This window comes from Mobula hypostoma, chromosome 11, assembly GCF_963921235.1.
Source record: "Mobula hypostoma chromosome 11, sMobHyp1.1, whole genome shotgun sequence".
NCBI lineage: Eukaryota > Metazoa > Chordata > Chondrichthyes > Myliobatiformes > Myliobatidae > Mobula > Mobula hypostoma.
This window is the reverse complement of record NC_086107.1, coordinates 52,487,880-52,614,322: the sequence shown is the minus strand read 5'-3', so window position 1 is coordinate 52,614,322 and position 126,443 is coordinate 52,487,880. Positions and strand designations below refer to the sequence as shown.

General features: G+C 40.8%; 2 protein-coding genes and 1 long non-coding RNA gene across 5 annotated transcripts; 2 read left to right on the top strand and 1 right to left on the bottom strand.

Moving 5' to 3' along the window:
• Positions 1-11,259: 11,259 nt before the first annotated feature.
• tmem86a (transmembrane protein 86A) lies at positions 11,260-37,501 on the top strand. The gene is made up of 3 exons (XM_063062033.1): positions 11,260-11,470; positions 28,188-28,452; positions 34,665-37,501. The coding sequence occupies exons 1-3, from the start codon at positions 11,450-11,452 to the stop codon at positions 35,096-35,098; spliced, it is 720 nt and encodes a 239-aa protein (XP_062918103.1). The 5' UTR covers positions 11,260-11,449; the 3' UTR covers positions 35,099-37,501.
• Positions 37,502-46,954: 9,453 nt separating this feature from the next.
• On the bottom strand, positions 46,955-118,457 carry si:dkey-9k7.3 (circularly permutated Ras protein 1). Of its 3 annotated transcripts, XM_063062031.1 has the most exons (21): positions 118,318-118,432; positions 106,881-106,975; positions 103,891-104,002; positions 89,662-89,874; positions 84,189-84,332; positions 83,484-83,582; positions 81,689-81,780; positions 81,209-81,388; positions 77,961-78,008; positions 73,008-73,097; positions 69,873-70,024; positions 68,000-68,081; positions 65,063-65,187; positions 62,477-62,561; positions 59,942-60,048; positions 59,014-59,126; positions 55,076-55,187; positions 53,022-53,162; positions 51,643-51,736; positions 51,003-51,056; positions 46,955-47,150 (listed from the first exon to the last, which is right to left on the bottom strand). In XM_063062031.1, exons 3-21 carry the CDS (start codon positions 103,964-103,966, stop codon positions 47,040-47,042), a joined length of 2,118 nt encoding a protein of 705 aa, XP_062918101.1. In that variant the 5' UTR covers positions 103,967-104,002; positions 106,881-106,975; positions 118,318-118,432; the 3' UTR covers positions 46,955-47,039. The 3 variants fall into 3 exon arrangements, with proteins under 3 accessions (XP_062918101.1, XP_062918100.1, XP_062918102.1); XM_063062030.1 differs by lacking the exon at positions 106,881-106,975 and having other exon boundaries at positions 118,318-118,457; XM_063062032.1 differs by lacking the exons at positions 106,881-106,975; positions 118,318-118,432 and adding an exon at positions 113,002-113,030.
• LOC134353732 (uncharacterized) lies at positions 108,020-116,515 on the top strand. The gene is made up of 3 exons (XR_010019668.1): positions 108,020-108,581; positions 115,291-115,548; positions 116,397-116,515. It is a non-coding gene; the product is annotated as an uncharacterized LOC134353732 (long non-coding RNA).
• Positions 118,458-126,443: the final 7,986 nt, after the last annotated feature.

The following is a 126,443-nucleotide window of genomic DNA, read 5'->3' as shown; positions in this document are numbered from 1 at the left end:
ACCGTGCCCATGGTCTGCTCTTTATCAAATTACGGTATTGCTTTGCACTGTTGTAACTATATGTTATAATTATGTGGTTTTGTCAGTTAGTCTTGGTTTGTCCTGTGTTTCTGTGATCTCTTTCTGGAGGAACATTGTGTCATTTTTTAATGCATGTATTTCTAAATGGCAATAAGCGAGGACTGAGTGTCCTCATAATCTAATCTAATCTAATCTATAGATTGTTGTAAAAGGTCCCATATCACAAGTTGAAATTGTACAGCAGTTCTCCTGAAATGCTGGGCAATATATCTCATTGTTTGTGGGATTTTCTGTTTGCCAGTTGCTCCCATGTTGCCTTCATTCACAATAGTTCTCATGGATGATGTATAGTTAGAAGAACTCCATTATATAACTCTTGTGTGGCTGTTTATAAGTTTGTACAAATTCTCCAGTGTATAGGGAATCACTGGAGAAGTTTGCAATCACTTTGAATAAAGTTTACAAAGGCAATTTCTGTTTTATCTGGACGGTCAGGAAGCATAAATCAGGATGATCTTCACTGGCTACAGCTCAGCACTTAACACTATTATCCCCTCAAAACTACTCAGTAAGCTCCAAGGCCTAGGCCTCATACCTCCTTGTGCAATTGGATCTTCTAGTTTCTCATTTGCAAATCCCTGTCAGTTTGGATTAGCAACAAAATCTCCTCCATAATCACCAACAATACAGGTGCACCACAAGGCTGTGCGCTCAGTCCCTGCTCTACTACCTGCTTTATACTTGTGACTATGAGGCTAAGCACAGATCCAATGCTATATTTAAGTTTGCTGATGATACAACTGTTGTGCGCCAAATTAAAGGAAGAGATGAGTTAGCATATAGGAGGGAGACTGAAAATCTATCCAAATGGTGCTACAACAGCGACCTCTCACTCAATGTCAACAAGACCAAAGTGTTTATACTCACTACAGGAGGAGGAAACATAAGCCAGTCCTCATCAGGGGATCAGAGTTGGAGAGAGTCTGCAGCTTTAAATTGCTCAGCGTTATCATGTCAGAGGATCTGTCCTGGGACCAGCACGTAAGTGTCATGACAAAGAAGGCATGGCAGCACTTCTACTTCCTTAGAAATTGGCACAAATGTGGCATGTCATCTAAAATTTTGACAAGCTTCTATAGATGCTTGACTGGTTACATCACGGCCTGGTATGGGAACACCAATGCCCTTGAATGGAAAAACCTAGAAAAAGTAGTGGATACAGTCTAGAAACATCACAGGTAAAACCCTCCACACCACTGAGCACATTTACAGGGAGTGTTGTTATAGGAAAGCAGATTCCATCGTCAAGGACCCCCACCATCCAGGCCATGCTCTCTTCTCACTACTGCCATCAGGAAGGAGGTACAGGAACCTTAAGTCCCACACCACCAGGTTCAGGAACAGTTATTACTCCTTAACTATCAGGCTGTTGAACTGATGGGGATAACTTCACTCACCCCAACACTAAACTGATTGTACAACCTATGGACTCATTTTTAAGAACTCTACAACCCACGTTCTCGATATTTATTGCTTATTTATTTTTGTATTCGCACAATTTACTGTCTGTTGCAAATTGGTTAGTCTATCTCTGTCGTGAAAGGTTTTTTCATTGATTCTATTGTGTTTCTTTGTTTTTACTTGAACGCCCGCAAGAAAATGAATCTCAGGGAAGTATATGATGACATATATGTACTTTGATAATAAATTTACTTTGAACTTTGAAATCCCAACACAAGTAATATAAATAAGTATAAATGTTTTTATGATGGTGACATTGTTGTAAACTTTTATCCTGCAGCAATAGTTTGTACTTTGGTATAGCTTTGGAGCTCCACTCTAGCAAGGCAGTGGACCAAGAAGTTACAAGATTTGCTGGCATCTTGAGTTTTCTCGGACAACTGAACTTCGTGTTTCTCTTCTCTTCTTGTGTTTCTAGAGGTCACAGCGTTTGCCAGCGAACTGCCAATGAGCTGTGTGGAGGCCCACTATCTTCATATCTTATTTAGTGTTGTCCTTTTGTGAGGCAATGGATCAGGTCATGATACAGTTCATACTAAAGGATGCCCTTAGAAGTATTGCTATCATCTATTGGTGGTTCTCAATGTGGTCCATGCCGGATTTTGTAGTGGCCACAAGTAAATAAACAAGACAAGGGGTGGTGGCGGGGGGATGCACAGGAGTTTCTGAATGAGTCATGATAAGTTTACTGTTTTAATTAAATGACTGAAATATATAAATAAAAAGAAATAAATATATGAAATTTAATAGGAATCCTGAATGAAATGAATGGGAAAACATGCTAGATGATGCAAATGAGCCAGAACGCATGAAGTCTACCATTGCATCACTATCGACCACTACAACTTACATTAAGTCCCTGATACATATTATATTTTGAAAGGAAGTTCAATTTGCTTTTCTTGGTGAGCACACACTCTTTATAGAATTTGCATATACCCCTGTATATATTTTTAAAATATTGCCTGAAAAAAATTAAAGTATTTTTAAAAAATTCTACCTAAAATCTAGTTTTATTTTTACAACTATATTCAATACTTTTTTATGTGAGATTATACTTAATATAGGTCCTTGAAATTTACTAATTTTCTATAGAGCCTACTCACACAATTGTACTGCTAGAGGGACTGAATTTAAGAGCAGGGAGATTATGCTGCCACTTTATAGGGTACTGGTGAGGTCACATCTGGAGTACTGCGTGCAGTTCTGGTCTCCTTACTTGAGGAAGGATATACTGGCTTTGGAGGTGGTGCAGAGGAGGTTCACCAGATTAATTCCAGAGATGAGGGGGTTAGACTACAAGGAGAGATTGTGTCATCTGGGACTGTACTCACTGGAATTCAGAAGGATGACAAGAGATCTTATAAAAATGTATAAAATTATGAAAGGGATAGAAAGATAGAGGCAGGAAAGTTGTTTCCATGGGTTGGTGAGATTAGAACTAGGGGACATGGCCTCAAAGTTCAGGGGAGTAAATTTAGGACTGAGATGAGAAGGAACGGCTTTTCCCAGAGAGTGGTGAATCTGTGGAATTCTCTGCCCAATGAAGCAGTGGAGGCTACCTTAGTAAATATATTCAAGACACGTTTAGATTTTTGCATGGTAGAGGAATTAAGGGTTATGGGGGAAAGGCAGTTAGGTGGAGATGAGTCCCTGGCCAAATCAGCCATGATCCATGATCTTATTGAATGGCGGAGCAGGCTCGACGGGCCAAATGGCCTACTCCTGCTCCTATTTCCTATGTTCTTTTTAAATATAATATTTTAAATGTATTTAATCTATTAACATTTTCCATATATATATATGTGTGTGTGTGACTGTGTGTGTATAGGATTACCTGGATTACCCATGTCTACTATGGTAAAGAAAAGATGTCAGAAGTATTCCATTGAGTATCTTGCCCATGGTTTTATTCCATCCCTACAGGACAAAAGGATGCCACTGTGTTTAATTTGTATGACTGCACTTTAAAATGAAATCATGTAAACTGAGGAAGCACTTGGAAACAGTGCATAAGGACAAAAAGTCAAGTCGCCGGATTACTTCAAAAAGCTATGTGATAATTTTCAGTCAAGGCTGACAGTAAGGTAAATGCTTTGTGCAAAAACAGCTAAAATAGACTAAGATCTACCTGCCTCCTATGAGATTTCAAACTTAATTTCAAAAGCTGGCAAACCACATAATACAGGTGAATCATTGATTCTGCCTGCAGTTTGTGTTATAATTTCTACTGTTATGAATCAGAGTGCAGATGGAACTATGCAACTCTGAACTCTGAACTATTGCTATATTTATGCTCTATTCTTGGTTGGTGCAGCTGTAACGAAACTCAGTTTCCCTCGGGATCTATAAAGTATGTCTATGTGTATGTCTACGTCTAACCTTCCCCATGAGCGACTCATCAGTATCAAGGGATACTGACGAAACATCATATGATGTGGAAAAGCAATTTGTAGTACAACTGCAAGTTATGAAGTTTGCCCTGCAAATCAATGAAAGCACAATACATGATAATGAAGCCCTTCTGATGACATATATTTTATATAGGTGTCCGTTAGTCTCATGAGACCATGGATTTGTGCCTTGGAAAGTTTCCAGGGCGCAGGCCTGGGCAAGATTGTATGGAAGACCAGCAGTTGCCCACGCTGCAAGTCTCCCCTCTCCATGCCACCGATGTTGTCCAAGGGAAGGGCATTAGGACCCGTACAGCTTGGCACCGGTGTCGTCACAGAGAAATGTGTGGTCAAGTGCCTTGCTCAAGGACACACACGCTGTCTCCGCCAAGGCTCGAACTAGTGACCTTCAAATCACTAGACAACCACCTTAACCACTTGGCCACACGCCAACACAGACATATATTATGTTTTAGGATGACATATGTTATGCTTTAGAATGATGATTAGGCCAGTGAGGAAGTGCTTCTTTCCCGAAATTTTAAGACAGATGCCAAAAGTGAAGCTATTTTGAAAGAAGTCAAGGCTATTTCTTGGAAAACAATATTCCACTGGATAATATAATGGCTCGCAGCTGATGGTGCTGCTTCGATGGTAGGAAGTTCATTGCTCATCGTGAGGAAAACAAAGAAGATTTTGAGTGGCTACTGATGCATACAGAGGTCAAACGGTAATTGCCTTCATTGTCGTGTTGCACTTTAGGATAATATTGTAGCATTTCTAAATGATAAGCAGCTGGAGAACAAATTGTCTGACATATGTTACCTGTCAGATATATTTGAAAGACTGAATTTATGAAATAAGCAAGGAAAAAAGTGCAATCTTATATTGTGCAAAGAGGAAATTCCAGCTTTTCTTGGAAAACTCAAACTTTTCAGCAGCAATATTTGATGTTGCAAATTTATGCAATTTCCTTCACTGGCCACTCTTAAAATAGAATTGCAAGATGATGATCTGATTGTATATCTTGATTATTTGGAACAACTGTACTCTGACATGGAATTTCAGTTCAGAGTCCTGCTGGAGATGCATATTCCAGACTGGGTGGTGGATCCACTTGGGGTGAATGTGAATGATGTTGACACCACTTTGCAACATCGTCTTATTGAGCTACAGAGTGATATAACAGCCCAAACAAAATTCAAACACAGAAAACAAAACTTCCGGATAACTAGTGAAATTCAAAATAAGGTTTGACAATTCTGGGAGAAAGCAAAGTTATTCCCACCTCTTATCTTGTTTAGTGTTGTTTTAGTCAAGCTCTTCATCTGCTATCAAAGCTCATAATTATCTTGATGCTGTGAAAAGATGTGATCTTCAAATATCTGGAACTAAGTTGCAACTAGATGTTCAAAAACTCACTAGTTTGCATCAGTCGCAAGGATCTCTTTATAAACCTAAAGTGTTTGCGTTTGGTTATTTGATCCTCCACAGTATTCCGAGTGGGGATTTAAACTGGAGGTGGCAGTGTTTTTTCTCATGAGGTCGGGTTGCGAGCTCGACATCAACCCGGCACGGATGGAGAGCGTGCTCGGGAGCGTTCTGTCACCGGATCAAACTCAGGAACCTCTGTTCTTGAGCCCGGTGCCGATCTCACTGCGCCACCAGCCGACCTTAACATTAATGTTAAGCACTTTTCCATAGCTGGTTGGAAGAATACTATATATATTATAAATAAAGTATCCTATTCAGAACTTTGAAATAGTTTTATTTTTCTTATACACCTGTAACAGTATACATAACATATAATACCTATAACTTGTTAAAACATAAATATTGACTGTATATTAGAATAATTAGTACAGCTGACCAAAAAAAAACTTCAGCAACTATTGGAGACCATGGAAGGTGAGGGCCACAGAGGTAAATGAGAGTCACAAGTGGGCCACAAGCAGAAAAAGGCTGAGAACCAGTGATCAATCCTATGAACATAGTTAATTTTGTACAGGCGTCTTAGGCTTAGTAATTATTGTATTTTAGTGGACGAAGCGTACTTCAGAATCCTTAAGTTTGTACTGTGAAGAGATGCTAAGAGCAATAAAGGTGAAAAGATAAAGCCTTCTTCAAGCCTGTTGTCTAGACTTCTGTACTGTAGGGCCATACATTGTAGGTACAGGCATGGCAGACTTGCAAGTTTCTACTTTTTAAACACTCCCTTGGAGTGCAGATCCATAGCAGCTGCAGGTTTTGCATGTATTGATTTCAGCATTAAGAGGCAAATTGCTGGTGATTATAGAGCCTAGATACATGAAGCAATATTGTCAATATTAACTGATGATATATAGCAGTGACTCGGGACATAATATTGACCTCTTGATGCTTATGGTTAATTGGAACCCCTTACAGGTAAAGGGTGAACACTTTTCTTAAGCTTCCAGTGTAATAATGTAGATGAGTTAAAGGTATATAACAGCAACAAAAAGAAAATGCCAAGGAACTCAAAGATAGATAGATTCTTTATTGATCCCAAAGGAAATTACAGTGTCACAGTAGCATTGCAAGTGCATAGACATTAATATTAGAAGAGAAGTAGAAAGAATAAAATGCAAACAACAGGAATTCTGCAGATGCTGGAAATTCAAGCAACACACATCAAAGTTGCTGGTGAACGCAGCAGGCCAGGTAGCATCTCTAGGAAGAGGTACAGTCGACGTTTCAGGCTGAGACCCTTCGTCAGGACTAACTGAAGGAAGAGTTAGTAAGAGATTTGAAAATGGGAGGGGGAGGGGGAGATCCAAAATGATAGGAGAAGACAGGAGGGGGAGGGATGGAGCCAAGAGCTGGACAGGTGATTGGCAAAGGGGATACGAGAGGATCATGGGACAGGAGGTCCAGGAAGAATGACAATGGAGGAGGGGAACCCAAAGGATGGGCAAGGGGTATCCTCAGAGGAACAGAGGGAGAAAAAGGAGAGTGAGAGAAAGAATGTGTGTATAAAAATAAATAACAGATGGGGTACGAGGGGGAGGTGGGGAATTAGCGGACATTCCCATTCTGACATGTCTGTCCACGGCCTCCTCTACTGTAAAGATGAAGTCACACTCAGGTTGGAGGAACAACACCTTATATTCCGTCTGGGTAGCCTCCAACCTGATGGCATGAACATCGACTTCTCTAACTTCCGCTAATGCCCCACCTCCCCCTCGTACTCCATCTGTTATTTATTTTTATACACACATTCTTTCTCTCACTCTCCTTTTTCTCCCTCTGTCCCTCTGACTATACCCCTTGCCCATCCTCTGGGTCCCCCCCTTTGTCTTTCTTCCAGGACCTCCTGTCCCATGATCCTCTCGTATCCCCTTTGCCAATCACCTGTCCAGCTCTTGGCTCCATCCCTCCCCTCCTGTCTTCTCGTATCATTTTGGATCTCCCCCTCCCCCTCCCACTTTCAAATCTCTTACTAACTCTTCCTTCAGTTAGTCCTGACGAAGGGTCTCGGCCTGAAACGTCAACTGTACCTCTTCGTAGAGATGCTGCCTGGCCTGCTGCATTCACCAGCAACTTTGATGTGTGTTGCTAGAAAGAATAAAAAACAAGTTACCTCAAACAGTCTAACAGGAGGGGGTCATCACTTCCCAGTGTAAGGGGGTTTCGACTTTTATGTTACTGCGGAGGCTAATTAAAATGGCATCTTTGTTATGTTAATTTGGGGAATGCGGCTTTACAGGTTGACTCATTGTAGAGCCTAATGGCTGAGGGTATGAATGACCTCATAAAGTGCTCTTCAGAGCAGTGCACTTGTCTTCAGTCCATTACTAAAAGTACTCCTCTGTTCAGCCAAGGTGGCATGCAGAGGGTGAGAAACACCCTCTGCATTCATTCCAAAAGTCTTTCAGCACCAACTCCAGACACCCAAAATATCCCCCTTTTGTTTTAGTGTTCATAAATGTACAACTAGTCAGAATGTTAAGTACAAAACAGACCAGTCTTATACTCTGCATTAAGTGGCAGGGAGAGACCCCTAACAACATGAGATGGTTACTTAATGCCTTCCTTGGTCTCAATCTGAAATTTTCATTGATTGCAGGTGAAGCTGAACTTTCATCTATTGTCATAAATATATGAGAATTCTACAGATGCCGGAAATACAGTGAAACTCACGCAAAATGCTGGAGGAACTCAGCAGTTCAGGTAGAATCTACGGAGAGGTCTGGGCAGCCTCCAACCTAATAACATGAAGTCCGGGTAGCTTCCAACTTGGTGGCATGAACATCAATTTCTCTAACTTCCAGTTAGACCGCACGAGACCATAAGAGACAGGAGCAGACATAGGCCGTTCGGGCCATTGAGTCTGTTCTGTCAGTTCATCATGGCTGATCCATTTTCCCTCTCAACCCCATTCTCCTGCCTTCTCCCTGTAACCTTTTATGCTCTGACGAATCAAGAACCTATCAACCTCCACCTTAAATACACCTAATTATTTGGCCTCCAGCTGCCTGTGGAAATGTCAATTCCACTGACTTACCACCCTCTGGGTGAAAGTTATTTCTCTCCCTTCTCCCTCTGTACTTTTCCATTTCCCATTCTGGCTCCCCTTTTACCCCTTCTCTTCTCCTCCCCTGCCCATCACCTCTCTGTGGTACCCTTCCTCCTTTCCTTTCTCCCATGGTCTACTGTCCTCTATTATTAGATTCCTTATTCTTCAGCCCTCTACCTCTTCCACATATTGCCTCCAAAATTCTCACTTCATCCCCTCTCCCCTACCCACAGACCACTTCCCCTTACCTGGTTTCACCTATCACCTGTCACCTTGTACTCGTTTTCTCTCCCCCATATTCTTATTCTGGCTTCTACGCTCTTCATTCCAGCCCTGATGACGGATCTTGGCCTGAAATGTTGATTGCTATTCCTCTCCTAGTTGCTGGCTGGGCTGACCTGCTCAGTTCCTCCAACATATTGGGTGTTCTGTTGTCTTCCCCTGTGGGGTTTCAAAGGGATAAAATCAGAATGCCCACACCCAATAGCCTTAAGGTGTTAGTTAAAGTTAAATTGTGACCATCACACATAAAATTTTGGAGGAACTCAACAAGCCTGGCAGCATCTGTGGAGGGGACTAAACAGTTGATGTTTCAGACCGAGGGCACAAAGAGAGGGGAGGGAATTTAAATGGATGAAAGGAAATAGAGGTCCAATGAAATTAAGCCTGGGAGAAAAGAGAGTCAGGATGAGTAAAAAGAATGTGAATTCAGAGCCCTGGAAAGCTTAAACAAACATTTGATAAGAAACAAAGAGCCATGGAATTAAAATAGTTCCTTCAGGCTAAGTAAAACAGCAAGAAGTATGTGTTATATTTTTCTGTGAGCTGAGTTAATATAATGGAGAGTGGTGTGACAGAGCATGTTCTGTGTCCTTTGGAAACACCTGAATGCTACTGGTGCTCTGGACAACCACGGGTAGAGAAAGAGACATCAGTGAGGGGATCTTGACCTCTGGGTTTTAGAACTTAATAGCTGATGCCAACTAGATGCATAGTGTTTTTTTTGTTTTAATTATACTCTGTCATCAAATTTTGTCTTTTGTCAGCATGCTATTGTAATGCACAGACTACACTTTTTTGTCGATCACAGTTAATGATAAATAGCTTCTTTGGCATTAAATTGCCCTCATTGTGATAGTTATGATAATATAGGACAAACCACCGAAACAAATTTCCTTCCTTAACCATTTCCTTTCTCTTACTTCAACCAAAATTTTGTCAAGTTGGAGACATAAAGTTCAAGTTCATTACTATTGATAGTCAACAACCAAACATGTACACTACCAAACTCTACCAAGTCCGAGCTGGCTTTCTATAATTAATGCACATATGTCCAACTGACTGTTAATTCTGTACTTGCTGTTTCTCCAACTTTCACTACCACTGTGGTTAAGATTTCCACTATTTGCAGCATCTCCTTTGTTTATGGTGTGCTGTGGTTAAATTAACTCTGCTGTAGTTACTGAGTTTATCCCTACTTGCTACTTTGATCAAGATTGCAACATTTGCAATTTTCCAGTCATCGCTTTGGAAAGACGTGAAGACTTTGGAGAGGATGCAGAAGAGACTTACCATAACTTAAGGACTAAGGGTAAACAGGAGAAGGTGGGGTTGTTCCCCCTGGACAAGAGGAGAAAACCTGAAATTGTAAAACCCTTAAGCGTTTAGAACAGCATTTGGAGAGGAACTGTTCACATTGCTGGAAGAGCCATGAACCAGGAAATGTAGAATAAATTGAATAACAAAATAATAAAATCTCTGGTTGGACCACATTTGGAGTATTGTGGTTCTGGTTACCTCATTATAGGAAACATGTGAAAGCTTTAGAGAGATGCAGAGGAGATCTCCCAGGATGCTGCCTGGATTAGAGAGCATGTTTTATGAGGAAAGGTTGAAGGAGCTAGGAATTTTCTCTTTGGAGAGCAGGATGAGAGGTGACATGATAGAGATATACAAGATAATAAGATATGAGTGGACAGGCAGAGACTTTTCCCCAGGCTGGAAAAGGGATATTACTGTAAGGTGTAAGAGGTAATTATATGGGCAATGTCAGAGGTAGGTTTTTTAAAACATAATGGTAGGTTTGTGGAAGAGGCAGAGTGGTGGTAGAGGTAGATACATTAGGGTCATTAAAGAAGCTTACATAGGCACATGGATGAAAGAAAAATGGAGGTCTATCTGGGAGGGAAGGGTTAGATTGATCTTGGAGTAGGTTAATGGTCAGCACAACATTGTGGGCTAAATGGCCTGTACTGTCCTATGCTTTATATGACATGAGATTTTAAACAAGCATTTGGTTTCTTCCCAGGGTAACTAGATGAGTTATGATAGAACTGGTAAGCACTGGACGGACTGAATAGCCTCTAACCTGGATGGAAGTGTTCTCTGATTCTGTAAATCTCTGAAATTAAGCAAATGTCACTACCGTAGTTTTGTTTACACTGTCCAGAACACAACTGGAAAACATTTGAAGTTCACCTAGAAAATTAAAGATTGAGGTAATTCTCAATCTTTTAATTTTCCAGGCGAACTTCAAAAATCATGAGCTGATCGAGTTCTTTAGCTGAGGCAGGAATTACTGCCTTCCAACGGAAAGGTGTGAAGGCATTGGTCGGTATGAGGGTATTGATCAGTGTCCGGTCGCCCCGCTGTATTAGGTCTCGCCCTGGGTCCCCACCACCTTCTCGGGGTTACTGGCGGTCAGCGTGACGTCACGTGACCCGGGAGCCTACCCCCCTCCCAACCCGCCGGTGACGTCACGGAGTCTGAGAGAAACAAGAACGCGAAAACAGGAGCGGGACGGGGGAAAGCGAACTCGATTGTGCCGGGACACGGCTGGCTCCCCGGGTCTGGTAGCGGAGCCCGGAGTCTGGAGCCCGGAGCAAGCATCGCGGTCTGCCCAGCAGCTGGAACGGGAAAGGAGATCAGAGCGGACCCGGTGGGGAAGAAGAAGGAGGCGAGCGGGCAGGAGAGGAGGATGGTGTCGCCGGTTACCGTGGTGAGCGTGCCCCCCGGGAGGGCCTGGCATGAACACGGGCCCTCATCACTCGCCCTCTCCTCACTTTGTTTAGCTTTGAGCCGGGTGTTGATGTTTGGGGCAGAACTCACACCGTTCATTCACTTCGTTCTGTCGCTTTGCATCTCTCAACCCGTCCTCCCCCGCTCTTCCCCTTCCCACTCCCAACCCGAGGAAACGACCCGACGCTTCATTTTTGTGCAACTTTAGTGCAGTTACAACCCTCACTGAGTGAAGTTATGGTTACAGATGTTATTTGTGGCTGTGCACTTAGTAAATACGTCGTGGGCCGCGGGTCAAGATCACACCGCAGGTTCTTTTGCATACTGCCTTGCCGTGAAAAACAGATGGTGAAAGCTCTTTATTCCATTGTATATTTTCCTTTGGTGTTCACATGCCGTTTTATTCTGACAAAAGGTCGTCATGTGACAAAAACATGCATGCGTGGTTGCTGAATGCAGTTGCAATTGGAGGCGAGTAATTACGGGCAGAAAGGATGGAGAAAAAGCTGGTTAAAATGGAGAAAAATGACGCAGTGGTTAAGTTACAGAACAAATAAACTACAGGTTTAAAAACACAAATGCTGAAAGGATTTAGTGCGCCAGGCAGCATCTGCGGGGAGAGAACTAATGTTTCACGTCGATGACCTTTCATCAGTTCCGGTCATCTATAACGGGTCCTGTCACCACAGTTGCTGCTTGAACTCCTGAGCTTTTGGAATAGTTTCTTTAATTTTATTTATTTGTTTATACAGCGCAGAACAGGCCCTTCTGGCCCTTAAAACCACACTGCCCAGCAATCCACTGATTTAACCCTAGCTTAATCTAATTTACAAAATCACTTGCACTTACTCACATATGCTACTCTGATGTCATCTCACAAACTCATAACTTATGCGGAGAAGAACAAGGTGCATGAGTATATCACTATCTTAAGGATTATACCATTTAGACGTCATGCCTGGTCTAGATCCTGGATCTGACCTGGCTTCCCAGCACATTACATTGTACAAACGTTTATATGTCGTAGAATCGTATGGAACCGATACAGGCTTTTTGGCCCAAAGCATCATCATTAACCTTCATGCACTCATATCCTCTAATCCAATTTTCCTGCTTATCCTTCAACTTTCACCCAATTCCAACCATAACTCACCCCCCCCCCATAATTTTCCTGTCAGCACTCTTCTCTTGGGCAATTTAAGTACTGGTGATAACTAAATCTCAACAGATGATTTTAAAAAGTGATAGAAAGATAAGGATATTGTTGCCACTTTGTGTTGTTTTCGGAAGTTATAGTTAATGAGCTGCCTCCCTCCATCCTTCACAACAGATTGACATGCCATTTTGTTAGTGATAATATTCTATTCAGGGGGGGGATTCTGCTGTTGGAGAAGGTACCTTTTCATCTTTAGATTTCTCAGTGATGTCAAGTCAAAGTTCAAAGTAAATTTATTATCAAGGACATGTGCATCACCATATACTATTCTGAGGTTCATTTTCTTGTGGGTATTCATAGTAAATAAAAAGAAACAATCAGGCTCTTGGGGATAACTCACTCAATTTCACTTCATCATTGAACTATTCTTACATGCAATGGACTGGCTTTCAAGGACTCTTCTCACATACTCAATAATTATTGCTTATTTATTATTATTATTTTTCTTTTTATATTTGTACAGTTTGCTGTCTTTTGCAAGTTGGTTGAATGCCCAATTTGCTGCTGACTTTCATTGATTCTATTATGGTTATTATTCTATGGAACTATTTAGTATGCCCACAGGGAAATGAATCTCGGTGTTGTATATGTTGACATCTATGTACTTTGATGTTACGTTTACTTTGAACTCTGAAACTCAAGAGAATCAATGGAAAAACTGCACATAAAGATGGAAACACAGCTGGTGCAAAAGACAACAAATCGTGCAAATTACAAAATAATAAATAATAATATTTTAGAACATGTGTTATAGAGTCATTGAAGGTGAGTCCATACGTTACGGAATAAGTTCAGTGCTAGGGTGAGTGAAGTTATTCCCTCTTGTTCAGGAGCCCGATGCTTGAGGGTAATAACTGTTCCTGGACTTGGTGGTTTGGGACTTAAAGACTCCTGTACCTGCTTCCTGATGGCAACAGCGGGAAGAAAGCAGGGCCTGGATGGTGGGGGCCTTCTATGAGGATACTGCTTTCCAGCGACAGCATTTCTTGTACATGTGCTCAGTGGTGGCGAGGGCTGTACTGGTGATGGTCTAGGCTGAATCCAGTTTTTTTTTGTAGCGTTTCCATTCAAGGGCATTGAAGTTTTCATATCAGCCATGGTGCAATCAGTCAGTATACTCTCTACTATGCCCCCAGGGTCTTCGTGACTTCCCTAATAATCTTCCATCACATACTGCCCTATGGAAGGATGTGATCAACTTGCGGGCTTCAGCTGAGAAGTTGTATTCAATCAAACGTGGAGTAACATTGAGGCAACAGCACAGAATTCGGCTGTTTTGGATATAACTAATGAATCCTGACATATTCCAATCCAAGATTGTTTAATGTCATTTCCAGTACACAAGTGTAAAGGAGAACAAAATAATTGCTACTCTGGATCCGATGCTGCTCAATAAAACACACAATAAGAAAAAAACACAGTAAATAAATTTATAAGATAGCTTATATACATTGATTATGTGTCCACAAAGTGATCCTAGGCACAGGAGTGTCTGTAGATAAGGTATCTGATATGAAATGATGGGGTGGTGGGGTTGTGAAAGGGTGAGTTAGTTGGTGGAGGAAATTAATTGTGTTAGAGTCTGGTGACCTCGGTGTAGATGCTATGCAGCCTCCTCCCTGATGGGAGTGGGACAGATAGTTCTCAAACAGGTGGATGGGATCTTTCATGATGTTACTGGCCATTTTCTGGAACTCTTCCATATATATGTCCTTGATGGTGGGCAGAATGAGACTCTTCTATCACTTGTTTATTCAATTTTATCAGCAGATTTTTTTTTCTGGTCACACTTACCCAGTCTTCCCTTATAAGCATGTATATATACAGGTTCTCTAAATCTTGTTTCAACAGAATCCACATTCTTGCTTCTCTTGGGTAAGGACTTTTAAGCTATATTTTTGTAGGATTTTTGTGGCGTAAATGGACATGTGTCCCTGGCTTCGTTGACAATGTCTTCACTATGTTTCCTTTTCAACATACTGTGTGGAATTGGGTGGGGTGATGTGAAAATCCAAAATCTTAGTGGGGTTAGACGGAGTATAACATGGCTACAAGTGCACTTGAGGGATTGAATGTGTGTCAAGTAATTCATATCATGAATCCTCAGTGCCTCTTGATTTAGGATAGGGATGTGATGAAAAATCATTGTTGGATGAGTCCAGCAGGAACTAAAATGGTCAATACATAGCAAACTGGTTTGTTTTATAATGTCTTGATATTTATCTCCTTTGATGCATCAGTTTATACTATATGCACAGTGCTGTATGTCAGCTTGCCAAGCTCACCTTGACAATCAACACACGTAAAAGTTGCTGGTGAACGCAGCAGGCCAGGCAGCATCTCTAGGAAGAGGTACAGTCGACATTTCAGGCCGAGACCCTTCGTCAGGACGCTGCCTGGCCTGCTGTGTTCACCAGCAACTTTTATGTGTGTTGCTTAAAATTCCAGCATCTGCAGATTTCCTTGTGTTTGCTTCGTGTTATCTTGACAATGCTGTTTTTGTTTCTAAAGCAAGAAAAAACAAACCTGGCAAATTAACAACCTTGGTCCAAATATGGATAAACAGAAGAGATTCTGCAGATGCTCAAAGTCCAGAGTAATTCACACAATATGCTGGAGGAATTCAGCAGATCAGGCAGCATCTAAACAACTGATATTTCAAACTGAGGCCATTCATCAGAACTGAAAAGGAGGAAGCCAGAATAAGAAGTTTGTGTGGGTGTGCGGGGGGCGGGGGAGAAACAGGAGAATGAGTACAAGCTGGCAAGTGCGAGATGAGGCCAGGCAAGGGGTAATCTAAACAGTATCCAAATACAGATACTGTTCAGATTTCCATGGGTAAGGTGAAAGTGATATCAAAATGCCAATAAATCAAGTGTGATACCAGGTAGCAAAATTGAAATCAAAAGCAATTGGATGAAGGCTTTCTGGATTCTGGGGTCATATCTGGCACAAAGGAGGATGACTGTGCTTGCTGAAGTGGCAGTTGTGGCTTCAGTATTTAATACCTTCAAGAAATACTGTAACAACTCACCAAGTTTCTTCAGTAGTAATTCAATATACACTGATCTTCTTTAGAAGGTTAAGGGCTGAAAGTTATTTAGAAAAGATCCATCCTCCTATGTGAGTCAGACAGTGTTCTCAATCATTGTTTCTGGAACTGCCTACCTGGCAGCATTGTGGGATAATGCATACACTTTAGAAGTTCACAAAAACGTCTGCCATCACCTTCGATAACTGGAGATGGATTGCTGGCCATACAAGTGAGGACACATCCTAAAAGTGAGGTGAAAAAATTATTTGAAGTTTTTTGTCTTCTGAGGATGATTATTGTCTTTCTTGGAAATGCTCAACAGATCAGGCATGATATATCTGCTGTATTTTTCCAAATTTCTCTTCTTACTTTGGATTGACTGCATCAAAATGTATTTTTAAAATTTTTACTTTTTGAATTTTAATTGTTAGCCTTCAGTTCATTTTTTAATCCCCATTTCCAGGCAAGTATAACTTAGGGAAAGGAGTCAGCTAGCAAGAAACAAACTTAAAATGATTTTTTTTCAACTGTACTTTAAACAGAGATTTTAAGTTAGATATGTTCTAATTTACCCTTTAGAAGGGTGTCTTTGCAGTTGCAGTTTAAAAGAGAACATATATCAAAGTTACTTTTGAGGTTAATCTAATATTCTTCACTCTCTTGGAATCCGATTCAGTGGATTCTGTTAGCCCTTCAGCAAGTGACCATCTTCTGTTATGAATCTGGTAAAAATTCTGCCACGTTCAGACATGAATAGCAAATGATTGAAACTTTGCTAATTTTTGTTCTTTATCTCAAAAGATGGAGGTGGAAGGGATCAAGCAAAAGTAATATCTTTGGTAGAGTGAGACCAGAGTTGCTGTTGCGATAAGATGTCGATGAAGCTGAGTGACAATATTGAGAGGGAAAGCAAAGAAGGAACATGTAAAAGCTGTGAAATTAAATCTGTTTTTGTCTTTCCAACTGACACTGCCAGATCTCCTGTCTTTCAAAATATTTACAGTTTAAATTTTTTCTCTCACAAACAGTTATCAGCCAGGCAGGTTCATCAATAGCTTACTACTGTTGCAGCCTGGAATAGGCCTATCAGAGGTATCATCGTGGTCCTATTTCCTCTCTTCCTCCACCCCCAAATGTCTTCTCAAACTGTACAACCTTTTCCCTCTCTTTCCCTGTTCTGATACCAAAGGACCCTCTTTGTGTTTTCACTGATGCTACCTGACCTGATGTGTATTTCCATTATTTTTTAATAATCATTCAGAGTTCCACTATCTGTCGCTGTTTGATTTTCATCAACAAATTTAGCAAATTGTTGCTATTTGCCGCTCACTTATTTAAGTGTAGCAGAAGGAATTCATAGAGACAATAGTTCACATAAGGAGAAATCTGCAAGTTTTTTATGAGGGTTTTTTGTAGTTAAAAAGACATTAGACCTGCAAGTATAATTTCTGCATATTTTTATTACTCTAAAATCCAAATTTATTATATGTAACATTTTGAAATATTTAAAAAAGTATAAGTTTACATATAATTGTACTTTTAAATAATTAATGCAAAATAGAAGAACACCCAAAACAAAATATCTGTTTTCTTGGAAACACAAGAGATTCTACAGATGCTGGAAAGCCAGAGCAACACACAGAAAATGCCGGAGGAAGTTGGCAAGTCAGGTAGTATCTATAAAGATGAATAAACAATTGACATTTCGTGCTGAGATCCTGGAATTTTCTTGGAATGCTGTTTGTTGATTTGCTTGAGACTTTTATGATGAGTTTGTACTCCACAAAGAGGTAGAAGGCAATTTAGGAGAATAGAATGCAATTTTCCAGACATATCGTTAACATTAAACAACCTCAGATAAAGTACAGAAAATTAGAATAAAACTTCACTGCCTTTTGGAAACATTGATGGAATACTAATCCAGATTCCTGGACTAATTATCAGTAGGCATCTTGTAAATCCAAAGCAGTGGCAGTAGAATTTAAATAAAAAATTAAACTGGTACTAAACAACAAAAGCAGTGTTGTGTAGGCAGAAATAAGTCATCAGTGGTGAATAGAAGTACACAGTTACACAGCTAAAAGATAAGAAGGCTCCAGGAATATTTTTTATTCTCAATTATTGCTAACCCAGTAACTGAGTAGTAAAGTAGTGATTCTTCTTATACCTGTAATCTGAGTTTGTCGTGAGCTCATGTCGGTAGAATAAAACTAGTCAAGAATGGCATAACTCATTCTCTCTCTAAAAGGTTATTAATCTTGAGAATGTGCTGTGATAAATATTATATAAAATTGTAAGTAGTTACAGATGAAATCGCTGCTAAAATGCTGGTATGATCTATACTGGTATAACAGTATATAATTCATATAACAGTCTCCCATCAGATCAGTTCAGTGTAACTTTCCTCATTTCTGTTTGTGAAAGCAGTTAATTCTGGTTATCCGTTGAAATAGCCAACTCCCACATCTGACTATTCTGTCTATGGTCCCTTTGCAGGCTTTCCCTAAGCTTGTTCTTAACACTTCATTTACAATTAAATCATGCCCTCGACAATTGATTGATGCAAACCTCTCCCTTTTGCACACACTATTCCATACACCCATACATTATTAGCCATAATTAGTTCTATATCATTACTTTTTATAGGACCCTACTACAGACATAGCTCAGAGCAGTGTTATACCCAACTGTTTTATACAACTCTTTCAATTATCTTCTTTCATATTAGCTGATGATTGATATGTGTGTAATTCTTTTTCTGCCTCTTCAAACAATTACAGATAATGCAGCAAGAATTGTATAACAATTATGATGTCAGGTATCATTTAGATTAGATTATGAGAACACTCAGTCCTCTTTTTATTGTCATTTAGAAATGCATACATGCATTAAGAAATGATACAATGTTTCTCCAGAGTGATATCACAGAAAACAGGACAAAACAAAGACTAACACTGACAGAACCACATAATTATAACATATAATTACAGCAGTGCAAAGCAATACCATAATTTGATGAAGAACAAACCATGGGCACGGTGTAAAAAGTCTCAAAGTCCCCGAGTCAATTGACTTCTGAGTCGCCGATAGCAGGCGGCAAAAAGGAGAAGCTCCCTGCCATAAACTTCCAAGCACCGTCAACTTGCTAATGCCTTGGAAGCAGCTGACCACAGCCAACACTGAGTCCATCCGTCCGAAAACTTCGAGCTTCCGACCAGCCTCTCTGATACAGCCTCCCAAGCGCCATCCTCTGCCGAGCGCCTTCGACCTCGCCCCGGCCGCTGAAACACGCAAAGCCAAGGATTTCGGGGCCTTCTGCTCCGGAGATTCCGGTTACCACACAGTGATAGCGAAGCGGGCATTTCAGAAATTTTCCAGATGTTCCTCCGTGCTCTCACGTCTGTCTCCATCAAATCAGAATTGTGCACGGTCCCCTACTTGACAGATAACAGACATCACCACCAAAGTGGCCGCGTCATTTGTAATATGCGTGCCAAGCATTGGCTATCTCCAACATGAGTGTCTACAACTGCTCCTTGACATTCAACAATATTACTGTCAAGGAGTCTCTCATAATATTTTTGAGGTTTCCATTAACTAGTAATACTATAACTGGACTGGTCAAGAATAATACTGTGACTACAAAAGCAACTGAAAGATTGGGAATGCTGTGACATGCCTGTTACCTTTTGACTCTGCAGTCTAGATCCATCATCTATATGCCATGTTAGAATTGTCATGGAAGTCATCTATTTTGCTGGAATTTGTAATTTAAACAACTTTGAAGTTCAATTGAAAATCCAAGATAAAGTAACATGCTTGAGAATCTAGCCTTACCCTTAACAATCACTCCTGCCCCTCATGCAGTCACTGCAGTCTAATTACAGTGTCTACAAAATGTACTGCAGCAGCCTGTCAAGGTCTCTTTAACAGCACCTCCCACTGAGGAAAACAGTGCAATCAGATGTATTTAAATGTTACATTTCAGAGTTACCCTCCGACTGGTACATCAGTGTAATGTGAGAACACATCACAATTCCTTCATCAAATTGTTGAAATCCTTTCCTCACAGTACTGTGGGATTAGCTGTGCAGCAAAGACTGAAGCAACTCAACAGATAGCTTACCCCACTTTCTGTAGGACTGTTAGAGATGGACATAAAACACTCACTTCCAAGTGATTACCTTAACCTAATAATGATATCTTTAAAAATGTGTCTTAGTTGCCAGTCTTATAAAAACAATTTCCACGGTGCCTGTATGATGTTTCTTTTACTCGTACCGGTTATCTTCTCGGATTCAAAATCAACCTTGACCAGTTGAACATAGAAGTCATCTTCCTGTGTCGGAGTTTAGTTGTCTGTGCTCAATAATAAATGGTTAATTCAAATAGATTCCTCCCTGAGAATGGCATTCATCTGATTTAATCTAGGTTTAATTTCAACTCAAGTTTCAGAGGTAGAACAATGATATCTAATCTGCTTTTTTATTTGCAAAACCTTTGAAATGTATTATTTTAAACACTCTGGTGCACATCAATTGCAAAATTAGGTAGTTGTATTGTGTCTTCTTCCTTGCTTGGAAGCCAACCATAAGACATTCAACGTGCATTATATGTAACACTTCTTCTGAGTGATGTGCCCCCATACTGTCACTCAAACCTCCGTAGACAATTTTTCCCTTCTTTCAATGTCTGAAGGCTGAAAGAGTAGTGTGTGAATAGTGAGACCAGGTGACTGAGCAATTATTTTCAAATGTATAATTAAAGTATGATTCTATTTTTCTTAAACCCTGTAAATAATTGATCTAAAAGTAGAAGGATGATCCATTCTCCTGTCATGTATGTTATCGAGAAGCATGGATACAAAATTTTCCTCAGAGCTCTGTCCTGTGTCATCACTCCACGCATTCCACTGAGGTTAAAGGTAAAGCCAGAACAAAATGTGAGATTAAACCCTCTGAGTATTCTATGAATAGTGGGGAAAAAATGTCTTGTGCTTGAAGAACTGCAATTGGTATTGGGTAATGTGTAACTGTCTTACCTTACTTTCATGTCAACAGTATAATGATTTATTTTTTTCTCTCTGGTTTAAATACTGGTCTTTCATAGTTTTGGTCCAAATTGTCTCAGCTAATTGAATATAGCTTCTTTCTTGAATGCAACAACTACAAAAAATTTATATAAGACTCTTGTTCCTTTGTTGTTTGTTAACTTTAGCTGAAACTGGGGTAATTTAACGCTTTGTTGAAAGAAACTGTGACATTGGTAGACATGGCAGGGGAAATGGTCCTGTCAGGATGTGGCTAAATCCTTTAGAGACAAAGATTAGAGCTTGCTTTGATTTACATTTGTATGATAGAAGCACTTGCTCTGTGGTACTTTATCTTGGAGTGCTTGATTGGGTAACAGAGAGCTTTACTTTCTATCTAATCATGGTATTCCAAACCTGGGGTGTCTTTCACATAGTTGTAGAAAAAATGGAAGGATTCAATTATGTAACTTATCAGGAGAGAAGCTAATGGCTGGTAATTGTAGTGTTTTCCATTGCCAACTTTTCTTTATGTAAGCTACACAGCTTGTATGGAAATAAGTCATGAACCTTAGATATTCTATAAATATCCAGTTGGTTCAGTGTCACCATTTTGCTTAAATGTGGTCTGCATGCCCAGTATTTATTAAACCATATAACAATTACAGCATGGAAACAGGCCATCTCAGCCCTTCTAGTCCGTGCTGAACTCTTACTCTCTCCTAGTCCCACCGACCTGCACTCAACCCATAACCCTCCATTCCTTTCCTGTCCATATAGCTATCCAATTTAACTTTAAATGACAACATCGAACCTGCCTCAACCACTTCTGCTGGAAGCTCATTCCACACAGCTACCACTCTCTGAGTAAAGAAGTTCCCCCTCATGTTACCCCTAAAATTTTGTCCTCTAACTCTCAACTCATGTCCTCTTGTTTGAACCTTCCCCACTCGCAATGGAAAAAGCCTATCCACGTCAACTCTATCAATCCTCTTCATAATTTTAAACACCTCTATCAAGTCCCCCCACAACCTTCTACGTTCCAAGGAATAAAGACCTAACTTGTTCAACCTTTCTCTGTAACTTAGGAGATGAAACCCAGGCAAAATTTTAGTAAACCTCCTCTGTACTCTCTCAATTTTATTCACCTCGTTCCTATAATTCGGTGACCAGAACTGTACACAATACTTCAGATTTGGCCTTACCAATGCCTTATACAATTTCAACATTACATCCCAACTCCTATACTCAATGCTCTGATTAATAAAGGCCAGCAAACCAAAAACTTTCTTCACCACCCTATCCACACGAGGTTCCATCTTCAGGGAACTATGCACCATTATTCCTGGATCCCTCTGTTCTACAGCATTCTTTAATGCCCTACCATTTACCATGTATGTCCTATTTTGATTAGTCCTACCTCACATTTTTCAGCAGTAAACTCCATCTGCCATCTTTCAGCCCACTCTTCTAACTGTCCTAAATCTCTCTGCAAGCTTTGAAAACCTACCTCATCATCCACAACACCACCTATCTTAGTATCATCTCCATACTTACCAATCCAATTTACCACCCCATCATCCAGATCATTAATATATATGGCAAACAACATTGGACCCAGTACAGATCCCTGAGGCACACCGCTACACACCATCCTCCAATCTGACACACAGTTATCCACCACTACTCTCTGGCGTCTTCCATCCAGCCACAGCTGAATCCATTTTACTACTTCCATATTAATGCCTAACGATTGAACCTTCCTAACTAACCTTCCGTGTGGAACCTTGTCAAAGGCCTTACTGAAGTCCATATAGACCACATCCACTGCTTTACTCTCGTCAACTTTCTTAGTAACCTCATCGAAAAATTCAGTAAGATTTGTCAAACGTGACCTTCCACGCACAAATCCATGTTGACTGTTCCTATTCAGACCCCGTCTATCCAGATAATTATATATACCATCTCTAAGAATACTTTCCATCAATTTACCCACCACTGACGTCAAACTCACAGACCGATAATAGCCAGGTTTACTCTTAGAACCCTTTTTAAACAATGGAACCACATGAGAAATACGCCAATCCTCTGGCACCATCCCCGTTTCTAATGACATTTGAAATATTTCTGTCAGAGCCCCTGCTATTTCTACACTAACTTCCCTCAAGATCCTAGGGAATATCTTGTCTGGACCCGGAGACTTATCCACTTTTATATTCCTTAGAAGTGCCAGTACTACTACTTCTTTAATTGTCATACTTTCCATAACTACCCTTCTTGTTTCCTTTACCTTAAACAACTCAATATCCTTCTCCCTAGTGAATACAGAAGAAAAGAAATTGTTCAAAATCTCCCCCATCTCTTTTGACTCCGCACAAAGCCATCCACTCTGATTCTCCAAGGGACCAATTTTATCCCTCACTATCCTTTTGCCACTAACATAACTGTAGAAACTCTTTGGATTTATTTTCACCTTCACTTGCCAAAGCAGCAAAATGAAAGGAATTGACTTCTCACCAGATGGCTCAGAGAAAGCGATGATAAAATTAACCTCTGGATGCCCTATTAACTAGATTTACTGTGTTTCCTTGTCATTTTCCTTGGAATGAACTGCAAAGAATCAGCTTAAATCTGGTGAACTAGAACTCAAAATTTGCAAGAGATGTGTAACGAGTCTTGCTACGTAAACAGGAACAGGTACATTTTGCAACAATGCCTGTCGATTACAATAGGTAAAAATTTTATTTGAAAAGCATACAAGAATAAATTAGAATCAGGTACAATAGCTGAGGAAGATCAATGCATCAGTGAATAATAGAAAATGAGGGAAACTGAATCTAGGAAAGGCTTTTAATTGTTTTTTTCTTGCATTGGAGAAAAGCAAAAATCACTTGGGATGTACAGTAGTAATAGAGGCTATTGAACTACAACAATGAAAATGAATACCAGCATAGCCATTGTCTGCTAATACTTTAGCCTGTACAAAATTAATACTGCATGCGGCGAGGTTCAGGTGTCACGCTGAACTATGATTCTCCAAATGAAGAGATAGAACCATAAGACTACAGTAGACTAAGACACTTTTTGATATTCTGTGGAAGTGTTTGCTGACTGTGCTGTATTAGGGTATTAATCTTGTAGCTTTGTTATTCACGTGGTTATTAGCGCATGACAATCCTCAAACGAGTAGTGAAACTTCAGACAATGCACAAATAGTCCACAATCAGCAGGCTTCTGTTTTCTGCTAAAGTAACCTTAACAGAAATGTAGATATGTATTATATGCTGACCCAGTCAGAAATTTCTTGCTGAGGGAAAATGTGATACCCCTGAAAGCAAAGATTTGTGTGGAGCAGTACTGATCCCAAAATGTTAATTAAACTCTCATAGTTATATGAAAGTCAGCAAAAAATCTGTCAGTTCTGAATATCTGAAATCAAAACAACATGCTGGAAACAATCAGCAGGCCAGAACTAACAATACAGTTTAAAGATCCTTCGGCCCAGCTGAATATTTCCAGAATTTTCTGTTTTTACATCACAGATGTGTCAGCTTATGGTGCTGTTAATTGATTCCAGCTTCGAGGGCAGAGCCTGTATTTCTAAGTGTGAGGAATCAGGCTGGTACCAAGTCCTAAATACCAGCCCTTCATGTGTGAGCTGGATTGGTTTTATACTCATTGGAAAATGGTGAGGCATTGAAATTTGACTGATTTTCATCTTTCTTGACATAGTGATAAAGGAATTATAGTTAACTATATTTGGTGGTTTCCATAGTTCTACCAATCAAAATCACGTCAGAATCCCATTTATCTTCCTGCCAATTATTATTACTACAATCACTGCTGTCCGGAATCCTCTGAATGACAGCAGACAATAGGTGCAGGAGTAGGCCATTCAGCCATTCAAGCCAGCTCCGCCATTCACTGTGATCTTGGCTAATCATCCACAATCAGTACCCTGTTCCTGCCTTCTCCCCATATCCCTTGACTCCGCTATCTTTAAGAGTGCTATCTAATTCTTTCTTGAAAGAATCCAGAGAATTGGCCTCCACTGCCATCTGAGGCAGAGCATTCCACAGATCCACAACCCTCTGTGTGGAAAAAGTTTTTCCTCAACTCCGTTCTAAATGGTCTATCCCTTATTCTTAAACTGTGGCCTCTGGTTCTGGACTCCCCCAACATCGGGAACATGTTTCCTGCCTCCAGTGTGTCCAATCCCTTATTTCAATCAGATCCCCTCTCATCCTTCTAAATTCCAGTGTATACAAGCCCAGTCGTGCCAATCTTTCAACATGACATTCCCGCCATCCCTCGAATTAACCCAGTGAACCTACGCTGCATTCCCTCTATAGCAAGAATGTCCTTCCTCAAATTTGAAGACCAAAACTGCACGCAATACTCCAGGTGGGGTCTCACCAGAGCCTTGTACAACTGCAGAAACCTCTTGCTCCTATACTCAACTCCCCTTGTTATGAAGGCCAACATGCCATTAGCTTTCTTCACTGCCTGCTGTACCTATATGCTTACTTTCAGTGACTGATGAACAAGGACACCCAGATCTCATTGTACTTCCTCTTTTCCTAACTTGACACCAATCAGATAGTAATCTGCCTTCCCGTTCTTGCCACCAAAGTGGATAACCTCACATTTATCCACATTAAACTGCATCTGCCATGCACCTGCCTACTCACCCAACCTGTCCAAGTCACTCTGCATTCTCATAACATCCTCCTCACATTTCACACTGCCACCCAGCTTTGTGTCATCTGCAAATTTGCTAATGTTACTTTTAATCCCTTCATCTAAATCATTAATGTATATTGTAAATAGCTGCGGTCCCAGCATCGAGCCTTGCGGTACCCCACTAGTCACTGCCTGCCATTCTGAAAAGGACCCGTTAATCCCTACTCTTTGTTTCCTGTCTGCCAACCAATTTTCTATCCGTGTCAGTACCCTACCCCCAATACCATGTGTTCTAATTTTGTCCACTAACTTCCTATGTGGGACCTTATCAAAGGCTTTCTGAAAGTCCAGGTACACTACATCCACTGGCTTTCCCATGTCCATTTTCATTGTTACATCCTCAAAAAAAATTCCAGAAGATTAGTCAAGCATGATTTCCCCTTCTTAAATCCATGCTGACTCGGACCTATCCTGCCACTGCTATCCAAATATGCCGCTATTTCATCTTTTATAATTGACTCCAGCATCTTCCCCACCACTGATGTCAGACTAACTGGTCTATAATTGCTTGTTTTCTCTCTCTCTCCTTTCTTAAAAAGTGGGATAACATTAGCTACCCTCCAATCTGCAGGAACTGATCCTGAATCTATAGAACTTTGGAAAATGATTACCAATGAGTTCACGATTTCTAGAGCCACCTCCTTAAGTACCCTAGGATGCAGACCACCAGGCCCTGGAGATTTAATAGCCTTTAGTCCCATCAGTTTACCCAACACCATTTTCTGCCTAAGACTAATTTCCTTCAGTTCCTCCATTACCCTGGGTCCTCTGGCCACTGTTACATCTGGGAGATAGTTTGTGTCTTCCCTAGTGAAGACAGATCCAAAGTACCTGTTCAGCTCGTCTGCGATTTCCTTGTTCCCCATAATAATTTCACCCGTTTCTGTCTTCAAGGGCCAAACTTTGGTCTTAACTAATTTTTTCCTCTTCACATACCTAAAGAAGCTTTTACTATCCTCCTCAATATTCTTAGCTAGCTTACCTTCGTACCTCATCTTTTCTCCCCCATATTGCCTTTTTAGTTCTGTTGCTCCTTAAAAGTCTCCCAATCCTCTGGCTTCCTGCTCATCCTTGTTATGTTATACTTCCTCTCTTTTATTTTTATACTGTCCTTGACTTCCTTTGTCATCCACGGTCGCCCCTTACTCCCCTTAGAATCTTTCTTCCTCTTTGGAATGAACTGATCCTGCACCTTCTGTATTATTCCCAGAAATACCCGCCACTGTTGTTCCACTGTCATCCCTGCCAGGGTATCCTTCCAGTCAAATTTGGCCAGTTCCTCCCTCATGGATCCATAGTCCCCTTTGTTCAACTATAATACTGACACTTCTGCTTTTTCCCTTCTCTCTCTCAAATTGTAGATTAAAACTTATCATATTATGGTCACTACCTCCTAATGGCTCCTTTAGTGCTAAGTTTTGATTTTAGCAGATTCAGGCATTAAGTCCTGCGGCTTGTGAGTTAAAATATTCTTTATCAAGCTTGATTCGCCCACCTTCTCCAGTACTCTTTTTCCCTTTCCCAAACGCCACCAATTAAAATTGGCACCTAAAAATGTTCTCTAATTAAAAAGCTCCACCCATCAGGAGTGCAGACATCCCACCTCTCCCGGAAGTTCTGGGAGTCTCCCGCATGTTAATAGTGGCTCCCTGATGCCCGCAAATTCCATACAATGTCACGGAAATCAATTTTTTTTGAGAGCGAGAGAGAGAAAGCAAGAGTGAGTGCGAGAGTGACCACGAGAGAGAGAGAGAGAGAGAGCGCCTGAGAGCAAGCCAGTGAGAGAGCGAGAGAGAAAGCGAGAGCGCGAGCGACCACGAGAGAGCGCGCGCGCGCCATGGCAGAGTGTTCCAAAAAAGAAAATATAAAACGTATATCACCCCAGACTACCTTAAAGTGTACCCCTGCCTAATAGGGGTCAAAAATAATGACAGTGTTGCTCGCTGCACTGCTTGCAACAGTGACTTTTCTTTTGCCCATGGTGAGTTAAGACCGTAAAAGACATGTTGAGGTGAGTTTTAACAGGTGTCATTTGTTCATTAGTATAGCTAACATTATTTAAACTAGCTGGCTAGCTGCTCAGGAGCTACTCTATTGTAGACATCCCACCTGTCCCAGATGTTCCGGGAGTCTCCCTCAAATTGATGGCGCTACCTCCCTGAAATGAGTTTTTGCAGAGTGGGATGTCTGGGAGTGCATATCAGAAATTCAGGTTGCACTGTGCAGAATTTCCTGATTTAGTTAGTGATCAGAAAGTTATAAGCAGATTGTGCTCCAGATTTCATTATCTTTTCCAAGTGCTCTCTCTGCTGAAGGCACAAAGGCATAAAAATGTCCCTGATAAATCAGGAAGCAGTGATTAGTTTGAATTGTTGAAGTTTTGGAAAGTTTGTGGGGGAAGAATGATGGAGTTGAGTAATTGCACCGTGGCGTGAACCTGAGGAACATTGCTAACTCAGTCTAAGAATGTGCTTAATAAATTACAAATACTTTACAATTCAAGAATAGATGAAATTCATCAGTAATAACCATAATGACATAAAGAAGGTAGAGAACATTCAGAAAGATTGCTAGAAAAAAAATTGAATTGAATAAAAAAAACTTCTGTTATATCAGGTAAGTGTACAGAAGTTCTGGTATCAGTACAGTTGCTCATTGTGTTTTCTTTTCTTTAGGTTAAATGTGAGGGGCCTAAGTTGGTACCTTTCTTTAAGGCCACCTGTGTATATTTTGTCCTCTGGCTGCCAACCTCTAGTCCGTCGTGGTTCAGTGCATTGATCAAGTGTCTACCTATCTTCTGTCTCTGGGTATTCTTGCTAGCTCATGGAATCAACTTCCTAGGAACACATCCCAGTGCAAGAAAGATCTTGGCAGGCCTGATATTTTCTGCTTTGGGGGATGCATTTCTTATCTGGCAGGAACAAGGATATTTTGTTCACGGTGAGTTTCTCGAGAAACATGTTTAAAGCTGCACAACACTGCACGTGAAAAATTAAAATGTATTCCTTTTTTCTCTTTTAATGGAAGTGCTTCAGTGTTTACACACCATTGAGATTCCAGTAGTAGTACAGGTTGACCTTCACTAATCTGGCACCATTGGGAACTGAGGAGTGCCGGATTAGGGAAAATGCCGAATTACAGAAGGATCACATTAAGCATTATCAGTGCCAGATTATCAAAGGAACTGGATTACAGGTAGTCGGATTAGTGAAGGTCGACCTGTAGTATTATGTATGGTTGTAATAAGGAGGTGGTGTGAGATCTTAGTGTGTACGAATGGAGCGAGTTCCCAGTGTCTGACTATTGGCAGTATGAGATCTCAGTTTAAGGGTAAAGGGTGAAAGTGGAGCTTCTGACAGCACAAGATTCAGCTTGTTGATTATGGGAGATCCCAGTTATTGGGGCTTGAAATCCTAGGTAGTATGGATTGATGGAGTTATGTCACAGTGACTAAATAAATGGCATGAGATAACAGTGGTCATGTGTTAGTGATGTTAGTTTTTGGGGAGTGTGCATAGATTGCTTGAAATACAGGTGAATCCAAGTGTGTGTGTTATATTTTGGAAGATTTCCTGAACTCCCTTTAAATTTACTAGGTTTATTTGGAAATATTCTACTGTGTAATGCCTTAAAGTATGTTCAGATTAACATCCAGTAGTGTTGAACATGTAGTCAGGCACCTCTATGGCCCCGAGTGTTTCACTGAATAAAGCTCCTTACATCTTTAAATAATTGGATAGCAAATTAAATTATTAATTATTAAATTAAATTGAAGCAGATTGTTTTAGATTAGTTTTTGTTGCCTGCTGTCCAAAATCCTGCAATCCCTGTGGATGATTCCAAACCTGTTGGTGGCCTCTTGATTCAGAAAAACAACCTAGACTGCTCTGTTTTGTACAATTTTAGACTTAATTCCAACCTGCGTTTTCTAAGTAAAATTTTGGAAAAAGTAGTTTTTCAACAGTTAAGCGATTACTTGTCAAGAATAGATTTTTTTTAAAAATTCAATTATCAGTCAGGTTTTAAATCAAATCATGGTACAGAAAGTGCATTGTTTAAAGTAGTTAGTGACTTACAGGTTAATGGTGAAGCAGGTAACATGTCAATTCTTGTTCTCTTAGATTTGAACACAGAATTTTCATAAACCACCTCAGTCAAGTTCAAAGTACATTTATTATCAAAGTATGTATACATTGTACAACCTTGAGGTTCGTCTTCTTACAGGCAGCCACAAAACAAAGAAACCACAAAAGAACAATTTTTTAAAAAAAGACTGTCAAACTCTCAAAGCACGGAGAGGGAACAAAAACAAGCCATGCAAACAATAAAAGCAAGCAAATAGCATACAGAACTGAAGCCTCACAAAAGATGCGATGCCAGGCATCTCTGCAGCTGGTGCAGGCCACAGATTCAGTTCATCGTAGAGCCGAGTAAACATCGCAAGACCGTAGACGCAAAGCCATTCATCGCTGCGGGTGGAGCAGGCGACAGCCTCAGTTCAGCACAGAGCTGGTAAACATCGAAGCTGCAAGCAGAACCGGCCCTTGCCTCTGGTCCCGACACCCTGACCTTTTCAATCTCAGCCGGCCTTTAAATTGTCCAAACATCAGGTCCTTCCTTGCTCTTGGGCCACTCTGGGTCCTGGCCCCCACCGCCATGATTCAGCCGTACTCGACCTTCCCAGTTCAGCCCGCCATTTAAATCAATCAGACATCGAGACTTCCTTTGCTCTCGGCGAAGGCACAACTGCCTAGACTCCGCAAAGACCACACCTTTGCCTCCACTTGCCACCGCTATTCCTGCCAGCACCTCCACCTCTGCCAGCACCATGCCTTGCCTCGACCACCCTTTGCTCGCCTCTCCATTGTTAGCATTGATCGTTATTAATAAAGTGTTACTAATAAGGTATTTAGTAATTCCCTTTGATTTTTGCTGCTGATTAGTCACTGGGCATCACCAGTGCCATCTTGTACCAGTAGATCTTTCTGGTATTGCCATGTGTTAGTTTCAGTCTCAATAACAGGACAAAAATTCTTTGTTAGCTGTGGTGATTGTGCATCCAAAATCCATGATATTGTATTTGGTTTGCCGTAAAGATCAATTATTAACCTGTTGTTGTTCTTACTCAGCCTGCTCCCATTAAGTGGGAGTTTTCTCAAAGCACAAGGTGAATTACCACAGCTATGCAGATAACACAATTCTATTTGTCTATTATGCCAGCTGACCCCAAGGCTCTAAACCCTGTGGTCCAGTATCCTACTAGTATTACAGAATGGATGAGTTTGTATTTCCTTCAACTAAATAAGGAAAAAACAGAAAGTTTAGTTATTGGTAGCAATAAAAAAAAGTGTGAATCTTAGAAGTAAACTTGATCATCTGGCCTTATAAAGCCAGGAGTAAAGAATTTAAGTGTTATTGACTCCAAGCTAAATTTCAAATCACATCAAATCAAGTTTAATTATCATTCAACCATACAAGAATACAGCCGAAATGTGAGTGTTTCTCCAGAGCCAAGGTGCCAAAACATACATAGCACATTCAAAATAGCAAGAGTGAAAAAAAAATACTCGAGCAATAAACGTGTATATAGTCCAAGACCCTGAGTGACGTGTTCCACAGATTGATGGTATAGTACCTGGTAATCCAGCGTGTCATTCTGCTGATCGAACACTGGAGGACAGCACCAGCGAGAGAGGTCAGCCCCCAACTGAGCATGAACGCCATGCAACACCAGCTTGAGGCTTAGTCCTCGCTATAGCCGAGACCATGCTGCTGCCTCACCACCCAACAAGGGAAAAAGGTCCGTAGCATATTACATTATCAATGTCCAACAGAGTCGTGTGACTGCAAGAGAAACATCCAAGACAGTCATTCACAGTCACACTGCACACCGCCTTCGCGCACTAACTGTTGCCTTTGAGTAGCAGGCAGCAACATAGTCTGCACCCAGGTCATGCTCTCTGAACTCAAAATGGCTCCTCCTCCTTCTTCTCCAACCTGCCAGCTGGCCTCTCCTCTGACATGCCGGTCGGCTTCTGCAACGCCATGGCTGGCTACTTCTGAAGAGCAGCTCACTCGTGTGGTAGACCTGCTGTACCCATAGCGTTTAGAGTCCATTATAGTCTTACAATCATGAAAAACACATTTAACAAAGAAAAGAACATCTTTGGTTGGCCCCCGAGAGCCTGCTGCATCCAAACGGGCTGCCATCTTACCGGAAGTATCGTACAATACTGTGCAAAAGGATTAGACGCATAAATATACAGTTGCAAGAAAACCTATATGAACTCTTTGCAATTACTTGGTTTTCTGCATTAATTACTCAAAATCTGGTCTGATCTTCATTGAATTCACAATAATAAGCAAAATCTGCCTAAATTAATAACACAATTGTACTGCTTCTCATCAGTACTGAGTACACCATTTAAACAATCGCAGTCTGGATTCAAAAAAGTAAATGAACCACTGGGGTAATGCCTTCTACAAAGGAGTCAGGTGTCCCATTCAATGAGATGTGATTGGAGGTGTGGGTTGTAGAGGTGCACTGCCCTATTTAAAAAAAAAAAGATGCACAAAGCTTACTGACACAGCACTTCTCAAGAAAGATCTTTAGGTGCACCATGCCTCTATCAAAATAACTTTCAGAGGACCTTAGAAGAATTGCAGCGATGCATGAAGCTGAAAAAGGCTACAAAAGCATTTCTAAAGACCTGAGTGTTCATCAGTCCGCAGTAAGAGCAATTGTCTACAAATGGAGGAAATTCAGTACTGTTGCTACTCACCCCAGGAGAGGGTGTCCTGCAAAGATGACACCAAGGGCACAATGAGCAATGCTGAAGAAGGTGAAAAAGAACCCAAGGATAACAGCAAAAGACCTGCAGAAATCTATAGAACTTGCTAAAGTCTCTTTTCATGTGTCCACTATAAGAAAAACACTGATCAAGAATGGTATTCATGGAAGGACACCACGGAGGAAATCACTCTCCAGAAAAAACATTGCTGCATGTCTCAAGTTTGCAAAAGACCACTTGGATGTTCCGCAATGTTTCTGGTACAATGTTAGTGGACAGATGAGATAAAAGTTGAACTTTATATTACAGAAATGTATACTGCTATGTTTTGGAGGAATAAGGGCACCCCACACTAAAACCAAAACCTCATCCCAACTGTGAAGCATGGTGGAAGGAGCATCATGATTTGGGGCTGCTTTGCTGCTTCAGGGCCTGGACATCTTGCAATCAATGGAACAATGAATTCAAAATTGTATCAAGACATTTTACAGGAGAATATCAGGGTAGCAGTCCACCCTTTCAATTATTTCATGTAAGGAACATTGTAAGAGTTTGGTTTCTTATAACATCTCAAGATGCAGAAAAATTGATACAGACTTTGCTTTTAGCTGATTAGACTATTGTAATGCACTCTTTTCAGGACTGCCTAAGAAAGATATAAATCGACTACACTTGCTCAAAATACAGCAGCAAGAATCTTAACCAAAAAAAGAAAAACACATTTGACTGGTTTTGGCATCATTACTCTGGCTGCCTAAGTCCTTTAGGATCAATTTAAAATACTCTTAACTGTATATAAGTCTTTGAATAATCAAGTTCCTCTGTTTATTTTGGAGTGTCTATCTTCTTACATCCCAAATCGTAATCTTAGATCCATGAATGTTGGTTTGCTTAGTGTTCCTAGAGCCAAACATATAATTACAAATATATGATTGCAAATACGTGGGGATATGAATTGACAATAAACTGGACTGGTCAAAGAGCACTGAGGCTGTCTACAAGAAGGGTCAGCGCGGTCTCTATTTCCTGAGGAGACTGAGGTCCTTTAACATCTGCCGGACGATGCTGAGGATGTTCTATGAGTCTGTGGTGGCCAGTGCTATCATGTTTGCTGTTGTGTGCTGGGGCAGCAGGCTGAGGGTAGCGGACACCAACAGAATCAACAAACTCATTCGTAAGGCCAGTGACGTTGTGGGGATGGAACTGGACTCTCTGATGGTGGTGTCTGAAAAGAGGATGCTGTCCAAGTTGCATGCCATCTTGGACAATGTCTCCCATCCGCTACATAATGTACTGGTTGGGCACAGGAGTACATTCAGCCAGAGACTCATTCCACCGAGATGCAACACAGAGCGTCATAGGAAGTCATTCCTGCCTGTGGCCATCAAACTTTACAACTCCTTCCTTGGAGGGTCAGACACCCTGAGCCAATAGGCTGGTCCTGGACTTATTTCCTGGCATAATTTACATATTACTATTTAACTGTTTATTGTTTTATTACTATTTATTATTTATGGTGCAACTGTAATGAAACCCAATTTCCCCCAGGATCCATAAAGTATGACTATGACTATAAGTACTGGTCTTTTGCTCGTATGCACCCAAAACCTAAAATACTCTACCAACTGAGATACGTCAGGCTACTACTGTGGAACATTTCAAAACTTTTTAAAAACCTACATTTTTAAATTTGGCCTATTTAGAGGATTACTTAACGCCTGTAGATGTTGATTACATTTAAATAATTTGGTATATTCAATTACATTTTATTCTATATAATATTGGTCTTATGATTTTTAAATTTTGTCTTTTTTTATGACTTATATTAACTTATTTTTACAATCTATGTGAAGCATTTCAAGCCTGCATCTTAATGTTTAAAAGGTGCTATATAAATAAAGGTACTATTATTAGTAGTAGTAGTAGTACCTTGTTCAGATGCTTGTTGTTCTTGGTGTGACTATGGGCAATGTTTGGATGTTCTGTGTCCTGAGCTTTTCAAAGGTGAATACAATCCTAGACTGTCTCCAGTGTACAGATAGACATTTTCCTAGTGAGGTTCATTGAACTGAGTACTCTTTTTGATTGATTTTTCTTTCTCTGATTTGTGAGTGATAAAACCTGCTGTATTCTTGACTAGGATCACTTAACTCTAAATAGGAAATCATAACGGAGTCAATCTGCTGAATGTGGGTCTGGCCAAGTCCAGGAATTTATTTAGCAAGCAGAGCCATTTTAGCTTTTATTTCATCTTGTCTTATCTCCTACTTTTGTAAATTTGACCTTTTTTATTTCATTTTAATTTGAACTAATTTAAAATGAAAACCTTTTACTTACACATTTTTCTTGCTAACTCCTCAGGCCTGCTCATGTTTGCCATCACGCACGTTCTGTACTCCTCAGCCTTTGGAATGAAGCCCATGAACCCTGAGCCTGGCTGTGGGGTCGTGATTATCTGTGGACTCTCTTACTGGTTGCTGTACCCATACCTTTCTGGTCCCTTCACCTACCTGGTGGCGGTTTACATCGCACTGATTGGATTCATGGGCTGGCGTGCCATTGCAGGGGTGCAACTTTTCAACGACCTGTGGACATGGACCAAACTGTGTGCCTGCCTTGGAGCCATGCTCTTCATGGTGTCTGACCTCACCATCGCAGTTAATAAGTTCTGCTTCCCCGTGCCTTACTCCCGGGCCATCATTATGGCCACCTATTATGCTGCCCAGATGCTCATTGCTCTTTCAGCAGTGGAATGCAAGGACGATAATGATCGAAGCAATAGAAAAATGAACTGAGGGACAATGTCCCCTTTGCATAGTAACAAGAACATATTGCTAAGTTCCAGTGGGACACAAAAATCTGGGAAAACTATGGTGTGAATCTAATTTAGAGCCACATGATTTATTTTCATCGGTTTGCTTCTGTGTTAGCTTATTGTTACCTCCATGAAGCAGTCGTCAGTCAGGAGGGCTTAAGGACTGTGGCTAACGCCAGCTAAGGTAGGTGACCCCGATGAGATGGTCCTTCTCCTGTGGCATTTTGTGCAGTGAACTCTCTGCCCTTCAATAACTTGATAGAAATTGACCATGTATATTTCAGTTATCATCCCTAGAATCAGAGTGGGAGAAAGGCATCAAGCAAGCAGGTCTCAAGATAAAAACTGAATTCCATGACTCTCGAGTTAATCTCAAACTCAGCCTCTTAACAATAATCCTGAATGTCCTTTTAAAATTTGAAATCTTTTCAATCAACATTTGTGAATTCATGTGTTTTGAGAAACAATTAAACCAGCATTTTGAGGAATTCAATAATTTTCAAAGTGAAGAATATGAATGAAAAGGATACATTTAAGGATTCAAAGTATAAACTGAGAAAGATCAGGTCCATTCAGGTTTATCCACATAAGCATGATATCTTGTGCATTATAATATACCTGTTCCCTAGTCCAACTGGAAACTATGTAATCTTCAAGGAAATCAAAAACATAAAAGTCCAGCAGAAAATTCTTTTCAGACCTCTTAAAGCGATCAAACTAGTCCAAGCGACTACTCTTTGCTTTGATGACATTATACAGTACCTACCTCTTGTTTAAATGAGAAATAAAATCACTGCTTCAGGGAATGATTCGGGTAATATGATTACAGTGGACAACTGCAGTTGAATAGCTGGCACAATTTTGATAGCTAAATATCTTCCTCCTGTGCTGTGGCTTGCACATTTATATTAAAAAAAAGGTATTCCTTTTGCTGTGATGCTCTTCTGTGCAAGCATGCTTTGTATCCTAGAAAACATTTGCAATATCTTTAACATCAGGAACCTCTCCCTTGCAAAATAAGGTGCATTTCAATCTTTTACCCTAAGATAAACATCCCCTTTTCAGTGCTGTAGATTTAGAAGTTGTTGAAAACTGTACTGTTTTGTGGTGTAGGGGATAACAGCTGTTTTTATGCATTGCACTCTGGTGCTATTTTACACATAAATGCTTGTTATTATGCTCATGATAAGAATAGATGAGCACAAAATTGAGGAAAGAATACCTATAAATTTTGGATGTATTGACCAATGGGTATTGCATACTTGGCAAATAATTCTAATGCTTTAGTTTTACTGTGCAACTTTCCACAGAATTAAAACTCATGAAGGGTAACAATATCTCTACAATGCAGTTTATTTTGAAAGTGCATATTTACTTTTTGTTTCTCCTGTATATTTTCTCTTCTTCCCTTGTCCATTTTAGACCATAAGACCATGGACCACAAGATATAGAAGAATTAGGCCATTGAGTCTTCTGTGCCATTTCATATGGTTGTTCCAAATTTCCTCTCAGCCCCAATCTCTTGTCTTCTCCCCGTATTCCTTCTTGCCCTGACCAATCAAGAATCTATCAACATCTCTCTTAAATACACATAAAGATTTGGCGTCCACAGCTGCCTGTGGCAAAGAATTCGACAGATTCTGCGTTCTCTGGTTTAAAAAAAAAAAAAATTCCTCCTCATCTCCATTCTAAACTGACACCCCTCTATTCTGAGGCTGTGTCCTCTGGTCTTAGATTGTCCCACCATAGGAAACATCCTCTCCACATCCACTCTATGAAGGCCTTTCACCATTCAATAGGTCTCAATGAGGTCATCTCTCATTCTTCTGAATTCTAGTGAATTAAGGCCGAGACCAAACACTCTTCATATGACAAGCCATTCAATCCTGCAGTCATTTTTGTGAACCTCCTTAGAACCCTCTCCAGTCTCTGTACATTTTTTCTAAGATAAGGGGCCCAAAACTGCTCACAGTACTCCAAGTGAGGCCTCACCAGTGCTTTATTTTGGTTTGTTTTGAAGAATGCCATCTGGTATCTCATCATAGATCTGTATATAAACTGATGTACTGAGTGTTGGCTGATCATGGGTGATGAAAGATCACATAACTGTGGTGGCCTCACTCTTTGTCCAGACGTTCAATTTCCAATAGGCCACATTGCATACCAACCAGGAAAACGGGTCTTGCACTTTCTCCCTTTTCACCTAACAAGCTAAGCAAATTGCTAATTTCAAAGATCATTTGGATTTAACTTTCTGACTGTTTAATCTACAGATTTTTCTTATGTAGTAAGAAGAAACACTAGAAGCTGTAAATTACTTCGTAAGTATAGATTTCTTTGAAATATTGTGGAATATTGATAGCTCGGGTTGGCTATTTGGAAGTTTGGTTGATTGCCAAGCTTGGCAAAATGTTTGCAAATATTTTGGTTCCAACCAAAAAGCTATCATCAATGCGCATTTGATGGTGTTGTCTCCTTAGAATGCAGGCTTATAAACTCCTCCAGGGTCCAAATAGATATTAATTAGACATTGTGATCTAGTTGGTTAGTTCAAAGCACTGAACTGTTTAGCAGTAGAAGATACTGATTGGCTAGCTTCAAGGCAGGCCCTTTGGAAGTGTTTGCTTTGCTGTCCAGATCCCAAGATTACTGGTGATTTGCTAATTGTTGACGTCATTGTTTCTCTTTTCTTCTTAAGGGTTCATATACTGCATCTATGTTGGTGTGTTTGTTGATGGATCCTTCTATAGAGAACCATACTTCAAGAAATTCTCGTTCTTTTCTTGTTCTTGCTTGATGAGCAAGAGCTAGCAAGCAGAAGGCACATCAGCATAGATCTGGTATATGAACTCTTACGGAGTAAAGATAAACAATGACGTCAACAATTAATGAATCATTAGTAATCTCGGGATCTGGGAATTGAAACACGCACTTACAATGGACCTCCCTAGAAGCTAGCCAATCAGAACCTTCTACACCAAACCGTTCACAGGGTTTTTAATCAGCCAACCAGATCACGTTTAATCTATCTATTTGGACCCTGGAGGAGTATATAAGGTGGCATTCTGAGGAGACAACTAATGATGGCTTCTGGATTGGAGCCAAAATGTATACAAACATTTTGCCAAGCTCAGCAATCCACCAAACTTCCAAATAGATTCCTTTATAGCATTTACTTATTTTTTGCATAGCACATGTGCAACTTGCACACCTAGAGCTATGAATTTACCACGGTTTATAAATGAATACATTAGAGATACAGTAAAGCAATATCCAGTGGGAATTCTTTCTCAAAGAATCTGTTTTAAGCCACCTTTTTTCTGTTTTTGCTGGTAGGAAACTCTGAAATGCTAGAGCTTTCTTTTCAATTATATTTTTGGGAGGTAAAGGAAATTCTTTGAACCAACAAAATATTGGTACTGGACTTAATTTCCTTTTTAATAATTTACATTGGAGCATGGCTTTCTTTAACATTAAGTTATTTTCTCGCACAATAAGGCATTCCATATTTTTCTTTTATATATGTATTTATTTAATTTGGAGACAGTTTTTAACACCAACTGAGAATAAGTATGACCTAAGCAGTGTTACCAAGAAAAATGTTAAAATATAGGTAAGACTGTTTTCTGAAGATTTCAACATATACAGGCATGAGAATATTGTCTAGAGACAGTTATTTTTACAGAGAACATTACATGTATGCTTAACCAGTTTGTGTACTAACTCTATGTAGTATGTAACTGCCTTCTGTTCTTACACCACAAAACTTGCTGTATGTAACTGTCTCCTGTAGCTACTAATTAACACGTTCTAATTAAATCACTTGTCTTAGAACAGAACAGAAACTTTGAAACTACCTTGCTCTGCTATTCACTTTTATCATTTGAGCTGTCAAGGATAGACAATCTTTAGATAGCATGATTGAACTTTAAAATTATTTAGTGGTAACCAATAACACTGTAATCTTTTAAGTTTTCCAAATTAATTCTTAACCATAAAAGTTAATTATATTTCAGTATTGAGCCTGTTTTTCAGCAAACTAATGATTGAAATGTAAAATCTTTATACTTGAGTTTATGAAAAATCCAAGATGCATTCAGAGATCTTGTTCTTCCAACAGAGGTTGTGATAGGAGTGAATACTTGAACTATGTAAAATACTAACCATCGCAGGTTTATCTCCAGTGGTGTTAGGGAAGAGACTTTGAGGTGATAACAAAGCTTCATGTACAGAAAGCATATGCATGTTACAGTATGTTAGGTTAAAGTAAGTTCTTTTCCTTTAGTTCTGACTATTATTATAAGTACGTTAAGGACGCAGTATATTGACATAATGCCAAGGGACTATTGTTTATTGATATGACAGAATTGTTTATAAAATGTTTTATAAGTTCATAATGTAACATAATATACAAATTTGTCTCTATAAAGTGGAGTGAATTGCCACAAATTAACCATTTAAGATTGAGAATAGACAAAAACAAGAATATCCTAACATAAACTTTGAACAGAGAGTATATTAACATACAAATCTAGATCAAGAACCAGTGGAGGACATAACCTTGTCCAAAAAGACAGCAAAGAATACAGAATAAGTGAATGTTACAGTTTTTTTAAAATGTTGATTTTAGGGAAATATGGAGGGATATGAGAAGTTTACAGGTTTGAGCTCATTGTGAAGAATGTATTTAAAGTCAGAGACAAGTGTGATAAATGTTGAACTGAACAAAAGATACGTGAAAAGTGTAAGAGTACGGGGTGGAACTGAAAATGAAGATGAAAGGAAGGGAAAAGGTCCACTCGCTACAGTACTACTGTACTGGAGTGAATATAACAAGCTGCAATTAAGAGAAGTTAGAGGCTTGATGCGAAGTATTTCTTATGTAACCATTTTCTTGCAAAAAGTTCATGGTTATGAGAGAGGGGCTAGAAAAGCTTGTGAATTTTAGAAGTGAAGTGTAAAATCTTTTTAGTGTTTACTTGAAGTTGATATTCTGATGCCAGTGAAGAAATGAACCATATAGCCCCTTTTCCAGTTCAGAGAGCACTAATAACTAACTTAATATTGCAAGTTGATAACATTTTATAATCTTTTCTTCACCCCTTTTCCAATTTACACTTATTAAGACTGATTATATCTTCCTTCCTTTCTGCTTTCAGTTTAAATTAGTTGACTCAGATCACCAAAATTAGATTATTGGATTAATTCAGGATGACTGATGATATAAATTGCTTACACCTAGCTTGTTTGTGTTTGTTGAATTGATCTTGAGGTTCAGAAAGTATATTGTTGATGAATCAAAATCAGCAACAAGAATACTGACTGTGGATGTGATGGTGTTTTGGACTGGAGTTTGTGATCCCTGTCATTGGTACCTTACAGTACATATTATTTTTGCACTACAGCAATGTAACTGTTATTGAAAATTCACTTAACTAAGTTGTAGTTTTTGGGAAACTTAATAAATGCAGTAAGTACAAGTAAAGACTAATAGATCTATTGGAACATGAATGTTAAGAGCACATGTCAGTTTTAGTACTGGTACTTGTGCATCTTGGGTTAAAGGGAACAAATTCCTGTTGATTGGCATATTCACATTTGTGTATGTCAAAGTGAGATCAGATACAATTTATTCAAGTAAAAGGGAATGATTCTCCCTTGTCTAGTATTGTTCAGGTTCTTCATGTCCCATTTTCAGCTCTAGCAACTTTAGTGCAGATAAAGATTGGCAGTAGAGCAGATGCTTTTGAAAATAGGGTGTTGCTGAAATATTCATAGAGCTGGAATATCAAGTGGATATAGCATTCTTATTCAAGAAACCTGCATATGTTTTACTTCAGCAGTGTTTAATTCTGCATGTGAAAATTTATCACTTTGATTTATTTGGAACTTCATTTGACTTTGTCAGAAGATTGTCATTTCAAATCCTTCAAAAACTAAGTCCATTTGTTCCTGTGAAATTTTAGTGAATAGGTAATGTTTTTTGTAGATACTTCAATGGAAAGACAACATTAAATTGAGATTATTTTTGCCCATTTAGATGTTATAATCCCATTTAAAAGCATGGAGTGCTCCTGAAGTCTTGGCCCAGCATATCCCTCTTTCTATGACCACCACTTAAAAAAAAGGTGATATCCTGTGTGGATGGAGGAAATCATTGTACTTTAAAGCAATTAATTCTATCTAATGCACTTTGAATTCCTGATGTTGAAAAAAATGCTTCATAAATGCAGGTGTTTTCGTCATGGATTGGTGTTGGCTGCCCTTCAATATTTTTTGATTTTTGTAAGTACACAGCTACAGAGGTGTAAAGACCGTATAACTGAGACTGTTCTGTCTGCACCCAACACCTACATAACATGTTACAACAGAAAGCATGGACTTTGTTCAGGAACAAAATTTTGTGTTATTGCAGTGAAAGAATCTCAACTTTTTTGATGAAATTATTGACTACTACACTGATTACTATTCTGTTTGACTTCTTAAAAACTTATAAAATTTATTACAACAATCAAGGTCATTTTGTCCTTGTGGAACAATAATTTCAGTCCCCTTCCCCTAAAATCACTTGAAATCCCTTTAAAACTTGAGAACAAGTGTTATCCTATTAATTGGGATCCATTATTAAAATAGTGGATAGAAATCTTTGACATGGATACATTAAGTGCCTGAATTATGATATTCCTGTGGTATTTTTAATCCAGTTCTTCTGTACACAGAATAACCTGTTAAGAAGTTTATTGCATATAGCTCAGTATTAGAACCAAGCAATGGAGAAATATTTGATACAAAAGCAAGCAAAAATTTGATGTGGAAGTGATTTTTTTTTCTGCTCTTCAGCTGAAGAATTTACTTTTTCCTTAACACAAGACAGGGAGGAAAGGCGGCCAGAGATCTATTATTTTGCACTGCCCTTTTATTCTCTGCCGCCCTTTCAATGGACACAACAGACTTATCTTTGTCAAATACATTACAGTTCTAAAGGCCCTAATGTCCTTGATCAATTTTCCTTGGGATCACCCACTGAGTGCCCCAGCCTTGAATTGTCCTTAAAATCTCAAGTGATATGGTGTGATCCTAGAGCATATTGGCCGCATTGTTTTCAGAGCTGAGGGGTATGCTAAAGGAAAGACGATAGTTTGTTTTGTACTCTATCGTTGGTAGTGATGCTGAATAGCTATAGGGCTGAATTGCAGGTTTACAGAGTTGTTTTGATTGTAGGCATTTATGTTTGGTAGATTGGCAGCTGTGTGCATCTCACAATTTTAGTGTTTTTGGCATAAGTAATGAGAACTATAAGAGAGATGACAGTAAGTAATGATTATTTGAAACTAGTAAAATGCAAGTATTCTGTTGAACTTCCTTTCCATGTGAATATTGCATTACTTTTATTTGTGGACATAATAGGGTGGATACTTCATCTCCATTCTTCTTAAGGATCGTATTCTCAGTAACTGCACCATTGTCTAACAGCTTATTTCTGGCTGTGAACTATGTCATAAATATTAATATTCCTATTTTATCTGCTGTTAACAGATTTTCATCATACCAATGTCTCCACGTCTGTGTCCAATCAGTATTACAGTTTTCAGGACAGACCGTCCATAAGGACATCTGTTGTTTGTAGCATTCCTGAAATGTTTCCTATCTCCAATTATTCTCCATTCATCTGTGAAAGGTAATTGTTCACTGTAGCAATGTTTCTACTAGCACCAGCAGCTTTTTTTTTGTATTCTGCTCAAATAGCTATTCTTTAACACCTGAGACTACGAGCCAGATGCTGACAGACTTTCATAACCTAGCCAAATCTAGTGCTATTTCCACTTTACACCCACAATCAAACTTGCTGTACCATTTCTTTGGACAGTATTTGGGTATGAGAAATTGGGGGACATTCCCTTTCTATCCATGGATTACTGGAGCTCAGTTGTGACGTTAGCTGTTATTCACTGTTGAAGTTTTATGTTTGTGAGATCATTGTTGATTTGGGGTCCATTTGAGATATTCTAGTTGTCTGGTTAGGGGTATTTCCCAATGAGAATTTCCTAACATGGCCGTCTGCGTGCTAAGGTGCTTCAAATTTGTGCACAAAGTTTTATTTATATTTTCTCAACTCTGGTCTGGCCTGTACCATAAAATGATTCACATATTGTGTAAACACATTTCTCTAGTTTGTATTGTGATTGCACAACATCCTTGTATTGAGCTGAGGTCAGGAATAAATGGGGAGATAAATTTAACCCATGTCTAATTGATGCTCTTACAGTTGATGCTCTAATAGACTAGGTTACTGTCCAATCTGTTTTTCATATTTTATGTTCACTATGTCATGGTATGACTTGGAGTAATATATATTGGCCACAGACATTGTGTAGGGCATTAGCTTCATCATAAATATATTTTTATGAAATTATTAAATTGATATTTTTTCAATAAAGTTAAACACAAAAAGGTTGATTGTAAAGAAACTGACAAAGTATTAATTGCAGTTAGACATTAGGCTGGTTCAGATGAACTACCCGAGAACAAGTCTCAAATGCTGAATGGTCTTCTGCCGTTTCCATTCTTAAAAAAATGCAAATAATGCATATTATCTAAACTCTGAGTAAATACTGAATTATTGGCCTGAATTGTGTTTAAAGCATAGCTTCCATGGATGTTTAAGGGAATTATTTGGCCAGGAAGTTTTGTATGTAAGACATCTGTTTAACCATATGAAGTGGAATGAAAACTGTCCTTTCTAACTGTATATACAGTACTTTGAAGAGCTCTTGGATTGAACTGAAGCTCACCATACAGGGTAAAGTTGTAAACCTTTTAAGAAATAACATCAAAAGAAGGTAAATGATTACAGCTACTTTGTGGGCTTCATTCATACTTGAAATGGTTGAGAATGTGGGACCTCAATAAAATCCTGAAGTTGAAAACAAAGTCATGAGAAATTGATTGCTGTTCTTCATTGTGTAGAGTATTAGCATGATTAAGTGGAATCCTAAGTGAATGTGAATCTATCGGCAGGGACACCACAGGCCTAATTACTGTTGGGTCTTTGCAGTAGCTAAAGACTGGGTTTTCCATTCTAAAGTAATGATCCCGGGAATCCTAGTTTTACTTTCAGAGAGTGCTGATTCTCTTAGACGCACAATTGAGATCTGTTGTGTCCTACTACATGCCACTCATCTCATTTTTGGACTGTACATTCATTTTTCTGTGAATATGCTGGAAGATTGTAACTCTATTTTGAAGTTATTTCTATTAAAACGTGGTTCCAATTTTATAAATGCTGAATCTACACAAAGCATTGTTGTGTATAACTACCATGCAATAATTGCTGCTGTATTGATTGCTTTACAATGGGACACATAAAACTTTTCATAATGGACCATTTAATGATTTGTTGATCTGTTTTGCCTATCCTATAATGTCATCGGCCAGTTACTAAGTCTAGGGTTACTGAGCTGAACATAGTTAGGCTTTTGATGTTACCCTGATGCATGTAATGACTAATTTGAATTTTATTATTCTAATAGGATTTGCCCTCCATTTGTACATTTGATTTGTGTATCCCGGTTTACCTTTGTCTATATTTTCATTGTAAAGTGCTTATTTTTGACATTAAAAATTACTGGGGTGAAATTGTTCATCGACAGTACTAAAGAATGGTAGGCTGTTGTTTGTACGCAAAAAAAAAACAATTCCAGCCCTCCAGCTCTACCTGAGATTAATGTTGCAGCCTAACATTTGTTAATAAATTATATAAACCAAGTTGGTGTAATTTAATTGCTTACATTCCTCTTTTCCTGCACTACCCTGCTTTTACCCACTTGCAGTATCCTTGTTGTACATAGTTGTGTGGATGCTGTTATACCCAGATGGTTGGAATCAATGTGTTGTCTTAGACAGTGAAAATTGACAGTCCTTTCACTAGCATGCACTTGCATGTACTTTTTCCTGAATATTCAGGTTAGTGCTCTTGAGTCACATTATTGGTTGTTCTTCCTCTTCCAACCCAATCACCATCACTGCTGCCATTGCTTCAACCATGTTCAGACTGGAGATGAGATCTGCAACTTTCTAGTTGTTGAGTTTAGTTACACTTTATATTAATTGGATTGAAATGAATCTACCATTTTCAGTATTGTGGAAAGGAAAATGAGCCAATTGATTGCCTGACCAAAATGCATTAATTATCAGGAACAGGAATAATTACTTTAGTTCCAATTGCCTGTATCTTTCTCACCTTCCACCTTTGTAAGAAGAAGAGTAAAATTGGTCATAAGTCCTACTGAATCTGCACAAGCATTCTACCTTTCCTCTGCTTTGTCCATTCATGTCTTTTGCTCTGAATTCCAACCTGACTCATCTTCATTTAATGTTAACCAGTAACAATTGATATTTCAACCCAGAAAAAAAAAACATTCGGTTGGGACATTTTGAAGTCTTTTGAAGAGCACATTAAACTTTAATATCTCAGTATCAGTGAGTATCTTTGTTGCAAAAGGTTGTATGAATGAATCTTGAAAATTGCTCATCATGTGGTGAGTAGTTATCAGGCTAAAACTTGAGCTGAAATGTTACCTCCTACTGCTTTTTAATTGCTGTGTCATTCAACATGAAGCGAACCCAACAAATGCTTATTGAGCTGATCCTTGAACATCAACCATATGTGGCCAGGTTCATTGGATGAAATGAAGGGGCTGAAAAGAGAAGGGAATCAATACAATTGTTTCTAAAGAATGTGAATGCCTACACTCAGGTCCTAAAACTTAAATGCAAAGTTTTCATTTTTAACCAGGTCAAAAGTTATTTGATTGACACCTCTACTACCATTTCAGAGAGAAAAGGTTGAGCAAGTTGGAACTTTTCTCTTTGGAGTGAAGGAGGATGAAAGGTGACTTGATAGAGGTGTATAAGATGATAAGAGGCATAGTTAGGGTGGACAGCCAGTGCTATATACAAGAAGTGATTGAGGAATGTGTGGGAAAGGTGTCAGTAGTAGGCTGTTTTAGACAGAGCAGTAAGTACATGGCAGGTACATTAGGGACACAGGTTCTTAGGCACATAGATGAAAGAAAAATGGAGCGCTGTGTGAAAGGGAGGAGTTGGATTGATCTCTGAGTGGGGTAAAAGGTCGGCACAACATAAGCGCGGAATTGGGCCTTACGGCCCATCAAGTTTGCTCTGCCATTCCATCATGGCTGATTTATAATCCCTTTCAACCCCATTCTCCTGCCTTCTCCCCCTGACCTTTGATGGCCTTACTAATCAACCTCCACTTTAAATATACCCAATGACTTGGCATCCACAGCCATCTGTGACAATCAATCCTGTAGCTTCACCACTCTCTGGCTAAGGAAATTCCTCCTCGTCTCTGTTCTAAGGGATCATCCTTCTGTTCTAAGGCTGTGCCCTCTGGTCCTAAACTCCCCCACTATAGGAAACATCCTCTCCACATTCACTCCATCTAGGCCTTTTAAAACACGATGGGTTTCAATGAGAGGTGAAGAGTTTCAATGACATTCTGTGCCAAAAGGCCTATACTGTGTCGTGTTGAACTATGGTTTACGTCCATGATGACTCCAGCATATACCACCAAAAGAGGCAATGCCACAGCATAACTGTGGCACATCCACAACTTGTGATCTTGCTTTAAAGATGGTAGCAGAGCCCATGGAAGCCATGAGATGAATCTTGCTCATTTTTCGTCAGTGTTGTGTTAAAACCCTGGATCTCTCCACTCAGCAACACGATGGAGTATCTTGCTCAGCTTTCACAAAAGGAAAGCAACTTTGGCCTTTTACAGTAAAAATGCAAAGAGTTAAATTTTCTTTACAGGATGTTATATTTGTAAAAATACATTGAAAACTTGCACAGTTCATTTACAAAGTTTCAGGTGATCAATTTCTCCAATTTCCTTGGATTTAAATCATTGGCAATGGAGCAGCTGTTGGTTTAGGCACTGGCTTCTTCAACATCCTACTTCTTGCATTCTTTAGACGATAAACCGTGTTTGCAACCTCATCGGACAACATCTGTTGGGAATTTAAGGACGAAAAGCATGTTAATTTATTTGAAGATAACTCTGAAATTAATGATGGGTATGATGAAATGCATTTGGAGGTCAGGATGGTGTAACAGTTGGCAGAGTTATATCTATGAAGGTTCTCAGTCATCCAGGTCATTGTATATCTAGTCCAGTTGCCTTGATTTACTATTGCTTGATATAGTTGGCAGAGTTAGTTCTACATCCACGTGCTGTCTTCACAGAGGCTTTATCAGGGATGAACAAAAAAAAAGCTGATCTCACCACCAATGTCACACCACCATCAATAATGTAAGAAGAAACTGGAACATAACAGAATAAGATCATATGGATTGTGAAGAAACAAGTTAGTGAAAATTTGACAAAAAAAAATTGCTTGACTAGGATTGAGAGGTCAGTAAAGTCAAGACAAATGGGTGAATGCACCAGCATAACTTGGGATGTTTTGGATGACCACATATTTACAGTGTAGGCAATCAGGACTGCATTAAACAGACCAATACAGAGTTAACAAGGGTTTTGAAGTTTCAACAGTAGATGAGATGAGGCAGGATTGAAGTCAGACAATGTTACACAAAGAAAAAGAAGCAGTCTTATTGGTGGTATGAAAATTGGGCCAGAACAATGAATTTCTCATGATCAAGTATTATAGTAACAGTGCTAAAGAATGATATAGTTCTGGATAATTGCCAGGGAGAAGGATGATGGTTAGGGAATAGGAAATGCAAGACCAAAGACCTTGGGCTTTCCAATACTTAATGGTAGGAAATTCCTTTTCATCCAGTCTTGGTCTTTGGAGTAACAGTGCAATAATTTAGAAACAATAGAAGGTTCCAGAGGCCCAGTCAGCAGCAGGAACAGAGCACTTTGAGGAGGTTACTCATAGGTTGGCGAAGCTTGTATAAATAGAGAGCTTTGGGGGCGTTCTGACATTCCAGAAGCCCAGTCAGTGGCAGGAACAGAGCACTTGCAAAGTAAATAAAAGGATAGAAGGAGCAAGTGGGATGGCCATTGTTGGGTGTGGGCCAGCGGTGAGAGTGGGAGCATCAGGCTTTGACTCAAGAGGCTGACACCAAAGAAAAAGGTTAGAAGACATGGCTTTGGCTACCCATTGTATAGTGCAGGCAGGATGGCAGATATGGCAGTGGAATGTTCCTCTGGGGATGTGGGAATTAATGGAACCTGATGGTCTCCCTGATGACTAATCCTTTGGGAAGTGCAGCCAACTCCAGCTCATGAAAGACCACATAAAAGAGCTGGAGCTGGATGAGCTTAGGATCATATGGGAGGCAGAGCATTTGATAGATATGACTTTTGAGCAGGTGGTTACACCCAGAGTGCAAAATTCGAGGAGTAGGTGAGTGAACACTGAGAGAGGTAAAGGGAGAAAGAAATCAGTGCAGGGTCATTGACCCTGTGGCCATTCCCCTCAGCAACAGTACCCCCTTTGGATACTGCTGAGGGGGATGACTATTTGGCCAAAGCAGCAGCAACCAGACCAATAGCACTGTAGTAAGCTCAGAGTCAGAAGGGTATGGTGAAGTCAGGTGGAGAAATAGTCATAGGGGATTCGATAGTTCGGGGGACAGATAGGAGAATCTGTGGCAGCAAAAGAGACGCCAGGATAGTGTGTTGTCTCCCGGGTGCTAGGGTCCAGGATGTCTCTGAGCGGTTGCAGAATATTCTGGAATGGGAGGGTGAGGAGCCAGAGGTCATGGTACACATTGATACCAATGACATAGGCAGGAGACCCCTCCTCTTTGTGATTTTTATAAATGACCTGAACGAAGAAGCAGAAGGGTAGGTTAGTAAGTTTTCTGATGACACAAAAGTTGGGGGTGTTGTGGATAATCTGGAAGGTTGTCAGGGGTTACAGTGGGGCATCAATAGGATGCAGAAATGGGCTGAGAAGTGGCAGATGGAGTTCAACCCAGATAAGTGTGAAGTGGTTCATTTTGGTAGGTCAAATTTGTAGAGAATATAATATTAATGATAAGTCTCTTGGCTGTGTGGAGGATTAGTTCTGAGGAGGATCTATGTTCAGTTCTGGTCACCTCACTATAGAAAGGATGTGGATACTACAGAGGGAGTGCAGAGGAGATTTACAAGGATGTTGCTTGGATTGAAGAGTATTCCTTATGAGAATAAGCTGAGTGAACATGGCCTTTTCTCCTTGGAGCGACAGAGGATGGGACATGACCTAATAGAGGTGTATAATTTGATGAGAAGCATTGATCATTTGGATAGCCAGAAGTTTTCCCAGGGTTGAAATGGCTAACACGAGGGGGCATAGTTTTAAGGTGCTTGGAAGTAGGCACAAGGGGGATGTCAGGTAACTTTTTTTACACAGAGCGGTGGGTACGTGGAATGCACTGCCAGCAACAGTGGTAGAGGTGGAGACAATAAGGTCTTTTAAGAAACTCTTGGGTACATGGAACTTAGAAAAATAGAGGGCTATGTGGTAGGGAAATTCTAGGCAGTTTCTAAAGTAGTTTAGATGGTTGGCACAACATTGTGGCCAAAGGCCCTGTAATGTGCTGTAGAATTCTGTGTTCTATGTTCAAAAGAGGTGGTTGTGATTCAAACCTGGGTATTGTTAGTTTAAAAATGGAAACTGATTCCATTTCTAATGATGTTGCCTGGAAGCAGAAAACAAAGGGGGAAGAAAGGTAGGGCATTAGGGGCAGTAATTGACCCTTGTGTAACACTAGAGTAATGACATGGGCACAGGACGTGAAGCCATTGATTTCCATTCTCTGGCTGTGAATGACCTGAACCATGATTAGAGCAATTTTGGTGTTGCAGCTTCATCTGAAACTGAGTGGAGACGTTCAAACAAAGAGCTCTGATTAAGGTAGGTATGAATTTGAAAGACTAAGTACATTAAAGGATGGAAGAAAAGAGAGTGAACTCAGACAGAAACAACAAATCTTTATTTTTGAGCAGGGTAATGGTGGTAGATTTGTTTGGGGATGGGAAATAACAGGGGAGAGAACACCATTAATGATCTAGTTGACCTGCAGACCAGGAAGGAAAACTATGTGCTCAATCACAAATCAGAGAAAATCTGCAGATGCTGGAAATCTGGACAACACACACAAAATGCTGGAGGAACTCAGCAGGCCAGGCATCATCTATGGAAAAGAGTACAACTGATGTTTCGGGCCGAACATGTTCAGTAGTTTAGTGGGAAAAGAGCTGAAGTATCTAATTGCCTTATGGACAAGATGTGTCTGTAGTTCTTCAATTGACAGGTGCCCCTCGTGTTAGAGGCATAGAGTAATGCAACATAGAAGCAGGGCTTTTGGGCTAATTACACCAAACCTAAGCCCAACAACCAAACCCCACTTCCAAGTTCTATCAATCATATATACATCGGGCACAATATAGAGTAGGCATTTAACCTAATGAACTGTATGTCTCTGGCACACTGGAAGAAAACCCATGAGGGCACGGGGAGAACATGCAACCTCTACACAGACAGCACTGGAGGTCACAATTTAATCCACATCACTTATTGCCATCTGTGGCACCTTAATAAAGCTTTGCTGTCTTGGTTTTAATGTTGGTCTTCCTAGCAGGTCCCTTCTCTCTTGAAGGCACTGGTATTTCCTGGCGTGGTTTGAAGGACTTAGGTAGTGTTATGGTGCCTCACCTAAGTAACAAATCTGTACACATGCACCCAATGGAACTAATAGGCTGTTCTGCCAGTTTTGTCTTACTTGCAAACTGCTCCCTTGTTTTCATCTTTATAGAGTCTCAATCAATTGCAATGCTTCACACTGCACCACAGCCACAATTAGCGGCTTCAGACAACATGCTTACTGGAGTCAGCATTTACCTTGAAAACAGAGTCATTTTTTTCTTCAATTTTTGATTTTGCCGTACTTCCCACCTGAAATAGGAAAATTTATGAAAAAGGTCAGCCTACAATTGGTTAAATGCAAAGTAAGATAAAGGAGAAATGATTCTTCAAATGGGCAAAATTTTAGGAAAATGCTTCTCCATGAAATAGTAAGTCTGGGAGAAGCAGAAGCACATAAATGGTTGTGTTGTACTTAAAGGGTTCCTCTCTGGGCAGTGAACCAGCTTCCATATAGTCTTCTCTAAGTGAATTATTTATCCCTTGTGGCAATCCTCCTTTGTCACTTCCTAATTCCTGACTGATTATGACTACAACATCATTGAAATGAGCCCAATTCTTGTCTCCAACAAAATTGTGAACCGTTTTCTCTCAGCAGATGATTAGGGTTTCGCATCATGCTCTAAATGAACCCTTTAGATTTTAATTCCTTCTGGATTTATACTTGATCCTTCCCATTTTGTGTATCTGTCCCTCGCCTCGTGCCCCATGATGCAGTCCCTTGAATTACCAGTGAGCATGAGCCATTTCAATGCACAACTAATTCACCTTAGAGATGCAGGATTTTCACAGTGTTCTCCAGTTTCTCACATCTGGAAACATTTATATTAATATTCACCTCCTCAGAATGTGTGAGGTCTTCACACACGACTGCAACTGATCGCAACCAGTTCTGATAAATGTCATCCTCTTCTTGATTATGTTTCTTTTCACTGAAAGGAGAAAATCTGAGGTCAGAAAGAATGTAAACCACACATAATTTGGTAGATTATATCATATTTACTCACTTCAGAGGAAGACTGCATTAATTGTGTTTAATATCTGTTTCTGCTTTATTTACATTGCATTCTTACTTGCCAGCACAAGCTGGTTACTCAGTAAATCTCTGACAAGAAATGGCAGCTGTCTGCATTCAGCCTTTGACATTCTTCAGGTTGCATTGTGAGACAAAGCTAATGGAAATACTGTAGTTGGATACCTTTTTTTAATCACATGTTTTTCCCGAAGGTTGGCCTGCTGCTCTAAGGCAAGTAAAATGTTTCATGTCTATTCGTCTATGCTGGTGTATGAGCCATACTGAGAGACAGTAAATGTAGTGGTGCTCTCTCATTGACTGGATATTGAGTAAGAAGAAAGATGCATCTAACTACGGTATGCATGGCTTGGGATACACTAGAAGTGAGTATTTTATATATTGGTGCTCATGATCTTAATGCTATATGTCGATTTAAAACAAAATTTATTTTACCATCTTCTGCTTTAGTTCATTCTGTCTGAGAAAATTTGTGCTTCCTTTTTTTTCCCCCTTTACTTACAATTTAGTAGATTTTTAAAATCCAAAATTGGTATCACCTACAATCATTCAGAATGAAAACAAGCCCTTTGGCTCAATGCATCCAGGCCAACTGTGTTGCCCAGTGAGCTGTGCATGTATAAACCTGTATGGTTTACTTTTCCATTCTGGGCCTTGGCACATTACCATTGTCTTCTCACTTTTGACAAAATGCTACATCTGACTGTGTAAGGCTTGTTCTTTATTTAAATGCAGCCTTCTCAATTCTCAATGCTGTCTACTGGGGGAACACTGCCACCTGCAGGCTTTTCTCCAAATGGCACACCGTCCTGATCTGGAAATATATTACTAGTCCTTCCTTCATTGTCACTGGGTCTAAAACCCCAAAACTTCTCCAGAGCTTCTCTGTGACGGTGAGCAATGAATGCTGGCTTTGTCATCATGTGCTGGTCCTCAAATCAATACATAAGATATTCTAAACACGAGGAAATCTGCAGATGCTGGAATTTCAAGCAACACACATAAAAGTTGCTGGTGAACGCAGCAGGCCAGGCAGCATCTCTAGGAAGAGGTACAGTCAACGTTCTCAGGACTCGGCCTAGAGATGCTGCCTGGCCTGCTGCGTTCACCAGCAACTTTTATGTGTGTTGCACAAAATATTCTATATTGGATTACTAAATTATTGCACAAGAATATTATATTACACAATCTTTTGGATGAGCTCCTTCTGTTCTTCCATCTTGCTACATGCTTCTTTCACTCGGCCCTCCATTGTCAGGCGACCACTGAGCTGAGCTGCATGGATGCCCAGCACGGTTATATTCACACTCTCTTCAACTAAGGAACTGAAAAACAAGGGAAAACAAAATCAGCCTTACTCGCCATCCTGGAAATGGCCTGGAATTTGGAATCAGTGTTCTAAATTACATTTAGTGGCCACATTATTAGGTACACCTGCTCATTATTGCAAATATGAACTAGCCAATCATGTGGTAGTACCTCAAAGCATAGAAGCATGGAGATATGGTCAAGAGGTTCAGTTGTTGCTCGGACCAAACATCTGAATGGGGAAGAAAGGTGACCCAAGTGACTTTGTTAATGAGAGAGGTCAGAGGAGAATGGCCAGACTGGTTCAAGCTGACAGGAAAATAACAGGAATTCGTATAACAAAATGTTACAACAGTGGCGTGCAGAAGAGCTTCTCTGAATGCACAACACATTGAGCCTTGATGTGGATGGGCTACGGCAGTAGGAGACTGTGAATATACACTCAATGGCCATTTTATTCGGTACAAGAGATATCTAATAAAGTTGCCACTGAGTGTAGATCAATGTATTGCAACTAATGAATGTGCAGAGGGGGATCACAACCAGCAGTCGACATGACTATGTAGGCCTTTGATCAAAATTCAAATTCTACACCATATATTTGTGAAGCATAGGCTTTCTATCACATGGGGAAGTGTAGAACAGAGAAATTACTGCAAAAGAAAAAAATAGCATCACAGAATGGTTGTAGTATTAAAAGGGGCATATTGACCCATTGAGCCTTTACTGGCTTTTGTGAGAGCAATCCAGTTTGTATCATGGCCCTATTGTTTCCCCATTGCCCTGCAAATCCTTATGGAATCAATTCCTTTTACTACAGAAGATAAGACCAGTACCATCACTGGCCATATCATTCAATCTCCCATAGTCTCCACTCTATCACAAACCTTCTCCACTCCCAACAACTTTTGGTACAACCTAACTACCCGTTTCAGTTCTAACGACGTGACAGCATATCGTTAGTGCATCGCCTTATGGGGTTCGATTCTGGCCACTGTCTGTAAGGACTTTGTACATTCTCCCCGTGAATGTGTGGGCTTCCTCTGGGTGCGCTGGTTTCCTTCCACATTCCGAAAATGTATGCTTAGGGCTAGAGATTTATGATGGCACGGGAAGCATAGCAACACTTGCAGGCTGCCCAACATAATCCTCACTGATTTGATCTGATGCAAAAGAGACACATTTCATTGTATGTTTTGACATACATGTGACATCAACTAAAGCTAATATTTAATCTTTAAACATCTTTGAATCTTCATAAAGGGTCATCAACTTGAAACATTTCTTGTTTCTCTCATTACAGGTTCTGCCTAATCTGGTATTTCCAGCAATTTTATTTTTGCAATTCCCTTATCTTTAGCATTTTGATTTTGTTGAACAATGCCTTGAGATCTTCCAAGGGCATTTAAGAAGAACAAAGCTAGTAGGAAAGTTACATTATAACAGCTCATGGGGGCTATCTATATGGTGCAAAAATCTACCGGAATAAAGGACCCAAAAAGGGTTAAGATAACAAGAACTGAAAGACAAAAAAAGCAACATAATACACTTTTGTTTTATCTGGTTGACTCATTTCAGAATGAATATGAATAAATTTGATTAAGAGACCCAAACTGCTCTGGCAACAGAACTTTAAAATATTTACTTATTTTGTAAACTGTAAATTAACCATAAAGTTAAGACCTTGTTCATCTCATAGCAGTGTTGCATTTGCCCTGAGGGAATTGGTTTCAGACAGGGGTGTGTGCAAAATGGAGGTAAGGTAAATAACTTTTAACCTTTACATAAGCCACATTGCAATATGGATACCTCTGAAGTTTCTTCACTGTTTAACTCAAGGAAATTCAATATGCAAATTTAAAATGTTGGAATGAATGGTGAATGTATATGAAGTCTTAAAAAATGAAAGCCAGGTGGCCAGATGGCGTACCTGTTGTTTGTGATATGCTTCTCCTGACTGATAATGCGACAAGCCTTTCTTCTATCTCGAGTGGTAAAGTTTAGTTGTAGCTGGAAGGGCAGCTTCTCATTATCCTGGAGAGCTGAAAGAATTGAAATATATTCATGTTATCTTAATAAAGGCAGGAAATTAAAGGTTACATTGAACATAGTGCAGAACACATCAAGTTGTGAATGACTAGTTTTCCAGCTCCCCACCCTTTTCTATCTGTACCCATTACAGACAATTCCTAGGGCGATGCCATTGCTACTTTCTTGCTTTTTTCCAGTCTCCTTCTGTCCTTGTAGCTTGGTTAATTTATTTTAGGGATGGTTAGCCTCTGGTTTCAGATCAAAGCAGCCAGTTTTGACTCATACCTTCTAATTGTGTTGGAATACTTTGTTTCGCTGATCATTTTAGCCAGTTGGCACTGGCTCCACTCACTGTCCACACATAATAGATTTTTTAGAAAGGTCACCAGGAGAAATACTGTTGATGAAGTTTTAATGTCAGTGTCAAGTGTACTGAGACGGAAAATATGCTCTGCAGATGCAGGTTGCTGTTGTTGTTGAGAGGGATGTCTGTGGTTGTTCACAAACTGAGAAATGTAGATAAGAATGCAGTTGAACCTTTGAGGATATGGGCTAAAGTGTAGAGTAAAGATGAAGTTCATCCCATAGCAGATGTTGCATTTGCCACCAGGGGAACTGATTTCAGACAGGAGGTCTGTGAACCTCAACTATTATCCAAGATAAACTAGAAATTTAAGGATGCCCACATTTAGTTATGAAATTAAACCACATAAAACTGAGCTGTGAAGGAATTTCCTGCAGTATATGGTCAATCTTTGGGATACTGTACCCTGGAAGACTCTGGAGATAGTTAAAGAGGAACTAGATGCATTTTTGAAAGACCTGGATGGACTTGGCATGGAAAAAAATTAGATCAACCATAATCATAACCGAATGGCAGGAAAGGCTAAAGGGACTGGCTGATCTACGCCTGTTCTGATTTCCACATCCATTTGCTTACTTTACAATATAGATAAGCTTGTGCAAAAGCCACTAAATCTGAATTCCTGCCATACTCCAGTTGTAGAAAGCAGAAGAACGAGATTGTGCCAAACCTTTCAGATCTAAAATATTGAGCGGAAATTTTCTTAATGATTTTGCCTAGATAGTCCAGTTGTTTAATGGGTGCACTAGATACTTGACGTGATGGGGCATTAATGTGTATTTCATTTCTGGGCACCGCACTGGGAATTTCAGCTGTACCCAGAGCCTGGGATAGGGTTGGCAACTAAGGTAAATGATTGGGAAAGGGAGGTTCTGAAAACTGGTGTGGGGTGGATGTTGTGAGCTGATTAGAGGATTGTGAGATAATTCAGAAGGTGGAGGGGATTATGGTGTGAAGGCCTCGGCCACTGTGGAGGAGTTGATGAGTGGGTTGGTCTATGTTGTGTCCCAAAAATCAACTTTACCATAGAAATCAGCACCGCAGTATCAGAACACAGCTGTGTTGGGCATGCCCAACAATAATTTCCCACGTACAGTGTGATTCAACATGCTATAAACACAATGTTCCATGAGGAAACACATAATCCTATGCATGGAAGTTATGTTAGACTCCCAAGGATGAATCATTGTTGTAAGTAGCTGGTTAAATTTCTGGAGTGAAATGAAATGATACAGAAATTACCTTTATCACTTTTGACTCTTGAGCAATGTCAGCTTTTAGATGCTGAGAGAAAGAGTTTACATAATCAGATTTCCTAGCTTCTGACTTTTGCATGATATAGATGCACCTGCACATTTCCTAAAGCAGACGTTGATGGTACCCAAGATCCCAAAACTGCCAGTGTTTGGTGCAATTGATCAACATCAGATTTAAAATTGCTACAGACTCCCTTGTTTTTCTTTTTTCCCCTAATTCATTCAGAGCAGAGTGCAGTTTACCCTACCCATTTTCCTCATTCTAGAAAGTGAAAAAGAACTCCCTAGAAGTGTTTCCCCTACAACTTCCACTTCTTCTTACCCTTTCCCACAGACCCCAGAAATCCTTAAGCTCCTTCAGTAGATTAAGGATTTCTGCATCTGTGAACTGTAACTTTAGAGATATAGTTCTGCATCGTGTCTCTAAATAAATAAATAGATTTAGAGATACAGCATGGAAGAGGCCCTTTCAGCTGCACCATGCATCAATCCACCAATTTAACCCTAGCCTAATCACAGGACAATTTACAATGACCTATTAACCTACTAACTAATAAGTCTTTGGACTGTGGAAGGAATACTTTAAGAAATGCAAAAGAAACATTAAAATAATGAAAACATCAGAGAGAGGAGGCAAATTACAGTCCACCAGCATTAGAAAACAACTAGTAGTCCAAAGGCAGACTGTTGCAAACACTAGAAACTAAATCAGTGAAGTCAAATACATGAAATGTGAACTCCATTTCTCTCCCCATTGTTGCTACCTGGTCTACAAAGTCTTCCTGGCATTTTCTGTTTTGTTTAATCTGTACTAATACAAAAATATTCCACAGGGATCACCGACCTTTGACTGCAGAGCACTCCCCCTCATTCCTGTCCCTAAACCCTACCCTAACCCCTAGCCCCACCCCCCCATGCTGACCCCAAAACCACCCCAACTTCAAAACCATCTATCAATCATCTTGGTGTGAAATGACTGAGATACAGAGTAAATATCTTCCTAAACAGAACAGACTGTTTGGTTTAACTCTACCTCTGAAGATCCATCTGCATCTATGTTCCTTTTCTCCATTTCTTGTGCAAATCAGGGGATATCCTTTTATGGATTATGATGATGAATTCTGAGGCAGTCCTATGCAGTGGGCCAATGGTAACAAAGACTGAGATGTAGAGCAATTAATCTATTTTCTTTAACTCTTTCAAATGAACATTATTATGTTCAATTGTCTGTTAGAAATGTCTCAGTTCACCACAGTGTAAGACCAGTGCTGAGCTCACTGAAACATCCATTCAGTGGTGTTACTGAGGGAGGAATGTGTCTTCCATCGCAAATGTTCGGCCACCAATTATACTCAAATGCTCATCTCTGTTGATTTCAGTTCAATTGGAATGCAGGTATAACTGGTACTGGGCACTCAAAATTAATTAATTGGCAGTCAGCAAAGAATTCTCATTGTTCACTGCCAAATTCAATAGACAACAGACAATAGGTGCAGGAGTAGGCCATTCAGCTCTTCGAGCCAGCACCACCATTCACTGTGATCATGGCTGATCATCCATAATCAGTACCCTTTCCTGCCTTCTCCCCATGTCCCTTCACTCTGCTATCTTTAAGAGCTCTAACTCTTTTTTGAAAAAAAAGATTCAACTTAATATCTGTAATTTTGTCTGCTATACATCCCCTCCCCAAACATCACAATCTTATATTTTTTGCTTTTTACCATAGATGCAGTGGTTCTGGGACATTTCACCACTGTACATTCTTCTGTCTTTTCTGTTTGCCTGTGTGGCCCCTGTGTCAGCTGTCATTTCTTACCTAGTTTGTACTGAGTTACCTATAAAGGCTTTGGGGACATCTGGAAGCAGTGCGATATTTCATATTATCTTCAACAGATTTATGTCTTCCTGCAGTCAACATGCATGTCTTCTCCCTGCTGCCTTTTTGTCAATAGTTCAACTGGCTTTCATTACTATCTTATGAAGGCATCACAAGCGCTGACTGATTTTCACATTTTTGCATAATTTATGTTGTATTTTTAGTACTTGTAGCTTTTCACATTGACTTACAATATTTTGCTTGATAAGAGTCTGAGAGACTATGCTATTTGAGTTTATGGAATCTTCCTGCAAAGTAATGTAACTCAGTGATAATTACCACATTAGTAAAACTGTAATCTTCTTAGTTTGGTACAGTTGGCAATCCTTTCATATACTTACTTTGAATGTGAGACTCTTTTATTCCAAATTCAAATGTCAGCTCCGTATCTTTGGTCACATTTCCAACTTGCTTTACTAGCTTATTTCCTGTTTGCTCTTCATATCTAAAATACCTAAATACAAAAAAAAACAAGTTTTCTTCCTGCACCTGAAGCAACAACAGTTTGCATAATTTTTAAGTATCTTTCAAGGCACAGCATTGGAACAAAATCAAGCAATTGGCAACAAACTAAATATGGAGATAGTAAAAGGCAGATGGCAGTGGGTTTATGAGGGAGGTAAATAAGGAAATAGATTGAAAAGTTGAGAAAGGAATTCCAGAACTTGGCTAACTGATTATATGGATGCTAGTGGTAAAGCCACGAAAGTGACTGTGTAAGAAGCTAAGATTGGGGGAATGCAATAGAGGTAGTAAGGCTGGAGCTGAATAGAGTTAGGGATGGTTGGTACCACGAAAGGATTCAAACACAGGGTCAAGAATTTTATGATCAAAGCAAATGGCAATTGGGAACAATGATGGAAGTCTACTCTCCTTTGTGCCTTACGAATTCCAAGGTTTTTCTCTCTTCACATGTCATACTGTTTAACTATGATGCACCAGCATCTGGAATTCTCTGTCTAATCTTTCTCCTTTGGCTGCCTGCTACATTTGTTACCATTATTTGGAATATTCTTCAATATTGAACTCTACACTTTCTTTCTCTTAATTTCTCTTTAGTGTTCTTTATACACTATCTTCTGTGAAGTATCCTGGGACATTTTACTGGATAAAGACATTACATAGGTGCAATTTGATGTTATTTTTGTTGCTGTCATGTGCACAAGAGGAAAACATCCAATTTTCAGTGAATCATTTGGCCTTTGGCCAAACCACAGCAATTAGCAGATAGCTTCAGAGGCATATTTTAGCTCAGGAGATTTCACTTACATCTGCTCAGTGACTACAAAGCTGACAGTAACATCAGTTGCAATAACATCATCTTCTAAAGTTGCCTGAATCTCATTTGGCAAGTTAACTGGATTAACAATGTTGACCTGAAATGAGAAATGATTAAATGAGCATGCCTGGCAGGATGAGAAGAAAGCCAAAAAGACTGAAAGACACAGACCAGCTGTTTCATTGGACTTGCAAAATGGTGGATCATACAAAATGTATGTGCCTCAATGTGAGCTGAAACTTTGCTGTTAAGGCATAGTATGAGAGAGCTCATTTAGGGACTTACTCATTGACGATAAAAAGTTAAGGGAAATAGGCATGATGTGGGTGTCTAATCAAATGTTAAATGAAGAAAAATATAACCGGAAGGATCAAATTGAAGGGCCTGGATGACCTTCCGAATACCCATGTGCAAGAATGTTCCTTGGCAAGTTAAAGCCTTGTATCTCCATGAAGTCTGATGGGCCACTCACTCATTGTTTACAATAGGATACTTGAAAACTGTGAAGCTGCCATCTCAAAAACTACATTCATACTTAGAAAAAGGAATCTAGTCCTCATGGATATCAAGATACTTGTGAAAATAGGAAACAAGGTTGGGAAAACTAACAGTCTAAGTCCATTTTTTATCATCTTTTGAAATGTAATTGTAAATGCTTGCCAACATGTTGTTCAGAGTGTTACGTACCCCGTAACTGGGTTGCCAAACCAGCAGAAATGGATCACTCAGTTGGAGTCTGAATTACTAGAACTAAGAAAGTTTTATTAAAGAAACAAGCAACACAGTACTCTAATCAAAAGGGTAATGAATGCAACAGTTCAGCAATGATAAACATACATGTACACAGAATTCAGATAACAGGATCAATCAAGCGCTATCGTTGTCTAGGGGTAAATGACCAGTTTCAAAGTGACGCAAGGTTCAGTTCAATTTAGTTCAGTTCAGTTCGCAGTAATCGCTGCCATGGGAGATGGACAGTGTGGGGGAAGGAGAGAGAGAGCAAAAACGAATGAATATTCAAGGCTTCCAGACAGACCTTCGCAGTCAGCTTTCGGGCGAGTCCTTTGTGATGTCATCTGAGGTCACCGACCGTGACCCCTCCGTTTCCAGATACGATCATTTCCCTGCACTGAACCTGGCACCCAGGCAAGGGTGGACACACACCAGGTTCCCGCCGATTGTGCCTTTCCACCCTGTGCGTTTATGGCCCGGTACTTCCCACCGACTTGTGAGAGACGCACCGCTTCCAGGGTCTTGTTACCTCGGGTGTCGTGTGTGTCCAGCTTTAGCGAACCTGTCCCTTTTTATCCCCCTGCTGGGGTATCGCCTATCCATCACTTCAAACAGTTCGGGGTTCAAAGGGGGAGCCGCTCTTGACAGCTCTCCTTCCTTCATTAACATATCCATATACTGCTCCATTGTTTTCCTTATCTCTCTCTCTCCTGAAGTCAGGTGGCAGACCAACTGCTGATTCCACTGGTGCCAGCCCAGGACAGCTACATCTTAATCTATGTGTATTCTTGTCACAAGAGCTAGAAATTCCAGTGGTTAGTCTAACAGGGATAACTTCAGCGGAATAGTGATATTATTTAATATATAGATGGGCAGACAGATGGATTTGTGTATATTGATTCAGATTCACAAATTTCCAATTAGGTTTTTCATTCCCTTCTCCAAGGTGATCAGATACTAACTTTACTACCCAATGCCAGACAATGATTTTGCATTTTAAAAAGTGGGACTTAAATTGGAAGTGAACTGAATAATTATTGATTATTGTTGGATAAGGTAATTTTTCAGTAAATCCTCCATATTTGCAATTCCATATTCTTTACTTGCATCAAAATAACGAGAAATTAACTTAGAAGCAGAATGCTAACTCTTCCAGAAAGCAACAAATATGTGCTTATCTCACTCTAACCATGAATAACACACTTGGCATACCAGTTGGTGGAGGACAAGCAGAAGACTCATGATGAGTGAGTCTTGCATTGACGTAATGGCAAAAGTCCTATTGTTAACAGGAAAATCAGTATGAATCATAAATTATAGGATATTATCAGGTGCACAAGGTCAGAAACTTTATCTTCTAATAAGGAATGTAATATGGAGCACATTCTGTGAAGATTAACTAAGGTCAGCAATTATTTCCTTGTTGCTGGATATCTTTCTGGCAAGTAGCCACAGCTAACTTGCTTCTCCTGCCTGAGCAAACCTAATTACAAAGCATTCCATTTGCTGCTTCAACAGAGATCAATTAACCTCTTGCATGGCAGGAATTGAACTGGGCCAGCCTTATTTTCAGATTTCAATTCCATGACACATTATGCATTACATCACCAAAGCGCTAAAGGAGATTAAAATGAGACTGACGCTTCTGAACTGTAAAAAAAATTATCATATGTTGACATTGTTCAGTGATCTTTAGATATATCAACCTGAGTTCTGTTGTGTTTTTTTTCAAATTCATTATATTAACTGAACTACTAATAGGGCTATTGCTTTCTCCTCCTTTGCATTCTTACCCTTCCTCCTGTCCGATCTGCCAATTTTCCGAGTTCTGCCAGTCTACAGTCTGTGCCCTCTATTGTCAGAACCGATACAATTACCCTAGAGCAGGAAGAGAAAACATGAAACTGTGCAGCACACCATTTTTATTTTATGACACTTTTGTTACAACTTTATGACCAGGAACTCTGCTGTAGTACAAACGTAAACTGTAAGTAAGTAGTTTTTATAATCAATATGCAAATGTTACTTGACAGCTGCTATTTTTTATATATGTCCACAGTGGAGTACTGATGAAAGGCAAATAGACAGAACAATACATCACAGTACAGAGCCTTTGACACATAATATTCTGCCAACCTTTTAAACTGCTCCAAGATCAATCTCCAACATAGACCTCCATTTTTATTTCATCCATATGTCTTTCTAAGATTCTCTTAAATGTCTCTAATGTATCTGCTTCTACCACCAGCCCTGGAAATGCCTGGCATGCACCCACAACTTTCTGTGTTTAAAAAAAAACCTACCTCTGACATTCCCCCTGAACTTTCCTCGCAGCACCTTAAAGTTATAGTATTAGCCATTTCCACCCTGGGAAAAAGTATCTGGCTATCCAAAGAGAAAAGCCCTAGTTCACTCAGCCTATCTTCATAAGACATCCTTTCTAATCCAGACATCATCCTGGTAAATCTCTTCTGCACCCTCTCTAAAGCTTCCACATCCTTCCTATAATGAGGTGACCAGAAATGGACACCATACTCCAAGTGTGGTTTAACCACAGTTTTACAGAGCTGCAACATCACCTCGTGGCTCTTGAACTCAATCCCCAGACTAATGAAGGCCAGCACACCAAACCCCCTTCTTATCCACCCTATCAATTTGCACTTCATGACCCACAGACATGAACCCCAGGATTCCTCTGTTCCTCCACACTAGTGAGAGTCCTGACATTAACCCTGTATTCTGCTTTCAAGTTCGAGCTTCCAAAGTGAATCCTGTGGAAAGCCACACTTTAGGAAGGCGGCCTATCTAAAATAGATTGTACTAATTCAGCAGGACATTGAAATCCAGTATTGGTAGGTTGTTGTTACATGTACCAAGATACAGAGAAAAACTTGTCTCACATGCTGTTTATGCAGATCAGATCATCACACAGAGCAGCGAGCTGAATAAAGTAAAACAATAACAATGCAGAATTAAGTGTGAAAGCAACATACATCAAAGTTGCTGGTGAACGCAGCAGGCCAAGCAGCATCTATAGGAAGAGGCGCAGTGTGAAAGCTACTGACAAAGTGCGGTGTAGGTAAGTGATAAGATCATAACGAGGTAGATTGTGAAGCCAAGAGTCCATCTTATTGTACAAGAGATCTATTCAAGAGTCTGATTAACAGAGCGATCCTTGAGCCTGGTGGTACGTGCCTTCAGGCTTTGTATCTTCTGCCTGTTGGGAAAGGGGAGATGAGAGAAGGACTAGGGTGGGTGGAACTTTGATTTGCTGGCTGCTTTAGTGAGGCAATGAGAAGTACAGACAGAATCCACAGAAGGGAAGCTGGTTCCTGTGAAGCACTGAGCTGTGTCCACAACTCCCCGCAGTTTCTTGTGGATATGAATATCAATGCAGAGAAGGTGAAGTGAGCGGAGATGATTTAGAGTATGTTGAAGGTAACGTTTATAGTTTTGAAAGAGAAGGAAAAATTTCACTGAAAAATGAGGAAGACAAAAAAAAGTCAGAATCATAGTCATGTAGTGGGGAAACATGCCCTTTGGCCCACCAAGCCTGTCCGGACAATCAAACACCCATTTACACTCATTGTATACCAATTTAAATTTTTTTTCTTTCTACATTTGCCTCAATTCCCTCCAGATTCTGTCATTCTCCTAGACACAAGAGGTATTTCACAGTGGCCAGTTAGCCTATCTGTAATGTTTACAGACAGGAGATCGATAAGCAAGTCTAAAGGTGAGAGACTGTCCATCAGAAGTCAAGTTATAAAGACTACTAAGACATAGGCACAAAATTATTGACCTTTCAGCCCATTGAATCTGTTCCACCATTTGATCATGTCTTATTTAATTTCCTTCTCAACCCCATAAATAAGTGATAGAAAACAGAACTGGAATTTTTCAAATTAGATTGATTTTGCAGGTCAACCTGATCCAAACTGGCTATCTGCAGGAATTCATGAACAAAGTGGTATAAATGATAGGCTTTTAAACAGTCCCAAAGAGCAATTCCTTCATGTCATTGGTATCTCTAAGTGATTAAAACCATATAATGATGTTTTCACTTATCCAGATAGCCACAGACCTTTCACAGAAGTTATTCGCTACACATAAAATCCTTCAAAATACTTTTTCAACCTGCTAAGATGTTATTTTTAAATAAAAAACAGAAAATGCTGGAAATGCTCAGTGTGGAAAGAGAATAAGAATTTCTGACAGGGGTTTTCAGATCTGAAACATGAACTTTATTTAGATTTCCATAGATGCTGATTTCTTTTCAGCATTTGCAGCCTTTTTTGATTTTCATTAGGATGCAATATGAATATAAGTCATGCTAACTTTAAATGCAACAACTTGGAGCACAAAAGAGGATTGCTTACCCATTTAGAGTTGCTTGCTCTCCTAAGTCAGTGTAAAACTGTTTAGAATACGCATACATATCTTGCTCCACACTCTCCAAGTACCCTAGGCCTATATTTGCCTTCCCATCTGTACAGATGATTACCTGAAAGTAACAGAATTCACTCAAGTTAGAGAATTGTCTTTGCAAATAAGACTTAAGAAAACACACTTTCTGCTAGGGATGCAGCAAAGATTATTGCGTCAAAGCCCAGAACCATCACCAGTGGTATTTGATGGCAGACTGAATATGAAAGAGGCATTCTCTAGATTGATATGAAAAAGACCAAGTGACCTGAGGTGAGGGAATGCTTTGACTTAATTTTGTACTCCTCTGCAAATCTCCCATTCCCATGTGATCAATCAGCACAAGTCAGGGGCTTATTTAACCTCACTGCTAAAGACGTGTCTTCATGGAGTGACCAGGTATTGCGTAGAACATAGAACAGTACAGCATAGGAACAGGCCCCTTGACCCACAGTGTTGTGCCGATCCAATTAAATCAGTAATCAAATGAGTGGTGGCATCCGTTAGTCTTGTGAGACCATGGATCTGCACCTGGATTCCCCAGTGTGCAGGCCTGGGCAAGGTTGTATGGAAGACCGGCAGTTGCCCATGCAGCATGTTGCCCCTCTCCACGACACCGATGTTGCCCAAGGGAAGGATAAGGCCGATACAACTTGGCACCAGTGACGTCGCAGGAGTTGCCAGAACGAGGTTGAAGACAGCGTCGGATCAAATGAGAAACCTAACTAATCCCCTCTGCCTAAACTATGCCCATATTCTTCCACTTTCTTGACATTCAAGTGCTAATCTAAACACCTCTTAACAGTCTATAATGTATCTGCCTCTACTACCTCTCTAGGATGGTGCATTGCAAATAAAATTTAAAGAAGGCAACAACAAAGAGAAAACGGATCTAGTGCTTTCCTGGTGTATATGACGTATAAACTCTTCTTGTGCTTCCAGCCGGGTACAGGTATCGACTATAGTCAACGTTTCGATGACAAACTCTGCCTTCTCCATCATGGATGATGCCTGGGTATGTCTAGTCTGGTGGACTAGGGGGAATAATTACCGCTGGATTAGACATGCCCAGGCATCATCCCTGAAGAAGATGGCAGAGATTGTCATTGAAACGTTGGTTATAATCGATAATTGCGTCTGACTGGAAGCCCAAGAAGAGTTTATTCAACAACAACAACGTGTTACACTTTGATAGCAAGGGCTAGAAAAGGCAGCACTGCGTCATCAAAATCAGTACTGTTCTAAACAGGATTTGAGGACTTTGGTGTATGTAAGCAACATTCGTGATTCCTTTACTATTCCTCCTCTGATTGACTGCCTGGACTTCAGCTGCAGTCTGTTCCACTAAAACTTCACTTCCACTTACACCAGTCCCGTATCAGTCACTTGGGTAGGATTGTATCGAAATATAGGAATAGGCAGACCATAGGGTTATTGGTTGCTATGGGTTGATTAATAAATTTCGGTTTGAATTTTTATCTTGTCCTTTATTTTTGTACTGCTTCCAAGTTACACTGTTACGATCAGCAACAGAAAGAAGGTGGGCTGATGATGAAGGGAAAATTGGAGTTGTGTTCATAGCCAGATAAGTTGGGCACTGTCTGCACCCAGAAGACTGGTGACCCCACGACAGCCTGACTGGGCAATATACAGACCACTGCAGAGTGAGGGCTGTCCTGCTCAGTAATGCAGAGAAGCACAGATTACAAATGATGTTCGAGCTCACCACTGCTCTTCTCTGATGCGTTTTATGAAGTTCAATACATGCTTTCAGTGCACAGGCCAGAGTTACAACAACACTCTGAGCACGTTAGTGACGACCACCTTCCACATGTTATCATAGCTAAAATGTAAATAGCACAGTGGGCTATTACCATTGCATGACGGGTACTCAGTTCCTGCCTGGATGTTGGGCATGAACCTTCATGATATGCTTGTGTTTGGCCAAGTACTACCTGGACTCTGAGGAAGTGGAGTTCCTTTTGTTTGTGGATTGCCATGCGTGCACTCAGTGTATGCAGCACCACAGGAAGCTCTGCAGTTCTCAGAGGCATACGGTCACTTTGAGTACTGCATGTTGGTGAGGGAGAGTGAAATGTACTCAGCTCCCTGGGACGGAGTATCTTGCAACCATGGACGGTAAATTGCCAGGTGCTGCAAAGTTTTCATCTGCAGCTTGGAAGAATTCTGACCTACAGAACCTCAGGAAAAATGAGACTTTGATACCCACTAACAAAGTAGTCCTTACTCTGCTCGGAGTAGCAGTTGTAGTTAGAACAAGTGGTTTATTTCATTGAGGATCTCCTTGCTCAGACTTAGAGCTACCCTGAGATATTAAGGTATTACTTGGTGAATATCCTGGTCAGCCATGGCCTGCCACTGAGGAAGCTTCACTCCCTCATCTTGCTCCATCTGCTTCCTGGTGACACTACATTCCCAAGGAAATAATTACTAATGGATTCAGGGTTGGGAAAATATATGAAGCTTGACATAGGCAAAGTTATTTAGCAATTGGCACCTAAGACTTTAGCAATTTTAGAAAACAGCAAACATTTCTGGGTCAATACAACAGCCAGAAATCAGAAACAAACCTATAAGTTAATGATTAGCAGTCCTTTTAAATTGTACTTGTGAGGGAAAAGTATCATTCATGTCAATGTTTCAGAAATAAGAGAGAAGCTTAATTGGAGCATTGAGCTTCAATTTTGTTAAACTGGTATCAAACCACCACTAGATTTTGATCAACAGGGTTAATAAATTTAAAGCACAGAGGATCACTCAGCCCATTACATCAGTCCTAGCACTTTGAAGGAGCAATTAGACACATTCCTCAGTTATCTTCCTGTTGCCCTGGTTCTAAATGCTGTAATTATAGATGCTACCCAGCCTACCTTTGACCCAGGATGCTTTGACGCCATTGACACTGCTACAAGGGCAGCTGGACCCAGGGCAGTCGCACCTTGTTCTCTCAGTCTGTAGGGAAGAATTATCAATAATGTGTCAAATTGAAGCACAAATTCAAAATTGTTTAATGTGATTTCCAGTACACAGGTATAAAGGAGAACAAAGTAATTGTTACTCCGATCCAATTTAGCGCAAAAAAAATACATAGTAAGATAAAGAATACAACAATAAAAAACAAAAAAAATATAAAAACACAAGATAGCATATACACATTGATTGTATATCTATAATGTGATGCTAGGCGCAAGACTTCTGTACATAAGGTGACACTGACAGGAAAATGATAAAGTAATGGTGGGTTAATGGATGGAGGTGTTGTTCAGCTTTACTGCTTGGGAAAGTAACAGTTTTTGAGTCTGGTGGTCCTGGCGTGGATGCTACGCAGCCTCCTCCTGATGGAGTGGAACAAATGGTCCATGAGCGGGGTGGATGGGATCCTTCATGATGTTATTAGCCCTTTTCTATATATATGTCCTTGATGGCGGGTAGGCTGGTGATGGTGATGCGTTGGGCAGTTTTGACAACCTGTTGTAGAGCCCTCCTGTCTGCCGCAGAGCAGTTTCTGAACCATGTAGTGATGCAGCATGTTTGGATGCTCTCTACAGCACATCTGTAGAATGACCTGAGCATAGATGTGCCAAGTCCAACTCTCTTCAGCCCCTTCAGAAAGTGGAGGTGTTGGTGAGCTTTCCTGATTGTGTAGGATGTGTTCTGGGACCATGAGAGATTGTGTGCAAGATGTGCACTCCCAGTTTCCACTTGCTGTGTCACCGATGTAATTGGCTTAGGTATGCTGCGTTACCCAAACTTAGCAAAAGTTAGCATTTAAACTGTAATCGATTAGGAATAGAAAACCATTTAGAGATCACTATTGGACAGTTTGTGAACATAGGTTGAACACTATTGACTGTGAAAGTCCCTGATAATTAATGCTTTTAAAAGAAGACTTGTACTAACTTGGTCATTTGTAATGTGATCCACTGCTTTCAGCAAAGCCCAGTGTTAAAAACAAACAAAAAGAAATTGTAAAATAAGTGATTAAATGAGGCAGATCACTAAGACAGAAGAACAAGCTGCTTGATATAAAAGCTCTAGGTCTACTATTCAACTTCCGCCAGCCTGTCATCCTGCTCAGCAGCCAGTGTACTTGTCGCCTGTGCCTCTATCGCTCTGCCTGACAGGTTATTCCAAACACTCTCATCCTCTGCAAAGAACCTGCTCTAACTAAATTTTTGTGTTATTTTAGACTGAAAGAGCACTTGGATTTTCATCGCTAAGGTGAGTTTTGAGTGTCAGACATGGAAGGTAAGAAAATGCCCATTGAAACCATCTTGAGCATTTCTTCACACTCAGTCCTGTTGGTGGCAGATAACCTCCACGTAACTGGCTGTCAGAGAACTGTGCTATCTTTATATGAGCCAATTTCACAGCAGAGCTTTGAATCCTTTAATTGATTTCTTATTAACAAAAGCACCATGGCTACGTGGTGGTTAGCATGATGCTATTACAGATCAGGAGTTCAGAGTTCAATTCCTGCATCCTCTGTAAGGAGTCTCTGTGCATCCTCTGCATAGAATGCATGGGATTTCCCTGCGTGATCTGGTTTCCTTCCACAGTCCAAAGATGCTCAGGATAGGTTAATTGGTCATCTGAATTGTCCCATGATTAGGTTAGGTAAAATTGGGGTTGTGGGGTTGCTGGGGCAACATGGCTCAAAGGCCCGGAAGGGCAGACTCTGAGCTGCATTGCAAAATGAATAAAATAAACATTTAATTGGTAAACAATAAATTCAGTACTTACTCGTTGATCGTATAGCTTAGTGTTTGAAGGCTCTCTGCAATGCAATGTGGGCTTGGATAATCTCTGCCTTTTTCCCTTAGGTAGTCTGAATCCAACAGCTGATAATCACTCAGTTTGGTAGGCATCTGTGTTCCATCACCGTAGATTGTTACCTGGTAACAAGAAAGAGGTCGAGGCCTAGTATTACCCCAATTGTTTCTTGTTGGAGGATTTCACTCAGAGCTGCTATAAAGGATTGCAGAGTTTTGAACATAAACAATGTTCAAAGAAACTTGGATTTCCAGGACTTTGTGAGCTCCAGTTTTAAAAATATTGGCCCACCACAAAAATTATCACGTTTCCAGTCTTAATTAATCAACCTTGGGAGCTTCTGCTATTTATTTTTATTTGCCAGACTGTGAGAAGGCTATAATGTCGGGTCTTTTGAGAGCAAAGGGATTAGTCGGACAAGGATTTTCTTAACAGCCTTTTAAAAAATAAAGTGCGTTTTGTAACACCACCTGATTGTGTTGGTTCATAGATATTCCACTTAGTGAAATGCAAAGGAGTATGTAGGGGAATAAAATCTTTTAAAAAATCAGTGTGATAGGTCAGTGATTTCAAAGAAACTCTTTAAAATTAAATCTGGAAGAATTATACTTAACAACAAATACTGAAAGTATTTAATTACTGAATATGTTATGGTGAGTTTAAGACATCAGAATGAAATAGTTGCATGAAATGCATGAGATTCTGAAATCTAATTGAAATCGCAGCTTGAACCTTCGCACCATCAAATGAATCTAGCAAATATGATGCACTTAATAGCTTCGAGAAAATATTGCTATAAAAGACATCATTTAAGGGCTGCGAAAAAGAGGTTTGGTATTGAACTACCAAACTGTAAGGTATTTAGAATCATTGGATGTACAAGACCTCTGCTTAGTGAACAAGGAACAGTTTTAGTCCAACACCATTCACGCAAAGCTATCCTCCACTTTACGACATAGAACACCACAGCCCAATACAGGCCCTTTGGCCCACAACATTATGCCAACTTTTTAACCTACTTTAAGATCCCTCCTACATAGCCCTCTATTTTTCTATCATCCATGTGCCTATGTAAGAGTTTCTTAAATCCCCCTAATGTATTCGCCTCTACCACCATCCCTGAGGGCTCCATGCACTCACCATTCTCTGTGTAAAAAGTTTACCTCTGATACCCACCCCAATATATTTTCCTCTAAACACTTTGAAGTAATGTCACCTCACATTAGCCCTTTCTGCCCCTGGAAAAGTCTCTGACAATCTATTTGATCTATGCCTAGTGTCATCTTGTACACTTCTATCAAGTCACTTCTTATCCTTCTTCACTCCAAACAGAAAATCCCTAGCTTGCTGAACCTCTCCTTATAAGGCATGCTCTCTAATCCAGGCAGTATCCTGGTAAATCTCCTCTGTACCTTCCTTAAAGCTTCTACATCCTTCCTATAATGAAACAACCAGATGTAAACACAATATTCCAAATGTGGACTGAACAGACTTTTATAGAGCTGCAACACTTTGGCTTTTGAACTCAATCTCATAACTAATGAAGACCAACAGACCATGCACCTTCTTAACCACCCTATTAACTTGTGCTGCAACTTTGAGGGATCTATGGATGGGAACTCCAAGATCCCTCTGTTCCTCCACACAGCTAAGAATCCGGCCATTATACCTGTATTCTGCCTTCAAATTCAACCTTCCAAAGTGAATTGCTTCATATTTTTCTGGGTTGAACTCCATCTGCCACTTCTCAGTTCTGCATCCTGTCAATGTTCCAATATAATCTATAACATTCTTCTACACTCTCCACAACTCCAGAAGCCTTCCTCTCATCCGTAAACTTACTAACCTCCCCTTCCACCTCCTTATCCAAGTCATTTATAAAAATCACAAAGAGCAAGGGCCCCAGAACAGACCGCTGTGGAACACCACTAGTCGCCGACCTCCAGGCAGAATATTCTCTTGTCTACTACCACCCTTTGCCTTCTGTGTGTAAGCCAATTCTGTATCCACACAGCCACGTTTCCCTGGATCTCATGCCTCTCAACTTTCTGAATGAGTTTACCATGGGCAACTCAGCAAGATTATGAGAAGTCTGCAAGCAAGTCCATTCAGCAGAAACTCCCAAAATAACTCATTCATAAGAAGAGCAAAATTGTTCCTATGGGCAGTGACTAGAACTGGAGAAGCTGAGTATTTGGAGAGGATTATACTTTTGATTTTACTGTACACTGTTGATACTGGAGACCTGAATTGGGAAACTGGTCCATTTCCTAGAGGTTAAATCTTAATATCAGATATCATCTTTGATAAGCAGAAATTTCATGGAAAATGTTTTAAGCAGATATCATCTTTGAGTAGAATAATGGGGAAGGTGTGGTTAGCACAATGACTTACCGTGCCAGGCCTGGGTTCAAGTCCCGCTGCTGTCAGTAAGGAGCTTGTATATTCTCCCCGTAACCGTGTGGGTTTCCTGCAAGTGCTCCGGTTTCCCCCCACAGTCCAAAAAGGTACCAATTGGCAGGGTAACTGGTCATTGTAAGTTGTCCTATGATTAGGCTGGGTTAAATCGGGGGTTGCTGGGCAGCGTGACTCAAAGGGCTGGAACAGCCTATTCCACGCTGTACAGTAACTCAATAAATAACCAAGTTTCAACTACAAGACCACCTACATATCATCCATCGCCGTGAGACTATTAGCACAAGCCTGAGGCTTCTATTGTATCTGTATATGTGTGTGATATGTGCGTGTGTGTATATGTATACATGTGTGTGTGCGCATGCGTGCATGTGTTAGGGGCTGGTTATGGCTGCTGAGATTTACAACAAACCAAGATAATGTAATCAGTTACCTTTGACAGGTAAGTTGGTTGGGATATACCATCAGATAACGCAAGCTATCCACCAAGCATATTGCCCTCTGATATATTCAGTTATACTTTACATTTGCTCAGAGTAAAGACCCACCCTATCTTCTACAAGCACCTCGCTGGTGTATCTGCTAGCTAATTACTTTTTAATCTTGTCAAACCAACAATCTAATGTGCCTGTTTGTAATGTTGACTCATCCACTGTAATACCACCATTATGTCCCTTTTGACACCCATACCTCATCATTAAATGTCACCAAGGCAACTCGCTTCTGGGGACAAGTCTGAGTCATGTGGTTCAAAGAGGTCAAGATGGCTTCTTGAACATTCTGCAAAATAAAGAAGAAATATTGTCAGTGTTAATAAATTATAGCTTCTACACAAAAGCAAGTCTTATGTTTTAGTATTATAGATGTGGGACAATGAGGATTGATGAACTGAAGTACACCACACCCAATGGCTTTGCTGCACCTGCACTGTGAATTATTCCTGCAATTGCTGCTGTATTCATAATGGACTTCAGGCCATGTACAGCTTTGTTGTACAACACATGTTTCAAAATACATCTTTTATCAAAACACACATGTGACAAATGTTTTCTATAAACTAAAACTGAGTTAGTTACTTCTTCGTAGGTTTTGTGTCTGGGTGGAGGAAGAGTGGCAGAGGTCAGTCTCTCAAAACCTCTCATATATTTTGTAATAGGACAGAAAGAGCAGCAAAAACCCGCACTGTGCGGATCAGAAGTTAAACCTGGGATTCTTCTAGTCTATGTGGCACATACACTGTTCACTGAGCTACTGTGAAAGATACTCAGTTTGCCCTTCAATTAAAATTAAAATCCAGACTCTTCCTTCAGTTTTATTCATGCAATTAAAAAGTCAGCTTAACACTCACAAAGTATCAATAAATCCACCAGCTCCATAGCAAAATGATTTGCTCTTGGAATCTGAGGTATCAGTGGTTTTCAAAACTTTTAGCAACAAATTGATATTCTATTGCAACCAAATGTCATTTCCACATCAAGTAGTGCTTTTATCTTTTCTCTTGTTGTCTATTTCATATTCAGCGGAATTTTTTTTCAACAGTTCCTAATGGTGAGACACCACATTCCAAATTCCTAGGTCCTGATAGTCCTTTCTTTTGCTTATAGATACAGGTAGAATAAACACATGGGAAAGAGTGTGTGTGTGTGTGTGTGTGTGTGTGTGTGTGTGTGTGTTGGGGGGGGGGATCTGTCAGATACAATGTATCCCATGGTGTTTCTCTGTTGCAGCCTTGAAGTTTTGTATGAGCCAAACCTACATGCCAAATAGATAAATAGACAGAGATACTTCATTGATCCCAAAGGAAATTACAGCGTCACAGCAGCATTACAAGTGCACAGATATAAATATTAGAAGAAAGAATAAAAAATAAGATTCCACGAGCAGTCTAACGGGGGCGGGGGGGTGTCATCACTTCCCCAGCTACAGAGTCTAATGGCCAAGAGTGAGAATGACCTCATATAGGACTGACTGGAGCAGTGCAGTTGTCTTAGGCTATTACTGAAATTGCTTCTCTGTTCAGCCAAGGTGGCATACAGAGGGTGAGAAACCTTGTTCAGAATTGCCAAGATTTTCCACGGCATCCTTTGTTCTACCACAGCTCCAGTGTGTCCAGCAACAAATTACCAACGTTTAAGGAGGCAGCACTCGAAGCTCAGAATTATCCAAGCATCCAACTGGGCCTTGCCAGCTGGCTGATATTACCAGGCGCTAGACTCCACTGGGATGGTCCCAGTCATGTGCCTGAAGATGGAAGATGTTCCAGGTTACTGGGTTAAATCTAGGGGAAATGGCACTGCTTTTAGAAGCCTGTTCCAATGCACTGGCTGCCGCATTTGAGTGGCATGTGTCAGGTTGCATATGAACAGTCTCTTGGGGAGGCATGTTGATATTTTTAATACTTTAATGGTTCAATTAGAATTGTATTAACATATCACTGTGGGACCATGGGCATCCCTCATTGGAACCCTTCAGGGAAATCAAGGTGAGAATGCAGTAATAATTAAGGAGAATGAAGAGAGTAAAACAAGCCAATAGGTCATTAAGCCTTACAGCTGCTTTTTGCCTGCGTGTGTAAAAGTCTTTGAATATAACATTTGTATTGAGACATTAATTAACATCTTCATGACATTGCATGCCACAAAGATGCCTGTTTTCCAGAAATGTACAACTGATGTTCTCTGTATTTATTTTTAATTTGCACATTTTGTCTTCTTTTGCACATTGGTTGTTTGTTAGTCTTTGTTTATGTATAGTTTCTTTCATAAATTCTCTTGTATTTCTTTATTTCCCCGTAAATACCTGCAAAAAAATGAATGTCAAGGTAGTATACGGTAACATATACATACTTTAATAATAAATTTACTTTGATTTTTGAGTTTGATGTGGAAGTCCCACGTAGGAGCTCTCAGATTAGTGTGGGCGAGCTTTTGGACTGGTGAGGTCGTGCTGTGTTATTCTGGGTGAGAAGCCGCAGCGGTGCAAATTGTCAGCACTGCATCAGCTCCTCCAGCAGCAACAGTCTCTTCCCACAGGTATGAGGCTGCAGAGGAGAGCAGGGCAGTGAGAGGGGCAGCTTGCAGAGCTCTACAGCTGGCACATGGGCACAGGCAGATGATAAGTTTCCCATGGGAGCCTCCGGGGTGTATGGTCAAGTATAACAGGTACTTGCAGACTGTCACACTTAGACCTCTTGCATAATGTGTAGTCATATTTTACCAATGGTTCCAGCAGGCCTCAAGTTCTTTGACTTTGGACCTTCCAGGAATATGATAAATGTTGCAATTGGGCTAGTTATAAATGCATATGAGAGATGCCTGGTGGCTTGTCTGCCAGGGTGACTATTAATTACCAATATGTCCTCCACAGGAATAGTGAGGTTCTCGGTCTTGCTGCTCTGGCTGATATTGCACTGCACAAACGTGGTGATCAAAGCATCCCCAGATCACCCTGGAATGTTCATGAAATGCAAAGCTAAGTGGTGAGCAGCAAGATAGGGTCTTTATACAGGCAAGTCTTAGATTCCCAGGCAGTTACCGTAAGATGTTAATGCTGTATTCCACCCTCACTGATCTCTCTTCAAGCTGGCTGGTCAGAGATGAGAACGTGGGTGTGACACCTGTGAGAGATTTGTCTGGAACTCTATATGGGGATGGCTTGGCCGATGACATGTAGTTGTGTAACTGGACAAGAGATCACTGCGCTGAAGACGCAGTTAGGCAGCCCACACAGATCTAGTGGCACTCTTCAGCACCCTTGCTGGAATCTCTAGAATGGATGTGGTGTTCTCCCTGTGACATGGCAGCAGAATTTAATCATGAATGAAGGTCAATGCTTGGAGCACAAGGCCTCCTCACAAGTTCTGAGAAGGGGATGTGCCTGGTGCACCATAAGTGGCAGATATATTTTCTGCCTGCATATAATTATGGTAGCAAAGTGCATTTCAGTTCCATAAATTGACCCATATAGTATTCACATACAAATTCCATTTGCTAACAACTCACTTCCACCAATAAAAACGGTCTGTAAGGAGTTTGTATGTTTCTCTGTTGTTGTGTCGGTTTCCTCCCACATTCCAAAGACATACGAGTTAGGGTGGTCCTGGAAGCGGTCACACTTGTGGGCTGCCCCAGCACCTCCCTGATACCAGCGATGCATTTTGCTGTATGCTCTGATGTACATGACAAATAAACCTAATCTTTTTTTAAAGTCAAAGACAGTATTAGATTAAAGAAAAATATGTATGGTGTTGTTTACATGGCTATAAACTCTCATGATTTTATTGAGGAAAAAGAATGACTGATAAAGTGATACAAAATAGTATATGAGCAAAATATAAAACATCAAATGGAAGAGTTTCTCGAGGGTATAAAATAGATTAGGAGGAGATTAGCAGAATACATATCTTTTATAGGCGGAGATAGGAGACAAAGAAACTCTGAAAAGCAAACAGAAGAAAATCTGCAGATGCCAGAGATCCGAAGCAACACACACAAAATGCTGGAGGAACTCAGCAGGTTGCGCAGCATCTATGGAAAAGAGTAACGTCGATGTTTTGGACCAAGACCCTTCTTCAGGATGGTCTGAAGAGGTCAGTTTGTGAAAAAATAGTACTGGAGAAACTAATGAAACTAAAAGTCAACAGATCCCTGAGGAATGATGGTTCATACATTTATAGATGTTATATAGCAGGTGTCTACATTAAATGTCAGATCCATTTGCTTTGATTTGCCAGAATTCCCTAGATTCAGAAGGTAGAAACAGAGAGAGACAGTGAGAGACAGACAGAGAGACAGAGGGAGAGAGAGACAGAGAGAAAGAGACAGACATACAGAGACAGCAAGAGACAGAGAAAGAGACAGAGACAGAGCGACAGACAGAATATGATGGGGCAGAGTTATGAAAGTTAAAATGTATTGAAACACTTGTTAAACAATTTTTGAGATCGTAGCTAGCAGGATGATACACTGAGATCAAAGGAAGTTGAAAGTAAAAAGAGTATGAGAAAGCAGCTATCATATAAGTCAAGAGGATAATGGAAAACTGAGGATAAACTAGATTCTTTTACTGTTCCTGGTTCAGATTTCTCTGGGAATGTCCTCTGTAGAGCTGTGGACACCAAGTATGCCACTACACTCAGATATATTTTTAGGCAGTGATTTTTCAGGACATGAGCATATGGGTGACACGGTAGTGTAGTGGTTAGCACAACATTTTACAGAACAGGCGTGCTGGGTTCAATTCCCACCACTGCCAGCACGGAGTTTGTACATCCTCCCCATGACCACGTAGGTCTCCTCTGGGTGCTCTGGTTTCCTCCCCACTGTCCAAGTTGTACTGGTTGGTAGGTAAATTATTATAGTGATTAGATTAAATTGGGGGATTGCTGGGTGGTGTGGCTTTATCTCAATAAATAAATAAGTTACTGAATATCTCAGCAATTATTGACTTTTCCAGGTGCTACTTAGAAATTGATAGCAAGTCACCTTCTTGAACAGCTGAAAACCTTCAGCTGAAGGTGCCCCCACACAAAGGGACTTCCAGCATTCAGACAAGCAATGAAGAAAAAGTAAGTACAACAAATGAGAACTTGCAATTCCCAATATATTCTCCCACCCTCCCTGAAATATAGCAGCAATTGTGTACCTGCAGTCTTGATATGTGAGCTGTCCTGAAACTATTTGCAGCCTTGACCTAAAGAAAAGAATCAATGACCTTGAATTAGTTTGGATGTAGGTTCTGGATAAATTGCAAACAATTTTATTGATCTCAGGTTCAGCAGAATATTCAATCTCTATAATCAAAAGCAACTCTGTGCAATGAAGCAGATTAGTCCAGCGGTAATCTAATTAAACTGATTTTGGTTGGTGGTTTGAGGAAGAAATTTTTGCTCGGGCAACCAGGAGACTTACATCACTGTATTACTTAAATATAGTTACTAACATCCACCTGAATCAGCCTCCAAGAGGACCATTGCCTTGTTGTGGTTTGGAGGCTTGCGTGCCACAGTGACCTGGAGAGCGATGTTGGCTGGAGTCAGGCAGGGCTTTACGTTTTGGCTCTTGGTACGGTCACCTATGCCAAACCAGTCAAAGGGTAGAGGCCAGACTAAGAGTGGTCCACCGGTCTTCCAGGTTCAGGGGTTCAGCTCAGGGCTAACAACCCTGACTGGTCAAACAAGATTGTTACAGAAACAGCAATGAAGAATCCTCCTTTATCTGAGTGTGATGGTATTCCTGGGTCTCCACCTGGGATGTGCATGACTGACACTAGAAAAACCAAGAGGAAGCTACTGACATGATGAAGGAAGCCCTGAACATCACCAGAGTTGGAGGACCTTCATTGCTGCCTGAAATGCCAGCAGTTAGTAAGTAAGTACCTGAATCAGCATAAAAGACAGTGGGATTTCAATTTAACACCTTGACTATTATCTCCCGACAACGCGTTTGAGGCAACCTAGACTGTGTGTATCTCAAGCCATGACTTACTGATCTATATATTAAAAAAATGGCCATCTACCAATGGAGCTAAGTAACAGTTATAATTGGTCTTTATTTCAGAATCAATATCCATCAACAATATACATTGTTCCACATAGGTTTTATTATCTCCTAATAAGGTATGTGTGGTATTTCATGGAGAGACAAGAGACTGCAGGTGCTGGAATTCAGCAGTCCGAATTGCTTTTGTGTGGTACCTAATGATTGTTTTTGCATATCACAAGATTCTGAGTCTTACGGATGGTTTACATGTCTGAGTACCAAAGGATACCCATAACAAACCACCTCTTAACACAATGATCAAGGTTAAACAAGTAGTTCTTTTTTAAAATAGTTTTTTGTACAATATAGGATGCCATTTGGCTCGCTGAATTGACAAAAAGCCCTACTGACTGTTTAGATTGACGTTATTATTTCTGTACAATCTTCCTAATTTCATATTAGATTGATATTGTACAAGCATTGATCAAATGATTACCTAAACTTTATAACCTACCTGCTCTTTGTATGGTCCTACTTTGTTGCATTTCCTACAAGTTTTGCCTTTAAACCAGCATTGGTCTGTTGTACGTGAGCCCTTGCCACAACAGTAACGCAAGTTATGTGGCCAAGCCAGTTTCTGTTTAGATCTTAAAATTATGTTCATGCACACATTAATTCTTGATTGCAACCCAATTTTGTCTCTGTCTGCTGTTTCCATTGATACAGCTATTTCAGCTGCTCTTTTTAATGTAAGTTGTGCTTCATTTAGTGGCCATTTTTGAATGCTTTCTTGTAAGACTCCACAAACTAAATGATCTCTCAGTGCATCTTTAAGCCCATTGCAGAACTGACAATGCTCAGACAATTTCTTCAATACAGCCATGTACACTGAAATGGACTCCTCTTCCTTTTGATTCCGCTTATGAAACTTAAAGTGTTCCACCATCAACAATAGTTTTGGTTCTAAATGTTTCTGTGTTACTTTCATGATATCAGCAAAGCTCATTTCAGCTGGTCTGGTTAGACCAGTCAAACTGCTAAGAAAACTGTATACCTTTCCACCCAATGCATTCAGCAAAACTGGCACTTGTTTTTCATTGGCTATTTCATTTGCTTTAAAATACTGCTCAACTTGCACAGTATGCAACATCCAGTTATGTCTTGTGTAATCGAAAATGTCTATCTTACCAATGTAGCCAGCCATTTCTGCTTTTTTTTTTTAACATTTATGGTTATTATCAGCTAGTACTCAATGTTTATGGACCTGTGATTTTCATCTGTTTTCTGCCTTTTTTTTTCACCTAGACTGTCTTGCTGTACATTTTTTTGATCTGGAATGTCTCGCTGCACTTCAACTGTTAGGTAGGCATCTTGGGTTTGTTTTGAACCTACACATCGCCACTGTTACGTTTTCTAATCTAAAACATAAAACTAATCAAAAGAAAAACATGGAGCAAGGGAGGAAGTGTGTACTCTAGTAGTATTTTTACTTTAGTGAGGCATGCACATATGATGTGGTGGCATAATGACGTGGTGCCGTTCAAGTAGTTTTACACTTAAATTGTAATGAATTATATAAACAAGAAAGCATGCTTGATCAAGCAATATATTATCAATATTGCTAAGATAGTAAATATACAACACATGTATGTGTACATGAATGTAGAAGTCCCAACTTTCTGTTAGCTATTGACTGTAGTTTTCTACGACTATGCTCGACGAAGGGATTGTGGAGCTCTGTGAAGTAATGTGAATTCCTTTGTACTTCAGCAAAAATCTTCCTTCAGCAATGAGGGCCAGTTTCAGCTGGCTGTAGATTTCTGCATTGACTTCAATGAATTTGAGAGATTAAGTGTACTTTCAGACTCTTTTCATTTTTTTAGTTTTCTTGAATGTTTTCATTTTCTTTGTTTTAGCTAATGTAATAGTACTTTGTCAACTTTTTAAAGAATTGATTTTAATAATATTGTAATGATTTTGAATGTTTCTCTATATTTCAGAAACTTTATTGATAATTTGACAAATTTTATGTCCAATTAGGTGAGCTCTTTGGCTTATATGGCTGCCAGGATTTTGTCAGTTTTGTGGGTGGGCTGCTTTGAAAACTTGCCCTCCACCAGCCTGTTGTTTCACAGGGCCTAATAACTGTGCTTATTTTATCCAGGAGTTCTCTTTTTGGAGATCTAAGTAAAGTGCGTGCATAAGACAGATCTCTGCTGTTCACAAAACCAGGTCATTACTTTTAGTAGTATGGCAGAGCTGTATATAGTGACTAGCTTGTCTTCTTCCACCATAAATTAAACAAATACATATGTTTTAAGTAGAAATTTGAGATGCTTTGGTTCCTAAAGTGTTTTCCATGATATACCATTCATGGGGCAATTTCCGAGAAGCCCCAGGACTTGTCCTCACCTCATTAGTCACACACATGCTTCCAGAGATGTCCACACAGAAGACAACCAAGGAATCATCCACGTTGACGTAATCATCATCAAGGGACTCAGGGACATACAGGATATCTTGACTGGCGGGTACTGTTCTGAAGGATTGATTGATAATATTATGCTTTCGACAGAATTCGCAAGGCCATACCTGGATAGGAAAATAAAGAGAGTTCAAGATCTAATGAAAGGAAAGCTCATCTAACAGAGATAACAGACAATATTAAAGAAAACGTCATTATGGACTAATTAAAACGATATACTCTCAGGTCAAGGGTATTCCATCTGTGTCAGATAAAAAAAAGCAGAATTCTGCCTGAAAATGAGGCCAGTGCACTGAAAACAAAGCCATATTTTATTATGATTCTTTGAACTATAGCAATGATGCACCTATAAGGGATCCCAGCCCTCGCTTTCTAACGTTTATCACTAAAGGATGCAAGAGACTCACTATGTCTGCATGTTTATGGTGAATCCGGCTGATGCAGGACAGGGCCGCTGAACAGTTTTGGCAGTAAATGGCTTCCATTGCCTGGGTTTGCACTGTAACAGAATAGAGAAAAAAATATTTGTTAATATTAATAAAGTTTAATCCCAGTGAAATAATAAAAGATAGCACCTACAATAGGATAGCGTTTGAAAAGGACATAATTGTGTGGGAGGATCGTATCAATGGAATCCTATCACATACAAGACCCTAGCTTTACATGTCAATAAAGCTTTTCCCTCTACCTCTGGGAAAATGGGATTGGCCAAGGAGAGTGAATGGAGGTAGGACAAGGGAAAATTAGTTACACTCAGTGATAAGTAGTGGGGTTGGCTGGAACAGATGACCAGGAGTTAAAGGAGCCATGCAGGCAAACAAGATTTTCAATTTGGTTAGATAGACAAGTGGAATTTAGAGTTGATAGTTAGATGAACATTGAGATTCAAAGGTGACTGATCCTTCAGTTATGGGCTTCCTAATGATAGGAGAGCAGGGTTTGGGTGAGGAGGGGCAGAGAGGTACCAGGAAGGGTTAACAACATTGACAGCAAGACCAAGGTGGAAAATGTTTGGAATTCAAAGAGAATTGCTCATCTTCCACATTCACCAATGTGAAAGATGTTGAATGCAAGGAGGGAAAGAGAAGATGGCGGCGCGACGCAGCGCGCGCGGCCGTTCCGAATGAATATCGATATGTGTAGCTAGGGGTGCCGTGCACAATCCAGATTTGATGGGGACAGTCGTGAAAACGCAGAGGAACATCTGGAGTAACTTCTGGAATGCCTGCTTTGCTGCCGCTGCTACTGTGCGATCAAGAATCTCCGGAGACGAAGGCCCCAAATCCTCGGCTTTGCATATTGCCTGTTGCCGGGGCCGGGGTCGAAACGCTCGGCAGAGATGGTGCTCGGTGCTCGGTGTTGAATAGGTGGTCGGAGGCTCGGAGTTTTTCGGAGTCGGACTGTAGCTGGATGCTTCCGGGATGCTGCATCACCAAGTTGGTGGCGCTGGAGGTTTACTGTCTGCGTGAGATGATGGGACTTTCGAGAGACTCTTGTGACTTTTACTGTGCCATGGTCTATTATCAAATTATGGTATTGCTTTGCACTGTTGTAACTATATGTTATAATTATGTGGTTTTTGTTTTTAAGTTGGTTTGTTATGTGTTTTCATGATATCATTCTGGAAAAACATTTTTATCATTTCTTAAAGCATGCACCAGTGACATGAAGACATGTTACAAATTGTTTGAAATCACAAGATGCAGAGATGGATACTGTTTGGGCACTAAAGTCACATAATTGGATTTTTGATCTGGCTGAATCATAAATTGAAAAAAACAGAATGTGCTTGATGACAGAATTTCAGGCCAGTGTAATTTTCTGTGTCATAACAATGAGCACAGGACACAATGCTGAAAGTTTTAAAATCAACATTTCACATATATATATATGAAAGTAAGCCACCAGAGAAACCTCAAAATTGGCTGAAGCTGTTTCTTTGAGCAAATATATAAAGGGTGTTAAAGATATTTCTCAGCAATATGTGAATGCTTTTTATAAATACAAATCTTCCTTCCTGTATATGTGACCTAGCGATTTACAGACACAGGGTGGAGATAATTACATAACGTGCATCAGATTTGGTAACCCTGTATCCCGCAGAGCAGATTGGTGTGTTAAAATGTTAGCCTTGTCTAAAATGAATATCTAGTTCTCAATCTTTTTCATGCAAATGGACAATGAGCCTGGTCATCTACTCACCATTATTTATATCTACCAGCGTTCCCAGGTTAAGAGAAACCACGTTTATATTTGCTTTCCAGTTTGTGTGGGAAGTGGAGTTCTTTGAGGGTCGTGGAACTGTAAGAAAATAATTGCATTTGAACATTCAAACATCCAAAATATTATCAATTATTATTGCCTTAAGCACCTAATCATAGAGAGGCCAGCAACATCAATCAGCCCAAAGAACTGTGAGTTAGAAAGTGGAGCCGGACTCATTTGGGAACCTGGTGGTCCATTTGCTTATTTTGGAGGAGCAGCAAATTTTACTTCCTGAGCCTCAGCAGTAAGTAACTGTAATGTAGATGGTCCCACACTCATCATACACAGGTTATCCCTGGGTTAGAGCAGGGCTCCATTCCTGTGACCTGTTTGGAACCTAAAATATTCCCAAGTAGGAGCGAAGCAAGCTCCCAGGCGGCAGAAGATACGCACAGCCCTGAGGCAGTCAACAAATCCTTCCTGCCCCAAAACTCTTTTGTAAGTACAGGCTGTACATTAAGTCAGATGCTCAAAAATGGGGGAAGACCTGTAATCTGATGTTATAATAGAAAGGTTGTCCAAATCCTTTAAGCAACACAATTTATAGAAAGAAAGATTTTATTAATTCAGTCATTGTTCCAGTGTGCTTTAATGCCAATTGATTATGGTTAATGCTTATTTATTGACCATTAGTTTACTCACCCCGCTTGGGCCGTGGTGGAGGGATCTGGGATTGTGGTTGCAGTTTAGCTGGTAGAGTTGTGCTGAGCTGGTGTGTAGTGAAGACGTTTGGCCTCTCAATACTGAGGCGCGGAGGCAGAGGAGGAGCCTGGCTGTCTTCATTGTCTGATACCAAACAAAATAAAAGGGTTCAGAACTTAACAGAGAACATAATATGCATGGTTCACAAACCCACTTCAGTCTGGCCTGTATGCAGCTGCAGACATACCCTGTGTGGTTGTATCCTGTTCTTACACTGAGCCACCTTCCATTGTGTTGTGTGACGTAACAGTTGTGCTGAAAGGGATTGACTCATATCCAGGCGTCCATGAGGTGCTGTGGTCGATCAGCACTGGGGATGTGCATTGCCATAATCTCTTACCTCACAGGCGTGCATATCGCTCACACCACCTTTACGAACAAACCAGGGGATCAACACTTTTTCAATGAAGAGTGCAAACTGGCAACTGGCATGTTGAGTACAGCACTGGGAAAGCTTCTTCAGATAGAACAGCACAGCACAATATCGGGTCCTTGGGCCTGTCCTATTTAGCAATGTCGTGCTGAAATTATTAAGCGAACGACTCTAATCCCTTCTGTCTGCAAATGGCTCATATCCTCCAATTTCTGCATATTCATGTGCCCATCTACAAGCCTCTTAAATGCCTCTGATGTACCTGCTCCCACCACCACCCCATGTTGTGCGTTCCAGACACCCGCCACTTTCTGTGTAAAACTAAACTTGCGTCACAAATCTCCTTTGAACTTACCCACTCTCACCTTAGATGCACATCGTCTAGCATTAGATATTTCAAGATTTGGGGGAGGGGGAATACAATAGCATAGTGGTTAGCACAACAGTTTACAGCGCAAATGACCAGGGTTCAATTCCCACCGCTGCCTGTAAGGAGTTAAGGAATTTGTACTTTCTCCCATGTCCTCTATGTGTCCTGGTGTCCTCCCACAGTCAGAAGACCTACTGGTTGGTCAGTTAATTGGTCATTGTAAATTGTCCCTTGATTAGGCTGGGATTAAATTGGGGTTCTGGGGGGTGTGTCTTGAAGGGTCGGAAGGGTCAGAAGAGCCTACTCCGTGCTGTTATCCCAACAAACAACAAACAAACTCCGGGAAAAAGATACAAGCCCTCTACAGTACCTATACCTTTTATAATCCATCTGGCCTCCCCTCAGCACTATAGAGCACATCTGTGCCAAACAACAAAAACATCAGTTAAAAGACAAAGCTAACTACTCTCATAACCAAAGGATCAGATTGAAGTTCAGCTGTCCCACTGCATCTGTTGGTATTGCTACTGGTTTATTGCTGACACGCGCTTCGAGATACAGTGAAAAGCCTGTTTTGCATATCGTTCATACTGATCAAATCATTTCACAGTGCATTGAGCTAGAATATGATGAAACAATAACACTTCAGAATAAAGTGTAAAAACTAGTAAAACAAAAGGTACAGTGCAGGTAAATGATTACAACAAGATCGATATGAGGCCAGGAGTCCATCTTATTGTATAAAAGGCCTGTTCAAGAGTCTGTTAATGATGGGACAAAAGCTGTCGTTGAGCCTGGCGTCTGCCGTAGACCTCTTTTGATGGTGTGAGGGGATCCAGGAGTGCCCCTATTAACTGTTTGAAGAGAGACAGAGAGAGAGTTATTTACCACCGATATGTTGCTTTTGAAAAGAGAGAGAGAAAGAGAGACGAAGAATAACGGTTGGACTGTCACTTTAAGGTATTGGAAGTAACTCTGGATTTTTACTGAGTTTGGAGTTGGAGACAGTACCGAGCAGCTCGTAAGTTGCTATGGTGACCGACAGCAGGTTGTTGATGTTACTTTCAAGGACTTGTTGCCTGCTTGTGCACTTCTGTGCAGAAAAGGAAGGAGGGACTCTTTGAATGACAGGTGATGCTCAGCCTGGTGAGATAAATGGGAGGTCAGATGATACAGACCTCAGACACATGATCTGGACACTGAATGAGAATTGTTGTGCCCGCAGGAAAAGTGGGTTTTGGAGGATCGATCCAAATTGCTATTCCAGCGTGAAGAGAAGGGGTTGACTGGTGGGGAGTTGTCTATGTGTCCACCCTTGCCAGGGTGATAGCTCCACCACAGGAAAACCAGTCCCCCTGGTTAAAGTCACAGTCGGTGACTTGTAAAGGATTTCGGAGGACGACAAGAAGATCAACGGCATCAGCTCACCTGAAGACTCAACTCTCGCTCTCTCTCTCTCGCCCCATCGCTATTCAACTAAATACCACGAACTGAACTGAACTTTACTCAACATCGTAAGACTGTATCTTTTTACCCCTAGACTTAAAGGAGCTTGGTTATCATACATATATATTCCACACTTTTATATATATTCATTGCTAACCTGTGTGATTTATTTACATTGATATTACTGTATTGCGTAGTTACTAATAAATATTAGTAGTTTATAGCAATACGAGACTCCAAAGTGGTCTCTATTTCTGCTGCCTTTCTTTATCCCCATCACGGGGTACGTGACAATGGTAGGCAAATTGCAGTAGGTCAAGGATGTCTCGAAAGCTGGAGCTTATGTGTGCCATGACCAGCTTCTCAAAGCACTTCATGATACTTGATGTTAGAGCTACTGGGCAATTTCATTAAGGCACATTATCTTGTTTTTCTCGGGATCTGGGATGATTTCAGTCTTCTTAAAGCAAGGAAGGAATCACAGCCTGAAGCAGGAAGAGGTTAAAGATGTCTGCAAATATCCCTGCCAGCTGAGGTGGTTGTGAATGGGGGTGGATAATTGAACAGTTAACCGGAGGAGGAAGTTCCTAGATCATCAGTATCCTCACTGATAGCAAGGCCCAGATGTGAGTGCTAAAGAATTCAAGAGTACTGAACACATGAAACATTTCAGCTTTCTCTTGAGATCCTCTCAGCACAGAAGTAAGTCTGCAGCTAATTCAATTCACTCTGTGTGACATCATGAAAGCACTAGATTCAGCGAAGACTATGGTGCCAACAACATCCTAGCTTTAATACTGAAGGTCCGCACTCAGTATCGCTGGGCAACCTGTTCCAGTATTATTACCTGACAAGAGAGAAAATTGCTTAAGCATATCCTGTTCACAAAAAAAAGCAGGACACACCCAATCTAGCTATAATTGATGCCTAAACAGTAACACAATGGGACTGTCACCAACATTACTACCAAACAGTACTTACCGATGACACAAAGCTGGGTGGCAGTGTGAAATGTGAGGAGGATGTTATGAGAATGCAGGGTGACTTGGACAGGCTGGGTGAGTGGGCAGATGCATGGCAGATGCAGTTTAATGTGGATCAATGTGAGGTTATCCACTTTGGTAGTGAGAACAGGAAGGCAGATTATTATCTAAATGGAGTCGTTAGGAAAAGGGGAAGTACAGCGAGATCTAGGTGTTCTTGTACATCGGTCACTGAAAGCAAGCATGCAAGTACAGCAGACTGTGAAGAAAGCTAATGGCATGCTGGCCTTCATAACAAGGGGAATTGAGTACAAGAGCAAAGAGGTCCTTCTGCAGCTGTACAGGGCCCCTGGTGAGACCACACCTGGAGTACTGTGCACAGTTTTGGTCTCCAAATTTGAGGAAAGACATTCTTGCTATTGAGGGAGTGCAGCGTAGGTTCACCAGGTTAATTCCCGGGATGGCGGGACTGTCATATGTCGAAAGATTGGAGCGACTGGGCTTGTATACTCTGGAATTTAGAAGACTGAGAGGGGATCTTATTGGAACGTATAAGATTATTAAGGGATTGGACACGCTGGAGGCAGGAAGCATGTTCCCGCTGATGAGTGAGTCCAGAACCAGAGGCCACAATTTAAGAATAAGGGGTAGACCATTTAGAACAGAGTTGAGGAAAAACTTTTTCACCCGGAGAGTGGTGGATGTATGGTATGCTCTGCTCCAGAAGGCTGTGGAGGCCAAGTCTCTGGATCCTTTCAAGAAAGAGATGGATAGAGCTCTTAAAGATAGTGGAATCAAAGGTTACAGGGATAAGGCAGGAGCTGGATACTGATTGTGGATGATCAGCCATGATCACAGTGAGTGGCGGTGCTGGCTTGAAGGGCCGAATGGCCTACTCCTACACCTATTGTCTGTTGTCTATTACTCATTAATAACCCACACACCAAAGGTCCATTTGAGTTTCACCAAAATCACTTGGCTGCATACCTCATGGTCTTACTCCAAGCATAAACGAATGAGATGAAGTACAGGAGCTAGGTAAGAATGATTGCCCTTGACATCAATTGTTGAGGCATCAAGGGACCCTAGTAAACTAAAATAACAGACATCAAAGGGGAAACATCCCAGTTTTTGGGATCAAACTTCACATAATGGAGTATGTTTATAATTGACAGAGGCCAAATATCTCAGGCCCCAGGGCATCACTGCAGGAGTGCTTTGTATGGAATGGTGTTGAGTTTCTTTAGAATTGCTGGTACTGAACTCAGCCAAGTAAATGGAGAGGCTTTGGGATGTCAGCAGGTTACACATACCAAATCTCTGACTTGTGCTTTGGTTTATGTGACCAGCACTGTAGAGTTTATCCAGATCTTTGATGCCATACTTGTACAGAATGTCTTTCTTGCCTGGATAACTCTGATACCATTTTTCAAACCCACAATTTCTACCATGAAGGAATACAGTATATGGTGCACAGGAGCATCAGCCTCTGCAGATTCCCCTTCAAGATTCATACCATCCTGATTTGGATGTGTATCACAGATCATTCAGTATCACAGAGTCTAAATTCTGGAAATCTCTACCCAACAGTACTGTTGGATTACCTTCCCCAGACAGACCAGTGTTCCAAAAAGGCTACGTCACCAATTTCTCAAGGGCTCTGAGGGGTGGGAAAATAATATTGCCTTTCTCTTAAAGTTTCTTCTTACACTTGTCATCCTCACTGCATACATTCTGAATTGAATTCAAGACACAGTTTTGTATACTAACTTTATTGTTTGTTGGTCTTCAAAACTTCCTTACCTAACCTCTCTGGGTTGTCTTTGGCTTATGTAACTTAAATGCTTATAAAATGTAAACTTGGCATCTCTTAAACATGATTTTCTCCAGTACCTCACCATGATAATATTAGCAATTGAGCTATTTTAGAGGTAGTCATTAAATCACATTTCATCTCCTTTCCTCCTACACCCCGCACCCCCACATCCTCCCTTCCACAGATCTCACATCAGCTTCTGTGTGAAAATTGGCTGCTCCTTTAGCTGACAACACAAGGCAAATTTGGCAAGTCAAATACACCCTCAATTCTCACTTCTAAGTGGCAAAATATTTCAGATATATCTAGTCTTAAGCACTAAATATGACAACTTCCTCTTTCGTTCCTTTCTGATTACTGTAAAATATAACCACAAATCCATCTGTTGTATCTAGATAGACCAGTGACCAACAGTAAGGTTTTACCTTTTGGTTGTGTTGTTCTGGCCACAATAGGAGGCCCGAGGCTCTTTGCTTGGTTCCTCCTGTGTGCAAATTTTGGTACTGTGGCATACAGACATTCCATCCCAGCTGGAGATGATGTGAGGAAACGATTGTTGTATTCATGGACATTTTCTTGGATCTGTGCTGATGGTGGTCTGAAGTTTGTGATTGAATAGGTTTGATTTTCAACAGCATCTGAAATAGAAGTCAATCTCTTTAAATAAAACAAAGATGAAAATTATACACTTGTTAACAATATTTTAGCGTTTTTCATGGGTTGGTGAAGGTTGTTAATGCTCCATACAATCGTGGGCCAGGGATTCCAGAGCATTTACATTATGCACACATGCATCGATGGACAGAGGGATCTTGTGGACCCAATCTATAGCTAACTGTAAGTGGCTGCACAAGTCAAGGGGGTGGTAAAGAAAGCAAATGGCATGCTTGCCTTTATTAGTTGAGGCACTGAGTTCAAGAGTCAGTAAATTATGTTACAGATATTAAAAACCTGGTTAGGCTGCACTGCGTCTGGAGATTTGAATTCAGTTCTGATCGCCACATTATAGGAAGGATGTGGAGGCTTTGGAGAGGTTGCAGAAGATGTTTATCAGGACGCTACCTGGATTAGAGGGCAGGTGCTATAAGGAGGTAGGACACACTTGGGTTGTTTTCTCTGGAGTGGCAGAGGTTGAGAGGTGTCTCGATAGAAGGTGAGAAAAGGCACTGGTACTGTAGGCAGCCTGAATCTTTTTCCCAGAGTTTGTTTGTTGTTTGTTCATTGTTTGTTCAGATACAGTGCAGAGTAGCACCTTCTGACCATTCAATCCACACAACCCCTCCCCCCCAGCACCCTATGGATGCTGTCTGGCCTGCTGCCTTCCACCAGCATTTTGTGTGTGTTGCCCCAATTTAATCCCAGCCTAATAAAGGGACAATTTACAATAACCAATTACCCTACCAAGATGTACGTCTTTGGACTGTGGGAGGAAACCGGAACACACAGAGGAAACCCAGGCAGTCACAGGGAGAATGTACAAACTCCTTATAGGCAGCGTCGGGAATTGAACCCTGGTCATTTGCACTGTAAAGCGTGGTGCTAACCGCTACATTACCGTGCCGCCCCCAATTGTTGAAATATCTAATGCACTTAAGATGAGAGGGGGTAAGTTCAAAGGAGATTTGTGACGCAAGTTTAGTTTTACACAGAAAGTGGCGGGTGTCTGGAACGCACAACATGGGGTGGTGGTGGGAGCAGGTACAACAGAGGCATTTAAGAGGCTTGTAGATGGGCACATGAATATGCAGAAGTTGGAGGATATGAGCCACGTGCAGACAGAAGGGATTAGAGTCGTTCACTTAATAATTTCAGCTCAACATTGCTGAAGGACCTGAGGACCTGATATTTTACTGTTCCATCTTCTATGTTGTGTCTGAAGAAGTGCTTAACAACACCACATGGGGAGACCCACACCAATTTTGTGCAAGGACACCTTACAAGAGGAAAAAAGGATCATTCATACGGCCCAATGCATCAAGCGGAACAAATCAGGCCTTGTACAGTCAGTGTGAAAATTGGCCTTTCCTCTACTTACCCACACAGGATGGGGTGGGTGGGGATGTGCACCTGCATTGGGGGAATGGTAACAACTGAAGTCTGAGGGGGGGCTGTTACCATCTTCAGAGATGAGGGTTTGAGGTGAATTAAGTATTGAGTGGCAGTGACAGTCTGCTGGTTGACTGACAGTGGGGGTGCCTGGAGAGGAGCTGGATGTGGGTGGCTCAGTTGGATGTGCACTAAAGATATTAGCAGCAAGTAGGACCTACCATTGTATAATAATGGATGACTTGGACTTCTCAGCCTTAATTCTGGAGTTAAGTCCAGCCCTGTTGCAAATAGACTGCATATCATGGAGACGTTGCATTAAATTTGTTACGTGTGCAACAGGAGCAAGTACAAATTTGTTTCAAATGAAATTCACCTTGCATTGCACAAAAATGCTCCTGGTTTCAGGTTTGAGTAGAAGCCAAGAAAAGCTGCCTCTCCTCATTGCAGCACGGTGCCCAAACCCGTGCCTTCAGATCAGTCAACATAGAAGCAAGTTCAATAGCCCTTTGTGCTTGCGTCGGCTTTTCAAAAGTGCGATTTATCAGGCTCACTTTCCTTTGCAACTATAGATCTATTTCTCACTTTTGTTGTTCTGCAGCCTCTCAGAGTCTGGATGCGCCATGGCTTGGTATAACAACTGCCCTGCATGTGACCATGGGAAACTGCAGAGAGCTGTCACCTCTGAACTCTGTCTCCACTTCTCACCGCCTCAGTAATGCAGCCAGCATAATCAAAGCCTCCCAACCACCCCAGGCGATTCTCTCCTCTCCCATACAAAGGTAGAAGATACAAAAGCTTGAACGCACCAGACTCATGGACAGCTTGTCACGGTGGCGTAGTGGTTAGCACAATGCTTTACAGTCCAGGCGACCCGGTTTGATTCCCATCGCTGCCTGCAAGGAGCTTGTACCCCGAGACCACATGGGTTTTCTCACACATTCTCTCATGCTCCCACACGGTCACTCTAAATTGTCCTGTGATTAGGCTCGGGTTAAAATGGGGGATTGCTGGGTGGCGTGGCTCAAAGGGCCAGAAGGGCCTATTCCAGACTGTATCTCAATCAACAAATAAAGACCCCGCTGTAATGAGACTATTAAATGATTCCCTAATACAATAAAATGCATTCATGACCTCACAATCCACCTCATTATAAACATTTGCACTTCATTGTTTACCTGCACTGCATTCTCTCCAGAGCTGTTACACTTTATTCTGCATTTTACCCTGTTTTACCTCAATGGCCCGTGTAAGGATTTAATGTGCATAAGCAGCATGCAGGACAAGCATTTCACTCACCCTTTTGCACCAATCCTGCATTAATTCCATTTTAAATTTCTCACCAACTGGCCCAGGATTCTACTCGGGGCAATCTACACTGGCCAATTAGTCTACCAACTTGAATGTCTTTGCTGGGTCGGAGGAAGCAGCAGTATCAGAAGAACTCAATATATTTTCAGGGAAAGTGTGTAACCCTGTGCAGAAAGCACCTGAAATCAGTCTTTTGTGAGTCAGCAACTCTTTGAAAGGCAAAGAGCAAACCAGATGGAGTGCTGAGATACACTAGGATGATGAGCGTTCTCCTGAATTGAAGCAGATTAGAGTTTTGCTTTTTAAACAGTTTCCCACCCTTTCCACAAAGACTGTTACTGTTGAGATGGCTGAAGTGGCCTGTGTACATACAGAGTGAATGTTCCAAAGGAAAGATCAAGCATTAAATGGCTGAGATTTGCTGCCTTTGGAAGCTTATATCAAATGGAAGGAGATTGCATGTAAGGCCACAGCTGAGATGGTGGAACGTTTACGGCTTGCTGCAAATACTGAAAATGGCCGAGTGGTGATATCTGGTTATCGCTAACGGGCAGACTAATTATGATGATGAATTGTCTGGGTAAGTACCGAGAAAATGAAATAACGTAAGTCTAATAATGAAAGAACAAGGTGCCTGGGGGCATTTGTCTCTCCTGAGTAAATGATCTCCTGTAAGGGTGTTTGCCCAATAAATATGTTCCATGGTTTAGTGCCCGAAGCTTCTGGAACTGCTAAGGATAAGTCAGGGAGCTACAGGCTCATCAGCCTGGCATCAGTGGTAGGGATGAAATTGGAGGGAATTTTGAGGGACAGGATCAACCAACATTTGGATAGACTGTCAGGCCTGCACAGGCAGGCACCCTGCAGTCTCCGCCCAGTTAACAGGAGTCACCTGTCACCTGTTTCCAACACATTACCTGCAGCCTATTTAAACCCAGCTCTTAATTGAGTCCTGTTTCACCCATCGAACCAGTCAGCCTCAAACAGTTGCTTCTAGCCTTCAGTTACTTTGTTGCTTGCTGTGGTTAGTATTTACTCTCTCATATTTTGTGGCACTGCATGGTTTGTTATTTTGCAGTGTATTAGTGAAGTATTGTTTACTGCTAAATCATCTCCACTGCTCTGCTTTTGAGTCAAGCCTCTGTACAATTCTTGACAGGACAAGTGAACCAGCAGTTGATCCAGCAGAGTTTGGTTGCCAAGAGGAAATCATCCATCCATATGATCCAGAAGCAGCAGGAAACCATTGACCATCTACCCACTATGCTCAACCAACTCTCCGCCTTGATACAGCAAACCTGTGCCCGTCAACCTCTCCCCTCAGAGCGCCAAACATTTTGACGTGCATCTTGCACTTCGAGATCCAGCCATCCCTGTATTTTACGGACTGAGCCAAGATTGCCTTTGTTATTTCACTCTTCTCTGTCTGAGGTCTGACCTGGGCTGCCGCTAACAGCGACAATAAGATCCCTATTTGCAACAGATATGAGGATTTCGCTGCTGAGATGTTTCGGGTTTTTGACCAGCCAGGAAGTGGAAGGAAGGCAGAGGATCCGATATTTTGCCTGTGTCAAGGCTCACGTTCTGTGCTAGATTACACTGTGGAATTCAGGACCCTCACGACAGAGAGCAGCTGCAATGCAGAAGCGCTGTTTGTCCATTACCATCATGGACTCTCAGAGCACTTGAAAGATGAGCTGTCTTGACCTCGAAAGCCTTATCACCCTAGCCCTCTATACTGACAAGCGTCTTATAGATTAACCCTCCAGATCATCAGCCAGAACCCCAGTTCCATTCTCAGAACCATTTCAGGCTGCGGGACCCTTATCAGCAATGTCTCTAGAAACCAAGCAGGTAGGGAGAGCTCCCTTAACCCCCAACCCCCCCCCCAAAGGCATGAATGTCTATAGAGAAACAACTTGTTTGCTTACTGTGGAGTAGCTGATCACCCACGCATCAAATGGCCACTGTGTCTGGGCAGAGAGGAGGGGCCTCCTATCTGGTAAGCTCCCACCCCCAGCCCCTCGCTCCAGCACCCTTAGGCTGACTCACTCTCTCTGTCCTCCTCCACACCCTGACAGCTCTACGTGGGCAGGAAGCTCCAGAGGATTCTGGCGCAGCAGGCAACTTGCTGGACTGGGCTCCTTGTGTGTAGCTTGGACTCCTGACTGAGCCTTTCTCTTTCTCCCCTTCTGGGGTCTGGGATGATCAAAAACATGCACACAGCCTGTGCACATGAGCATCAGAGAGTATGACGAGTCCATCCTATTACGCCCGATTGACTCACCCATCACTCCTCTCAACTTGGGTTACCCCGGCTCTCGACTCACAGCCCTCACTTTGCCTGGTCACCTGGTTCACTGCTGAGCTGGGGACCCACCTGCCTCTAACCTCGGGTGGTTTCACCCCTAAATCCATGGAGAGGGAGAAAACTCCTGACCTCACCAAACTCCCACAGGAATACCACGACTTTGTCATTGCATTCAGTAAAAGGAAAACTAGCACCCTGCTGCTCACAGTCCACATGACTGCGCGGTCAACCTCCTCCAAGGTCTTCCTCTGCCCTCCTGAGACCCAAGCCACGAAAGACCACATCCGCAAGATGCTACAGCATGGCTTCATTCGATGATCCCAGCCCCAAAAGAAAGATGGGGATCTCCATCTCTTAATTTACTACCGTGGACTCAACAAAATCACGATTTAGAACAATTACCCTCCCCCCTTGATGGATGGATAGATTGTGCATATGCATCACTCTGTGGAGCTCAGATCTTCATCAAATTGGATCAAAGGAGTGCATACAACCTGATTTTCATTTACTAGGGGGATGAGTGGAAGACAGTATTCTTAACATCCCAGGCCACTACAAATACTTGGTGCTGCCTTTTGGGCTTTCTAACAGTCTAGCTGTTTTCGAAGCCGACGTTAACAAGATCTTCTAAGACATGCTACACAGGTATGTATTCATCTACCTCGACGGCATCCTTAACTTCTCCAGGGCCCCTAAGAATATGTCTGTCATGTCCATTCAGTCCTTCAGCATCTCCTCAAAAAACAACCGTACTGCAAATGAGAGATATGGCAGTTCCACACCCCAGTCATTTCCTTCCTGGGTTACGTGCTCTCACCCATCATCAGGGACTCTCTCCAGCCAGGTCATGCTCTTTTCTCACTGCTGCCATCAAGAAGGTGGTACTAGAGCCTCAGGACTCCCATTGCCAGGTTCAGGCATCACCATGGATGCACTGCAGTAGTCAAATGGCCCCCAACCACTCAAACAGGTACAGCACTTGTTACACTTCTCCAACTTCTACCACAGTTTAATCAGAAATTACAGCCAAATTGCCACTCCTCTCCCCTCCCTCGCTCCCTCACCTACTGTACCTCATGGATAACTTGGTCTGCTTTTGCGTACCACACTTATGGAGCTCAAGAAGATGCTTCACCACCACTCCCATTCTCTGCCATCCAAACCCCTCTAGACTCTTTTTGGTTGAAATGGACATAACTGACTTGGGCACTGAGGCTACCTTCTCCCAATGAGGACCGGGCAGGAAATACATCTTGTGCTGCCTTCTTGTGCAAATCCTCTGCCATTATGGAGTAGGGGACAGGGAGCTACCCATTATTAAATGAGCCTTGGAGAAATGGAGACCTTGGCTGATGGGCAACACTGAACCTTTCCTGAAATGGACTGACCACCAGACCACATATCCATTCAAAAGACCTGCCAACTCAACCCAGGTCAGGCTTACTGGGCCGCCTTCTTTGAGCAATTCAACTCCACCATCTCTTACTGACCCAGATCCAAGAACACTATGGCAGACTCTGTCACAACATTTCGATATGGAAACACCAATGCCCTTGAATTACAAATCCAACAAAAAGTAGTTGATACAGCCCAGTACATCATGGGTAAAGCCCTCCCCACCATTGTGCACATCTGCATGAAATGTTGTCATAGGAAAGCAGCATCCATCATCAGGGACACCCTCCAGCCAGGACATGCTTTCTCCTCGCTGCTGCCATCAGGAAGAAGGTACTGGAGCCTCAGGACTCGCATCAACAGGTTCAGGAACAGTTACCACCCCTCAACCATCAGGCTTTTGAACAAAAGGGGATAACTTCACTCAACTTCACTCAACATCATTGAAATGTTCCCACAACCAAAGGACTCACTTGAAGGACTCTTCATCTCATGTTCTCAACATTTATTGCTTATTTATTAATTATTACTGTTATTTCTTTCTGTGGATTTGCACAGCTTGTTGTCTTCAGTACACTGGTTGAACATCCAAGTTGGGTGGTCTTTCAGTGATTATGTTATGGGTATTATTCTGTAGATCTATTGAGTATGCTCACAAGAAAATGAATCTCAGAATTGTATATGGTGACATAAATGTACTTTGATAATAAATGTACTTTCAACTTTGAAATTTGAGCTATCCATGCCGTTTGCTCTCGACTCCATGAAAGTCCATATCTCTACAAATTGTCCATGACATACTGCTGTCCTTACTTAAGGATCCTAGGAAAGGATTGCATTAGTTTTACAAATGACAATGACTTCAGTATTTCACAAGTTGCAATACTGGACATGTCACCACCTTACTACAGTTGCTTACAGCAGCAAAATCAAGCCTGACTTTATTGAGCCCTAAAGACACTGACTGAGAAATCACATTTCATTTGACTGGTTTGTATATTATGAGCGTGGGGTAAAACAGGAAGTCTTTGTATCACACCTGCTCATGCAACCTCAGAAATTTTTATCAAAATTCTTTGAACGTATTTAACCACAAGAGAAATGTTACTCTGGTAATGACTCTAGCATTAAGGGGTGGAAGTTCCACTTGTAATAGGGGTTCCTACATTTTCCAATTGAACTTTTTCCTTCATAAAATTTTCTTCCTTCTTTCTCTGCTAATTAATGACTCCAGAAAGGCCTCCAACGTTATTATCCAGGAATGAATCTTTACCATGACTGTTGGACAGTTTAGTCTCTGATGGGATAGTGACAAGGAGTTTAGAAATTCTTGTCCATTGTAGCTAAAATTCCATTCTTTGCAGGATGGAGTCAAAGAGTGATCTCAAAGACCTAACATTGGCTGATAAAGGAAATTGGTATGGCTGATTTCAAAATTCTCAACCTGAAAGTGAGTTGAGTACAAAATATAAAACCAAGTATTAAAATCCTTGATGAGATATATAGTATCACACAATTTATGGAAATAAGAGTAGCAAGAAATTAAGTACAATAAAGTACAAGAATTTAGGCTAACAATTTAAGTTAAACTATTGAAATAGAATGATTGGTCTTCAGTCTTCACTTCCATGGGTAGATCTGGTCAAGAAGTAAATTAACTCCATACTGTCACAAACTTTTTTCAGTCTTATAGTTTTTATATTCTGTCTTTTTGCCTGTTATTTCTCATTTTTTTTGTGTGGGGGAGGAGGATTTTGGCATTGATATTCTTGTAGCTTTTTTGTTTGGTTAGTTTCTTTGTGCGGGGAGATGTTCTTTTTGCATTTTGTACGGGGAGAGGGGTATTTGGGGAGCAATGTTCTTGTTGTGTATCATGTGGGGTGGTCGTTGGAGGCTGATGATCATGCTGCTGTTCTTGGTCTCATGGCTATCTGGAGAAGAAGAATCTCAGAGTCGTATACTTTGATAATAAATGAACCTCTGAAAACACATAAAGTGGCTTGCTCAAGCTTTATGTCTTACCGCCATGTGGAGTAAGGTACACAGTTTCTGGAGAATAAAATTCATTAAAACACAAAGCCAGAAGTCAGCTGGTAAGATTTGTCTCCTTAATTCAATTCTTCACCATCCAATCAGTGACAGAGGAAATATCTAACTAAGAACTGGCTAAGCAAAAGAATTATATTTGCAAGATTTTATAAAAGCACCTCACCGGCAGAAAATCTAACTTCAAAACAGTGGAAACATTCCACAAGTCAGGCAATATTTGTGGAGAGAGAAACAGAATTTGATTTATCATTTAACAGAAAATCCAACTGCTCCGGCATGCTTTCGTGCTCTGCTCTATTTGTGACCCACTGTACTACATTCAGTATAGAGAAAAAGAAAGAGAAATTCTTTCCCTAGAATTGGTGGCCCTCAGGTTGTTAGACACATTAAACCTTGCACCAATATCTATGTACCCCCACACCCCCTCCCACCAAAATTATTTTGCACTGTAATCTTCTTGGCCCTGTCAAAGTGCAGGAGTAGATGAGAAATAATGGTGTGCTGCCTATGGAGACTCGGCCCATTTTAAACATTATCACATCTAATGATGTAGACACTACTTTCTACAGATTGATGCAGTCAAAAATAGAAACTTTCACAAATGTGGTTGAAGCCACTTTCAGGCTCTTTTTCAGAAGGAGAAAAAATTCATAACTTTAAAATCTGTAGAATTTCTACTCAATCTCAGGTGTCTGGTAATGAAAGTGCTACTCTTTTTTAACATCGATAATTTACACTGAATACTCATACTTGCTCTGGGTCCTCAGATTCACTGAAAGCACTATTGTTCACTGAGACTGAACCTTTATCTTCACATGTCGTTATATTCCGTCTAATCATTGTATTAATTAGAATTAACAAAACATGAAAAATTGCACAGCCCACAGCTATTGTTTCACTGTGATTTCTTTGAAAGCTTTATACTGTAAAATAAAAGAAGAGAAACCTGATAGTGGTTCTCATTGTGAAATGCACAAGGAAAAGCCATTGCCAGTGTCCTCCTCTGCAGCTTCTCTCCAGTGGACAATTTGATCACTATTGAAAAACCTCTAGGCCCTCTCCTCTTCCCGCTACCACCATCAGGCAGGAGGTACAGGGCTCGTAGGTCCCATACCACCAGCTTCATGAACAGTTGTTACCCTTCAACCATCAGTTGCTGAGCCGGAACTGATATCTTAATTTACCATCACTCTGAACTGATTCTCTGATCAATCAAGAACTCCTCACATCTCGCGTTCTTAGTGTTATTGTTACTTGTACAGTTGGTTTCTTGTGCAGATCAATATTTGTCAGTCTTTGTTCATGTACAGTTTTTAGAAAATTCTATTGTAGTTACTTTTTCCCTGTAAATGCCTGCAAGAAAATGAATCCTAAGTAATATATAGTAAAATTTATATATACATTTATTTTGAACTTTGGATTTTGTTGCCCGCTTCCCTATTCATAGCATGGATTATATCCATCTATGTGGAGAGTATCTCGGGATCCATTATCATGCCTCAGTTTCAAAAGAAATATAAGGAGCAATGCCAATCAGTATACATACTTTCTTGTCCTCAGAAAAGCCTTTGCCCCTGTTGGAATACCATGCCCAAACCTTGTTACCTGCAATTGTTGGTCTCCGTGCTAGATCTGCTACATGATGGCATGCAAGCTATAGTTTCAACCACTTGGTCTATCGCAGACCCAATCACTTTCTCACTGCACACACTGACCTCGCCTCCAACAATATTCTCATTGGAGTGAAGCTCATCTACATAACAAATAGGAAACTGTTCAACCCCTCTGCATATCCAATGTTACTCCACCCCAGAAACTGAGCTGAAGTATACAGATGATGTTTTGCAGAAGTTGAGGATGAGTTCCAGATCATTATTGACGCTTATTCACTGAAGCATATAAAAGAATGGGCCTTATACTAAACACTTCAAAATAAAGCTACGCTATAAACCCCCACCCCCTATTGCAGAATAGCATTTACTACCAATAGATGTCCATAATGAGAATACTAAAAATGTGGACCACTCCAGTCTTGTAATGTGCCTCTCAAAGACAGCATACGTTGATGAAATTTACCTTCAGTGAGCAGAAATAAAAATATAAGAAACTTTTCCACAGCACTAATGGCCTCAGCTCCAAATGTGTAATAATTTCATCAACATTACTCTCCAATCAAACACTGACGCTGTAATTTTACTTTCTTTTTTCAAAGTGATAGAACAGATGAGAAAACTTGACCTGTTCCCCAAAAAAGACCTAACCCACCTTGCAGGACATCAGAGTATAAAGACCTAATCACTGCCTTCTAATGGACTGATAAGGTCAAAGCTGGAAACAAATTGAGCTCTCAGTGCAGCTGAAGCCACTTGTCTTTGGACAGTGAGGATGACTATCAAAGCTTGCAACAGGATTTGGACCTGCTGGTGAGATGGGTTGAGAAATGGATGGATTCAATGTAGACAAGTGTGAGGTGTTGCACGTTGGGAGGACCAACCAGGTAGGTTTTACAGGGTGAGTGGTAGGACACTAAGGAGTGCGGTCGAACAGAGGGATCTGGGAATACAGATCCATAATTCCTTGAAAGTGGCAGCACAGGTAAATAGGGTCATAAAGAAAGTTTTTGGCCCATTAGCCTTCATAAATCAATGTATTGAGTACAAGAGTTGAAATGTTATATCGAAGTTGTGTAAGATGTTGGTGAGGACCAATTTGGAGTATTGTGTCCAGTTTTGGTCACCTACCTACAGGGAAGATGAGAATCAGAATCAGGTTTAATGTCACTGGCATATGTCATGAAATTCATTAACAGGAGTACAATGAAAAACATGATAAATAAATATAGAGAAAAACACTGAATTACAGTAAGTATAATATGTCTATTGAATACTTAGGTTAAATAAGTAGTGCAAAAAAATAGAAATAAAATAAAGTAATAGAAAACTAGGCATGACAACCCACCTCAGAGTACTGAAATGTTACGTTTATCCAGTTATGTTATATGGCTCAGAATGTGGGACAATATCTAGTAAAATGAGGAAATGAATTGTAGCAGCAGAGATATGGTTTTTGAGGAGGATACAAAGAATATCATGGACGAAATGAATATCTAAGAAGGATGTCATGAACAGAGCAAACTCAAAAAGAGAAATAATGTATGAGATCATGAAAAGGCAATATGACTTCATTGGACATGTGATTAGGAAAGAGGAGTTAGAATGCACGGTAATTATGGGAAAGATTGAAGGGAAGAAACAAGAGGAAGACAAAGACAAATGATGATGGAGACAGCAGCCAGAGAACTGGAAATGAATACCAGTGAATTGATCCACTTGACCCGAAACAGGAGTGTGTGGGCCATGGCAGTCAAAGCTCAAACTGGGCACGGCACCTGGTGATGATGATGATGAATAAAAAAGTGGTGAGGTAGTGTTCATGGGTTCAATGTTCATTCAGAAATCGGATAGCAGGGTGGAAGAAGCTGTTCCTGAATCCCTGAGTTTGTGCCTTCAGACTTCTGTACTTGTGTCCTGATGGTAACAGTGAGAAGAGGGCTTGTCTTGGGCGTTGGGGGTCCTTAATAATGGACACCACCTTCCTAAGGCACCGATCCTTGAAGTTGTCCTGGATACTACAGAGGCTGGTACCTGTGATAGAGCCGAATCATTTTATACATTTCTGCAACTTACTTCGATCTTGCGCAGTTGCCAGTAGCACCCCACCCCCCAATTACCAGATGGTAATACAGCCTGTCAGAATGCTCTCCGGTTCATCTGTAGAAGTTTTTGAGTGTTTTAGTTGAAACAAATCTCCTCAAACCCTGAATGAAATATAGCCTCTGTTTGCCTTCTTTATAGATGCATCAATATGTTGCATCCAGTTTAGGTCCTCAGAGATACTGACACCCAGGAACTTGAAATTGCTCACTCTCTCCACTTCTGATCCCTCTGTGAGGATTGGTTTGTGTTCCATCAGTTTACCCTTTCTGAAGTTCACAATCAGCTCTTTGGTCTTGGTGACATTGAGTGCAAGGTTGTTGCTGTGACGCTATTCAAATAATTGATATATCTCAGCGCTGTATGCCCTTTCATCACCATCTGAAACTGTGCCAACAATGGTGAATCATCAGCCCCTCTTGGGCTCTGGTATAATTGATGCCCTTTTGACGAATGTGGGAATTTCCAACCAAAGCAATGAGAGATTGAAGACGACTTTGAATACCCCCACCAGTTGATTAGCACAGGTTTTCAAAGCTTTACCAGGTACTCCACCGGGCCCTGCCACTTTGCGAGGGTTCACCCTGTAGTTGACCTCTGAGGTGGAGATCACAAGGTGACCTGTGACCTCTGTGAACGTATTACATAAATAAGTTTGAAAGAGTGCAGAACAAATTTACAAGGATGTTGCCAGGACTTGAGGACTTGAGTTCTAGGGAAAGGTTGAACAGGTTAGGGATTTATCCCCTAGAGCACAGAAGGCTGAGGGGAGATTTGCTAGAGGTATACAAAATTATGAAGGGGGAAGATAGGGTAAACGCAAGCAGGCTTTTCCACGGAGGGTAGGCGAGACTACAACTAGAGGTCATGGATTAAGAGTGAAAGATGAAATGTTCAAGGGGAAAATGAGCAGGAACTCCTTCACTCAGAGGATGGTGAAAGTGTGGAATGAGCAAGTGGTGGATGCAGGGTCAATTTCAACATTTATGAGAAATTTGGATAGGTACATGGATGGGAGGGTATAGAGAGCTACGGTCCAGGTGCAGGTTGATGGACCTAGGGAGATCAATGGTTTGGTACGGACTAGATGGGCCAAAGGGCCTGTTTTGTGCTGCAGTGTTCTATAATTCTATGGCAGCGGAATACAGTTCATAGCTTTAAAATGTGCAGTAGCCAACATGAACTCTACGCTGAGCTCCATGACCGCAAGAGATTGCCAGATAGACAAATGAAACAACTCAAAGACTCTGTCAAGATATCCTTAAAAATAACATGACAATCTCATCTGACCATAGCTGGTCAGAATGGAGGAGCATACAATTAACCTTGAAACATGAGCCAGTTTATGCAGAGCATACAGAACCCTAGTGTAAAAAATAGAACAGCACATCATCTCCCAAACTACCGATCCAACTGCCCCGGCAAACATCAACTGCCTTGTGGCAGAGGCTCTGGTCTCTCATTGGCCTCATCATTCATCTCAGAACCCACAGAACTGGAGTGAACTCAAGTCATCCAAAACCCTAAGGAACTGCTTAAGCAGAAGACAAAAAGATCAACCAATAATCTGTGGAGTTGTGAGTTATTGATAAGAAAATGGAATAGACAAGCAATAAGTCGAATCACTGAGTATTCATTCCCTATCTGTCCAGGATGCCAAATTAATTTCAGGAACCTACAAATAGTTATCACCTACTTTCTCCTCACAGTGGATCAAGCTTAGGCACCTTATCTACATGTCTTAATATCATATGTGAGCTTATTCATCTACAGAGATATTAAGAGACTAGAATAAATATCCTTAGGTGATCAATTGGGTCTTCACTTACCAGTTTCTCTTTTTCTGTTATTTGTAGAGGTTTCGCTTTGAGAATTGTATACAATGTGACTACATGCAAATTCCATGACTTTAGCTGGACATCCAGTTGATACTAAAGTGATCTAAAGAAAGAAAAGAAAATGAACATCAGAATTACTCCTCTAAAGTGACTTGACTGCTAACCATATTGGCTATATATAACTATATAGACTATATAACGTGGTGAATATCAGCTTACTAAATGGATATGTTAGAGATTGTTTTCTTTTGAAAGGAAACCACTGAAAGGTAATCTAAGTGAATTTTAAAATTACGAGGAGAATTGGGAAAAATGTAATACAGAAAAGTGAATGTTGACTAGGTGTCAAGGAAATTCTGGAAAACTAGGAGTCATTAGAAAATTAAATGAAAGTTTATTCACAAAAGTGCTATCTAGAAAAGCTATTGAAATGAACAGAGTAACATGTAAGAAGTGCTGGAGGAACTCAACAGTCCAGGCAGCATCTATGAAAAGGAATAAACAGTTGATGTTTTAGGTCAAGACCTTTCATCAGGACTTATGAAATGAGGAGAATACAGACCTAATGTGAACAAATAGACTATGTGTAGATGGGCAAACAGATTGGCATGGATCTGTGAGCTGAATTGTCCATTTCTTTGTCGTACAATTCCATGCACATCTGGATGAAGAAGGGATTGAGCATTTTGATATTTTTCTTAACAAATTCCCTTTTGTCATTTAGAAACAAGTCTATCATGTCATGCAAATGTTGGCAGCACTTATGTTCTGGAACGATGACCTCTACAAGTCATGCACCATTAAACATCCCCAACATATACCAACGGCATTTTTGCAACCGCCCTCTATAGAATTCTGCAGTCCTTTAGAACTAGAAATACTTTTTAAATGTCTTAAATTGGTCATGGAGTTGGACAACAAAGAAATGGATACTTCAGCTGTGTATCCATGCCGATCTTTTTGCCCATCTACACATACTCCATTTACTCACATTAGATATGTATCCTCCTATGTCTTGTCTGCTTAAGTGTTTGTAAAATTGCTGTTTAAATGTAGTCATTGTGCCTGACTTCACCACCTTAAATGGCAGTGCAATCCAGATTTCAACCATCCTGTGTGTTCAAAAAAAACCTTTCTCCTCAAGTCTCCTTGGAAATTCTTTCCTTTCAACTTAAATTCACATCTTATTTTTGATACCTATTTCACAGGAAAGAGATTCTGTCCATCTACCCTAATCCATGCTTTTATAATTGTTGCACAGGGTGACTGAGGAGAACCCAAGTGCAAGACACCGGCACATGGACTGAGTTGGGGACGCTGGCATAGACGTGAACGTAGAACAGCAAACCGGAGGAATCTTGACAAAGGGATGGGATCTACAGGGACTATCTTGAAACTAGAGCAGAACCTGGAACTAAACTTAGAACTAACGGTTCTAAGCAGATGAGAGAACAAAGTATCACACAAGAATAGACCAACAAACTAGCAACCTGTGTAGTGACGCCATTGTACTTATTTCACAGTCTCTGATGCAAACCAGGTGTACTGTAATTAAGTAAACTAGCAGCAATTGGAAATCTAATGACTGAAATTAGGGCATAATCAAGGAGAAAAGAGCGTTAAAGGGGAGTAACCAAATGGAACCATGACAATAATGTTTATACCTCTCTCAAATCATTCCCCAGTCTCATTCACTCCACAGGAAACAAGCCCAGCCAAACCAATCTTGCTCCATAATTAAAGTCCTCCAATCTGGGTGGATTGGCTGAAATTCCTGGTGAATTTCCACTACTCTCTCTCCAGCACAAACACGTTCTTCCTTTAGTGTAGCAACTAGAACTGTACACAATATTCCAGTGTTTTATAAAGTTCTATTATAATGTTCCAACTTTTCTATTCTATGCCCTGAACTATAAAAACCTTCTTCACCACCTTATCTACCTGTGCTGCTATTTTCAAGAAGTTGGTAGCTTTATAAAAGATATCAGTTGACAGTTTGTCTCCAGAGATGGAGACAAAGAGATTGAAAGCAGGGGGAGAGGTGTCAGAAATGGACGGTGAATTTAAGGAGAGGCTGGAAGTTGGAGGCAAAGTTGATGAAATTGACAAGCTCAGCAGGGGTGCATGAAACAGCACCAATGCAGTCATCAATGTAGCACAGAAGGAGTTGGGAAGTATTAGCATGGAAGGCTTAAAGCATGGACTGTTGCACGTAGCCAACACAAAGGCAGGCAAAGCTGGGGCCCATGTGGGTACCCATGGATACACCTTGAGTTTGGAGACAGTGGGAGGATCCAAAAGAGAAATTGTTGAGTGTGAGGACCAGTTCCACCAGACGGAGGATGGTGGTGGTGGATGGGAAGTGGTTGAGTCTGTTGTCGAGAAAGAAGCGGCTAGTTTTAAGGCCATCTTGATGGGGGATAGAAGTGTACAGGGACTGGACATCCATGGTGAAAATTAGGTGGTCCGGACCAGGAAATTAAAGGCTGTTGAGGAGATCAAGAGCACCTGAAGTATCACAAACGTAGCTGGGGAAGGACTGAACCAAGCAGGATAAAGTAGAAAAAAGAGAAAATAAAATGGACCTCAACTCTATTGTCAACTGTCTTTTGATAAGTTTTATAAACCTACCGACTCCCATGGCTATCTTGACTAGATCTCTTCCCACGGTCTCCTGTAAAAATGCCAATCCCTTTTCTTAGCTCCTTCATCACCGCTGCATCTGTTCTCAGGAGAGGCATTCCTTTCTAGCACATTAGAGATGTACTCCTTCTTCAGAGAATGGGGTTTCCTTTCCTGTATTATTGATCCTGCCTTCACCTGTATCTCTTCCATTTCCCGAACATCTCCCTCACTCTATCTCCCTGCCACCTTAATCGGGATAGAATTCCTCGTGTCCTTGCCTATAACCCCATGACCTTCCACATCCAACACATCATTTGCCATCTTCAACAGGTCCCTATTACCAAATACATATTTACCTCTCTCCACTTTCCATTTTCTGCAGGGATTGTTCAGTCCGTGATTCCCTTGTCCATCCGTCTCTCCCCACGAATCTCCCTCTTGACACGTACCTCTGAAAGCAGAAGTGCTACACCTGCTCATTCACCTTCTCCCTCACCGGGGCCCCAAGCAGTCCTTCCAGGTGAGGAAAACCTCACCTGCAAATCTGTTGGTGTTGTCTGCTATATCCAGTGCTCCTGATGAGGCCTCTTCTACACTGGTGACACCTAACGAAGATTGGGGGTCTGCTTTGTCGAGCATCTTCGCTCTATCTGCAAAAAGCAGGATTTCCTTGTGCGTCTGGGTAGCTTCCAAACTAATGACATGAGCATCAATTTCTCCAACTTCTGGCAATTATTCCCATTCCTCCTTCCCTCTTCTTCAATTCCCCACTCTGCCCCACCCCCTTACCTCTTCTCTTCTTGTCACCTCTCTCCTCTGCCCTTCCCTTTCTCACGTAGTCCTCTCCTCTCCTATCAGATTCCTTTTCTCCCACCCTTTACCTTTACACCTATCACACTCCAGCTTCTTACTTCAACCCCCTACCCACTTACCTGCCATCACCTATCACTTTCTAGCTTGAACTCTTTCCCCCTCCACCCCACCTCTTATTCCTGTTTCTTCCCCCTTCTTTTCCAGTCCTGATGAAGGGTTTCTCCCTGAAACATTGGCTGTTTATTCATTTCTACAGATGCTGCCTGACCTTATGTGTTTCTCTGGATTTATAACATCTACAGAATCTCTTGCATTTACGATTTCCCAATCTATTTTAATCAATTAATTACTTTTAATCTTTCCTCATTGAAAGTTTGGGGGAAATTGGTCATGTTTTCCTGAAGGACAATGATTTATTCAAAAAGCTCTCAGTTTTTTGAGAGGTTGTTAAGTATATCAGGCAAATTTTTGTTGAATGACAGATGTTGAGCATTGGACGATAAGTGCATAAAACTGTCAGTGTAGAAATAAAGCATCTTTTCAACAATGAGATACCACAAAGTGCTTTTTAATATGACCACTGATAAGAACCTTTGAATATTGACTGAGCTCAGGCTCTTGACCGTGGTTAAGGTATCAGCAACTGGAAGATCTGTAGTCTGTAGCTGGGGTGTATGGGGTGTCAGGGAGGGGTAGCACCTCTGGTGGGGGAACATGTTGCGTCCTTTTCAGGGCGGTTAGTCCACCTTTGGTCCCCACCTGGCACTCAGCTCTCACCTGTGGCTCCCCGTAGCTGTTTGCATGCGACAGCGGCCACACCCCGGGCAACGGCTTTGACAAGCCGGCTAAACCAGGTGAGGGTAGCCGACGGGTCTCAAACCCTCGGTGAGATAGGGAGTTGTCTATCCCAGCATGTTAAGACAGACTCCGGCGGATTGAGCGGACGAGACCCATGTAAGGTCCAACGGTCAAGAAGGCGGTCTCTGCAAGCGTCGTGGAACGTGTAGAGCAAGACAAGACACAGAAGACATCCTGGTCATCCACTGCGCCTAGTCCCATCTCCAGCCATCTAGACTCTGTCTTGCCACTGGATCCAGATGGGAATTGGGAAGAGAGAGTGAGGCTGACACTGCGCAACTCTCCTTCATTTAAATCCAAATGACGCGCTAGTCTCGACACCATCATAATGGTGTCGAGGTCCTCATCGACGTCAACGATGGACGAACAACAACAGTCTGTAGCTGGTATGTACAGGCTCCTGAGTATCCTCACAGTGCTCCTCTGAATTTTCACCGATCTTGCTTCATCTTTTAGAAAAAAAAGCCTTGCTGCCCTGATAAAGAATTTTTGTTGGGCCAGTTTTGCTAATGTATGTTACCTATGCAGATATTGTTTAAACAAAAAACATCTACAAAGTGTGAACCTTCAGAAAGATAGGGAAAGCCAAAGGAAAGTTGGGATTGTTGTCAACAGTGGACAAATGATATCACCAATTAAATGTGACATTGAGATATAAACCAAAGAGAGAGCACCAAATTGAACTGGGCAAATCATACCCCGCATTATGAACAGAGGGAGAATTAAAGACATGATTGAAAATTGCAGGGCACAATTCCATTAGAATAAGTATGAAAGAGATTTATGAGAATTCTGCTAAGACCAAACGCTTTTAATTTTGAGGACTGCATTGTTTCCTTACAATGTAGGGGAGGGGTAGTTGTGGAGCATAAATTTAGAAGCTGCCATGACGAAATTAAAGCTCCATTATCATTAGAGATGTCAGTAACCGGGGGCAAGGATCTCAGGTAATTTTAGGAGAATGACAGTAAGCTTGCAAAATAAATTTCACTCAGAGGGAGGTGGAAGTCTGGAACTGTGACGTGCAGAGTCATTTAGCACAGAAAATATCAGGATGTGCTTTATACGAGTATGGTCACACATATGTCATATTCCTGGAGTACAACTGCTATGTCTTGACTCATTAATCACAGGCATGAGAATCAAATCTCACCACAATGGTTGGAGAAATTTATAAACTCAGGTAAAAAGACAGGTGTCAAGAAATTGGATTACCTTCTCTGAGTTTAACATGTGTTATGCATAGTAATAGCTCCCAGTCAGATGTACAGGGAAAATTTGTGACATTGACCAAAATTCTTTTAAAAACATTGCAAATCAGTTTGCACATAGAAATTAACACAGGAACAGTAGCTGTGAAGTTCCTGTTGAGATCTACGTGTAGAGCTCATGGTTGCCACATAGCTTAAGCAAGTTCAAGCCAAAGAACAGCCACATAAAAAGTTGACTTGGAGATGAGAAAAAAGGAGAGAGAACACGGATATCTCCTGTATGTTCTGGTACTCCACACAAGGGTCTGCTCCCATCAAGGCACAAGTATCAGCGACCTGCAGCACTGCATTCAGCCAATCTGATGATGTACTCCATATTCTTTTGAGAAACAGCTGAGCTCTCTGGTAACAGGACACTTTGAAGTTCCCAGTGATACCCAGGTGCAGTGCTGAAAGCATAAGCCTTTTCTGGTGCAGATACAAAACTCACATCTACCTTACTTTTCTCTGGGCACGCTTGAGTGAGAATAAATGGCAGAGGTACAGGGAAGTAAGGGACTGAGGAAAAGTCTGATGGGATTTCTCTGCTGGGAACTAGCAGGGTTCTGATGAAGGGTCTTCAATCTGAAATACTAATTGGGTTTCTCTTTATCCAGATGCCGCCTGACTTCTTGAGTATTTCCAGAGTTTTCTGTTTCGTTCCCATCCCCAACATCACCAATTTTCTTGAGTCTGTCACAGTACAGAAAGGTGCCAGTGGTACTTCACAGGTCCATTACTTTCTTTCCCATGTGCCCACCAATTCCTTCTTTGGTCCTTTCTGCCATTTACTTACACTAAGGGGTAATACACAAAAGCCACTTAACTTGCTGTTATGTCTTTGCAAAGTGGGAGGAAACCCAGTGGTCACAGAGAAAACATGCACAGAGAAAACTTGACTTCAGAATTGAACCCACATCCTTGGAGCTATGAAACAGAAGCACAAACTCCTGTACTGTATTTCACTCTCCTGACAATGTAGAAATTTGCCTTGGGTATGTCTTGTACATGAAAGTCAGACAACTATCTCTTCTCCCATGTACTTTCCTTCAGCCTTAAGATAGATAAATCTCCGATGTCTGATGGGATCTCAAATGATGATGAGAGGGGTGAGAGAAATCACTGGGGCCCTAACAGAGATCTTTGTATTCTCTTTAGACACAGGCAATACCCCATAGGACTGGAGAAAAATTAATAATGATCCTCTGTTTAAGAAGGGCATATAGGCTAGAGAGTTTTACTTCAATGGTAGAGACTTCATTGAAGATTCTTGGGGTTAGCATCTACTCCCACCTGAGCAAACTGGAAACGTCAGCAGAAATATGGCAGGTGGAGTTTAATGTGGAGACATGTGAGGTGTTGTATTTTAGGAGCTCATGTGTATGCAGTAAAATACACAACCCTCAAGAGCAGTGATGTGCAGAGCGATCTTTGAATGTAAGTCCATGGTTCCCTGAAAGTGGCAACAAAATGGATAGGATGGTAACAAAGCCATATGGCATGCTTGCCTTCATTGATAAGGGCTTTAAGTGTAAATGCCAGGAAGTCATATTGCCGCTGTATAAAACATCGATAAGTCTACATTTGCAGTTTTGTATGCGTTCTGGCCATCGCAATACAGGAAGGACGTGAGGACTTTGGAGAGAATAGGGAAGAGGTTTACTCGGACATTATCTGGAAATAGGGAGAGCTATCCCAAGAGAATGATTGTGGACTTTAGGAAGGGGAAGTCAGATGAACATGTACCCATGCTCACTGAAAGGTCTGCAGCTTCAAGTTCCTGCGTCTAAACTTCTTGGAGGACCTATCCTGGGTCCAACATATTGATACAATCATGAAGAATGCACACTAGTATTTCTACCTTCTTAGAAGCTGAAGGAGGTTTGGCAAGTATTCGAAGACTGACAAACTTCTACAGATGAATGGCAGGAGAAAAAAACCCTCTGGCTGGTTGCATTATGGTCTGGTGTGGAAATTTCAATGCACAGGAAAGTAAGTGTGGACCCTGCTAATTCCATCAAGGGTATAACTTGCTCCACCGTTGAGGTGATGTCTCAGGAAGGCATGACCCCACCCATAGCCTCTTGGTGATGCTATGATCAGGCAGGAGGTACAGGAGCCTAGAGACCCACACATCAAGGTTCAACTACAACTTCTCTTTCACTGCCATCAGGTTCTTGAACCGACCTGAAGCACCTCAACACTACCTCAGACTACATTTTCGTCTTTGTCTTGCACTAGTGCTGTTATGTTTATATGTAAATTGTGTATAACTTATGTTGACGTATGTTTGTCCTCGTCTCAAACTGACCTTCTCCTGGAGAAAGCTAAATTTTCAATGCATGTATACCCTGTGCCTGTGAAAACAGTGAACCTGAACTTGATAGAGAGCTTTAGCAATAAGGAACGATTGGATGAATTTGGGTTGTTTTCCTCAGAGCTTTAAGGCCAATAGTTCATAAAATTATGAGAGGCCTAGACAAGGTAACTAGTCAGAGTCTTTTTCATAGGCTGGAAATGTCAGATACCACAGGGCATAGCTTGGAGGAGAGGGGGAAAGTTTAAAGGAGATTTATATGGCACGCTTTTTTTAAGCGCAGAGAGTGATAAGTCCCTGTCGTCGAAGTGGTGGAAGCAGATAAGAATATATCATTTAAAGGGCTTTTAGACAGACAAGTGAATAGGCATGGAATTCAGGAATATAGACCATGTGCAGGCGGATATGCTGTTTAAATGACCATTATGGTTAGCACAACTCCGCCATGGACTGTCCCAAACAGGAGAAGATCTGCAGGTGCTCAACTTCCAAGCAACACAAACAAAATGCTGGAGAAACTCCAGCAGGCCAGGCAGCATTTATGGAAAAAAAGCACAGTCGACATTTCAGGCCGAAACCCTTCAGCAGGACTGGAAAAAAATTGGTCCCAAGCCCGGCTGCAAAAGGAGGAGGGTTGGGCATGGGGATTGCAAGCCCATCCATTAAAACAAAAGTAGTGTTACAAAAACACCAGCAGTAGCTTCAAAAACCTCATCCCTGGGAGAGAAAAGATACACCAAGAAATGGGTGACATCTCCGGACAGCTTGAAAGACTGGTCCAGTACAGAAGACGCTGGTGAGCCACTTTCGGAGACCTATGCCCTAGTAGGGGTAATGGGCTTCACTAAGTAAGTATGGTTAGCACACACATTGTGGGCTCTTGGGCCTGTTTCTGTGTTGTACTGCTCTATGTTCAGTGACTAGGAAGACAATGCAAGTATAGATTATTCTCAAATAAGCTGCTTTTCGATGCTCAGATTTCGTTCTAAGAGGACAACTCACTTCTGGAGTTCATCAGGACAAAACAACATGGCTGATCGTCACTCCATCTTCCACTTTATGTACTCACTCCCTCTTGCCATACTACGTACTCAAGAACAGGTTGCATTCTCACAAGGTTGCTTCAACTCTATCTCCCCGATCCATGATCACCACCTCCAAAGAGTACAAAGAGCATAGGAACAGCACAATCTCCAATTTCAGCAAGTGATATGATCTCCCAATTGGGAAATAAGTTACCTTTCCTTCATTGTCACAGAGTTGCGATCCTGGAACTCACAGCCTAAAGGCAATCATCCGCACTGAAGCAGGCCAAAGAAATTCAAGATGGAGGCTTGCATCAGATTTAAAGGGGCAATGGATAGTAGTCTAACAATGAATCTTATGAATGAAAAGAATATATCTCATGGTGGTTGGTGCACATGGTGCTGAGTGCAGAAGATCAATGAGCCAATGCCAAACCATGATGCACAGTCTAATCAGGGTATCTCTGTGTCTGGGACAAGTGAATGGGGGGTAAACAGCAGAGTGTCAAGAGGAGGCTTTTGTAAAGTAAAACCTTTGCTACCACCTTGGGTTGAGCGGACAGGTGGATAGGGATAGTCAGGGTCAAAATATTAAAGGATCTGGGAGAAGGTGTACGGTTACAGGATATTAGAAAATGGAGCTGGGAAAAGGAGGTTGATGGGAAGACATAGATGAAAACTTGTTGTAGATGAGAAACCAACCTGATACTGATAGTGCTCAAATTATGATGGGGTTTTGTTCCTGAAAACTGCCTATTCGAAATTGAACAAAAACAGCTGTGATGGGAGAGTGAGCAGGCGCAGGAAGAGCAGCCACCAGCGAGCGAGTGAATCTGCAGATAATTCCAAGCTCAGTGAGCGAGTGAATCTGCAGATAATTCCAAGCTCAGTGAGCGAGCAAATCTGCAGATAATTCCAAGCTCAGTGAGCGAGCAAATCTGCAGATAATTCCAAGCTCAGTGAGCGAGTGAATCTGCAGATATTTCCAAGCTCAGTGAGCGAGCGAATCTGCAGATATTTCCAAGCTCAGTGAGCGAGCAAATCTGCAGATAATTCCAAGCTCAGTGAGCGAGCAAATCTGCAGATAATTCCAAGCTCAGTGAGCGAGCAAATCTGCAGATAATTCCAAGCTCAGTGAGCGAGCAAATCTGCAGATATTTCCAAGCTCAGTGAGTGAGCGAGTCTGCAGATATTTCCAAGCTCAGCGAGCGAGCGAATCTGCAGATAATTCCAAGCTCAGTGAGCGAGCAAATCTGCAAATAATTCCAAACTCAGTGAGCGAGCAAATCTGCAGATATTTCCAAGCTCAGTGAGCGAGCGAGTCTGCAGATAATTCCAAGCTCAGTGAGTGAGCGAATCTGCAGAAGCTCTACTCAGCTTGAACTAGCCTGTAATTGTTGCAGCTTGGGGTGGGAGGGGGGCAAGGATAGGGTATGAGGGGAGAAGGGTCACAGAAATGCCCTCCTTCTATCCAGCAGATGCCTGAAGCCCGGTAAATCCAACCCCATACATTCCACTAATCTCCCAAAGGCTCATACCTTACCCTGAGATAAAGTTGGGGGTCAGGTGGATGAGGAGATGGGAGAACCTGTATCAGGGAGAGACTGGAGATTTTTTAAAATGTGGGGCAGCTGAGTTTTGATGGATCAGGATCCAAATGTTGTAGTGGCGTTACTGGTAGATGACAATGCAATACATTCTGCTGACTTAGGGGATGTTTCTGACAGCTTGATGATGCATATGATACCTTATTTGTACCGCGAAGGTAGGGGTGGGGGAAAACCAATACATAGTAAAGAGAAGAATAAGGGAGCAGGAGGTAGCCCTTACCCTTAAGATTATCTTGAGGGACAGATAGATGATGAGATGGGATATGAAGTGCGGTGAAATGAGAGGGTGGGGGCTGGGATCCGAATTTCAGAGCAATAAACTTATTGTACTTGTGTTTTCTAGCTCATGTGCTAAATGGATTTGAAGAGGGAATTTGTTAGTTTTAATTTACCCTCCAACAGCTGAGAGGATCATAGGGGGTCTCCCTACCGTCCATCGGGGAACATTTATCAGGAGTGCTACGTACGCAGGGCCCTTAGTATTACTAAGGATCCCACCCATCCATTCAGCATCCTCTTTGGTTTTCTACCATCAGGCAGGAGACTCCGGTGCATTAAAAACAAGAACGGTCAGGATGAGAAACAGTTTCTTCCCCCAGGCCATTAGGCTTCTGACCTCTCTGCCACATTGTATTCAAAGTGTTACTGGTTAATCTGTTCCATACCTTACAATATTTTAATTAATGAACTTTGGTTTGTTATTTAAGGGTGATTCATCTGTAGATTTTATCCCTAACTTCGTTAAATTATCTTGTGTTACGTGTACTACTGTGCTTTACACCTTGGTTCGGAGAAACATTGTCTCATTTCTATATAGGTTATATGGTTAGATACATTATATAAATGTATGTAGTTAATTGACAATAAACTTGACTTGACTTGTTCATCTGTAGGTGAAGAATTAGGGAGGTGAGAGAGGGAGAAATATTAATTTCCGACCCAGTGAACAGTGACACCAATAATTTCCTCAAGGCCACCCATCCTAAAGCAGTGGTGCTGAAGAAAACGTAAAAACTATAAACCGACAGCTATCAATCAACTTGTCACATGGGGTGTGGGGATAAAAGGATGCAGAACCAACTGGGAGCATTGGAGAGAAGTTTGGTCAAAGAAGACAAAGTCAAAGAGCTGAAGAAAGAGATAACGTCTGAGTAAGAATTCGTGTAAAATATATTTTTTAGACCATTGTTCCTCTCATGTTTTGTGACTCTGATGCTTCTATGAGAAAGCTTTTCATTGCTTACACGTACTGGTGATAAAAGTCTGCACTGAAACATGGGGCCAAAATGGAGACTTAACCACAAAAAGTTTGGGTGCCCAAAGAGCGGCGTTGTTTGTTTTCAGCAGCTAGACAAAATGCAAATTTAATTTGGGAAGCAGTGTAGTTTATTTCACATCCATAATTGGAGAGCGTCAGGACTTCAGATCTGGACACGCAAGGAGGCAGAAAAAGTGGTGAAGTTCCACAAGTAGAGGGGGTGGGAGGTATGTGACAGTGCAGGGTTAGAGGATGGCAAGATGGTGAACTTTGTGGTTAAGTATAGTGGTTGGGTTGATGGCGGCCAGTTCATACAGCCACACAGCACCGATTAACACACCATGTCTGACAGCATTCAACGTGAAAGGTTAACCCACTTCGAGATAAAGTCAGACCTGCTGGGAACATTATAAAATGCTAATCTAACCTTCCCACGATCAGCAATTATTTGTAAAATCTGTATTTCCACCACCATTTATTTTTCTAATTCTGATATTCATAGTTTATTTGAGAGGAAGCCTTGAACTATGAAAAACATCCCTAGAAATAGAGATTCCCACCCAGAATGCTCCCAGACTTGGTGGAACGTCACTGACCGAACAGGTTCCGACTGAGCATAACACATTAATAGAAAACGGCAATTTAAAACCAAGCAAACTCAAAGATGCAGACTCTGAAAACATGAAATAAAAACGAAACGATTTTATACCTGAAACATTAACTCTGTTTGTCTTTCTACAGATGTTGCCTGACCTGCCAATCAGGAACTGGTTTCAAATTTCCAGAGTAGGGCAAGATTGCGGGATTTTTCTTCAATGTAACTTGTTGCAGTAATGACTAAATGCAGTTTGCGAATAAATCAGTACAAATTGGAAAAATCTGCATGTAATCATTTACTGAGAAAAAGTTAAAAGGTGCGCTATCAATATTGAAAATAATTAATATGGATTATCTGATGGATTAAGTTTTTAAAACAGCTAAAATCTTTAAATTAGGAAGGGCATTTGCAAAGTAAATGGATAAGATGTTAAAGAATATATGACATTTTAGATTTAATATTGAGTAATTAGATACAGCTAGCCTCAAAACCAAGGAACCTCCAGCATTATTGTTCATAATATGCTGAATTCATTATAAGTTACAGGGTGATATGGCTAATTCTGGAACAAGATGGAGAAATGAATTTACGTGAATTGATGATTTATTATTGAACAGAAAACAGATAATAGAAACAAAGAAGTAATTCTCAGGAACGCAGGGTTTATGTAATGGCCACGACAATGATTCGCATGAGGATATTGGCCATGACTTTTTTTCAAGTGTATTAAATCCCAAGTTTCCTGATGATACGTTGCTAGAATAGAATGTAGACTGTGATAAGAATGCAAAGCATTGCAAATTAGATAGGACAATGCACATTGGAATACAATGCCTGAAGTACTTCAAGTGAGAAATCAGTCAATATTGAGATTCAAAGGGATTTGGATGCGCTTGTGTACAAACTGCAGAAAGTCAATATGTAGATACAGCAAGCAGTTAGGAACCAGAAATCAGTATAAAGTTCTTAGAAGACCTGATAAATCATTAATTCTCTGGTGCTCTTTTAGGAAACAGGAATTGAGGGATCCTGCATTGATCCTGAAGTCTTGTTCGCAATGCCAGCAGAGAAAAATGAATGAAAGTACTTCTCTATTAAGTAGTTCTGTGCTCCAAGAGAACCACAACCTTGTCATAGGGTTTGGAGCCTTGCGTGCCTGAGCTATGTTGGCTGGGGTCAGGGCTTTACGCTTCAGCTCTTGGTAGGGTCACCCATGCCAAACCGGTCATAGAGTAGAGGCCAGACTAATAGTGATCCACCGGTCCTCCAGGTTCAGGGGTTCAGCTCAGGGCTAACAACCCTGACTGGTCAAACAAAGTTGTTACGGCAACAGCAATAAAGAATCCTTCGACATCTGAGTGTGATGGTATTCCCGAGCCTCCAGCTGGGACTTACATGACTGATAGTAGTGAAAACTGAGTGGAAGCTACTGACTTGATGAAGGAAGCACTGAACACTGCTGGAGATGGAGGACCCTCATTGCTGCCCTAAACACCAGTGGCGTAACAGGCAGTAAGTGAGTCGTTCTGTAGAAACACTGCAACATTATAAAAGAGGAAACATTCTTGGGTTTGGTGGAAATATTGAAGAGAAGTGATCATTATGAGCCTAAGGCACATGATGCTTCTTAACATATATCTCCTAAGAACTCCACAACAGGTCTTCCCAATTATAGCATGTCTATCAATACAGCGTTCTTCACTGCTTATAGCTCAGTCACTAAAGTAAAACAACTTAAAACATCTTCTGTTCAAGGGTTGAACTCTACAATATGCACTCTGGTTACAATTAAAACAGTCACAATTTGTAGTTAACCCAAAAAGTGCCAGGGAACTCAGTGGGTCAGGCATCACCTAGGGAGGGAAATGGACAGTCGATCTGCTGAGTTCCTCCAGCACTTTTTGTGTTGTTCCAGATTCCAGCATCTGCCATCTCTTGTGACTCTGCTGTCTGCAGTTTTTCACGTGCCACTAATAGAAGTTATAAAGTTTTTTCTACCATTGAGAAAGGATGAGGTTAATAACAAAAAGGGCACAAGGTAGTCCAAATAAATTATTTTTGTACCTGAAAACAAGGAAAAGTTTGTCCAAGGATAACAAGTTAAATCCAAATGTTCGTTGTGATGAGAACCTTATCGCTCCAGTGGACCTTTTGAATGGTGAAGTACAGGGAACGAAACAGGAAATCACTCATTACTATCTGCAAACCTTCATCAGCAACTATTTATAGTGAAGAAAAAAATGTATATAAAAGCTGGTTCCGCTCTACACAGGAAACAGAGAGAGCAAGGTTTCACTAAGTCATGTAAACAGGAAACTACATGAGAAATAATCAGGTTTAATGTTTAAGAATTCGCTGATAATAAGATGATTTAGATATGGTGAATGAAATACACGCTTTTATTTTTGCATGTTAAGTCAACAAAGATACATCTCCATCCAAGTCAGAGTTCATTCCTATAATTGACTTACTTATAACAGTGCTTGTGTTATAGAATTGGGAGATATAAGAATAAGTTAAGTAAAAATACCAAACAGTGAATATTGAACAAATTCATGGCATTTAATAATGTCCGTGAGGAGACAGACAAGCTACTTTATCTCTGTTTAGGTAACAATCAACCATATTACTACATAATGCTGTCATTTTACCACTTTCTGAAATGGCCTGGCAAACTAATCAGCTGTAAACAATCACAACAAACTTCAATTACTTCAAGAAAATAGGATGGATCTTTTAGCAACAATTAAAGCTCAGCCCTGGAAATCCTACAAACCAGTGAAAGCTGTTTCTTGGCAACCAATTAAAATAAGGCGGAGTTTCAATGAACATCTCCTCCAGGTAGCTATGCTGCATCCTAGCAAATGGACTCAAGAAACAACTGCTTTTGGACAAATGTGCTGAATCTTATTCCTTAAAATGGTTTGGTTAAACCAACAATTATGCACATAGTGTTAATTAACTAATATGTTCAATAGAGGAAGTTATCTCAACCTCCAAAAAATGTTATCTAAAGCTTAGGCTGATCTCTCAAATACTATTTGGGCATGAAATACCTAATTCAGATTACAGGCTGTCCCTGGGTTACTGAAACAGCTCCCATAATATTATTAAAAATCTGACGTAAGTACACAAGTTAGTTGCTATGATTAGCAGGAATAGTGTCTCTCTCTCTCTCTCTCTCTCTCTCTCTCTCTCTCTCTCTCTCCCCCCCCACCTCTTCCTCTCCCTCTCCCTCTATTTTAGTTTTCTGTTTCTGATGTCACTCACTGCAATATTATTGAGCTATGGTTACCATATTGAGTGCCTATTACATATTTTCTGATTTAAGGACAAAATTGACTTAAGGACATTTGTACAAACAGGATCTCTTAGTTAGCCGGGAATGGCCTATAAATAGAAACCTTCCATGTCTTCTCTGGTTGTCAAAACCACATGGCCTCTCTATGGATTGGAAGTTTGCTGCTTATTCTAGTCAGTGGTTCCATTCTAAAACATTTCTCAACCTTGTTCCTTGACAACACCTCTTCTAAACTCACTTGTGAGGATTCCATTTCATTATTCCAGTTTCCCCCACCTCGGTCTCTCTTTCCCACACATCTGCTCTCACTCACTTTCCTCCCAGCCAAAGCAAGGACTGGGGTTCCCCTTGCCTTCACCTTCTACTCTGTCAGCCTCCACATTTAATAGATCATCTTCCGCAGTTTCCACTACCCTCAATAAGATTCCAGTACTGAATATACCTTCCCTTCTCCTCCCCTTTCAAATTCTCAAGGGACCATTCCAGACATCCCACCTCTCCTGGAAGCTCTGGGAGTCTCCTGCATATAAATAGTGGCTCCCTGATGCCGGCAAATTATATACAATATCACGGAAATCAATTTTTTTGAGAGCGAGAGAGAGAAAGCAAGAGAGAGAGAGAGTGAGAAAGCAAGAGAGAGAGAGAGTGAGAGAGAGAGTGCGAGAGCGAGTGACCACGAGAGGGAGAGAGAGAGAGCGCATGCGCGCGCCATGGCAGAGTGTTCCAAAAAACGAAAATATAAAACGTACATCACCCCAGACTATACTAAAGTGTACCCCTGCCTAATAGGGGTCAAAAATAATGACAGTGTTGCTCGCTGCACTGTTTGCAACAGTGACTTTTCTATTGCCCATGGTGGGTTAAGACTGTAAAAGACATGTTGAGGTGAGTTTAACAGGTGTCATTCATTCATTAGCATAGCTAACGTTATTTAAACTAGCTGGCCAGCTGCTAAGGAGCTACTCCATTGCAGACATCCCACCTCTCCTGGAAATTGATGGTGCTACCTCCCTGAAATGAGTTTTTGCAGGGTGGGATGTCTGCCATTCCATCTGCAATTCTCCAGTCATCTTTTTCATCTCTACCAACAGCTCGCTTCTAACAGCACTTCCCCAAGCAAACACCATAAACGCAACACCTGTCCTTTCCCCCCTCCCCTTCTGGGAACCCACTTGATTCACTTGCACTCTTCCCATTTAGTGAAATGTATTGAGTGGTGACTTCCAAGTGGACTAGAACCTTACCGTGGTTTTCAAGCTTGCATGTCTCAATGACCCGGAGAGCTATATTGGCTGGAGTCAGGGCTTTATGCTTCAGTTCTTGGTAGGGTCACCCGAGGGCAGAGGCCAGACTAAGAGTAGTCCACCGGTCCTCCAGGTTTGGGGGTTCAGCTCAGGGCTAGCAACTCTGACTGGAAAAACAAAATTGTTATGGAAACAGCAATGAAGAATCTTTCTACTTCTGAGTGCAACGGTATTCCTGAGTCTCCACCTGGGACTTGCATGACTGACAGTAATGAAAACCGAGAAGGAAGCTACTGAAATGAAGAAAGAAGCTCTGAACACCTCCAGAGATGGAGGACTTTCATTGCAGCCCTAAATGCCAGTGGTATAATGGACAGTAAGTAAATGACTGGGTGATCAATGTTTGGAGAAACCAAAAAAACAAATAGTTACTACTTTGCAGATGTATACATTCTAACTTCAATTCGTTGTCACTTCAATTTTCTATCTCTTTCCCATTCTGACCTTTCTGTTTGCATGGTTCCAAGTAAATTCAATGTAATCTAGGAAAATAGCACATCCTCTTTCAGACAGCCAGGTTTTCCTGTTTGGGACAGAACAGGCCAGTATTTATGTAAAGTCACTCAAGCAACTTCTCTCTCTGCAAGTGCTGCCTGATCTGCTGAGTATTTCCAGTATTTTCTTATCTTAGATTCCCAACACCTGCTGTCTGGTGTTACAGCTACAGCAGGTTGAGTTTATTTCTTATCTCCCTCATTCATTTCACTCTATGTACACTCTTCCTGACAGATCACTCCTTTCCTTTAATGGCGACGAGAGCAATGGTGTCATCTGGACAGCCTTGGATTCCACCCTACCAAGGTCGTACCTCTTCCCGTTCTACCTCCTCACTACAACTTCTCTGTTCTTCCCCAACTCACACTTCTCCAGCTGATCTTGAAGGGATTTTGACCTGAAAGTTTAAACTTTCTCTCTTCACAGATGCGACTTCTCCACAACATTTTCTATTTTTATTTTGGATTTCCAGCATCCTCTGTTTTTTTTCTCCCCCTTTCCTCCAGTTTACTGGGCTGTCATGAAATGTACATAGATCACAATATGTTTTCTAGTACTTGAGCAGAAGTCTGGAAGATGCATTAGAGTTCCTTCGATTGGAAGTTTTAATTCTTTGTGCAAACAACCTCTCTGAACAGAGCTGCTTTGCAGCATATGTGTGGTTGTGCAGTGCTGGCTTGCATCAGTAACCACTAATTGAAAAGAGACACCAACTTCAGTACTGCTGTGAACTCAGTCATTGATCAAGGCAAACTATTCTAATACAACAAAGACATCCTCTATGACAATAAAACATTCCAGATTATGGCCTAATCTTTCCTCTACCCATGGCTCAAACAAATAATGTAATTACTGTTTGTGTAAATAAATGGAATTTTCAACCCAACAAGATTAGCAATAATTACAATAATCCCATGTTCTCTTTGATTGCCTAAATTCATCCAACATATAGTCAGAATGAAGTTCTACCCTAAAGCGTCCACATCAGAGACTGCGACATCTCATAAACTCCCATTTGTGATTGCTTGTGCGTCTTCCAATTGGTTTCTTTTTCTCAGCAGTAAATATTTTGGATGCACAAACAGGGTGTGTTTGTTGGCTTCTCAAAGCCCAGGAGAGAGCAGAGAAGACCGTCAGAATATTTAATCACAATGAAACGTACCAGTAATGTTCAAATTGCTGGGGAAGAGGATAAGAATAGGCAGATATTGTTCAACGGACTTTCTCTTGTAGCTTTCACAGGATTTGGGAGCTTTGAAAAATTAATGTGTGATTGTAAAATTTACACAGATGACACTTGCTTAGGCTCAGATAGAAGTTTGGATAGGAAAGTTCCAACATTGTTAGCTGTGGTTAGAGATGCAATAACCTTAGCCAGGGTAATGTGGAGATTGCAGCCACAGCCTCTGAGCTACATGGAAATATCACTCAGGTCTCATTTTCACACCAGCTAATTGCTGTGGTCACATGGAGTAACAACTGATCACTATGTCTGACCTCACAGAAGATATGGGCCACATGACAGAATAGCACGAAGTTTGAGCATGACCTAAACCCACAAACTCCTCTCATATATCCATTAAATGTTTGAAACCAAGCTGCTCAAGGAAAAAGTTCAAAGTTCAAGGTAAATGTATTGTAAAACTACCTAGACAACCCTGAGATTCATATTTGTGGGCACTCACAGTAAATACAAAAAAAATAATAAATAATAGATGTTGAGAACATGAGATGAAGACTCCTTGTAAGGAAGTCCGGAGGTAGTGGGAACAGATCAGTAAGTGAAGTTGAGTGAATTTATCCACTCTGTTCCAGAGCCTGATGGTTGAGGGGTAATAACTGTTGCTGAACCTGGTGGTGTGGGTCCTGAGGCTCCTGTACCTCATTAGTGTTGACAGCAGTGAGAAGAGCGCATGGGCTGGTGGGTTCCTTAAACCTGGGTGCCACATTCCAATGAAAGCCCTCATGTAGATGTGCTCAATGGTGGGAAAATCTTTACCCATGATGGACTGGATTGCATCCACTATATTTTGTAGGCTTTTCCATTCAATGCCTTTCATGTTTCCATACCCAGGCCATGATGCAACCAGTCAACGTGCTCTCCACTGCACATCTATAGAAGTTTGTTAAAGTTTTAGATGACATGCTGAATCTTTAGAAATGAAGAAAGTAGCAATGTTGCTATGCATCCTTTGTGATGGCACTGAAATGAAAACCCAGGACAGATCATTTGAAATGGTAACACTGAGGAATTTAAAGTTTCTGACCCCTGCCACCTTTGATCCCCCAATGAGAACTGGCTCATGGACCTCCAATTTCCTCCTCCTGCAGTCAATAATCACCTCCTTGGTCTTGCTGACATTGAGTGAGTGAAAAGGAAAGAAGCTCAAAGGTACAAAGGGAGGGAAAAGGAAAGGTTGAAAGAAACAGGAAATAAAGTCAAAAATCACAGTGCAACTGAAAAGTAATGTTAGATGGACATGGAGACTGAAGTCCTTTTTACGATCTGTGTAGAGAAAGACATGGATGCAGACATCAGTAGGAGTTGGTGGGGTGGTTGGAAGAGACAGCAAGAACACAAGATTCAGGGGAGAGGAGGAGACAAAAACAAAATGCCTGAGAGCAAGGCCCTGGGCAGAGAGAATGAGAAAAGAAGTTAAATGGAAAGACTGACAGGTGCAGAGCAACACAAAAGGATGACAGTTAAAGAGAGCAAAGAATAGAAAAGGAAAAAGATGAAGAGTGAGAGTGAAGTTAAGGCATTGAATGAATGTGACAAAAACTAAGTCGATTAAACAGATAAATAAAGATATATATTTATCTTCAGTGCTAGTCAGAGAACAGAGAGGAGAAATCAACACTGTATACTGTACAAGAAAAGTAAGAATATTGAATGTTCATTATTGGGCTTAATTTGAAAATCTGGTGGTAAATCAAGAATGCTATCACCTACCACTCTCCCATTCTGTGCAATGTGCTTAAAACAAGTCAAAACTCAGCTAAAACCTGCCACAGGAGTGTCATCAGTATTTTCCATGATCATTCTCACCAATCTGTAGGGTAGTTCATAGTATACTGAGATCATGTACCTATACAGTATGAAGAGGCGAGGATTTATTTATAACAAAACACACTAACTACTTAGACATTACACATCTTGGTGCAAAGTTGTATACCTCTGAAAGTGTTACCTTGAGAAGTAGGCGTATTGTATCTACAGTATAAAGATCACAATACAAACACCCACATAAGTATAGAGAAAAGGCAATGTTTTATGCCATGCAGATACATTACAGGAATGGAATATTAAAATAGTAATGTTGGATTGTAGGAGAAGAGGGCTTTAGGTACACGATACTTGAATACAGCTTTGGTCTCTTTTTTTAAGAGAAGGATATATTTGCCTTGAAGGCAATGCAGGAAATAGTTCTTAGAATGATTCTTGGTCCTAGGATGAAGGTGTTTTTTGTGATTAGAGACAGAATATATTCTGAAGATTAGAAGAATGAAAGTTTATTTAATAGAAATATCCTGATGGAGCTTGACAGGGTCGCTGCTTGAGGACTTTTCCACGGTCAAAGATTCTGGAATCAGGGAACGAATTCTCAAGGCAAAGAGTTGAAATGGGGTACAATTTCTCAGAGGTTTGTGAATTTTTGGAGTATCTGTGAAAAGTGAATCGTAGTCAAAGCAAAGGTAGATTTTTGAGCTAAATTGGTATAGGTCTTGTGAGGAAGTAGCTGAAGCCCAAGATCAGACATCATTCATGATCTTATTGAAAGTGGGGTAGACTTGTACAGCTTTAATAGCCTACTCCAGCTCTTATTCATTATTTTCTTAAGGCCCTAGGCAATAATAACTCAATCCACAAAAAAAGCCTGTATATTATGATACTATACAAATAAGGATCTCATTGTCTGTGCTATAAAATCTCTGAGAAATTGATTGCTTTCAGGGAACTGGTCTAGGATAGAAATGGTAGAGATTTGAAAGCTTAGGCCCTAACTACCTGCTAGAAATATTAATGCTTTAGATAACACATAGAATGTCATCTAAGTTTGCCAATGATACCGATATTGGTGGTCCAGAAAGAAAAATCAGTTTAACGCACTTACTTGCTAGATTAAGCAAACAGACAGAATCAATGCAGTTGGAGTTCAATGCATGCAAATGCAAGATAATTTCATAATACAGAAGCGAGATGACTATTTCCAATACCTTATAAAATTAGGAACATTGGACACACAAAAAGAGTCCATGTACACAGATGACTAACGTAGTATTCAGACAGATTGAGGAAATACAAAGAAATCTAATGAAATATTGGCTTCGATAAGCATAAAGTTAAGATGAGAAGTTTTGCTGAGGGTGTACCACAACTGGAGTATTCTCAATAATCTAGATCTATTAGAAAGAATTGCTGCAGCACAGGTTCACCTGAATGTTATCTTTTTTCCGAAGTTTGATTATGAAAAGCTTATTGCATAAGTTGGTTCTTTACGGTTGTTATAGCTGGGGGTGGTAATGGGGACAGGTCCCACTACCTATTAAATGCTCCCAGTGGCATGCGCCTCAAGTAGCCTCTGACAACCAAGTCCAGCTCCTGACTTTCACGTGTGACTTAGCTGCTAATTCTGGTGGAACCATTTCTACTGACAGGAGAAGGGGAAAAGGTGGGTTACTGGCACCTTAAAACCAGTCACTTTGGGCAGATGGGGTTCACTAATCGTGGTTAGCAGCTTATCTAGGAGAAGGAAAACTCTGATCTCAAACCTCTGGTACCTTGCAGTTATACCCACTCATAGGGAAAGCTTCGAGAGTAAACCCCAAGGGAAAAGGTCTGGAGCGGGAGTCCCTAAGGCAGTCCTATATTGTGTTCAATTCCTGTGACGCTGCTGGTACCAAACTGTATCGCTGTCTGTCATTCCTTTAGATTCATCAGATGCATGGAGAGGGGGAGCATGCTACATACAACAGGTTGCTTTCCATATCATACTATGCATCTAGACAGCTAGGGCACAATATCCAGGATCATCTCTGACTGACAGAGGCCTCACACTCACACTACATAAGTTAACCAATTCTCTGAA

Coding starts and splice junctions, on each gene's coding strand:
- tmem86a (XM_063062033.1), top strand. CDS start 11,450: ATGGTGTCGCCGGTTACCGTG. Junction 11,471..28,187: donor TGGTGTCGCCGGTTACCGTG/GTGAGCGTGCCC, acceptor TCTTTTCTTTAG/GTTAAATGTGAGGGGCCTAA. Junction 28,453..34,664: donor ACAAGGATATTTTGTTCACG/GTGAGTTTCTCG, acceptor CTAACTCCTCAG/GCCTGCTCATGTTTGCCATC.
- si:dkey-9k7.3 (XM_063062030.1), bottom strand. CDS start 103,966: ATGGAATTTGCATGTAGTCACATTGTATACAATTCTCAAAGCGAAACC. Junction 65,188..67,999: donor CAAAGCATCCTGGGTCAAAG/GTAGGCTGGGTA, acceptor TGTTACTTTCAG/GTAATCATCTGTACAGATGG. Junction 51,737..53,021: donor GAGCTCATCCAAAAGATTGT/GTAATATAATAT, acceptor TTCTCCTTTCAG/TGAAAAGAAACATAATCAAG.